Source organism: Monodelphis domestica, chromosome 1, assembly GCF_027887165.1.
Source record: "Monodelphis domestica isolate mMonDom1 chromosome 1, mMonDom1.pri, whole genome shotgun sequence".
In the NCBI taxonomy this organism is placed as follows: domain Eukaryota; kingdom Metazoa; phylum Chordata; class Mammalia; order Didelphimorphia; family Didelphidae; genus Monodelphis; species Monodelphis domestica.
In genome coordinates, this window is record NC_077227.1 from 282,207,274 (window position 1) to 282,334,133 (window position 126,860).

Consider the following 126,860-nt stretch of genomic DNA (forward strand, 5'->3'; position numbering starts at 1 on the left):
TGTACCTGGTTTCCCATCATATAAAAATTTTATATTCATACATGTACACACATATATCATATACTATATTTACATGAGAATACATACCTATGTACATAGCTACTTATGTGTTTGTATTTTTATATCCATATCTTTGTATCTATATTTATATCTATGCCTACATCTATAGCTACATAGTAAAGCCAAGATGAGAAACTAGCCCTTAAACCTCATTTGCAATCTTTTAAAGCATCTTCTCCCTCAAAAGAAGAGTTAATTTCGGAAACGTCTTTGCATTGGTACCTTAAGCGCAAATTGAAACCCATCCTGTACTCAAGACAAACAGATGGGATTACAGCGCAGGCGTACGTTGCCGTACAATATGGCGGCTTCCACACGCGCGGAAGATCCGCCATAAGTCCCTCCTCCGCAGCCCCTCGTCTCTTCAGAAGCAGGTCAGCGGAAGTGTTTCCAGCCGGGGGGAGGCACGCGGAGACAGTGGTTCCAGCTGTCCCGCCACAAGTCAGCCTGACGTCTCTGCTGGCACCCTACCGGTAAGTGACTTAGTTCTGGAGCCCGAGCCACAGGGAGCCTGCAGGGGAGGAGACATGGAATGGGAGGGCAGCGGCCCGCCTGCCTCAAAGGGGACGCGGCCCGCCCTTTGGGAGGGCAGCTTTTCGCTCGGGGCGGGACCCTGCCCCACCCCCCAACTCCCTCTGTGGCTCCCCAAATTTGGCCCCGTGCCTTCCCCTTCCTCCGCGGGACTTTGCCTAGCTCCGGCCACACTGGTCCTCCTACATCCTGCCTCTCATCCTGCCCACGCCCCGGCTGGGAAGGCGCCTTCTTTGAACCCCGGGAGGTATCCCTACCTGGTTGGTACTCCGAGAGTCCAGTTCCAGGAGTGTGCCCTCTCCATTCACCTGCACTCCTCGCTCTCACACGCACCATTTATTCCTCTGAACCTCCTGGTTCTTTTTTCCAAGCTCAGGGAAGGAGTCTGGGTCTTCGAACCACCTGGAGTCTTTCCTAACTGGCTGGGATCAGATCATCCACTCCCAGGAAGGACTTGGAGTCCTGTTTCAGAGGTGTTAACTTTCTATTCTCTTGCACCCCAGGGAGGGAGTCTGGGTCTCCGAATCACCTGGAGGCATCTATACCTGGGAAGTGCTCTGGGATTCCTGTTTCAGAGTTGGTTCCTCTCCATTCTCCTGCGCCTCTCACTCAAACCTTCACCATTCACGTACCCCAAATCTCCTGGTTCTGCTTGGGCTAGGGTCAAGTGATCGATCACCTGAGAAAGTACTTAGGGAATCCTGTTCCAGAAGTGCCTTCTCCATCCTTCCCCCCCCCCACCCCCCCCCCCCCATTCACCTTCTATTTCTTCTCATCCGTTTCTCTCAAAGGTCTTGGCTCTCTTTTTTTTTGGTTTTGGTTTTGGTGTGTGTTTTTTTTGGCCAAGCTGAGGAGGAAAACTGGGACCTGAAACACCTGGAGCCATTTCCACCTGACTGAGGTTAGGTCCACTTACCTTTGGGATGCGCTCAGGAAGTTATATTCCAGAGGTGTTCCATCGCCATTTCTTTGCAGTCCTTACTCACAAGTTCCATTTATTTTTCCTGAGTCTCCTGGATGTCTTCTCCAAGCTACAGCTTCCATGACTTCCTTCAGATTTTGTCCAGACTAATTTTGCAGCATTCCATTTTCTTCTACTAGACCAAATTTGATGTTGTTGCATATTTAAGTCTTCCTTGTTTCCCCTGGGAAGAAGCAGCAGCTGTGTACCCATTTCCACGCTGCATCCCTTATATCTTTATGATTTTTTTTCATGGGATGGAAAAGTGGGCATTTTATATGATTTCTACCTTATTTTTCTTCCAACCTGAAAAATGAAAAAAAGTCCAATAGGGCTCAGAATTTGGAGCCAGAAGGCCCAGGTTCACATCCCTTCCTCCATCTGCCACTTTGATATTTCTTTTGCTTTGGGAAATCATTTTTCTCTCATATCTGAGTATAAGTTTTCTCATGGTATGAAGTGAAAGGGTTAGATTAGATAGCCTCTAAGGTCTCTTTTACTTATAAGACTAGATAATTACATTTATGGAGTGATTAGAATTTTTGTGTCACTGGTGTTTTTGTCAATTTTGGTGGAAAAATTTGAAACTTCTTAAATAAGGGAAAAGAGCAAATGTGGCTTGTGTAGCTGAACAATGCATACATATATTTTTTTTTTAGTTGTACACTGACAGCTTTTGCACCCCACTAAAAAGGCAAATAGATTTAGTGTCAAAGGGTTCAAATCCTTACCCTGCCATCCCACAGACTGATTTTGACCTAGTAACTCCTTAGGCTTCAGTTTCCTTAACTGTAAAATGAGGGCATTGAAACATGACACTTAGGTCCCTTCCAATTCTAAATACATGATTCTATGATTTAAAAATAAAAATTCATTTTTTCAATTAACAATTTTCCCTCAATTCATCACCTTTGAATAGAAAAAAAATAGAAAAACAAAACCCTTCTAACAAATAGTCAAGTAAAACAAACTCCCACATTATTCTTGTTCACATGTATGTTTTATTTTTTAGCTTGAAAATATAATCTCTGTTAGGAGGTAGGATAGCATTATGATTTTTTTCACTGATATCCTTTTGGCTCTGCTTTTCTTATTCTGTATCACTATATACAAGTATTCTCATATTTAAATAAATTCTTTGAAAAAAAATTTTATTGATGATATTTTTTCACATCATTGTCCTTTCCCAGTGACTACTCTTCTCCCTTCTCCACACCCCATTGAAAGCTCCTATGGAACAAAGAAATACAGTTAAGCAAAACAAGTCAACATATATAAGCCTCATTTCAATGCTGTACATTCTACCACCTCTGTTGACTGGGAAACCAGCTTCATTATTACTATTCTAAAGTCTTAGGTAGTCAATTAATAGAACATTTTTGAAGCCTCAGTTGTTTTTCTTGTGTTGTTCATGTAAATTTTTCTTGTGTCAACCTACTTTTCATATGCATCATAAGTCCTTCAGAACTGCCCCAGACCTTTGTATCACTGATACAAAGACAAGTCTTTCACTGTTGAGCCTTTCACAGTATTGCTGTTACTGTGTCCAATATTCTCTTAGTTCTGCTTATTTCATTTTACATCAGTTCATGTAGGTCTTTCCAGCTCTTTCCTTTTTTTAAGAATTTAAATTTATTTATTAATTAATTTGAAATATTTTTACATGGTTACATGAAACATGTTCTTTCCCTCCCCTCCTCCCACTCGTAGCCAAAGAGCAATTCCACTGGAGTTTATATGTGTCATTGATCAAGACCTATTTCCATATTATTAATATTTGCACTAGGGTGATCTTTTAGAGTCTATATCCCCAATCATATCCCCATTGCACCATGTAATCAAACAGTTGTTTTTCTTCTGTATTTCTACTCCCACAGTTCTTTCTTTGGATGTGGATAGTGTTTTTTCTCATAAGTCCCTCTGAATTATTCTGGATCATTGCATTGCTGCTAGTAGAGAAGTCCATTACATTCGATTGTGCCACAATGTGTCTCTGTTTATAATGTTCTCCTGGTTCTGTTCCTTTCATCAATTCCTGGATGTCTGTTCTAGTTCACATTTTCCAGCTCTTTCTGAAATCATTCTGTTCACCATTTGTTATAGCACAATAGTATTCTATCAGTATCATTTGCCACATTTTGTTCAGTCGTTCTCCAATAGATGGACATCCCCTCAATTTCCAGTTCTTTGCCACCACAAAAAGAACTGCTATAAAATATTTTTGAACAAGTAGGTTCTTTTCCCTTTTTAATACTCTCTGGTATACAGACCTAGTAGTGATATTACAGGATGAAAAGACATGCATTCTTTTAAAGCCCTTTGGGCATAATTACAAACTGCCTTCCAGAATGGTTGAATCAGTTCACAATTTCCCCAATGATGCATTGGTGTGTGTGGGGTCACCTTTGCCCATTTGAGTAATATGAGGTTGAACCTCAGAGTTTATCTTATTATTAGTGATTGATTAGTGATAGCAGTTTTTCCAATGGTGTTCTTTGAGGAATGGATATATATGTGTTTGTGTATATGCATATATGTATATATTTCTAAATCAATTTCCTAACTTTTGAATATCAAACTTTCTTAGAGATACTGTGACAAAAAATTTTTTCCCATTTCACTTTTCCTCCCAAGAACTAGGTGACACAGTGAATAGTGTTGGACTTGGATTCAAGAAAACCTGAGTGCAAATCCTGCCTTAGATATTTACTAATTGTATGACCCTGGGTGAATCATACAAGCTTCTGTCAGCTTCCACTTTCTTAACTGTACACTCCCAAGATTATGTGAGGATCAATGAGATCATAAATATAAAGTACTTTATAAATCTTACAGCTTTATATAAGTGCTAGGTATAAGAATATTCTAACTGTATTTTGTGGAAAAACTTTTATTTTTGCTAAGTTGAAATTGTCTATTTTTCCTTGTACCTGAAAATTTGTATATGATTTCCTTTTGGACCTTATTGTGGTATAAAGTATAAGATATTGGTCTAAACCTACTTTCTGCCATATTGTTTTCTTGTATCCCCTAATACTTGGTGATCCTTCGTTTATAAACACCTGGCTGCTATGTTCAACTAATGAAACCAGTTTCAAGCCCAAGTTCCCTGACTTCAGAGTCAATCCTCTTTCCATTGTACCATATGATAAATAATCACTTTAAAGTGCTTTATTTAAAAAAAAAAAGAAAAAGAAATAGTACTTTAAGCAACTCAACCAAATTGTCAGATAAGACTGAAACTCAGTGTTGGCAGGGTTGAGGAGAAACTGGGGTAGGGGTGGAGTGGGCATGGAACAATATGTATGCAGAAAACTAAATACAAAATACTTTGAAAATGGATACACTCTAATCTCCCTGGGAAGGCATTAGCCATTGGAGCCACCAGGATAGACTTCCTGTAGAAAGTGGCTTATAAGTTGAACTTTAAAAGAAGCCATGGATCCAGATGGAGATGCTTAAAAGGAGGTTAGTGATTGTGACTAGAGCTCATAAAGATGATAGTGGAAGGAATGGAAACTGATGAAGCCACCAAGAGTGGATCAGATGATTATCCTTCATACTTGAAGAAGACCAAAATGATATCTCACTGTTTAATTAAGTAAGACAGAGCTGAACAAAGTCTTTAACTTCACTCTCTCTTCTAGAATCATGAAACCAGGGACAGGACAAAAGTCAAGATGACTATCTTGGCCTCTTCACCATCTAACTGAGCTCTCAGTCGGCTTCAGCCACCTTCATGGCTCTTGGAATAAACTGTTTTCATCTACCCAATGTACCTAGGGAAGTCTTCTTATGACCAGAGTAGCCACCTCCTTACCTCACTGACAGGTTGGAGGCCTCTCAGTTGCTCTTATCCTGGTTTAGCCCATCCGTTAGATGGTTTTACTGAGATGGAGCTGCTGTACATGTAGCTTCTTGGGACAACCCAGGTGAGAGCTGTGTGGTGGCAGTTGGGTGGATACCAGAGGGGGAAAGCAGCCCTGAAAAGGGCCTGGGAAACCCTCACACCAGAGGCTTCCCTGAACACCTTGTTACCCCCCTCACAAAGAGTAAATGTGGAGTGAAGAGGAGAGGATCCATTTACAGAACCATGGGGATTACATGAATGATGATCCAGAAAAGGAAATTGAAGAGATGAGGACCAGGAAAAAGTAGTGTCAGGAAAACACTCAACATACCCACACATACACTCACACAGTCACTCACTCCCTCACTAAGCACTGTTATTGCCAAATCATATCTTTAAAAAAAATTTCTCCAGTTATATGTAAAAACAATTTTTAACATTCATTGAGAAGGCAAGCAATTTGATATGTTATGCATGTGCATAACACATGCATACACAGCCAAATCTTTTCTACAGGCTAAATATTTGTTCTTTCGGCTGCTTCTCTCTTGGCCTACTTTCCAATTTCTTTACTTTCCTAATTGTCCTACAGTTTGCCAATGTTCTTCCTCAAATGTAGTACTTGGAGAATGTGATATTCCAAGATAGTGTGATCATTGCAGATGATGGTGGTTTTGTCATTTCTTGTCTTTCTTGGCATTTGACATGTTGATAAATTCTCTCCTCACTGGATGGATATTTGTGGCACTGCTCACTCGATTGTCTTTTGACCTCTTTGACCACTCCCTTCTCTGTCTCTTTTGCAAAGTCATCACCAAATACCCTCTACCTGTAGATATACCTCAAGGCTCTGTCTTGGGTCCTCATTTCTTTTCTTTCTCATTATTTCTAATTCAACGACCTCAGTAGGTCCCATGAGTTTAATTATCTCTGTACTGATGAATCTCAGATTTATTCTATTTCTAGACATATTGAGTTCTAGTCCTATATTATGATCAGTTGCCAAATGGACATTTTGAATTAGATTCCCGATGTGTTAGAACCTTTGAGAGCTGATAGTTAATTTTTCAGTGTTGCACATGAGAAATCAGCAACCAGTACAATTTGAAGGCTGGATTTATTGTTTTGTTGGTTATCTAGACTTAATAAAGTGATGGGGAAAATGTTAAAAATGTTGAAGATTAAGCTTAAAAGTGTTTTCATATGCCTATTTCTAAAAAAGGAGAGCTAAGCACCCTTGTACTATAGAGATTTTATACTAAACATGTCTAAAACAGAATTCAACTCCTGCTATACTACATCAATCTAATTCTGCCCTTCTTTTGAACGTCATTTCTTTCCTGAGTACCCCATTCTTTTCATCTCCTAGGTTCATGATCTTGGCATTATCTTTAATATCTCACCCTCCCCTCACATATTATTCACTTATTTGCCAAATCTTGTTGTTTCTACCTTCTCAGTATTTAAAATCTGACCCTTCTCTCCAATTAGATGGCTTCTACTCCAGATTATCATTTTTTTATTTACATGTAGAAAGAATTTTCTTCAACAATTGTTTTTCTGACTTTGCAGTCCACATATTCCTCTTCTAGTTTAGGCCCCAAACACTGTTTTCCTAGACTATTGCAATGGGGAGTGGAACCAAGACAGCTGCATAGTAGTAGCAGGGAAATCCTGAAGCTGCTCTGAATATCCTTCCAAACTGATTTGAGGAGCTTTAAAAAAGCTCCTCAAAAGGACAGAAGTCAAAGCAGGACAAGCAAAGGCACCCTCCCACTAAACACAATGTGAAAACTAGACTATTGCAATGGCCATATCTGCCAACCCAGTTTTCTGATGGACTGCTCTGTCCATACAGTTTAATAACTTTTAGCTCCCTGGTAACCTTCAGCATAAAATAGAAACTCTATTGTTTGCCAGGTAATCATCTAGCTCGAATTTACCTTTCTAGCTTTATTACATATGACTCAACTTGAGTGCTCTGCTTTTTAATGAGGATTTTCCTGATTCCCTCAACTACTTATGTCTTCTACCCAAAACTTAACTGGCATATATTTTGCTTCTACTTATATGTACACATGTTTTCTCCCAATAGAATGTAAGCTCCTTGAAGGAAAGGACTTTTCCTTTTTTGGTATTTCTATCTTTAGCATGTAGCACAATATCTAAGTACATACCCAGCATTTTATAAATGGTTGGTTTTTTTTTTTTTTACTAGATGGAGAAATATACACTAGAAAATCTAGGTACATAGATTTGGTACTATTTGAAAGGCCACAATGTCAATTTGGAAAGAAGTCTCTAGAGGTATCACTCAAGGGTTTATGTTCAACTCTGTGTGATGTTTATAATTTTTATTAATAACTCACTGACTTCCTGGCTTCCTTTAAGTCCCAGCTAAAATCTTATCTTCTACAAGGAAGTCTTGCACAACCCCATTTAATTCTAATACCTTCCCTCTGTTATTTCCTACTTATGTTGTTTTTAACCTTTTCATTGTCTATATTTGTTTGCAACTCATCTCTCCCGTTAGATTGTAAGCTCCTTGAGGGCAGGGACTGGTCTTTTTCCTCTTTTTGTATCCTCATAGCTTAGCATGGTGCCAAGCACATAGTAGGCTCTTAAGTGTTTATTTATTGATTGATTAACTTGAAGACATAAGTGATGTATTTATGAAACTTGAAGGCACAAAACTAAAGATAGGTACTGTTTGTTGGATGATGAATCAAGATCTGAATAGATGGGCACAACTAGTGTAAAGATGAATTTAGAGTTGTGACTTAAAATCTATATTTAATTGGTCGCCAGGGGAAATCCCAAATAAAATACCCAAGTCAGTCTGGTACTTTACTATGGTAATTTAATTAATATAGAGGGAAGGAATTAAGGAGAGGGAAGGAAGGGGATATAGGATTTCTCCCTCCTGTCCTGTGCTAGGGGGAATTTAAAAATCCCTGCCTTTAGGTCTCTGAAGAAGATTAGAGGCTTCTAAGAGGATAAAGTTGGAAAGTAAAGGAGGAAAACTCGGCCAGAAAGTCACCAGAGAACTGAACAATAGCTTGTAGCCACGCTAAGATGCCGAAAGGCTCAGCATGTTCCTCTCTGCTAATTCTTCACCACTAATAAGGGAAAGAGAGTCCTTCTATTCCTTCCGGATCCTTCCGGAGACAGCAAGGGAGCCAAATATATAGATCTTTCACCCTTGTGTCTCCTCTAAATTTTCACTTATACCAATCACATCAAAGGGTTTCTCCAGGACTGCCCATACTTTTAGTTCTCACCTTCTTTGATTAGATTATATCTTTTAAGTTACTTAACTTCACCTTTGGTTAAGTTGCTTGACCTTTTTGTGATTAATTTAACCTTTATAGTTACTTAACACCTTTTTGTATTAAGATCTAAAAATAGACTTAGCTTCACTATAAGGTGAGAACTAATTACCTTCATTGTTCAATCAGGAGATTACTTTATCTTCCCCTAAAGTAAGGTTTAAGAAGGGTGGAGTATTTTAAAGTTTACACTAGGAAGTGCAGTGGATAGAGCACTAGGCTTAGAGTTAGGAGGCCTTAGGTTCAACTCTGGATTTAGATGGTCCTAAGGTGTGTGACCCTCAGTAAGTCACTTAACCCCAATTGTAAAGCTCTTCAACTGATACTAAGACAGAACGCAAGGGTTTAAGAAAAAGATCCAAAGAGATCCTGATCAACAAGAATGATGAGCTGAATTTGATAAGCTGAAATGAAGTTAGGGAAAAATCTCAAGTCCTAAACTTCAAGAGTCAATTGCAAAAAAAAAATAGGATATAGAAAACATAACTAGAAAAAAATTTCTGTGAACAAGATTTGGGGGGATTTAGAGAACTTAAAACTCAATGGGTCTACTGTGGCATGGCTACCAAAAGAGTTAATGTGGGAGGAAAAGGTGTTAGCTATGTTAACCAATCAACAAGTCTTTTTAAACACTTCTGATGTGAAGACTTGCAGAATCTTTTTCAAGGCTGCTCATCCAACTTAGGTGTCCATCTTTCACTCAGCTCTCACTTTTGTCTCCAAGAAGCTGAAGCACATGCAGCAGTCACACTCTGGAAACACCATGTCAGCAGATGGGCTTAACCAATTGAGGGTAACTAACAGGTGTCAAACTTATCAGTGAGTGAGGGAGACATCTATCCCAAACATATGAAGACTTCCCCTGATGGAATGGGCAGATGAGAATGATTTGTTCCAAAGGCCTTGAAGGAAGCTTGAGGCAGGGTGCTATGGAGTGTCAAGGTCATCCATTGCATCCCAGGCCATCACTAGTTGTCCTGACTTTTGTCCTTTCCATGACTCTGTAAGAGAGAGAGTGAGGCTGACAAGTTTGTGCAGTTCTGCCTCAGCTCAATCCAATTAATTTCCAAGTCATCACCCTGTGGTGGTATTGGTCTTCTTCAGAAACCAAGGACAAAAACAACTTTAAGCACCAACATTGTGCCCCAGGTACTATGTTATCTATAGGTAGGCTTTAGGTTAAAATCAAAGAATGCAACAATTCCTACTTGAAATGAGTAGGACTTGAGAATGCTGTCAATAAATAAGAATTTATTGAGCATATGTGACAAGCACTGTGCTAGAGATACAAAGACAAAAATGAAACAATCCTTTCCCTCAAAGAGCTTATACAATCTAGGCAGGGAAGACAACACGTACATATATAGAGCCATAGAAATAGATACAAGGTAATTGGAGGAAAAGACATTAGAAACTGGGGAATTAGGAAAATCCCATTATAGAAAGTTTTACTCTAATTGAGCCCTAAAGGAAACCAAGGATTCTTAGAGACAGAAAAGACAAAGGGATGTATATTCCAGGTACATCCAAGGGGACAACCTGGTCAAAGCAGAGATGAAAGATGAAATGTCCTGTATTAAGAAAGCGAGTTTGACTGGACTGTAGGATGCATCAGAGGGAGTGATGTGTAATTAGGCTAGAAAGGTAATTTGGGACCAGATTATGAAGGGCTTTAAATAATAAAGTGGAGTTTGTATTAGTTGCTGGACATAATTGGGGGCCACAAGAATTTGCTGAATTGAGGCCTTACTTAGCCAGAACAAAGCCTTAGGAAAATCAGAATTGCAGATTTGGGAAGGATGTATTGATAAGGGGAAAGACTTTAGGTAAGGAGACCAATTGAGGCTTTTGCTTCCAGGTGGTGTAGATGAGGATCTAGGATCAGTGCAGACTATAAGAATAGTAAAAAATATTTGGTGAAATGCCTTGCTGAAATCTTGATAGAGTATATTTGTCACACCCCTTATCTTCCATTTAGTAACCATGTCAGAAAAGGAAATGAAGTTAATCCATTATTATTTATTCTTTTTCAAATTCTGTAATTAAAAAAAGCAAATGAGATGAGCATTTCTATATTTAAAATAAAACAGAAAAATAATACTGGGAGACAAATCTGTATTAAATATAGTTTGTTTTTCAAGTATGTAATAGATTGAACATCCTATTTTTACTAAATTAAAAAAAAATTTTTTAGTAAGCAAAAATCTACTTTCCATCACATCTCCACACCCTAATTGAGAGAATGGAAAAACAATACCTCATTTACAAAAATGTAGTCAAACAAAACAGATTTCTGTATTTGGCATGTCAGAAAATAAATTTCAATCTACACTCTTGAAAAGTCTTTCATCTCTCAATCAGGAAATGGATAGTCTCTTTGTTAAAAACTAAATTAAATCTGGTCCTTATTTTCCATAGAGTTTATTAATATTTACTTGAATAAGAAAGCAGACAGAGAGAAGGAAGCCTATTCTAAACTAGCTACATGGATACTCTCCACATGACTCTCCATTTCTGCCTTTTCACAGCATCCTGGAGTGAATAGAGAGACCTCACTTCCTGGAAACCCCATCTTTTATATCTTCTTTACCCGGGATCCTAACCTGATCCTTTCCGGATCATGTGCCTAGGTCACTGTCCCATGACCCATGATGGAGTACTGACTCGATGTAATACTGGGACACAGGACCGAAGTATGTGATCCTGGGAGGGGGGTTCCTTTCACACATCTTTCAACATGAGTCCTCTTCATCTGTGGTTGGTCATCATGCTGATCAGAATTTCTAAGTCTTTCAAAATTATTTCTTTTACAATATTATTGCCATTAAATAAGTTGTTCTGCTTACTTCACTCTTCATCAGTTCTTGACAGTTTTCCCAGGTTTCTCTGAAACCATTCCCATTGCCATTTCTTACAGCAAAATGGGATTCCATTACATTGATTCTACTTATTTTGTTCTCTAAATTCTTGTAATGTTTTGGGCTGTATGGTTTTGGTTTTTGTTTATTTGTTTTTAGTGTTTTGGCGTGTTGTGTAAACCTTAAAATTTCACAGACTTATGAATGTTAAAAATTTTACTCCACATTGAGGAATCCTCCAATTCCCTACTTGAAATAGTTCCCTACCAGATAGTGAGAACTCTACTTGAATGTGAAAACTCCTTGCTATGGAAGGATCTCTACCCTATCCCTACTTGGGACTGCTTTAGGGGAGAAAACTCCTTGCTATGGGAGGAATTCTATTCGGCACTTAAGAATGCTTTAGGGCAGAAAACTCCTTGCTAAACAATGAAAGTACTTGAAAACCATACTTATAAAGGAAAGGAGTTCTTTGAGCCATGCCTATTTTTGGAATTGATACAATGGGATGCTAAGTGCCTATAAAGGTGGGGCAACTTGTAAACTACTTAGACCTAAAAGGTGAAAACTTACTCAGAGGTTTTCTCTTAATGAAATTAGTCTACACAGCAGCATTTTTTTTCTGACTTATTAAAGAGATTAATCTACTCAGCTGTGAATTCAAAATGGGCTGTCTTTTGGAAAACATCTACAGTGATTGGTAGATGGAAGAACTTAGGGGAGGTGACATAGGAGATTTTGCCCTTAAAAATAACAGCTCAGAGAAGAGCTGGAGGTGATTCTGAAACATTCAGATTGAGGGAGTCATTCTGAAACATTCAGATTGAAGAGCTCATTCTGAAACATTCAAATTGAGGAGGACTGATTCTGAAACATTCAGATGGAGGAGGGAGCTGCAGCTGAGATGATGCTGGCCTGGTGTCACTAGAATTCTTTCTTAGGCAGACCTTGTAGTGAGTGTTAAAAGACTGACTGACTGATCTCTCTCTCTTAAGACTCAGGTCTAGGCCATGTTGGCTTAAGGCCCTTCATACTTATTCCTTTTTCTCTCTTTTCTTTAATTCCACATTTGTATTAATTAAAATCTCTATAAAACCCAGTTGACTTGGGTATTTGAATAATTGGGAATATTTCCCTGGCGACCACCTTATATTTGATTTAAAAACCAAGACACTGTAGTGAAACATATTTTCTGCGGTCAAATTTACTCACCCTCTCTTATATCTATCACAATTTATATCTTCCACCATTTTAACTCACTACAGTTTAAGACCTCAACCATTTTAAATCCCACAGTGTGGATTTGGTACCTGATTGCATTGAAGTCAGAAATAGGTTTTCTTTACAGCATTTAGTACAGTGCCTGACATAACTTAGGTACTTAAATATTTTTTAATTGAGACTTAAAATCTCCCTTATTTTGAGTTTCATGTTAACCATTTCAAGTTTGATGTTAATCATTTTTATTTAACCTTACCAGACCAAGCAGAGAAAAATGATGTTAAATAAGAGTTGAGAATAGTTGTACCTTTTTAAAAAAAATCTGCTCTTTCATGTTTTCTTTTATCTACCTTTTTCATCAATATAGCTTCCCCTTGTTCCACTTAATTATTCTATTCCCATCTGACCCCAAATGTGTATGATTCCTTTGTATTTGGCCTACAACGTTGATGCCACTAATCTCCTTGGAGAGTAGGGATTATTTTCGCTTTTTTCTTTGTATCCACTTTGTCCAGAGTGCTAGAGACACTTGTATTCCTTTACTAGGTAGAAACAGTGAAGTTAGTACTTAGTTAGCAAGAATAATTAGATCAAATAGGAAGAAGCTTTCTTTAGCTAACTTGCACCCACATGCTTTCTAGCTGCTTCATTGCAAAAAGGGTCTTACTTTCCTTTTGCCACAAGATGGTTCTTCCCCAGACTCCCTCTTCGTTCCTCCACCCACATGAAACTGTGTATCACAGAGTTTGAGGTTTCTCTGTCTTCTAACTGAATTTGTCTCATAATTAATGGAACATTGCTTTTCAATGGAAATGATTGTGAAATTTGCCATGAAAGGCAGAATTACAGTTCTGGCTATAAGCACATTAAGGTTTAAAATGCAAATGTCTAGCAGTGGCCCCATTGACTTGTACTTATCCACCAATCAATATTATTGTTGTAGTTAATGTGGAACTTTAAAGTTATCAAATGCTTTCAAGTACATCAACCCACTTAATTTTTACAGACATGTAGTGATAACATGGGATTTGGAGTCAGGTGACCAATGTTTCAAATCCTTTCTACTTATTAATATGTGAATTGGGGCAAGTCATTTACCCTCATTGAAACTAAGTCTTTTCATCTGCAAAATGAGATTGATATGCAAAGCACCTTCCAACTCTAAATTCTCTGGCTCATGATATTATTTTATTTCCTATTTTAAAGGCACTAGGTAACTAAAGTGAGTAATGGTGGGCAAAGGAAAAGGGTATACTACCAATGGGTGGGAGAGGAAAGGATAAAGAACATGACTAACTTGAACTGTTTGGCAATATTTTCTAATATTGACCTCTGGTTACCATCAACTCTTGAGTTGTCAACAAAGAAATATTTTTGTTGTAGGTATTTAGACCCAGTTTAGAAGGAATGATTCTTTTAAGTAGTCATTTTTTTCTCTTTTTTTCCCCCATTTGTTTTGTAGTTTGGTGTATTTAACCGAATCTTCTGTTGAGTTGAGTGTCAGAAGATAGGAAGATGTCCAAACCCAGTACATTTGCCATAATGTTGACCACCCTTTTTGGTGCAGCTGTGGGAAGCTTATTCATATGGAAAGCCTACCAGCGCTGGAGGGGCATCATCTCAGGAGTGGAGGAGGAGGAGGAGGAGGTGGAGGTGGAAGAAGACAAAAATAAAGAATTGGCTCCAACAAAACTACGGCCACCACCGTTATCATTCTTGGTTGTTCCCAAAGTCTCACAAGTGGAAAGGATCCTCAGAGAGAGTGTGGTGATTGTGTCTGAGAGGGAAGAATGGGAGAGAGTTGAATCTTTTCTCTGGGAGGAGTTGGAACAATGTCCAGTCCTTGGAATTGACTGTGAATGGGTAAGTGACAAAGCATAAAGGAAACAAATAACCCCAACTCTCAATACCCCAAAATTTCCCTTTCTAATTAATTTATTTGGAGAGCAGATGAGTAGAGAATAAGATTAGGGAGAAACTAGCACTGGATTTTTGTATCAAAATGGGTTTTTAGCATATGGGCTAGCTGTTAATCATTCACCTAGTATATAAATACATAACCTAAGGGGGATGGTAGGAGCTCTAACCAGAAAAGAGGTTTAGTCTTCTTATTAAAATAAAGTTAAACTTCTTAGGATCTTTTGGGAGGTTTAAAAAAAAGTCATTATAATAGATAATATTCAAATTCAATTGACTAAATTTAACTTAGAATATAGATAAACAAACACCAATACTTTGATTAATATAGTAGATCAAATTGTTGAAAAAAATAGCCATCTAGAATATGGGCATTCATGGGAAGTTAGCAAAAAGCCAGTAAGTAAAATCAAAATAGATTTAATTTAGTAAATATTTATGTGCCTAATATGTGCAAAGGTACTATTCTTTTTGAGCCACTTGGACCCATTCAGAGGTTATTTATTGTTATTAAAATAAAAAAATTTTGAATAAAGTGACAAATTTCCACATAAGTTTTCTAAAGTTAAATGATCCAAATTATCTCCCTCCCTTCCCTTCCCACTCCTGGAGCTGACAAGCAATTCAGTCTGGGTTATTATACATATGTTATGCAAAATATATTTCCATATTTTTTATTTTTTAGATGAATAATCTCATAAAACAACCCCCCCAATATATACTGATATATTTTTGGTATAAATAATATTTTTTATTTAATGGAAAAGTGATAACTCATATTTTTTCATCTGCATTCCTAATCCAATAGTTCTTTCTCTACAGGTGGATAGCATTCTTTTTCCCTCAGAATTGTTCTGGATCCTTGTAATGCTGTCAGTAGCAAAATCTATCACATTTGATCGTTCCACAATATTGCAGTTACTGTGTACACAGTGTTTTCCTGGATCCGTTTATTTCACTCTGCATTAGTTCATGTAGGTCTTTCCAACTTTTTCTGAATCATCTTTTTCATCATTCCTTATAACACACTAATATTCTATCACTATCACATACCACAATTTGTTCAGCCATTCCCCAGCTGAGGGACATCCCTTTATAGTTTTCAAAATTTTCAGACCTAGTAGTGGTATAACTGGATCAAAGATTTTCCATTGTTTTATATCCCTTTGGGCATAATTCCAAATTGCCCTCCAGAATGGTTGTATCAGTTCACAGCTCCACCAGCAATGCATTAGTGTCTTAATTTTGCCACATCCTCTAATATTTGTCATTTTCCTTAATACGAATTGGCTAATCTGATAGGTATGAGATGATACCTTAGCATTAATTTAATTTGCATTTCTCTTGATTAGAGAGAGGGACTTAGAATATTTTTTCATATGATTATCAATAGCTTTGATTTCTTCATCTGAAAACTATTAATATCCTTTGATCATTTATCAATTGGGGAATAACTTAGATTTTTATAAATTTGACTTTTCTCTTTATATATTTGAGAAATGAGGCCTTTATCAGAGAAATTTGTTATAAAAATTTTTCCTAGTTTGTAATTTCACTTCTAATTTTGACTGCATTGTTTTGAATTTAATGAAATAAAAATTATTCATTTTACAACTTAAAATGTTCTCTGTCTCTTGTTTGGTCATAAATTCTTCCCTTCTCCTTAGATCTGACAGCTAAACTATTCTGTGTTCCCTTAATTTACTTATAAAATTATTCTTTATGTTTAAGTCATATATGCATTTTAAACCTTATTTTGGTATAGTATGTGAGATATTGATCTAAACCTATTTTTTTGCCATATTGTTTTCCAATTTTGCCAGTAGTTTTTTTTTTCAAATAGTGAGTTCTTATCCCAAAAGCCTGATCTTTGGGTTTATCAAACACTAGATTGCTGAGGTCATTTACCCCAATCTATTCCATTGATCCATCCTTCTATTTCTTAGCTACTCCCCGATTGGTTCTTTTACAATTTTTTTTTCTTTATTTTATTCCTGTACTAAATTTACACTTAAGTTTTCCAAGGTTATTTGATTCATGCTCTCTCTGTCCCCTACTCCCTACTACCTTTTTGATTTGACAAGCAATTTGACTGGGTTAATACAAGTATTATCACTGAAAACTCATTTCCATATTATTGATTTTTGCTAAACCCAAATCATATACACAAATAAGTGATAAGTCATATTTTTTTTTTTGCATTTTATTCCAACAGTTCTTTTTCTGTATGTGGATAGCATTCTTTTTCATAAGTCCCTCAGATTATCCTGGGTCATTATATTGCTATTAGTAGTAAAATCTATTACATTTGATCATCTGACAATGTTTCAATTGCCACGTTCAGTGTTCTCCTAGTTCTTCTTATTTCATTCCACATCAGTTTATGTAGGGCTTTCTAGTTCTTTCCAAAAACATCTGGTACATCATTCTTTATAGCACAATAGTATTCCATCACCATCATATAACAAAAATTTTTTCAGCCATTCCCCAATCGGGGGACATTCCCTCAGTTTCCATTTTTTTGCCATCACAAAAAGCATTTTATGGTCACCTAATTTGCTTATACTGTCACACTTTATATCTGTCATATACCCCTTTTGAACTTGTCTTGGCATAGGGTGTTGAAATAGAAATGTAATCTGTGGAAACCATTTCTCTTGCAATGACTGATGTACTTTGGCTTGAGACTAGAGAGAGCTGCTACTAAGTATGGGGACACACTTGCCTATTTGCAATGGAGATAGAAGTACTTTGAGAGACACTGAGAGATACTGATACAGGGGAATGCTGCCACAGGGATACTGCTAAAGAGGAATGCACTGGGGTCTGCCTACTGATCCCTACTGATGGCTGATGGCTGATGGCTGCCACAGGTATACTGCTGGTGTGATACGCTCAAAAGCCCATAGACAATTTACTTCTCAGAAACTTGAGTCCATAAAGTGCCATTTCCCAAAATTTGTGGACAATCCTTTTAAATCCCAAAAGGAGCTTAAATGTGCATTTAGGATCTTTGATCCAGACATCGAAGACGTAGAGTTCCTATTGTCTGAGCTGTTCAGCCCCCATGAACAGAGACAATTTTTGGAGAAAACTAGATCAGACAACAATTTGACTATGGCCAACTGTAGAGCAAAGGTGGATATGGACTTTGCCAATCCAACTAGCATGTCCTATTTGAAAAGGTACAGGGAGGATTTGCTGCAAGCCATTAAGCAATGCTGTTCTAAACCAAATATGTGGGCCAAATTTGACAAGATCAGGCAGGTCTCCTCTCTGTGGCCAGACCCCCAACTGCCAACTCCTGGGAACATTCCGTTTGGAACCTTCTTCTTGATTGACAGGCAGGTCAGGTCCCCAGCTTGTTTCTTGCATCTTGGCTTGTCCTGCAAAACCTCTCTCTCTTCAAGTCTCTACCACAGTCCCCCCTTTTATTAGACAAAAAAATGCAACTTGCATTTTTCAATGATACCTGTATACTTATTCTATCTAGTTATTCTTCACCCTAAGCTATCTTAAATAATCTCTTACTCCCCCAATAACAAAATCTTAACTCATTTCAGCTATTCTATCTATCTAGATGCTAATTCCAAAAATCACTTGTCTGAAAATAAGTTTCTTTCTTTCCTGCCTTAAAAGGATGGGGTTCGAGTCAAACTAGAGGTGCCAATTGAAATAGAAATGGTAATCTGTGGAAACTTTCTCTTGCAATGACTGATGTACTCTGGCTTGAGGCTAGAGAGAGCTGCTACCAAGTATGGGGACGCACTTGCCTATTTGCAATGGAGATAGAAGTACTTTGAGAGATACTGATACAGGGGAATGCTGCCACAGGGATACTGCTAAAGAGGAATGCACTGGGGTCTGCCTACTGATCCCTACTGATGGCTGATGGATCAATCTATTTCCTAACCTCCTTCTCCCTTCACTCCCTTCCTTCTCCAACCCTCTCCCTCCCAGTTTCTTCTTGGAGCCTTTGGCTTCCTCCCTCACCCTTCCCCCCCCTCCCCCCCTTCCTGAGTGGACTATGATGTTTATAAGGAAAAACTTCTTCCTTTCTTTTCTCAGGTAAAGGGTTTATTGGGATAACAGGACAAGGAAACTGAGGAAAGAGGGATGAGGATTTCCTTAATCTATAATAAGGGAAAAGGGAAATCAGTCCAGTCACAACTGTGACAGAGGGACAGTTAGAGAGATGGATGGAGGACAACTGTTTAAAAAATCTTTCTTCTTCACAAAGTCACCAAGGTCTCTCAGCTTAATTTCAGAAGTCTGTTCCCTCCCCCCCCCCCCACCCCCCCAAGGGTCCTTTAGTCTGGGACAGAAACTAAATGATATCAGTTCACATTCTTCTCCCTGGCCAGCTTCAACCCCCAGAGCCAGAGATAGAATCAGAGTCCAAGATCCTGCTGCTTCTCTCTGTGGCCAGACCCCCCAACTGCCAACTCCTGGGAACATTCTGCTTGGAACCTTCTTCTTGATTGACAGGCAGGTCAGGTACCCAGCTTGTTTCTTGCATCTTGGCTTGTCCTGTAATACCTCTCTCTCTTCAAGTCCCTACCACAGTGTGAGATATTGATCTAAACCCAATTTTTGCCATACTGTTTTTCAATTTTCCTAGCAGTTTTTGTCAAATAGTGAGTTCTTATCTCCAAAACGGGGGTCTTTGGGTTTATCAAACACTATATTGCTGAAGTCATTTACCCCTTGTCTATTCATTGATCCACCCTTCTATTCCTTAGCCAGTTTCAGATTGTTATGGTGATCACTGCTTTATGGTACAGTTTAAGATCTGGTACTGCTAGGAACGATCCATCACATTTTTTTTCATTAATTCTCTTTATATTCTTTATCTTTTGTTCTTCCAGATGAATTTTGATATTTTTTATAGTTTAAAAAAATAGATTTTGGTAGTTTGGTATAACACTGAATAAACAAATTAATTTAGGTAGGATTGTCATTTTTATTATATTAGTTTGACCTATCCATCATGTTTTCCTAGTTGTTTAGATCTTTATTAGTGTGAAGTGTTTTGTAATTGTGTTCATATAATTGCTGTGTTTGTCTTGGCAAATAGATTCCCAAATATTTTATATTGTCTAGAGTGATGATAAATGGAACTTCTCTTTCTAACTCTTGCTGCTGGATGTTGTTGGAAATATATAGATATGCTAATGATTTGTAGAGATTTATTTTGTTTCCTGAAACTTTGCTAATGTTATTTCACCTAGCCTCCCACAGAGGACAGGGTCTTGGAGGTGGGATGGTGTCAGTGGAATAATGAATGGGACACAGCTTTTGCATTCAACCCTCAGCACAGGTTTCACAGGATAAACTGCTCCACCTTGGCTGAGTCCTGACTTTATTTTATACCCTCATGATCACACATTGTTACAGACAAAAGAGTGGTTGCCATAAACTGTGACTGCGAAAATATGGGTTTAAGACTCTGAATTGCCAAAACTGTAAAGATACATTTTTAGTGTCTTGATTTTATATTAAAAATAAAGTAATTGCCATGGGAAAAATTCCCAAATATTAAATACCCAAGTCATCTGGGTTTTATGGAGATTTTAATTAATACAAATTAAGGAATTAAGGAAAGGGAGAGAAAGAGAGTAAGAGGAAATAGAGCCTAGGCCAATGGCCTAGGCTTTTCTCCTTAAGAGAGAAAACTAAGTCAGTCTTTAATCACTCACCACAAGATCCTTCCAAGCAAAACTAGTGTTCAGAGAGACCCTCCAGTTCAGCTCCTGAGCTCAACTAAGTTCAGCCACCGAGAGACTCCAATTCAGCTTCCTAAGCTGAACTAAGTCCAGAGGCCTCTGACCTTTTTTTTTTAAATTTAAATATTATTTTATTTGATCATTTTCATACATTATTCATTGGAAAGAGATCATTTTCTTTTCCTCCCCCTGCCACCCCTTCTCTAGCCAACGCGCGATTCGTCTGGGTATCACATGTGCCCTTGCTCTGAACCCATTTCCTTGTTGTTGGTATTTGCATTAGGGTGCTCATTTATTGTCTCTCCTCAATCATGTCCCCTCGACCTCTGTAGTCAAGCAGTTGCTTTTCCTCGGTGTATCTGACCTCCTTTTAAAGAGAATTTTCTCCTGTGTCACCTCCCCTAAATTTTCACATCTACCAATCACAGTAGACGTTTTAGACGTTTTCCACAAGACTGACAATTCTTTTTTTTTCTTAAATAATATTTTATTTGATCATTTCCAAGCATTATTCTTTAGAGACAACGATCATTTTCTTTTCCTCCCCCCCCCCCCCATAGCTGATGCGTGATTCCACTGGGTATCACGTGTTCTTGATTCAAACCCATTGCCATGTTGTTAGTATTTCCATTAGAGTGTTCGTTCAGAGTCTCTCCTCTGACCTGTCCCCTCAACTGCTGTAGTCAGGCAGTTGCTTTTCCTCAGTGTTTCTACTCCCACAGTTTGTCCTCTGCTTATGGATAGTGTTTTTCTCCTAGATCCCTGCAGATTGTTCAGGGACATTACACTGCCACTAATGGAGAAGTCCATTACGTTCGATTATACCACAGTGTATTAGTCTCTGTGTACAATGTTCTTCGGGTTCTGCTCCTCTCGCTCTGCATCACTTCCTGGAGGTTGTTCCAGTCTCCATGGAATTCCTCTACTTTATTATTCCTTTTAGCACAGTAGTATTCCATCACCAACATATAACACAATTTGTTCAGCCATTCCCCAATTGATGGGCATCCCCTCTTTTTCCAATTTTTGGCCACCACAAAGAGTGCAGCTATGAATATTCTTGTACAAGCCTTTTTCCCCACTATCTCTTTGGGGTACAAACCCAGCAGTGCTATGGCTGGATCAAAGGGTAGACATTCTTTTATCACCCTTTGGGCATAGTTCCAAATTGCCCCCCAGAATGGTTGGATCAATTCACAACTCCACCAGCAATGAATTAATGTCCCTACTTTGCCACATCCCCTCCAGCATTCACTGCTTTCCTCTGCTGTCATGTTAGCCAATCTGCTAGGTGTGAGGTGATACCTCAGAGTTGTTTTGATTTGCATCTCTCTGATTATAAGAGATTTAGAACACTTCTTCATGTGCTTATTAATAGTTTTGATTTCTTTATCTGAAAACTGCCTATCCATGTCCCTTGCCCATTTATCAATTGGAGAATGGCTTGATTTTTTGTACAGTTGATTTAGCTCTTTATAAATTTGGGTAATTAAACCTTTGTCAGAGGTTTCTATGAAGATTTTTTCCCAATTTATTGTTTCCCTTCTGAATTTAGTTACATTGGTTTTGTTTGTACAAAAGCTTTTTAATTTGATGTAGTCAAAATTATTTATTTTACATTTTGTGATTTTTTCTATGTCTTGCTTGGGTTTAAAGTCTTTTCCCTCCCAAAGGTCTGACATGTATATACTATTCTGTGTTTACCCAATTTACTTATGGTTTCCTTCTTTATGTTTAAGTCATTCACCCACTTTGAATTTATCTTGGTGTAGGGTGTGAGGTGTTGATCCAAACCTAATCTCTCTCACACTGTCTTCCAGTTTTCCCAGCAGTTTTTGTCAAATTGTGGGGTTTTGTCCCAGAACCTGGGGTCTTTGGGGTTGTCATAGACTGTCTTGCTGAGGTCACTTACCCCAAGTCTATTCCACTGATCCTCCTTTCTGTGTCTTAGCCAGTACCAAATTGTTTTGATGACTGCTGCTTTGTAATATAGTTTGAGGTCTGGGACTGCAAGGCCCCCATCATTTGTGTTTTTTTTTCATTATTTCTCTGGATATCCTTGATCCTTTGTTATTCCAAATGAACTTTGTTATGGTTTTTTCTAAATCAATAAAGAAATTTTTTGGGAGTTCAATGGGTATGGCACTAAATAGATAGATAAGTTTGGGTAGGATGTTCATTTTTATTATATTGGCTCGTCCTATCCATGAGCAGTTAATGTTTTTCCAATTGCTCAAGTCTAGTTTTAGTTGTGTGGAGAGTGTTTTGTAGTTGTGTTCATATAGTTCCTGTGTTTGTCTCAGGAGATAGATTCCTAGGTATTTTATTTTGGCTAAGGTGATTTTGAATGGGATTTCTCTTTCTAGTTTTTGCTGCTGAGCTGTATTGGAGATATATAGAAATGCTGATGACTTATGCGGGTTTATTTTGTATCCTGCAACTTTGCTAAAGTTGTTGATTATCTCAATTAGCTTTTTGGTTGAATCTCTAGGATTCTTTAAGTAGACCATCATGTCATCTGCAAAGAATGATAACTTGGTCTCCTCCTTGCCTATTTTGATGCCTTCAATTTCTTTTTCTTCTCTAATTGCTACTGCTAGTGTTTCTAGTACAATGTCAAATAGTAAAGGTGATAATGGGCATCCTTGTTTCACTCCTGATCTTATTGGGAATGCATCTAGTTTATCCCCATTGCAGATGATATTAGCTGATGGTTTTAGATATATACTGTTTATTATTTTTAGGAACAATCCTTCTATTCCTATGCTTTCTAGTGTTTTTAATAGGTTTTAATAGGAATGGATTTAATAGGAATATATTTTATCAAAGGCTTTTTCTGCGTCTATTGAGATAATCATGTGGTTCTTGTTGGTTTGCTTGTTGATGTGGTCAATTATGTGGATGGTTTTCCTAATATTGAACCAGCCCTGCATCCCTGGTATAAATCCTACTTGATCATGGTGGATGATCCTTCTGATCACTTGCTGGAGTCTTTTTGCTAGTATCCTATTTAAGATTTTTGCATCTATATTCATTAGGGAGATTGGTCTATAATTTTCTTTCTCTGTTTTTGATCTGCCTGGTTTTGGAATCAGTATCATGTTTGTGTCATAAAAGGATTTTGGTAGAACTCCCTCTTTGCTTATTATGTCAAATAGTTTGTATAGTATTGGGAGTAACTGTTCTCTGAATGTTTGATAGAATTCACTTGTGAATAAGACTGACCATTCTTAATTCACATCTTGTTATCACTTTCTCTGGATAGACTAAAACTTCTGAGTATTTCACACCTCTTTGCTAAGGTTGTCCCTTGCAAGTTGCCTGACCTTTTAGTGATTAATTTGACCTTCATAGGTACTTAGCACCCTTTTGTATTAGATCTAAAATTAGATCTAGCTTAAGGGCTTTTGCCTCACTGTAAGTATGGGTTAAGTACTTTTTCATTGTTCAGTAAGGAGTTTTACAACTTTATCTTCCCCTAAAGTATGCCTAAGTATGGGTGGAGTAATTTTAAAGTTCCCAATACATTCCTGATCAAGTATCTTCATTGTTTAAATGGTAATAGCCTTAACCAAATGTTTTAAGGTAGAGTTTGAGCAGTTTTAAGATTCACAACATCTACCTGGCACACAGTTTCATTCTCAACACACGTTTCCATAGAGCCTAACAACAGACAGGAAACCTAGAGAGATAGTCAATGAAACATTGTTGCTAAGGGCAGGATCAGTGGGTAGAATCAACATGGCCCAGGGAATTCAGAGCACAGATTTGCCAGAAGTTTTTATGCCTAGACAAGAGGGTCCTGTCTAAGTGGGTATATAAGAATCCTTAGATTTAATTTTGTAAGTGGGCTCTCCTGGTAATAATATCCTAGGGGGACAGAGTGGGACATCTGTATTAAGCCTGTAAGCATGTTGCTCTCATCTATTTTTCCTGGGGCTAAGTAAGAATAATAATATCATAGCAATTCCAATAATAAGGGGATGTTAATAAAGAAAGTCACTTAGGGGGGTTTCAGTGGGTGTTTCTGTCCTTCCTGGGGGCTGCTTTGCAGTCCCCGGTTTCCACGTGATCCGTGTTAAACAGTGTATTCTTTGATGGCTCCCGGCATCTCCTCCTTTTTTGTTTTTTAATTGGAGTGATTTCAGTTAATCTTGGACTTGATGTAGAGTAGAACCTAGCTATGGATGATAACTGTTGTGCAGTGTGGACTCCATGAGCAATGGCTGCAGTGGAAGTTACTAGGCATGTAAGCTTAAAGTGGCTTAAACTTTGAGAAATCAATTATGGGGTATAAATGCCTAAATATTGTTCAACAACAAATACAGTGAAAGGATTAGAACAATTGGTTAAAATACATCCTGAACAAGAAATTTTAAAAGTCATGGGGCATAACATATGCTGTAGGACCACTGAGAAAGTCAGAGTCATTTGAAGGCAGCAGTGCAATCAGGAGGTGAACATTCCTGCTTGTGCTTGGGCTGCAGGTGTTTTGATTTGTTCCCAAGTTGGTAGAGTACTCTGGGCTCTTGTCTTAACACAGTCTCTCTCTGTATCTGCATTCTCTTCATTGCCTTCCTGCTGGGGTGTGTCGTGTGGCTTGTTGTTGGAGTGGGAGTCATGGTAAGGACATGTCCTAAAGGTCCCCAACCTTTAACTTAAAAATTTTTATTATACCTCCCTAGTAAATAGCTAGATTATACTTTTGACATTTAATTGTAGGCCAATCAGAATCTCAGAAATGCAGGAAAAAAGATCTTGTTTAGAAATGTACATGCTTAGACTAAGCATCAGATATCAATAGAAGCAAGTTATAATATGTGTGGTTATTTACTTCTTAAAGGACAAAAATTTCACCCATAATCAATAATACTCTAATTCCAATCATTATCATAGTTTGGAAACAGGTTGCTTGCATGTTTACCTCAAATAAGTGTAAACTTTGTTGCATAGAAGCCTTATTTATGTATATGTCCTATAGTGGTGAAAAATTATCCTATCCTATCTTAAAGTGTGTTTAAATTTAGAATAATCCTACTTATGAGATAGAATTTTTTTTTCTCTCTAATAATCCTTTTTACTACAGTGGAAAAAGGGATGGGTAACTGGTAATTTGCTGTAACCAGAGAAAAGGGTGTGTGATGAGACAGGTTAACTCAAAAATTAAAATTAAAATCTTTAGTAGTGTTTTAAAATCATATGATCTTTGTTTTCAAAAATATATGTGGACTCCCATACATGTAGGTAGATAATGGAATCCCTTTTCCAATAACCAGTGAAATTATTTATAATCAAAAAACCTGTTTCTGATTGTTATCCAGTACATGTCTGTTTCACTCTAGTTGGGAGGAGAAAGAAAAGGAGGGGGATCGAGGGAATGATTTCCTCAAGTTTGTATCTTAACAACTCCAAACAATCTCCTTTGAGGGGTTAATACACTCAGCTTCTCAAAATGCAATCCTAAATCCACACCATGAACACACCATGGCCCACACAGAAGCATTCACAGGAAAGACTGATATGTAGATGTACAACGGTAATTTAGATATTTTCTCAAAAATTTTATACTAACCACCTAAGTCATGAATCTTTTAATTCTGATATATTCTCATTAGCATCGTAAACAGTTGATCCAATTATTCATAAGTTATTGTATTACTAATTTTGTTTAACTGAATTTAGCATATCAATTGCTGTGATCAAGGGGAAATCTGTTTTTTAACCTGAGCTTCTTTAGAATTCTGTATTTGTAGTTTGGACTTTGCAGTTTATCACTTAGCCAAATTGTACAGTTTCAACTGAAAGATCCTTTTTGTTGTTGTTGTTGTTGTCATTTCTAGAAAAGTTCATGTTTTAACTTAGTAGTAGTATATAGAAATTATGATATTTGGGCTTGTTCAAATAAGCTCTTAAAATTTCTGTTAATCTATCTTATTGTCAGATCAAAATCTATTCTTGCTGTCAATTTCTCAGGGATTTCAAATTGTACTTCTAAAATTTAGATAAGGTAATTTGAGAACTTTTTCCTGTTTAAAATGTTTTCCTTTATTATAAGTGTTAGGTAATTGCAAACACTTTGATCTTCCTGTGCCTGAGAAAGGGTTTTTTTTTTTCCTTCATACTTCCTTCATACAAAAGCCTTTGGCTTTTGCTGAAGGGAAAATTTTTTTATTCTTTTCTTTTCAATTTAACACTTAGGTTACATGTTTTTTAAAACCTTGATATTAAATCACTCCCAACATATTAATTTAAACTTCCAGGTTGACTTTGATTAAAGTTCCCTAACAATGTTCCCTTAAGATTTCAGTTTTCCTTTCAAATTTCTTTTCCAAGTAGAATAAAACCTTTAGTTTTTTGTCTTTATTACTCTTACTATAAATAGGGGAGAGACCTTTAACTTAATATTTATTAGCCTAATAATGAATCTTATTTGATTTCTGGACTGCACATAGTTTGCATAAAATTTAATTTTCTTCACAGCACAACTTCATACAAGTTTTGTATATATCTATTATGACATAACAGGATTATATTAATAAAATAATTTCTCAGTACAATATTGATTAAAACAATTCCAATTTTAGCCACACACCAAATTCTTAATACCTATGCAAATTCACATATTGATTATCAAATTAAACTTCGAAGATCTCAATACTAATATGTAGTACATGTAATAAAAAGACATGCCATATGAAACCCCAAATTTCAACCTTAGTAAAGATTCTCCACAATACACCATAACCTTTATCTGACTGAATTTTGCACAAATTCCTTCTTAGTGTCAAGCTGGCTATTAATTATATTCAAACAGTTCTGAAATTTCTTAGTGACAATAAACAATTCTCTAGAATAGGTATTGTGCAGAATCAAATTTTGCTAACATTTCACCTTTGATTGATATACAATTTATCACCATAAAATCACACTCTATCATGGTACATTTTCAGACTAACTAGACTAACTAGCAGTTTTCCAAAGTTACATATATAAGTTTTTAATATTCAATCTTAGTAGCCAATTTATGGGATAAAATTTCCCCTTGTGTGTTCCAAATCAATCCCTTTTTCTTTTCCTGGGAGATACTTCCAAAATAAGAAAGAGGAAGATTTATGGAACACCCTGTCAAGTTTAAAGGCCAAAATTAATTACCTCCTTTCAGGAGGACTTTGATCATAATTTGTGAATTCCCAATTATGAAGACACTAAGACAAAGACTTGTAATGCAGACACACATAGAGACGCAGAAAACAAATATTAAACACAGACTAAGGGAAACATGCTATTAAGAATTAAGGTGTTTAACCATTCATAAGCAAAGGATAAACTATGGGAGTGGAAACACCGAGAAAAAGCAACTGCCTGAATACAGAGGTTGAGGGGACATGACAGAGGATAGACCCTAAATGAACACTCTAATGCAAATACTATCAACAAAGCAATGGGTTCAAATCAAGAAAACATCTAATGCCCAGTGGACTTACGCGTCGGCTATGGGGGGTGGGAGGGAGGAAAAGAAAATGATCTATGTCTTTAACGAATAATGCTTGGAAATGATCAAATAAAATATATTAAAAAAAAAAAGAATTAAGGTGTTTACTCAAGATCTTGAGGAAGAAAAAGAGGGAAGGAATGAAAAATCCATCTTGCTGTTTCTAAGGTACTGTCTCTTAACTGTGAGAAGGGAAGAAAAGTTTTGGCTCATGAGCCTTGAGTGTAAAATATTTGAAAAGGTTGGTGACAAAGGATTGAAAGAGGAGATCCTCCCTGCTAGAACCAAGGATCCGGGGGTCATGGAGGTGGAAAAGGAGGACCGCCCACCTCCGTCCATCCTCTCCTCCCTTCCCTAAGCAAAGGAAATTCTTCGGAGGAGGTAGGAGAGGAGGAGGAGGAGCTGCTGGTGGCTGCTTAACCTGGGGATTGTTATACCTAGCTGCCTTGCCTTCTAACACAGCCTTGTTTCCAGGGGGGAGTCTCTCCTCATCAGATTCTAGGTTTGAAACTAAAATCTTAAAGACTTCAGTCTTGGGTTTCTGCCCAGATAGTAAGGGTATTTTTCTCCATGGCAGACAGGTTAGAAAAAGTCTGCCCAAGATGAATAGCCTCCTGGGTGGGGGCTAAAGTATCTCTGAAGAGTGACCACAAGGAAAATGTCTCAACAGGAACCTGCTCTCGTCCTTTGTTAGGTTTTTAAATCGAGTCCAATTCGTTCCCAAGTTTGCAAGTCAACCCAAGGACTACAAATTTGAATGAAGTCCAAGAACTTAGTCAGCTGTAGCTTGTTTGCTTTTATTACTTTTGCTCCCCTTTTCTGAGGAGTGTGCTTAATTTTTCCAGTAAATAGCTTGCTTTCTTTTGATTCACTGTGCCCCTTTCATTTTTAACTTCTCAAAAGTCCTGAATTTACCCAACCCTTCTTACCTGTACTCACTTACAGGGGGTCTGCAGCATTCTGGGTGGGATCCTAACTGTCTGAAACTGGAGAGAGCCATTTGTTCTGGAGGGCCTTTTTTATATCTGGGGGAGGGGGGATTACCTAGCCAAAGGTCCCTGTTCAGATGCCAGTTGCTGTGGGGTGGGCCAGCCTCCCACAGAGGACAGGGTCTTGGAGGTGGGATGGTGTCGGTGGAATAATGAATGGGACCCAGCTTTCACATTCAACCCTCAGCACAGGTTTCACAGGATAAACTGCTCCACTTTGGCTGAGGCCTGGGTTTATTTTATACCCTCATGATCACACATCTACTTGGCACACAGTTTCATTCTCAACATACATGTTTCCATAGAACCTAACAACAGACAGGAAGCCTAGGGAGATAGTCAATGAAACATTGTTGCTAAGGGCAGGATCAGTGGGTAGAATCAACATGACCCAGATATAGGTTAGGGAATTCAGAGCACAGATTTACCAGAAGTTTTTATGCCTAGACAAGAGGGTCCTGTCTAAGTGGGTATATAAGAATCCTTAGATTTAATTTTGTAAGTGGGCTCTCCTGGTAATAATATCCTAGGGGGACAGAGTGGGACATCTGTATTAAGCCTGTAAGCATGTTGCTCTCATCTATTTTTCCTGGGGCTAAGTAAGAATAATAATATCATAGCAATTCCAATAATAAGGGGATGTTAATAAAGAAAGTCACTTAGGGGGGTTTCAGTGGGTGTTTCTGTCCTTCCTGGGGGCTGCTTTGCAGTCCCCGGTTTCCATGTGATCTATGTTAAACAGTGTGTTCTTTGATGGCTCCAGGCAGTCATTATCCACAAAGAATGATAGTTTCCTTATTGCTTACTTCAATTCTTTCAATTCTTTTTTCTTCTTTAATTGCTAAAGCTAACATTTCTAGTATAATATTAAATAATAGTGGTGATAATAGGCATCCTTGCTTTACTCCTGGTCCTATTGGGAAGGCTTCTAACTTATTCCCATTGCAGATGATGCTTGCTTATGTTTTTTTTTTTTAACCCTTAACTTCCATCTTGGAGTCAATACTGTGTATTGGCTCCAAGGCAGAAGAGTGGTAAGGGCTAGGCAATGGGGGTCAAGTGACTTGCCCAGGGTTACACAGCTGGGAAGTGTCTGAGGCCAGATTTGAACCTAGGACCTCCTGTCTCTAGGCCTGGCTCTCAATTCACTGAGCTATCCAGCTGCCCCCTTGCTTATGATTTTAATAAATTCTATGTATTATTTTAAGGAAAGGCCCTCGTATTCCTATTCTTTCTAATGTTTTCAACAGGAATGGGTGTTGTATTTTGTCAAAGGATTTTTCTTCATCTTTTGAGATAATCATGTGATTTCTATTAGTTTAATTATTGATATAATCAATTATGCTGATAGTTATCCTAATATTAAACCAGCCTTGCATTCCTGGTATAAATTGCACTTGGTCATAATGAATAATGCTTGTAATATATTGCTTTAGTCTCTTTGCTAGTATTTTTTAAAAGATTTTTGCATCAATGTTCATCAAGGAAATTAATTGGTCTATAATTTTCTTTTGTTTTTGACCTTCCTGGCTTAGGTGTCAGCACCATATTTGTGTCATAAAAATAATTTGGCTGGACTCCTTCTTTGCTAATTTTACTAAATAATTTGTATAGTTATTGGAATTAATTGTTCTTTTGATATTTGATAATTCACTTGGGGGAATCCATCTGGCCCTGGGAATTTTTTCTTAGGGAGTTCATTGATGGCTTGTTCAATTTCTTTTTCTGAGATGGGATTATTTAAGTATTCTATTTCCTCTTTTTAAAATCTATATCTTAATAAATATTCTTCCATTTCACCTAGATTCTCAGGTCTGTTATCATATAATTGGGTGAAATAGCTCTTAATAATTGCTTTAACTTCCTCTTCATTAGAGGTGAAATCTCCCTTTTCATTTTTCATACTGGTAATTTGATTATCTTCTTTTTAAAAAAAATCAAAGAAACCAATGCTCTATTTTTAAAATTTTATGAAATCAACTCCCAGAGTTATCTATTATTTCAATAGTTCTTTTACATCCATTTTATTAATTTCTCCTTTAATTTTTAGCATTTCCAATTTAGTCTTTGGTTGGTTGTTTAGTTGTTGTTTTTTTTTAAGTTGCATGTCCAATTTATTTTTCTGATTTTTCTGTATTTTATTGATATAAGCTTTCGGGGATATAACATTTCCCCTGAGTACTACTTTGGCTGTATCCCACAAATTTTTATATGTTTTCGCATCATCGTCATTCTCTTCAATAAAATCAGTTAGCGTTTCTATGATTTGTTGTTTGACTTACCCTCTTGTAGAATAAGATTAGTTTCTAATTAATTTTTAATTTGTCTTTCCATGAATCCTTATTGATTATAGTTTTTATTGAATTCTCATCTGAAAACATTGTATTCATGATTTCTGCATTTGGTTTTGAACTTTTCATGCTCTAGCACATTGTCAATTTTTGTATATGCACCATGTGCTGCTGAAAAGAAAGTATATCCCTTTTTATCTGTATTTACTTTTTTCCACATAGCTATTAAATCTAACCTCTAAAATTTCATCCACTTACTTCTTTCTTATTTTTTGGTAAGATTTGCCTGGTTCTGATAGGGGAGGTTTGAAAGTCCCCCACTAGTCTAGTTTTACTTTCTGTTTCCTCCTTAAGATCTTTTAGTTTCTCCTTTAAAATCTAGATTCTAGGGTATCCCTCAGTTTGGGAATGACTGAACAAATTGTGGTATATGATAGAATACTATTGTGCTATAAGGAATGATGAACTGCTTGATTTCTATATGAACTGGAAAGACCTCTATGAACTGATGTGGAGTGAAATGATCAGAACCAGAATATTGTACACAGAAAGTGAAACATTGTATGAAATGAGCAGAACCAGAACATTGTACACAGAAAGTGAAACATTGTGGAACAATCAAATTTAATAGACTCTGCTACTAATAGCAATGATCAAGGATAATCCCATGGAATTAATGAAAAAGAATGTCCATATCTAGAGAAAGAACTATGGAAGTAGAAACACAGAAGAAAAACATATGATTTTCACTTGGTTATATGGATATGTGATTTAGGATTATGGTTTTTAAAAGATTACTCTATTACAAATATGAATAATATGGAAATAGATTTTTAATAATAAGACATTTATAATCCAGGGGAATTGCTTGTCAGATCCAGGATGGAGGAAGGAAGAGGGGATGGACAGAATGTGAATCATGTAAACGTGGACAAATATTCTAAAAAAAAAATAGTGTGGGAAAAAAATCTAGATGTTATATACCATTTGGAACATATATGTTAAATACTGATATCAGATTACTTAAAATTGTGTATGCTACCTTTTATCAAACTATAACTATCTTTCTTATCTCTTTTATCTAGATCTATTTTTGCTTTAACTTTGTCCGAGATCATGATTGCTACTCCTACTTTTTTTTGTCTCAGTTGAAGCCCAATAGATTCTGCTTCAGCCCCATACCTTTATGTTGTGTGTGTCTACCTGTGTAAAATGTTTTTATTGTAAACAACATATGGTAGAATTCTGGTTTTTAATACACTCTGCTATCCACTTTCATTTTTTGGGTGAATTCATCCCATTCACATTCACAGTTATGATTGCCATCTGTGTATTCCCCTCCATCTTGAGTTTTTCTTTTAATCCTGATCTTCTTTCACTCTTTCCCTTCACACCAGTGTTTTCTTTTAATCACTGCCCCCATTCACCCTCCTTTATATTACTCCCCTTCCCACCACCTCCCTTCTTATTCCCCTTCTACTTCTCTATAGGTTAAGATAAGATTCTATGCCCCGAAGAATCTGGCCATTATTCCCTCTCTGAGACAATTCCAGTGAGAGTAAGCTTTAAGTATTACCTCTCACCACTCTCATCCTCGCCACTGGAATAGTTACCCCCTCCCCCCCATGCATCTTTATGTGATATACTTTACACTGTTTTTTTTTTACTTCTCTCTTCCCATTTCTCTTAATGCAATCCTCTTTTTCACCCCATGATTTTTTTTGCATATCATCCTAAATAGTTTACCTACAACACCTTCTGTTAATGTATATACTCCTAACTACTATAATAATAGTAATATAATAATAATAATAATAATAATAATAATAATAATAATAATTTTTAGGAGTTACAGATATCTTTCCGTATAGGAATATAAACAACTCGACCTTATTGAGACTTTACGTTTTTCTCTTCCTTATTTGCCTTTTTATTTTTATTTATTTCTTAAAAATAATAACCCTTACCTTCCACCTTAGAATCAATACTACGTATTGGTTCTAAGGCAGAAGAGTGGTAAGGACTAGGTAATGGGGGTTAAGTGACTTGCCCAGGGTCACACAGCTAGGAAGTGTCTGAGGCCAGATTTGAACCTAGGACCCCCCATCTCTAGGCCTGGCTCTCAATTCACTGAGCTACCCAGCTGCCCCCATTTGCCCTTTTATGCTTCTCTTGAATTTTGTATTTGGACATGAAATTTTATGCTCATCTTGTCCTTTCTTCAGGAATGCTTAGAAATCTTTAGGTTCAGAATTGGAAGGAAAGTCTACTTCCTAGGTAGAAGGCCATTCAGAGCAGGGAAAGAATACAGCATTGATAGAGCTGTGACTTCAGAGGCCTGGGGGGCTTTAGATCTAAGGCTCCTAGAAGCTATGTCAAAGTTATTTCTTTAGTCCCCTGAGCCACTTACATTTCCCTGACAGGATAACTTCTAAGGAAAAGAATTAGTTCAGTCCACATGGCAAGAGAATCCAGCAGATATTTCTCCTACTGTACCACAGGACTCTAAAGGTGTGTGTGGCAGCTTAGGGAGAGACCCCCTCCCAACTACGGCTGACTGCAGAGCTTCAGTATCTGGGATATAGACCCAATGGGCCTGAGCTAGTTCTGGCTCAGATTTTCTCAGCCCATAGCAGATTAGAAGCAGCAAATAGAAGGGGAGTTGTGTTAGAGGTAACTGCAGTGAAAATGCTAAACAACTGATGCCTTGACAGTCTGATAGTAACAAAGACAAGTTAAAGAAATACAACCTATAAAAAGCTGGGGAAAGAACTTGAACATCCAGAAGCATTTTTTACAGGTTCAGACAGCCTTCTATAATTCAGTAGTTATTGAGGGCACCACAGGATACGAATGGGTGATAACCCTGAGTAATCAAGAAAATCATAGCAGCTGACAGTCATATTAGCCTTCTATGAGACACATTCTGTTAAATGTCATCTGTTTTAGAGAGAGGATTAGGGAATCTATTTTAGAAAGATACCCATATAAAATCAGCAGAATTGGTGCTTCGAGGGGAAGGGGTATCAGGAAAATTTACTTAAGAATGTCTTCCCTGACTAGGGGTAAATGTGGTGAAGATTGTAAGGAATTTTAAAGTGATCATTTAAGTTACTATTGTGCATATTTCTCAGCTGCTATCACTAGTGGAAGAGAAGCAATGGCATTAATAATTCAAAATGACATGTAATTTTTTTCTTTATTAATACAATTTATTTCCAAGTTTCTCAGTTCCTCCTTCCCCTCACTGCATCATAGGAGCATCATCAAACAGGTGTGTGTATCTGTGTGTGTGTATACATATATATAATATTACATCTTTTATGTTTCCATTTTTTTGTTCATTCTCTGGAGTTCTGTGAACACTGACAGGTTATTTTTCAACTATTAAGTCTGTGGCTGAATATGTTCTCTTTTTCTGTTCATTGTAACTTTTTTCAAGTTTAAAAAAAATTAGCCTGTTTATCATAGTATTCCATCAGAGTCATATATACATTACACACAATCATATACATAATTTATTTAGCCTTTTCAGATCTGATGGACAATCTCTCAGTTTCCAGTTCTTTGCCACCACAAAAAGAGCTGCTATAAATATTTTGGAACATATAGGTTCTTTTCCTTTTTCTCTGATTTCTTTGGCTAATGCATAATTCTTTAAAGGATACTTCTCTTTGATATTAGAATGTTTGTGGTTTGTTTTTTTTTGGTAATACAGGGTATCCCCAAAGTTGTAAGTATAATTTTAAGCTTTAATAGCTGCAGTGAGATGATTTGAAACACCTTGTATAAGTGTATTGTGCTTTAGAAATTTAACTTAATATTGAACATAAAGTCACATTGGGAAAATGTTATTTAGAAAGATTAGAAAGCCTTCCTTCTGTCCCATACCAAGTTGAATCCCTTCCTTTTCAATTTGTGCTCTTTATTCCACTTCCTCATGTCCATGGGAAGTGGAGAAACTTTTCCTATAGGACAACTCAGTTTAAGGCTAATGTTTTTTTTTTTTTCTGTCATACTCCTTGGAGCATAAAAATTAGGAACAAATGTTTGTGTACTAAAGGGTTTTTACTAATGGAGCAGATGAGTGTTAAATATAATAGATAAGTCTAAATGGTTGTCTTTGTGAATAGAACAAATGTTAAAGTATTCATATACTGACAGAAGAAAATGTAATCAATCAAAATTTTTATTAAGTGTCAACTATGAGCTATGCACTGTGCTAAGTGTTGGGGATAAAAAAAAGGCAAAAAGGCAGTCCTTGCTCTCAGGCAATTTACAATCTAATGGAGGAAACAAGGTCCCTCCCTCCCTTCCTTCCTTCCTTCCTCCCTCCCTCCCTCCCTTCCTTCCTTCCTTCCTTCCTTCCTCCCTTCCTCCCTTCCTCCCTTCCTCCCTTCCTCCCTTCCTCCCTTCCTCCCTTCCTCCCTTCCTCCCTTCCTCCCTTCCTCCCTTCCTTCCTTCCTTCCTTCCTTCCTTCCTTCCTTCCTTCCTTCCTTCCTTCCTTCCTTCCTTCCTTCCTTCCTTCCTTCCTTCCTTCCTTCCTTCCTTCCTTCCTTCCTCCCTCCCTCCCTCCCTCCCTCCCTCCCTCCCTCCCTCCCTCCCTCACTCCCTCCCTCTCTCCTTTTTCTCTCTTCTTTAAATCTTTTCTGTCTTCTTTTATGTTTTTGTCTCTGTCTGTCTCTGCCTCTGTCTCTGTTTCTCTGTCTATCTGTCTGTCTCTTTCTCTCTCCTTCCTTTCAAATCTAAATCCTTTCCTATAGACCTAGAATAGAAGATGGTTTAGGAGTGTTCCTCATCCTTTGCCCTTTGCTGCCATCATGTGGCTATTTCATTATAATGATTACTACACTTTGAAAACAAATTAGGCTCTTTCTGCTTTAGAGAAGACTAAAGTTATTGGCATCAGGAGATAATCTAGCCTAACATAAATCCAGAGGAAATTTGTTTCAGAGATTAAAACATGGAGTTCATAATAAAAATCTGATCTTTTTAGACATCATATAGACCAATCCCCTCATTTTGCAGATGAATAAACTGAGGCAGCAAGGTGGCATAGTGGATTGTGCTGGAATTGAGGCCTGGAATTTGAAAGACTTATCTTCCTGAACTCAGATTTTGCCTCAGATACTTGCTGTGTGACTCTGGGCAAGTCACTTATTCCTATTTTAGTTCCTCCTCTGAAAAATGAGCTGGAGAAGGAATGGAAAACTATTCTAGTTTCTTTGCTGAAAACCCCCCCAAATGGGGTCACAAAGAGTCTGATGTGACTGAATCAATTCAACAACAAAACAGCAAAGAAATTAAGTGACTAGCCCAAAGATACATAGCTGGTGCTGGAAGCCAGGTTTGAACTTGGGTCTCCTAGCCTGAGTTCCAATATTCTATCCATTATATTATGTTGTCATCTTTATTTTATAATGATGACAAACCAAATTAAATGAGCATTTTCACGTACACATTAAAAAAGGGGGGGGGGGATTGGAATTGTACATGAAACATTAAATCTCTATTACATATAGCTTGTTTATAGAGTTTATGCAATAAACTTAGCATTTAATTTTCAAAAAAGTCCTTGTCTTTGATTCCTTTTGGCTTCTGTGAATTATAATTAATACTTCATTGTCTCCCTTTTCTTTTTTTGAATTCCTATCCTTAACTCCTTCTTTCTACAACTTTCCTCACCAATGAAAGAAAAAGAACAAACAAAACTATTGAAACAAATATGCATAGTCAAGGAAAACAAATTTTTCATATTATTGGAATCTAAAATTATGTTTCACTCCATGTCCTGAATCCAATACCTTTTGGTTAGGAGGTGATATTTCATCATTAGTCCTCTGGAGTCATGATTGGGCATTGCATTGATCAGAATTCTTAAAACTTCCAAAGTTGTCTGTCTTTACAACATTGTAGTTCTAGTATAAATTGTTTTCCTGGTCCTCCTTACTTCACTCTGTATCATTCGATACCAATCTTCTTAGGGTTTTTTGAAACTGTCTTTTTATTGTTTCCTATATACAATAATACTCCAGTATATTGAGATACCATAATTTGTTCAGCTAACAGATACCTCCCTCTAGCTTCCAATTCTGTGCTTTTACAAAGAGAGCTGGTAAAAATTAAAAAAATCTGGCTCTATTTCCCCCTTTTTTGACCTCTTTGTCATATAGGTCTAGTATTGTTGTTGTTCTTCTTATATTTGAATCAGTTCCTTTAACATCTTGGATTAGGCCTTTGTTATAATTAAAATTAAATAATAGTTCTTGCTACCCAGAGGTATATATTTTATAAAGTTTATTATGAAGGGTAGACAATCATTCCTAAGTAACCTGGCCGCATGGAGCCTAGCCTGCCAGTTCCTCTCTCATTTCCCCCCTCACCTCCTGCACTGTTCTTTTTCCTCAGGCTTCCCTCATGGTCTTCTCATCCATTTCTCCCTTTTTCTCATTGGTCTCCCCCGTTCTCTTGTTGGTCTCCCCTGTCCTGCCCCAGACCTTCACTTTTATTGACGTACATACGTATGCCGACATATGCCTATGCAAACCTGGCACAACTGTAGTATGTCAGGAATGTTTGATGGACAGCTAAAGTTACTCAGGAAGGGGTAGGGGGGTGAGCTTCCTTGACACACCTTTATAAGAGAAATTTGTCCTTCATTAACCCTCCTAATCATAACTACTTCTGTAAGTTATTTATGGTTTGATCATTTATATGCTTATCATCCATTTAAATCTTACCTTAGCATATGGTATGAAATATTAGTACATATATATTTTTTTCTGCATTATGTTTTTTAGGCATGCTGTGTTATATATAGAATCTGTTCCATTGATCATTTTCTATGTTTTAACCAGTATCAAATAAGTTTTTTAAAAAATTAGTTTTGTAGTAATATAGTTTGATATCTTATACTATTAGATCCTCTTACTCCCTACATTTTTTCATTATTTCTCTTGATATTTTGACCTTTTGTTCTCTCAGATAATTTTAGAAAAACTTTTTTTTTTTGCTGTATGAAATTAAAAAATACTTTTCCCCCCTAGCTCTATAAAGTAATTCTTGGTATGGCACTGAATAAGTAAATTTACGTAGGTAATGTCACTTGATTATGTTGATTGACATGTTCAATCATGAACAATTAATCTTTCTAATTTATATCTGTTTTTATTTCCTGTTTTATGTCTTTTATTTTCTTTTAATACCAGATTTCCACATAAGTTTTCCAAAGATATGATTCATGTTGTTTTCTGTTTTTATTTCTGAAAAGAATGTTTCTCCTTTGTATATACATATATGTTGATAGGTAGACACTCAAATATTTTATATATTTTGGAGTTATTTAAAATGGAATCTCTTGTTGTCTCATGTTGAATTTTATTGATGATGTGTAGAAAGACTGATTTTGTATGCATCTGCCTGTCTTTTACTTTCCTGAACTTATTAAGGTTTTAACTAAATTTTTAGTTTATAGGGTAAGAATGCTTAAAATTTTTTTGTCTCATGGACCCTTTGTGAATTTTAAAACTATTCCACCCTAATCAGACCATTCTTTAGAAGATGTGATTTAGCTATTTCCTGATCATTAACAATGGAGATAGTTGGAATAACAGAATCAGGTCTTGAAACTGTACATTCTCCACCCTACTCAGTTTAACAAGATTTTGAAGGTCTGCATCAAACTCAAGATTTAATTATTTGAGGAGAAGGCTTTCAACAGACATGTGCAAAAAAAGGACAGACCTCTGGGCTGTCCTAGTCAAGCTAAGTCCTCGTTGGTACAGATGAGATGCAGAAAAGTGATATAAAAATGCCCATATAAGGCACGTCACTTCCTGCCTCTTTGTCTTTCCCTAGGCGTTCCGACATCTTGGGAGTGGTGGCAGTTATTGTCTGGGTTTTGGCAGTGAGTTTTGTCCTTGACCTGATTCCAGTTCAGGCATCTCAGCTGAGCCCCCTTTTGGAGTTCAGGTTGATTCCTTCCTCCTTCATACTCCAAACCCTTACTTTCTATATCTTCTAATCTTTCAGCCTGGTACCAGCCAGGTGTGTGTGTGTGTGGAAAATCCTTTACCCTTTCCTTCTCCCTTCTTCTTAACCTTCTCTACTATATCAATTAAATCACCATAAAATCTGGTAGCTGACTTGGGTATTTTATTATTTGGGTATTTCACCCTTTACACCTTTCATAGAATAAGATTTGTAAATATATTAATTAAATGGGATTTAAAAAGCAATTATAGTTAAATACAGTTAGTTTGAGATTTGGTAACACTAGGTCTTGATCCTTCACATTTTGTTTTTCATTAGGTCCCTTGATATTCTTGATATTTTGTTCTTTGAGATGAACTTTGTAATAATTTTTTTAGTTCTATAAAAACTTTTTTTGGCATAACATTGAATAAGTAAATTAATTTAGGTAGGATTGTCATTTTTATTATACTAGCTCATCCTACCCATGAGCAATTGATGTTTTTCCAGTTGTTTAGATCTAGTTTTATTTGTATGAAGAGTAGTTTTGTAGTTGTTAAAAAAATTCCTGAATTTGTCTTGGCATGTAGATTCCCAGGTATTTTATCTTGTCTAGAGTGATTTTAATTGGAGTTTTTCATTTTAAATCTTGTTGCTGGGTTTTTTTTTTTTTTGAAATATATAGGAATGCCAATTATGTATGTGGGTTTAATTTGTACCCTGAAGCTTTGCTAAAGTTATTGGTTATTTTTACTAGCTTTGTATTTGATTTTCTTGGATTCTCTGCATATACCATCATGTCATCTGCAAAGAGTTATAGTTTAGTTTCCTCATTACCTACTTTGATCTCTTCAATTTCTTTTTCTTCTCTAATTGCTACTACTAGCATTTCTAGTACAATATTAAATAGTAGTGGTGATAATGGGCATCCCTGCTTCAATATTGATCTTATTGGGAAAGCTTCTAACTTATCCCCATTACAGAATATACTTGCTGATGGTTTTAAATAGCCTGTTTATTATTTTGAGGAAAGGTCCTTGTATTCCTAGATTTTCTGGTGTTTTCAATCGGAATGGGTGTTGTATTTTGTCAAAGACTTTTCCTGCATCTATTGAGATAATCATGTGATATCTATTAGTTTGGTTGTTGATATAGTCAATTATGTGGATAGTTTTCCTAATGTTCAACCAGCCATGTATTCCTGGTATAAATCCCACCTGGTCATAGTGAATAATCCTTGTGATAACTTTGCTCTATGTTCATTAATGATATTGGTCTATAGTTTTCCATCTCTGTTTTTGATCTTCTTGACTTGGAAATGTGATAATTAAAATGTTTTGGGAGCAAGGGAAATATATAACAGTTATGACCGCTGAAATATGTTTTCTACTGTGTCTTGGTTTTATATAAATATAAGATGGTTGCCAGGGAATATATTCCCAATTTATGAATATGCCCAAGCCAACTGGGTTTTATAGAGAAATTTAATTTATAATACACTGATTAATCAATAGAAAAAGAGAGAAAGTAAGAAAGGAATAAGAATGAATAAATCAGTCAGTTGGTTTTATCACTCACCCAAGATCTCTCTAGGTAAGGCTTCTCATGCCAACCTCAGGCTCCACCTTCAAGAGAGCCTCCTTTTAAGAAATGTTTCCAGAGAATTCTCCTCCTGACTCCTTCTGAGTTCTCCTTCCACAGCCTCCAGCAGCTCTCCCTCCAGGACCTCTCTCCTCTCAGACCTCCTTCAGAGCATCAACCTCTCCTCAGTCCTCCTTCAGAGCAACCTCCTGAGTTTTCCCCCAGAGCAACCTCCTGCTATCTTTAAGGACCCCATCTAAGTCCCCTCCCCTCAGTTCTAACATCTACCAATCACTGTCAATGTCTCCCCTGTGCCAATGGTGGCTCTAGCTTAACCCAGGACTTCCCAGAGGTCTGCCCCCTTGGCACATGTCTGTTGAAGGTCATATTCTCAAATAATTAAATCTTGATCTTTGCTGCAGCCCTTCCTAAATCCTGTTACTCTGAGTAGGGTGGAGATTGTAAGTTCCAAGTATCTCTATTGTATCAATTCTAAAATCAATCATGACTCAAAGAACTTCCTGTTCTATGCTTAAGCATAGGTCAAAGCCCTTTCCATTGTTTAGCAAAAGGTTTCTGTCCTAAAGTAGTCTTAAGTAGGGAGGAGAAGGATCCTCCCATGCCAAGGAGTTTCACATTCCAATAGAGTTCTTACTATCAGTAGGAAATTTTTCAAGTATGAAATTTCCCAATGGGGAAATTTCCAACTTTCATAAGTCTAAGAAATTTTAAGGTTTACAGGAATCAGTACCATATTTGTATCATAAAAAGAATTTGTATCATAAAAAAAGGACTCCTTCTTTGCCTATTTTATCAAATAGTTTGTAGAGTATTGAGATTAATTGATCTTTAGATGTTTGATAGAATTCACATGGCCCTGGTGATTTTTTCTTAGGGATTTCCCTGATAGCTTATTCAATGTCTTTTTCTGATATGGGATTATTTAAGTATTCTATTTCCTCTTTTGTTAATCTAGGCAATTTATATTTTGTAGATATTCATCCATTTCACCTACATTGCCATATTTATTGTCATGTAATTGGGTGAAATAGCTCTTAATAATTGCCTTAATTTCCTCTTCATTAGAGGTGGTGAGATCACCCTTTTTATTTATGATACCGTTAATTTGATTTTCTTCTTTCTTTTTCTTAATTAAATTAGCCAATACCTTTTCTGTTTTATTTGGTTTTTTCAAAATATCAACTCCTAGTCTTATTTATTAGTTTAATAGTTCTTTTACTTTCAATTTTATTAATTTCTCCTTTGATTTTTAGGATTTCCAATTTGGTCTTTATCTGAGGGTTTTTAATTTGTCCCTTTTCTAATTTTTTTTTAAAATTACACGTCCAATTCATTAATCTGCTCCTTCTCTCTCTTTTTAAAAATATGTGTACTCAAGGATATAAATTTTCCCCTGAGTACTTCTTTTGCTGTATCCCATAAATTTTGGCATATTGTTTCCCCATTGGTATTCTGTTCATTGAAATGAATAATTGTTTCTGTGATTTGTTCTTAGCCCACCAGTTTTGGAAAATAAGATTATTTAGTTTCTAATTAATCTTAAATTTGCCTCACAATGAACCCTTATTAATTCTAATTTTTATCACATTATGATCTGAAAAAGTTGATTTAATATTTATGCTTTTCTGCATTTGTTTTCAATGTTTTTATGCGGATACACAGTCAGTCTTTGAAAATGTACTTTGTGCTGCTGAAAAGAAGGTATACCTGCTTCATGTGTGTTTCTTGTAGACTTAATATATGATAGGATTTTGGTTTCTAATCCACTCTGCTATCTGCTTCCATTTTATGGGTGAGTTCATCCCATTCACGTTCAGAGTTATGACTACCACCTGTGTATTCCCCATTTTGATTTCCTCTTTTAATCCTGTCCTTTCTTCTTTCACAATTTCCTTCTATACCAGTGTATTTCTTTTAATTATTTCCCCTTTTCCCCACCCTTATTTTACTTTTCTTCCCATCCCCTCCCTTTTTATTCCCCTCTTATATCTCTTTGTCTATTAATCGTGCCCCCAACCTTTCCCTCCCTTTTATTACAATCCTTCTGCCCCACTCCCCTTCATTCCCTCTCAAGTTTCCTGTAAGGGTAAGATAGAATTCTATACCCCAATAGGTCTGGCTGTTTTTGCCTCTCAGAATTGATATCACTGAGAGTTAGGTTTAAGTATTATGATTTACGTTTTCAGCTTAGTCTTAACTGCTTTTCATGGCTTCCAGCAGGTCACTACTCTCTTCCTCCCCTTATTATAATAAAATTCTTCCCCTCTCCCTCCCATGTTCTTCTTTATGTGGTATAATTTATCCTATTTTACCTCTTCCTTCATGTTTTTCTTAGTAACATCTTCTTTTTTGTTCCACCCAATTTATTTTTTTTACATATTATCTTAAACAGCTTAATACAACTTCTGTCTATGAATATTTTTTTTATCTACTATGATAATGAAAGCAATTTTTAAGAGTTACAGATATCATTTTTCCATATTGGAATATAATCACTTTGACCATATTGAAGTCCTTACATTTCCCCCCTCCCCCTTCTTGTTTACCTTTTTATGGTTCTCTTGAATTTTGTATTTGGACAGGAAATTTGCTGTTTAATTCTGGTTTTTCCTTGTGGAATTCTTGGAAACCTTTTTTTTTTTAATTAAATGTCTATAATTTCCCCTGAAAGTATATTTTGATGGGTAGCTGATTCTTGGTTGAGGACCCAATTCTCTTGCCTTCTTCAATATCATATTCCAAGACTTGCAGTCCTTTATTGTAGAAGGCTGTATAAACTTGACTGGGGCTCCTTGATCTGAATTGTCTCTTTCTGGCCATTTGCTATATTTTCTCCTTGGACTAGAAGCTCTAGAATTGGGCTATAACATAATTCCCGGGGGTTGTGTTTTGAGGATTTAATGTATGTATGGATTCTTTCAATAATCTATTTTGCCTTCTTGTTCAAGAATATCAGGGCAGTTTTCTTGGGTAATTTATTGTAATGTGATGTCAAGGTTTTTTTTTTTTTGTTGTTGTTGTTTCAGGCTTTTCAGGTAGTTGAATAATTCTCATATTGGCTCTCCTGGATCTGTTTTCCAGGTTAGTTGTCTTTTCAATGAGATATTTCATGTTTCCTTCTATTTTTTCATTCTTTTGATTTTGCTTTATTAATTTTTGCTGTCTTGTAAAACCATTAGCTTCTACTTGCCCAATTCTAGTCTTTAAAGACTGATTTTCAGCTATGATCTTTTGATTTTCCTTTTCAGTTTGGTCTTTCCTGCTTTTCATGGCAGGTCAGTTCTGGTCTCCAATTTACTTATTGCTTCATTTGATTTCTGTGCCTCTTTTTCCACATGGGCAATTTTTTCTTTTATGCTCTTCTTTATTTTTGTATTACTTTCATTTCTTTTTCCCATTTTTCTTCTTTTTCTTACTTGGTTCTTAAACTCCTTTTTGCGTTTCTCCAGAGCTTGTAACCAATTTCCTTTTTTTTTCTTCTTCTGTATTTTGCTCTTTTTCTGCATAGAAATTATCCAAGTCAAGAGCTTGTTTTGTTGTTGCTCATTCCTTTTTTGCTGCTACAGGAGTGTGGTTTCGGCATGTTGGTGGTCATTGCTTTCTTAGCTTCTTTTACAGGGCTTATAACTTCCCTTCCCTGTCAGAAGCTTAGTGTGAAGGCAGGCAGGTCTGGGATGTTCTTTGTGTAGCACGTGCTTTAACACATTTTGCCCTGAGGTTATCTTCCCAACCCCTGCTGCTTTGGCTGTGGTCAGCCTCTGTCTCTGTCTCTCTCTGTTTCTCTCTCCTTTCTCTTTCTATGTCACACAGCAAGTTTCATCACTGGATGACTTACTCAAGGCTGCATAAGCAATAAGTAGCAAATAGCAAAATTGGAACTTTAGCCTAATTTCCTTCACTCTTAACCCAGAACTCTTTTTTTCTTCTTCTGTGTTTCTACTCCCACTGTTCTTTCTCTGGATGTAGACAGCATTTCTTCTCTTTAAGTTCCTTGGTGTTGTCCTGGATCATTGCATTGCTGCTAGTAGAAAAGTCTAAAAAGTCCATTATATTCAGTTGTACCACAATTTTGTTAGTCTCTGTGTACAATGTTCTCCTGGTTCTACTCATTTCACTCTGCTTCAATTCCTGGAGGTCATTTAAGCTCACATAGAAATCCTCTAGTTCATCTTTACTTTTAGCACAGTAGTATTCCATCACCATCACCCAATTTGTTTAGCCGTTCCCCAATTGATGGACACCCCCCCCATTTTCCAATTTTTTTCATCACAAAGAATGCAGCTATATTTTTGTACAACTCAGAACTCTTAAAATGGACCATCTTGACTATTTTAAGTATGTATTATAAGTCATTGAACAAATCCTTCAATCCTTTAATTACTCCCATGGATTCCATTTTGTTTTCTAAAGGATCCAGGAATGTTTGGATATGTTGAGCATAAAGAAGGCTTGGGGAAATGAGGAAGAAGAGACATGATTAGTAAAAAGAAAAAAAACCCACCTATTTTCCACCTTAGAACTAATGCTATGTAAGGGCTAGGCAATGGGGGTTAAGTGACTTGCCCAGGGTCACACAGCTAGGAAGGGTCCGAGGCCAGATTTGAACCCAGGACCTCCGATCTCTAGGCCTGGCTCTCAATCCACTGAGCCACCCAGCTCCTCTCCTCCCCCCATTGGCATTTTTGAGTACTTGAAAAGCTATCATAGGAAATTGTAGCTATCATGGTAGACTTGTTTTGCTTGGCTCCCAAAGCCAAACCAATTTAGAAAATTGAGTCCAAATTTGAATATAAAGAATTTTTGTTTTTGAATACCCTTATTTAGGATATTTCCTTTGGAGGCTTATTAGTAGAGGCTCATAGTTAAATGATCTATTTGTGTCCATAATGCTATACCGGAGTGATAATTGTTTTCTTGCTTTCTCTATTGCAGGTAAATGTGAAAGGCAAAGCAAGACCTGTTTCACTCCTACAAATGGCTTCCCCTACTGGTTATTGCATTTTAATTCGTCTTCCTAAGCTGATCTCTGGTGAAGCAGGTTTTCCCCAAACCCTGGTGGATCTTTTAGAAGACAGCAGAATCTTAAAGGTTGGGGTTGGGTGTTGGGAAGATGCCAGCAAGTTACTTCGGGAATATGATCTCACAGTGAGAGGATGTCTGGACCTCCGAAATCTAGCCATGAGACAGAGGTGTGTACATTTCTGCATGCTGCTTTTCCTGTAGTCAAGGGGACAAGTGTGGTCACAGAAACAATATTTGAAAATGGCTAGAACATTTGGAATTCTTAACAGGAATCCTAGGAAGCCTGGAGAATTCTGGCCAGCATATGAAAATGAGAAGAAGCATTCCTTCTTTCAGGAAAATCTCAATTCCCTTAGAACTAACCCCCCTTAATGAAGTGGTGGAGTGTCAGTTTAGTCCAGGGTGTTAGAAAATTTGGCCTAGATTGAGATTTTTTTCTTATTTTTTTGAATTTCTGTTCCAAAATTGAATTTCTCTTCCAACTCTCCCTTTGATTTAGTTTCTTTCTGGTAGACGGAAAGCATGTCTCTTTTGATGACAGCCAGGAATCAGGCAACCGGCTTCTTCTGTACTCATTGTAACCAAGAAGATTGGATTTAATTGAGATAAATCTGACTAAATGTGTTCTTTATTTTTTACTTAGGGATATGAGCTCCTGCATTTCAGATCTTATAATTTGGTTTGCATGGTAAAGCTCTTGTATTTATGGATTTTAAAAAATTGACTGAATTTTGAATACATAATAATCTCAATCATTGAAGGACTTTTTAATAATTCTGGATTGGATTCCATTCTACTTTTCAACTTCATTACATTTGTAGCAGTCCAGCCCATAGGCATTATGGGAAGACAAGGATTGTGAGTGAGCACATGGCCATCCTGTGCATGGCAATAAATTTTATTGCCAGCGTGGCTGAAGTTTAGGTGCGAAACCTTGCTTTCCTTTGTCTCACTCTCCCGGGGATAATAACCCCACCTTCACCTTGTCATAAGTTGCATTATCCAATGGGAATACCCCAGGTAACTCATCCATATGTATTGAGGTATCATATAACTGTTCAATATGTATTGAGCTGTCAAGACTATAAATAAACGAGCCGCAGTCAGCTCCGCCTACTTGGAGACATCCACAGGTTTGATAAGGAACATCTTCTCCCCTGTCTCTCTCCTTTCTATCTTTCTCACTAAGGCCTGGTCTTTAGGCCAGGCCTGCCATACTTCCTTTCTCTCTTTCTCCTAATGCTACCTAGCATTATCTACCTCCTGTAGTTTCTGATCTCCTTTCCATCTGAGCTAGCATTATCCTCTGACCAGTGTAGTGTTAAATTGAGATCATTGGGTGGGATAGCCTGGATAATAACACCCAGTGGTCGGAGCAGCTGTGGCTCTTAAAGATAATAATTGTCTACTGACTCAATTATTTACATCTCTAAAGTTGGCTCGTTCACGCCCTTCGCGGGATCTAAAACTTCTACTCTATCTCTATCTTCTCATCCTTGCAGCCTCTTGCAGGCCGGGAGGCTACAACATTTCTTTAATTCGTTTGGAAATTGGAAGACTCAATGGCTCTTTTATAGGTTTTTGCTTCTAACAGCCTAAGTTGAGATGCATTTATAGAAAGTGGAGACAAGTGATCTTAATGACTTTTTTTTACAGCAAAATGTACATAAAGTTTCTGATGGGGTAATTTTAAAAGTTCATAACTTTTGACTTTTTTTTGCTTTACTTTGTAAGGATAATTTTAGGGTTGTGCCCTAAACTAAATTAATTATTGGTCACCAGGGGATATCCCAAATAAAATACCCAAGTCAGCTGGAAATTTATGGTGATTTTAATTAATATAGAGGAAAGAAATTAAGAAAGAGAGTGGGAAAGAGTTAATTTAAACTGCTCCGGCTCAGGCTGAGCCAGGCAGGAGTTCAAGGCTTTGGCCAAGGGGGCCTCCCCTCAGAGCCAAGGGAAAAGGGAGTCAGTCTTATCACTCACCACAAGGAAGCTGTCTGAGGGAGCTCCTCCAGGCTCACATTCCAGGATTGAAATGGTGCCCAGGAGTGCTCACAGGAAGTGACCAGCCAGAGCCACCTCTCCGAGGAAAGAGCCCAAAGAGAGGAAGTGGCATGAAATATATAGCTGGTTTTACATCACTTTCCTGCATCTCATCTGTACCAATGGTAGCTTAAGCTTGATTTAGGACAGCCCAGGGGTCTGTCAGCTGTCTCTGATTTGTAATTCCTAGCACATGTCTATCAAAGGCCATCCTCCTAAATACTTAATCCTTAAGTATGGGTTTGGTTCTCAGCTCGCTTTCTGTACAGCTGCGAGACATGGACACTGTACTGGAAGCACATGAAACAGCTGGAGCAATTCCACCAACTCTCTCTCCGGTCAATCATGAGGATCCAATGGCAGGACCGAATCACCAATCAGGAAGTCCTTGACAGAGCCAACTCCATCAGCATTGAAGTAATGATTCTTAAAACCCAACTACGATGATCTGGACACATCATCCGCATAGACCCACAGCGAATACCAAGACAGGTATTCTATGGTGAACTGTCAGCTGGACTCAGGAAACAAGGCCGACCAAAGAAAAGATTCAAGGATCAGCTAAAGTCCAACTTGAAGTGGGCTGGCATTACACCAAAGCAACTAGAACTCGCTGCCTCTGACAGAAGCAGCTGGCGAACCCACATTAACCATGCTGCCACCACCTTTGAAGATGAGCGACATCGACGTCTTGCCACTGTGCGTGAACACCACCAGGCCACAACCACACCTCCCATAACAACTGGCATCCCATGCCCCATGTGCCACAAACTCTGCGCCTCAGTCTTTGGACTTCAAAGCCACATGAGGGTACATCAATAGATGATAATGCACAAAGATAATCATCATTCTCGGTCACCGAGAGACTACCACTAGACTAGACTAGACTAAGTATGGGTGTAGACTTTTCTGATTTTGTTATACTAAGTAGGGTGGAGTAATCTTAAACTTCACAATCCATTCCTGATTTTGTTAGACTAAGTATCTTCATTGTTACAGTCAGGAGATAGCTAAATCTAATCTTCACAACTTTCACTTATTTTTCAAAAAATTTATTCCGAATGATGTCATAGGAAGAACATTTTCTTCTATATGGTAATCAAAGAGCAGAAAAAGGATTGTATATAAAATCATGAATCTCATCCATTGCTTTAAATGTTTATGTAATAAATTCTGCATCTTACTTTCAAATCTGCCCTTTTTTGTGCTTCCTTTTGAACTTCCATTTGTTTTCTAGGCATTTAAAAATATTTCAGTGACCATCTTTGGCTAACCTCATTTGTAACTGGGGTGAAAGTGGAATTGCTTGTCAGCTCTGAAGGGAGGTGGTGGAAGAAGGGAGGACAAGAAAATGAATCATGAAATTATGGGAAAATATTTTTTTAAAAACTTAGATAAAAAATTCTTCTTGTAACAAATAACTATAGTCAAACATAAGGAATTTGTAGAGCAGCTATGTCAAGAAATATATGCTTCTTTCTGCTCTGTGAAGATTATTCACTTCATCATAGTTGATCATTGCATTCATTAAGAAGTCTTAAATCTTTGAAAACTGTTTTTCTTTACATTTTTCTCATCTAAATCTCCTGGTTATCCTCACTTTATTGTGCATTAATTGATGCTACCAGGATTTTCTAGAGTTTTGGTCATTTCTTATTGTGTGCTATTTCATTATGTCCACATATAACAGAGTTTGTTTTAACTATTCCCCAATTAATGGATATGCCTTTAGATCCCATTTCTCTGCTTTTCTTTCCTATATCTCTTTTTTTAATACTTCAGGATCAAGAAGTTTGTTTTACTTGTGACTATTTCTTCCTTAAGTGTCTTCCTCCCTCTCAAACATTTTCCCCTCCTTATCCCCCACTTTGAATTTGGTGTATTTTTGCTAAACTCTCTTTGTACAGTACTTCTTTGCATTTAGAACTCTTTATTTTCCCTTCTTTGTCCATTTCTGGTAAGAGTGAAGTTTATCAAAATGCTTGCTCTCCCCACTCCTTCATCCATGTCTGTATACTCTTTTTTTCATGCACTCCAATTAAGAGAAATAGCAACCCCCTTCTTTGTCCTTTCTATAATAGTGTATTTCTTTTACCTTCTCTTCTTTTTCTTAAAACCTTCAGACCAGAGTCATTCAAACCCATGGCCCTTTCAGTTTTTCTTATTTAACTCCTTTGATATTCTTTCAAGACATTAAGATTCTAAAGGGACACTTGCTCTCTCATTAGAATGTTAGTACTTCATCATCATATTGCCCCATTGAATTATTTTTTTTTAAACTGTTTAGAGATTTTCAAAGCAGCACCATTTTAATTGCAAAGGACTAGAAGCAATATACAAGTCCAGTGACAGGAGAATGATTAAATTATGCTAATGTAGTGGCATGTACTGCAGTGTAATTAAGACTGATCACTGTGAGGATATACAAATTTGAAAAAATGTTTATGAAATGTTACAAAGTAAAAAAAAATCTATTCAGAACTGAGTAGATATTATGACCGTGTAATGAGAAAATTCCAGTGAAAATGAATTAATAGAGATCCTGTTGTGCACTTAAAGTAACTAAAAAAGGGTTATACTTCATGCTTTGAAATGAATATATTGAAATATAAATGGGTTTAGTTACTTGCATTCATATTGTCTTAAATTTTAGGGAAAATTTTTTTCAAATGAGAATATCTTAAACATCTCTTTTCTTAATTACCTATTGCAGATCTGTTATTAATCAAATTATAAAATCTTTTCTGAACCTATTTCTTTTTGTCATGTACTATTTTTCCCCAATATCAATAATACTTCATACAACATAATATATATATATATATATATATATATAGTATAATATACATATAGCATAATATAATATAGTTTCCATGTTCATTCATTCCAGTCTTATCCATTTTGGCCCAAACTCTATTAGTGATTATGACTGTGTAAGATTAAAGTTAATATGTAATAACTCCAAGTATAATATTTTGTAAGATTTGTTAATACTCACTTGAAGTAAAGGAATAAAAAGGTAATTGTCTTAACAAAATAAAACCATGTGCCTAAGCTTTTCTACCTGCTCAAAAACCCCTCATCCACAACTGCCACCACTGGAAGAGGGCGAGAGGTGGAACTTCACAGAATTTATATCTTGCCTACGTCAGCAAGTAATGACAGGAGGAGAGTGGGGTGCTGGGAAATGGAGTCCTGGGATACAAAATTCTAGTTACAACTGCTATCCCTGCCAATTTTTTTAAATTTTCTTTAAAAAAATTTTTTTTATTGTCAAAAAAAACATACTTCCATATTGGTCATTGTAAGAGCACACTCATACATAACCAAAACCTCAAAATAAAACCAAAGATACACTGATGTGAAGGACAACTACAACAGTTCTTTCTCTGGAGGTGGATAGCATTCCCTGTCAAGTCTTTCAGGATTGTCCCAGATCATTGCATTGCTGAGAGTAGCCAAGTTTTCATAGATAATTGTCCTCCAATATTCTTGTTATTGTGTACATTGTACTCCCCAGCACAATAGTATTCTATCACCAACATGTACCACCATTTGTTCAGTCATTTCCCAATTGATGGACATACCCTCAATTTCCAATTCTTTGTCACCACAAAAAGAAAAGCTATAAATATTTTTGTAAAGTAGGTTGCTTCCTTTTTTTTTTTTAATTATCTATTTGGGATACAGACCCAGTAGTGGTATTACTAGATCAAAGGTGATGCACAAGTTTTATAGTCCTTTGGGTTTAGTTTCAAATTGCTCTCCAGAAAGGTTGGATCAGCTCTTAACTCCACCAACAATGCATTAGTTTCCCAATTTTGCCCCATCCCCTACAACTTTTACTACTTTCCTTTTTCTGCCATATTGGTCAGTCTGATAGGTGTTAGGTGGTGCCTTAGTGTTTTAATTTATGTTTCTCTAAAAGAGTGATTTAGAACATTTTTTCATATTGATGGCTTTTATTTCTTCATCTAAAAATATCCTTTGACCATTTGTCAATTGGGTATTGGCTTGTATTCTTATAAATTTGACTTAGTTCTTCATAATGAGAAATTATATCTTTATCAGAGACATTTGTTACAAAAACTTTTCCCCCTATTATTAGTTCCCTTCCAATCTTTGTTAGATTAGTTTTGTTTGTACAAAAGCTTTTTAATTTAATATAATAAAAATTATTCTTTTTGAATCTTTTAATACTCTATCTCTTATTTGGTCATTAATTCTTCCCTTCTCCAAAGATTTGCCAGGTAAATCACTCTATGTTCCTCTAATTTGGTTATGGTATCACTCTTTATATCTAAATAATATATCCATTTTGACCTTATCTTCTTATAGGGTGTGAGATATTGGTCTCTACCTAACTTTTGCCATACTGTTTTCCAGTTTTCCCATCAATTTTTGTTAAGCTGAGTTTTTATTCTAAAAGCTGGGATCTTTGGGTTTATCATACTATAGGTTATGCTGCATATTGTGCATCTAATCTACTCCATTGATCTATCATTCTATTCTTTAGCCAGTACTGGATTGTTTTTGTGATTGCTGCTTTATAGTACAGTTTGAGATCTGGTACTGCTAGCCCTCCTTCCTTCACATTTTTTTTTGTATTAGTTCTCTTGACGTTCTTCCAGAAGAATTTTCTTATTTTTTCTAGTTGTATAAAATAATTATTTGATAATTTAAAATTGGTATAGCACTGTGAATAAATTAATTTAGGTAGAATTGTCATTTTTATTATATTATTTTTATTATATTATTTATTATATTAGCTTGGCCTACCTATAAGCAGTTAATGTTTTTCCAGTTGTTTAGATCTGACTTTATTTGTGTGAAAAGTGTTTTGTAATTGTGTTCATTTAATTACTGTTTTTGCCTTCACAAGTAGATTACCAGGTTTTTTATATTGTTTAGCATGACATGTACTACTACTTAAAAAAAAACAAATTTGCACCTTCCATCTTCGAATCTATACTATGTATTGGTTTGAAGGCAGAAGAGAGTTAAGGTCTAGGCAATGGGACTTAAGTGACTTGCCCAGGGTCACACAGCTAGGAAGTATCTGAAGCCAAACCCATCTGTAGGTCCAGATTTAAATCCATTGAGCCACCTAGCCTCCCCCAACATCCTGTACTTCCTTTTGAGGGAATATATTCCAGAAGTATATTACCTTTCATTCTTAGTTTATTTTATTTCCTAAAGTACCTGAAATGGAATGGCAGCCAAATACTTCAGAGAGTACTATGCTTTATAGCACTCTTACCTTGAAACTCTAGGCTTTTGGCTAAAGGGCTATTTCCAGGCAACTCAGAAATAAACTACAGTAACTTAGGCTTGAGCCTATTAGCACATTTACCCCCAGACAGGAATTGAGTAGTTTTTCCTTCTACTGACTCTTCAGAAGTACTATTTAGAAGACCTTCAGGCAACCGGAAGAGACTAAATAACCCTTTTATTTTCCCTCTTTAGTCCTTGGTCCCTTGTTTTACTTACTTCATTTCTTTCAGGAGAGATTTGCTTCCAAATGGGCTTAGCCTGAAGTTCCTTGCTGAAACCATACTCAGCTTTCCTCTGGACAAATCGCCTCTTCTTCGTTCCAGCAATTGGGATGCTGAAGATCTCACTAAGGAACAGGTAGGTCATATTTCAGAACAATTGAAAAGCTAATTATGTATGTGTGACATCTGGGAATATTTCTAGTAAACAATTTTCCAAAGTGTTATCCAAGTACTGGACTTCTGAAAGATCCAAATCACTCTGATAATGTTCAACATGAGAATTTCCAAACTACATTATAGGTATTCTTTATTCAAATATGAGGGACATAATTCACAATCTACAGCCTAAAAGCCAATGAAGTCCTGTCAGTGTGGTGTACTAGATTGAGAAACAAAGAGTTTGGGTTCAGTTTCTAGAGAAGAACCATAATTTAAGAAGGACCACGCAACATCAATTGATAACAGGGCATTTTATTTTAATCCATAAATGAAAGATAGTTGGATACACATTTTTATTTCAAAGTAAAAATTTTTACATTAATTTATGTACCTGGCAGGATGAACATTTTTATCTCAAAAGTAAAAGTTTTTGCTTTTGTTGATGTTCCTGGTTCTTTTAGTGCTAGTTCCTTCACAAATTTTCTTTCTTACCACATGCAGATAAATCATTTAACTTTTGTATGCTGTAATTTTTTCCAGTTGCCACTTAAAAAATATTATTTGTGAAGCATTCAGCTCTCAACATTAAAATGTGAAAAAAAAGCATCTTGCCTCTAGATATTTAAAGGGGTTGAGTATGGAAGGAAGAATTTATTTTATTCTAACCACTGTGTTATAGGGCACCTAGGTGGCTCAGTGGATAGAGCACAAGACCTGGAGAATGGGGGCAGGGTGTCTTGGGTTCAAATATGACCCCAGACATTTCTTGCTGTGTGAACCCTGGGCAAGTCACTTAACTCCACTTGCCTAGCTTTTATTACACCTCTGCCTTGGAACCAATACTTAGATCGATTTTAAGCTAGAAGGTAAGGGTTTAAAAAAAAAGGCTAGGTTATGAAATATTCTTAAAGTAGGAAAATTTTTGTACTTTCAAATTAGAATACATATAAACAGGATCAGAGATTCAGTGTTGGAAGAGACCTCAGTGACCATCTAGTCTTTCTATCCTCTCATTTTTCCAGTTGAGGAATGAGACTGAGAGATGTTAAGTATATTACCCAGAGTTAAACTACATACCATGTTCTCTGACTTCAAATCCAGAGTTCTTTCAATTGGGCCAAATTGCATCTTAAAATAAAAGAAGGCATTAAAATATAAGGTAAAAGTAGGCACTAAAATAAGTTAAATCATTGAAAACAATGACATCTCTATTACACATTACCATTATGAATATGAAAATCTCTTAATAAAAACTAATTGCTCAATAATAGACCCAGATGTTGTGGTTTTTAAAAGATTATTATAAATATGAATAATATGGAATTAGGTTTTGCATACATAATAAGACATGCATAAACCAGTGGAATTGCTTGTCAGCTGTGGGAGGAAGAAGGGAAGGAGGGGAGGGAGAGAACATGAATCATATAAACATGGAAAAATATTCTAAAAAAATTAACATGGGGGGCTGTGTGAATAAATAATAGACCCAGATATTGAAGGGTGTCTAAATCACCAAAATCTTTGGTTTGAAAAAGCTCCCGATTTCTTTATAAAAATTTTACGAGAAATTATTTTGACCTTTAAAACTCCCTCAGAATCATGGCTGTCAGAACTGAATTATTATAGACTTTGAACAAAGCCCCTATTTACTATGTTTACCACTTCTGTAAAGGTGGCTTTGATAGTAGTTTCCTCCTATGGGCTTGTCTTCCTAATGGCTCTGAACTGTGGCTTTTCTTCTTAGGTTGCTTATGCTGCTAGGGATGCTCAGATTTCGGTGGCTCTCTTTCTTCATCTTCTTGAATATCCTTTATCCATGAATTCAACCCAGAATGGAGATAACGAAACCACTTGGGAAAAAATATTGATGAAGTGCCAGGATCTTGTAGATATTCCTTTCCATGGTAAAGGGAACAGCAGCAACACGAGAGAAGAAAATTCCGGGAAAATGGAGGGCTCACAGAAAACAAGAAACCTGAAATCTAGACCTGGCGTGATGTCTTCAGATGATCAGCAAGGAAGGGATCCCAGAAAACAGAAATCGAAGCCCCTCGGCAAGGGCTATTCTGCTCGGTAACTGAATATGGACCTCTTTCTTTGGGTCCTTCAAAGCTAGAGAATAGATGGCATGTTTTCTAATGAAAAGAATGGTTTTACATAGAATCCGGACAATAGTCTAAGGATAATAACAGAAGTAAAAACTTTTGGATCAAAATTCATTTATATTCCTCTTTGGTATGTTTGAATCTTTACTGGATTTCCCATTTACAGGCATACCTTAACAATCCATTGTCTTGACAACATTATTTGACAATAATGTAATTATAACTTCTGACTAAACTTTTGAGAGGCAGTATGAATATGGTATTAGAGAGCTGGCCTTTGAGTACAGAAGCCCTGGTTTTAAGTCTGGCTCTGATCCACACCGGCTGTGTGAGTGACTCTGGGCAAATCATGTAATCTCTCAGTGACTCGGGCAACTTAAAACAATTTGTTAGGTAAAACAGTTACCTATCTATGTTGTGAAACTTGGGGAAGAGGAATTTCCTCACCAAAATTTCCTAATGCCAATGAAGTCACAGGTCTAGTTAAAAAAAACCAACAAACACTAGCATTTATAGTACACTTTAAGCCTTGCAAAGTGCTTTACAAATTTTAGCTCATTTTTATCTTCACAATAACCTTGTGAGATAGGTGCTTTTATTATCTTCATTTTATAGATCAATAAATATTTACATTTATATTACACTATTATATATTATATTTATACATCAATAAATCAAGGCTGAGAGAGGTTAATTTGACTTACCCTAGGGTCACAACCTGAGTCAGGTCTTTCTGATTCCAAGTTCAGCTATACTACTGGTTTGCCTCATAAGACAAAACTAAATTAAACTAAATAGCCCCAATATCATCATAGCATTCTCATATCATTTGGCAAATCAGAGTATAATAGTGGACCTAACTTTCCCCAAATCATTGTTTCAACTTAACCCCTGTTTTTCTGGAAACAATGATAGACCCCATGTCATTCTCATCATTATAGTAATAACTATAATAATAAACATTTTATAGCATTTTAGCATTTGCAAAGTGCTTTCCAAATGCTCTCTCATTTGATGAGAGTGAAGCATGTCTGTATTTGCATCTGTTTGTGAGAAGGGCAATTTCATTTGCTTCCTTCTTCTGCCACTGATTTTATTGTGACCTACCTCCAGTTTCCCCATCTATAAAATAATGAGTGTAGTACTTATCCCTCATCTGCCCCAGGAGAAAGGCATATGACATATTTGTTCTGGCTAGTATCTAACTCCAAACAAATGTTAGCTCCTAACCAATGAGATTTCCCCCCTGTATAATTGGTATAGCTAATGCAATGAAATGGCTAATAGGAAACTTGGAGGGGAAATTTGGTCCTCTTTGTTTGTATAGTACCTTTAGGAATTGAATGATTAATTCAAAACAAGCACTGTGAATTAGCCAAAAGCAAATCCATTATAATTATAATCATAATTATAACCATAATGATTATCATTATTTTAGTTTGAGCCTTTTAAATCTGAATTTGCTGTTTTGATCTCCTGAATTAAAAATAGAAATGAGATTTTACCCTGTGTAACAGTAGTCTTTATTATGTTGGGCTTAATTACAAGAAAAGCTGACTTCATACTTATCACTTTTTCAGATCTATCTCTCGAGTCCATTAAAGCAAAAGTAGCACTTTTACTCTGTTCTATGTTTTCTTTATAGTCTTTTTCTAATCAAAAAAGAAAAGAAAATCACCACAAAGCTAAGAGGCATAGCTAGAATATGAGATGGCAGAGTCAGAATCTTCAAAGTTCTTCAGGACTAGAATGATGGGTGTCAAACTCACATAGAAACACATCCCTGTGGACCTGCATATTGACTTAGAAAGCTACAAATTAACATTATCTATTGTAATGTATTTTCATTTATTTTATTAAACATTTCCCAATTACATTTTAATCTAGTTTGGACTACTCAGAAATTCTGTGGGGCAATGAGTCTGATATCTTCAGAATTGGACTAAATCTAAGATCAATTTCAATATAAAAGACTTAGTGTTGTTCAAGAAATTGACTTCACAAGCACAGGATGGAGGAGGCATGGTTAGCCAGAAGTCTAGATTCTCTGAAAAAAGATCAAGGGATCTTAGTGGACTATAGACTTAATGTGAACCATTAGTAAATGTAGCAGAGAAAAAAAAAACTGAAGAGAGACATATTTTCCAGGAAAAGATACTCTTCTTTAGTGAAACTTCATCCAAAGTTTAATTCGGGAGTCACAGTATAAGAATATTGATAAGCCGGAGAGTGTTTAGAGGAGGCAATCAAAAGAGAACCTTGAGTCTTTTTCCCCTGAGGATCATTTGAAGGAACTGACCATGGTTAGCCTGGATAATAGAAGGTGGGGATAGGGGAATGGGGGTGGGGATGGGTAGCTGATTTGAAGGATTCTCTTATGAAAGAAGGATTAGGCTTGTTCTGTTTTGGCCCCAGAGAGCAGATCAAGGAATAGCAAGTAGGTAGAAGTTTTAGAGAGGCATATTTAGTCTTGAGGTTAGGAAAAAAGTCTTAGCAATCAAAATGGTCCAAAAGTAGGATGAGTGGCCTCAGGAAGTAGCTGGTTCCTTTCCCTTGGAAGTCTTCAAGCAGAGGACAAATATCCGGTTTACGGTAGTGGGAATTCCACTGAGGTATGAGTAGGAAGAGATAACAGCAGCAATCTCTTTATCCAAATTCTGTGATTTTGTGATAGTGTGTAGAAATGACCCATGCTATTCCAAAGAGTCTGTGCAAAAGCAGCTAAGACTTTCATCCAAAATGTGGTTTTCAGTAGGTATTTTTTTTGTTCTTTTTTTTTTCAGGAAATCTCCACTCTATGATAACTGCTTCTTACATGCTCCTGATGGACAGCCTCTATGCACTTGTGATAGAAGGAAAGCTCAGTGGTATATAGACAAAGGCATTGGAGGTAGGACACCAGGTCCTACCCTCAGGGAGGAGATGGGATGGAGAAGAAGGGTGCTCCTGAGGCAGATTGGTGAAGAATGATAAAGGAAAAGAGAAATGGGGAAGATTTACAGACTTAAAAAGAAAGATTTAATTTAAGGCCCTGAAATAATTGCTGATGAAGGCTTAACTAATCTCTGTCCATCTTGTTTAGCTGTGTTCCTTTTGGTCATTGTTGCTCGTTTTATGTAAACCTGTCCTTAGAGTTATTAAAAGTTTATTTGATCCTGTCATATCTCAAGTGTTTTATTTGACTGAAACACCTGAAGAGGAGTGTCAGAACTTTGGTTTTTGGCATGCCTGACCTCTAGAGTGAGGTCTAGGCAGCTTCAGTAAGAAATTATCCCAGTAAATAGGCAGGCAGGGACTTCAGAGCCAGACATGGGCTCCTGGCTACATTCAAGATGATCTTCTATGTCTTGTGCTTTTCAATGGGCAGCGAATTAATGAAAAAACATTTATTGAGCACTGTAAGGGCAGCTGGGTAGCACCATGGATAGAGTGCCAGCCTGGAGTCCAGAGGACTTGGGTTCAAATTTGCCCTCATACGCTATAACTCTGGGCAAGTCACTTATGCCCAATTGCCCAGCCCTTAGCACTCTTCTGTCTTAGAATTGATACTAAGAAAGAGGGTAAGGATTATGAAAAAAATTAAGCACTGCCTTTAAATGATAGAGACACAAAGAGAAAAAGGAAATAGGCCCTACTTTCCAGGGGTTCATGTTCTAATCAGGGCAGATAGCACAAAGGAGCTATTGGGCAAAGGGAAAGGCCCTGGAGTCCTCAGCATACATTAGGGAGTTAGATGGCAATATCTGGGAGTCTGAAGGGTGTCATGGTGGCAGTGTAGCTGGGAAGGAAGGTGATCAAATCCTAAAGCTTCTTTCCTCTTTCTTTTTCAAGAACTAGTGAGTGAAGATCCTTTTGTGGTCAAGTTGCAGTTTGAGCCATCTGGACGGCCAGAATCCCCAAAGGATTATTATCTGATGATTAAAGACAACCTCTGTGTAGTATGTGGCAAGAGAGAATCCTACATCCGGTGAGTTTGGGACTTTTGGGTTCATCTGCTTCTGGTCCCCAAATGAAGTCATATGTGAACAAGAGCAATGTGGAATTGTGGCCTTTTCCCTAGGACTGTCAACATAGCTGATAGTGTTGTCTCCAGTGACTTCCAGATCTCTCATGGAATTGCAAAATCCTTTGTAGGAAATTCTCCCCTGCTTCTGAGAAACTGTCCCCTGTGCCATGTTCACTTCAATTAAGTGGGAGGCTTCTCTTAGGTTCATCCCCGGGGGAAAAATTCCTCAATAATGCAGTTAGATTAAGATGTATCCCTGAAGACTCTCTTCAGGAAGGGAATAATGGACAGTTTTTATTTTTACTCTCCTCTTTCTCACATCCTTTTCATCTGTTTCTTCTTAGAGTAATCCTGGAAGTATTTTGAATCTTAAATTTTATTTTCTAAAAGAATTTCCAAATTACTTAGCTTATTCTTGGTGGTGTCTTTTGGGGTTAGAGTTTTCTTGTATTCTTTGACTGAGGTTGAGGCTGGATAACAATGTTTTCTTCTTAGCTTTGTGGTACGACCCTCCATAAATTACTTTAAGTCGTCCTGAAAGATGGGACACATATTTGTGGTGACCACAGAATTTCTCAAAAGAGAGTTCCTGTTAGAAAATGAGAGTGGGGGGCAGCTGGGTAGCTCAGTGGATTGAGAGCCAGGCCTAGAGATGGGAGGTCCTAGGTTCAAATCTGACCTCAGACACTTCCCAGCTGTGTGATCCTGGGCAAGTCACTTGACCCCCATTGCCTAGCCCTTACCACTCTTCTGCCTTGGAGCCAATACACAGTATTGTGACTCCAAGATGGAAGGTAAGGGTTTAAAAAAAAAAGAAAAGAAAATGAGAGTGAATCCTAATGAATGTTATAGCCCTAGGATCTTTATTCTACTCAATCTTCCCTTGATGAAAGAAACTTGCTTTTTTTCAAGATACTAGGATATAATTACTTCATAGAGACTCCTCTAGTTAAAGATGTTGGAGTTAAAATTCCACCTCTTTTTGAAGCATAAATTCCCCTTGTGATATCTCCATCATGTCATGTAGTCTTCATCTCCACTGAGAGGACATACAGAACAATGCCAATCATGGACCAAATTTTCCCCTATGTGGCTTCTGCACATTAGTTTAGGATCTGCCCTCTGGACTAAGCAGTCAGATATTCCCTTTTTCAGGAAGAGATTGTTCACTGCATGGTGCTCTGAAAAGGTGATTTTTTAAAAATAAAACTCAGGGTGAACCTGTTAATCTTATACACAGAACTTCTCACCTTTCTTCCCTAAATGTCAAAGGTTATTAAAAATTTTTTTTAATTCTTCCAGTATTTTCTCTCATTCATCCAACATGTTTTGCAGTTGTTAGGCAATGAGAATAAAAAGACCTTGAAAAACAACCAGTCCTTATTCTCAAGGAGTTCTTTTCACTAGCCTATGTTGCTCCCCCATAATGAATGAATGAAATCAGAGAGGAAGTTATCTGTACTTTAGGATCCACATACTGGTAGGGTAGTTATAATTATGTCTGAAATTTCACAGCACATTAAAGTTTATTATTATTTTTTTCCTCACAAAACTGTGCGGTAATTATTTTGAGCATCATCTCCATGTTACAGATGAGACAAGTGGCTTGCCCGTGGTTGCCTACCTAATAAATATCAGGCAGGATTTGAATCCAAGTCTTCCTGGTCCCAAGTCTATTTCCCTCTTTCCATGATCTATATTGGTTGTAGGCACATTGAATAGCAGTTTCTTACCTGCTTTAGGCAAATCATCCCGGACTTCTTTGTGGGTTAGAGTTCAGAATAGAAGCTGAATGGTCAAATCCTTCATCCATTCCTCTAGATTGTCTTTGATTTAAGACAAAGAAGGAAATCTAGAATCCTGGCATAAAAGTGTTCTACATATCAGTGATGAATGTTTTGGGGGAGGGGGCCCTCATTTCAGGAAGAATGTAGTTCCCCACGAGTACCGGAAACACTTCCCCATTGAGATGAAAGACCATAACTCCCATGATGTGTTGCTCCTTTGTACCTCCTGCCATGCCATTTCGAATTACTATAACAACAACTTGAAGCAACATCTGGCTGAAGAATGTGAAGCCCCTATTGGCTCCGAGGAGGGACTCCGCTTGCTGGAAGATCCCATCCGTCGTCAAGTGCGCTCTGGGGCTAGGGCCCTGCTCAATGCTAAGTCCTTGCCTGCTTCCCGAAAAGAAGAACTCCTACAGGCAATCAAGGAATTTTTTAACACAGACACTATCACAGACCAGATGCTTCAGGAAGCAGCAAATTTGGAAACAAGGTATAAAGTTATGGTCGGATTGGGGAAGTACTTGTTAAAAGTAAAACTATTACTTAAGTCTGGTTAAAAATATGACTTGTAGGTAGGGAAAGGGAATTATTCACACATGTATATACATATGTATATAATGTTTATACTGTTAAGTGCAAGAGTCTTGCTGTTTTCTTATACTATTAAGAGAAACACAATCATAGGTTATATAAAGTTGAAATAGATGATGGATTTTGAGAATCACTTTTCCAGATGAAACCATGCTTCAACAGAGGCACCACCTTATGGCATTATGAGAACACTGTCCACTTAGGCTTAATCATATCATTGATTGATGTGATGAGATTTTAGAAGTATTTCAGTGGGTACAGTAGATATTGAAAAATCCAAAAAATTAAATCAAAGTTCTTCTGGGTTAGTTACTGGTTTTCCCTACTGAATCTCATTTAGTAGCATAAAATATTTAAAATTATTACATTTCTAAGCTTCTAAATACCTCTGCTCCTTCAGCCTGTTTTTTAGTCTTTTTTGTTTTGCTGCTCGTTATTATTTTCTTAAATAATAGCTTACATTTACATAGTACTTTTTCTGTCAGTATTTCATCTATTATCTCATTTTTTATAATTCTTAAAACAACTTGTAAGGATATCTTATGAAAAAACTACCATTTTGTGGCTAAACAAAGCCATTTAGAGGAAAAGTGATTGAACCATGTGACAGAGTATTGTACCGCTATTGGGACTGAAACAGAGCAATTGAAAATGAAGGTGCAACCTTCATCCCTTCTTTGAGGAGTTGGAGTAGTTTGGGTGTGGGACATTGTCAGCCTCAGTTAATGTGTTGCTTAGTTTTCCTGAAATGCTTTCTCATCCCCCTCCTTCCTTTTTTGATTATAAAGATAGAGGAGAGGAGAATATCTCTGGAAATGAAGGCATTGAAAAAACAAAAGATGTGAATAAAAATGTTTTTTTTTTTAATTTAAAGAAATAATTATTTTTAAAAATCAGGCCACTGAATGCTTTACTTTTTTTCTATAGAGGTAAATAAGAGGAAGGGCAGGCTTCTTTTACTAAGTTTATGATGTGTATTCCATCATAAAATGTCTTCTACCTGAAGTTCTGTCACCTAAATTCACCTTACTAGGTTTGGATGGTTGAGATATTTACAACCCAGAACATCTATTTGAGAAAAGAAAAAATGAGTTAGTGAATAGCTTCAAAAGAGCAAGGAAAAAATATCTACAAACACCTTTAGGACATTGCCTTTCCTAGACACATGAATTAAAGGCAAGTGTCTAACTTAAGAACAGCAAGGAGAGTAGTGCCACTGGATCATAGAGAAGGTTTGGAATGGAATGGGAAAGAGGTTATATGTAACTCCCCTGGAATCTACAGGGGAAGGGGAGATCTTTTTTGGAGTATTCTTTTGAAGGAGATGGAATTCCTTTTCAGGTAGCACTTCATTAATCTTTAAGACATTCTTGAAAGTAAGAAGGTGGCAGAGGTTACCCTCTCAATTAAACAGCACCTGCTGTGATTGAAACACTTCTTGTGTATGTAGTTTCTGAATCTGTTTGTAAGGAAGAAGGCCATATAGAAATGAACCATAACTTTTCTACACTGCATACGCTACTTTCTTCCCCAAACCAGATTCTGAATCAGGGATGAATGTGGGCAGATTAAGAGTTTATAAATTACTGTTCAGAATGGGTAAACTAGGGGGATGGTTGATTGGCATCTTTCTAGCCTGAAAATTCCCTGCAGAATGAAGATAAAGGTTAAAAAATTTGACATCACAATTTGCTTTAAAATTTTGTTTGATCTCTATTATTTTATATCACCTTCATTTACAAATATATCTCATTTCCCTCTCCTATCTAGAGAGGTATACCCTTGTATCAAAGATTTAAAAAAAGAGAAGAAAAAGCAATTTTAGTAAAATTAACTGACACACTGCCCTGGGTTTCACCCCTTCTCCCTATCCAGTTTTACCTCTGGTTGACACAGTGTCCCAGAATGCTAACTTTGTGCCTTTTGTCTTGGCAGAATTAATAATGAGAACTATATTCCCCATGGACTGAAGGTGGTACAGTACTATGCAAAAGGGGGATTGCGCTCCCTCATGAAGTTGGAGAGTCTCTGGCGCCAACACTTCTTGGACTCCATGAAACCCAAGCATCTGCCAGAGCAATGGTCAGTCAACCATAATCATGAAAATCTGCTCCGAAAATTTGGGGATAACTTGCTAGTGGAACTAGCTGGTTAGCTTCTCTCCTGGAAGATGAAGAATGAGGGAATTGGGGAGGAAGGTGCTGTAATTAATAATTAAAAATAATAATAATATTTCTTGCTACCCAGAGATATATAATTTATAAAGTTTATTATGAAGGGTAGACAATCATTCCTAAGCAACCTGACCACCTGATAGCTTAACTGGCCCATGTCTTTCTACTCCCCCTCACCTCCTGGTATTCTTGTTTGTTTCCCCCTTTCTTTCGTTGGTATCCCTGGTTCTGCCCCAAACCTTAACTTTTATTGACGTACAGAACGCAAGCTGATGCAAACCTGGCACAATTGTGGTATGTCAGAAATGTTTGATGGACATGTAAAGTTACTCAGGAAGGGGGAAGGGATGAGCTTCTTTGACACAAGCCTCCCTGTGATCCTTTGGGAGACCCGTCTCCCCAATGGATCATTTAAATATAACTATCTTGTAACTCTGAATACTTTCCAGGTAAAAGTACATACAGTATTGCATTTTTCTAAGAGGGAGTTACAATAGTTAGAGATGGGAGTCAAATACAAAAACTGATTGATATACGCATTGACACAATGCAAATTAGGGGGAAGTCCCCTTTGGCATAAGAGTACATTCAGAATAAGTATATTCAACCCCCTTCAATTCAGTTCATTATATTCTAAAGTTCATTCTGGATCTTTTGATGTGATGTGTGGCTTCTTCAGGCATCTTTACAGCATCTTCTCCAAAAGAATCCACTTTCTTGATTTTCAGTGTTGGCAAGTTTCTTTTCCTGAAATTTCTCCAAAAAATTTTAAACCTTGCATTTTAGGATAATTATACAATCCCCCCTGAGGAGGGTGTTGACCAACATCAGAATCACACTGGGATACATGACCGAGTTATGAGGTATATGAAATAATTGTCAAAAGAAAAAACAAAACAAAACAAACCACCCCCCAAAAATCCCAAATAAAAAGTAAAAATTAATGAAATTCTGTATAAATATAATACAGAAATGATAAAAAATAAAATCAAAATCTCATGTGTCTAAGATTCTGAGTAAAAAATAATAAACCTGCAGTAGGTTCTTGAATCACAGCAAGGATCAATTAAAGTGACTAATGTAATTAAAGTGACATGTCTCACAAGCCCAAAGGACAATAGCTGCAATACAGAACTTTACCCATTTGCAGCCAGAACTACTGAAAATTGCCAAACTATATGAGAGGAAGGACTAAATTTCAGCAGCAAATGGGAAAATTCATTCCCTGGTCTAATTGTACCATCACTGTCAGAGATAGGGGGAGCCAGGATGATAGCCAACCTGAGGCACTTGACTCAAAGTATTACACATATAGTGTGGTTCAGGGAAGTCCTGTGTCTTAACATATGTCAAGCGCCACAACCTCAATTCTCACACTAGGTTCAAGTCCTTTTGTATTGGCATAGAAGTTCAACAATCCTCCCTGGATTGAATTTGGTATAGAGGTATAGAGGGAGGAGGGTAGGCAAAAGAAAGATAGCTGCCTGATCTATTAGTTGTCAAGTACTCATCAAATATATCCCCTCCAATATTATCTATTAAAATTTGGCACCTCAGACTGAACTTTACAATCCTAAAAATAACAACATGTTCAAGCAAGTGCTCTGTGGGGTAGTTGTGTTGGCAGCCATTATGGCTTATTGGATTTATAACATCCTATACAGTAAAATGACCACCATGATTGTAGATTTGGTGGAATACCTTGGCAATACCACGATGTTCTTATTAAAGTTGCCATTCCAAAAAGAAACTGTCCTCTGGCAGATTATGACTCAGGTTTATATCATCTCCATGGCTGCTATATGGACACTGACTTATCTGAAGAACATCTATAGATTTCTGATCCCCAAAAGGTGGCACAGATAATGGTGGTGGATACTGACTTGGAAAATGTTATTAAGAACATGTTTGAAGAATTTATCAAGGCAAAAGGGCTAGACCAGATCAAGGACAAGGGAAATGGCCAGACAGATAGTGCACCCAAAGACAAAGACAGAAAGGCAAAGAAAGCAAAGGCTAATGCACAGGAAAATGACAGTGACAAGGACACTTAAGTCAACTAGTGAACCTGAAAAAATTTTTCCACTAAAAGATGTTACCAAGTTATCAAGTACAGCTGGTGTGTTACATTCAAAGGTGCATAGACAGTTTACAACCCAGGAGCTTGATTCCCTGAAGAAATGGGTTCCAAAATTTATCGATCAACCCTATAAGACTCAGAAAGAAATCAAACGTGCATTCTGAAAAAAATTTTTTTAAACCCTTACCTTCCATCTTGGAGTCAATACTATGTATTGGCTCCAAGGCAGAAGAGTGATAAGGGCTAGGCAATGGGGGTTAAGTGACTTTTCCAGGGTCACACAGCTGGGAAGTGTCTGAGGGCTTTCTGAATTTTTGATCTAGATTTCCCAGATGTGGAATTTCTCGTCTGAATTGTTTAGCCCCCATGAGCATCATCAATTCATTGAAAAGACTAGGTCAGAAAACCTGACTAGTTGGCCCACAGAGGAGCAAAGGAAGACCTTGATTTTGCTACTCCCACAAGCATGACCTACTTAAGGAAATGTAGGGAAGACTTGCTCCAAGCTGTTAAGCTCTGTTGCTCAAAGCCTAATGCATGGGCAAGATTTGACAAACTAATGCAAAATAAAGGGGAACATCCAGCTTCATTTATAGATTGTCTTTCTGAAATGGCTGAATCAATTATGGGTTTAGAGGCAAATACTGATTAGTCTATAAATCATGTGAGGAGACAGTTTTTGAAAGGGTGCACACCTCACTTAGAGATTTTTCAAACATTACTTTCCAAAGTATGATACTGTGAGTCTGATCAAATTACATGAAACCGTGACTTACCTCCATGAAAATTATTCAGAGCAAAATAAACAAATGCAGGATTTAAAGGAAAAATTAGAGGTAATAGAGAAACATTTAAGAGACAAGGAGATTGAGGAAATTAAGAAGCTGATTACTGTTAGGACATACACAAAACCTATTTATAAACAAAAAACAGTGCAGAGAGAAAATAGACAATGCTTTTTCTGCCATAAGAAAGGACACCTGATCAAACACTGTTTTCTGAAAAAGAAATATGATGTAAATAACAATAAAGGCACACTAGCAAGACACAGAAAGCAAAATTCCACTTGCTGTTCTCATTGTAAACTAAAATCCACACACAGGCAACTGATTTACAGAAAATGCAACAGGCTCTTAAATCAGGAGCTAAACCAAAATATTCTGACATGGTTAGGAGAGAATTATGAAGCCAGGCCTATAATGTATGTAGTTTGGTACATGGAGACAGAAGAAATGGTTTGAGAGACACTGATGTCAAACTTAGGGAAAAAAAGATAAGAAATAGTGAAAATTTAGTGCAAGAAATAGAATTTGTGAGTGATAGCAAATGCAATAAATCAAGAGATGGGCCGAGAAGTAAAATAGCTAGATGCAGAAGTTAAAGACATCATGTCTCAAATAGCAACAGAGATAAGAGATTTAGAGAAAGGCTGTATAGTAACCACACATGAAAAAAGTACAAATCAAGTCAAAACATTCTTGGAGAACTTTTTTCAGTGCAGACTGGGCACAGGGATTGAATTGTATAAAAGGAAAAGACAGACAAAGTCACAAAAACTCAAGCAGGAGTTAGTGAAAGATACAGAGAAACAAAATTTCAATTCCCTATAGGTTACTGTTACTAAAGATGTAAATACTTTGAAATCATTCACAGATTTGTATAATGATATCCCACCAAACTCAGTTAATTCTTCAAATAGTTATATGGCACAGGCCCCCTTAGAAAATACATCTATTCTGAATCCTGAAGCTAAAACTTTCCATCCAGCAATGACTGATTTAGAGAATATAAAGTTTGCTGAAAATGAAGCCGACATTACATTTGAAAACAATAATCATATTCAAAGTAATGGAAGTGACATGACAGTTGAATTTGAAAAGAGGAATGGAATGGAAGTCTTAGTAACTGAAAGAACAACCAAGGATTCAAATGGCAGACTTGAAGGCAACATTCCAAGTGGCATAGGGGAGTTTGGCCAGATAAACTTATATGAGAATATAGTACCATCAACCTCGAATGTAGACTTCATATGAAATGAGTCAGGTCAAGGAGAGTTAACTGATCCAAATATACAGCTGGCAGAGGGTAGCAAAGAAATGATAGACACCTTAGCTACACAACCAGAAACCTATGTATGTAGTATTGTGGGAAAGAATGAAGGCACACATCCTAATGATGCAGGGGAACATGCAGATGTACTACACTTATTCCCAGAACAACACAACATAGAGGGAAAGATTTCTATCTCTACACAGTCAAAAGAGAAGGGAAATGAACAAAACCTTCTGACTGATGATAGAGTAAAACCTATGAATGTTAGTAACAGCATCGCATATCTGCAAGAAGAAATTAACCCCATACCATAAAGTTTACCAACTCAAAAATTTAAAGCTTATCAATAAGAAACAACCAGAAACTGATTTGGAAAATATAAAAGCTGGTGACATAGGTTTAGATCAACACACAAAGCCAGAGTTAACAACATCTGACACAAGTTTACAGGACACTGAACAATATCCAATGTATAACATAAGGATTGCAGAATTCAGTGAGTCAGAATCAGTTACAGAGTCAGAAGAAATACCAGATGGTGTAATAATAATGGACCAAAACAATTTAGAACAGATGCCTTACCAATTTTATAAACTTTATGAAGAGGTAGATGAAGAAGGGGATGTGTGGGATACAAGTGAGAAAATTGAATTTCCGAAACCAGTACAATCAAAATCTTACCAGTATGATGATGATGATGATGATATGTTCTTTGGGCACAGAACACGTTGTATACCATTAGAAGAACTTTATGCAAGATTAGGGGTTGATAATGAAGATGACTTTATAGTGTAAAGGGTAAATTTAGGGTTGAGACTGAATGTAAAAATTATTGGTTGCCAGGGATTTAATTTCTTAAATCCCAAATGAAGCACTCAAGTCAGAATGGAATTTTATGGTGATTTAATTACAATAGGAGGAAGAAATTAAGAAAGAGAGAGAGAGGAAAAAGTTAATTTAAAGTGCTCTGGCTCAGGCTGATCCAGGCAGGAGTTCAAGGCATTGGCCAAGGGAGCCTCCCCTGAGAGCCAAGGGAAAAGGGAGTCAGTCTTATCACTCACCATGTGATTGTCTCAAGGAAGCTGTCTGAGGGACCTCCTCCAGGCTCGAGTTCCAGGATTGAACTGGCACCCGGCCTCCTCACAGGAAGTGACAAGAACTCCAAAGATTGTTCTCTTCATCACTTCCTGCATCTCACATGTGCCAATTGTGACTCAAGCTTGGCTTAGGACAGCCCAGGGGATAATCAGTTGTTTCTGATTTGTTACTTGCTAGCATATGCCAGTGTAGTGTGGGCGTGTACATTCCTGGGTATGTGATTTTTAAATCTCCTCCATCTTGCTTGGTCTAGCATCCAAAATTATGCACACCCACACTACACAGGCATGTGCTAGTCAATGACAAATCAGAAATAACTAACTGCCCACCTGGGCTGTCCTAAGCCAAGCTTGAGCCGCCATTAGCATGTGTGAGGCGCAGGAAATGAGGTAGAGAACAGCCTCTGGAGTTTGCACACTTCCTGTGGACAGGGCTAGGCGCCAGTTCGTTCTAGGAGCTCGAGCAAGGAGGAGGCCCGCAGGCAGCTTTCCTTCAGATTGGTCACATGAGTGAAAGGACTGATTCCCTTCTCTACCTTATATATATACCAGTCTTTTAAAGTGATTTCAATATCACAGTTTGGCTGACCATGAAAGTTTAACGAGACCCCTCAATAAATTTCCTGAACTTTCTTGCCTTTCACTCTACTTTCACCTCTCTCAGTCAGTCCTTTTTAATAGCTAACTTGGCTTAAAGACACAGCTGCTAGAACAGGTGAGTATAAAACACTTTTTCTCTCTTCTCTTTTCTCCTTAAGTTAAATTGGAATTGGGCCTAAGAGAAAAGAAAGGAGAATTTACAACAGAATAGACCCTTGGCAGTAGGCAGTAAGGAGAGCCACCTACTGACGAGAGAAAAAGTTACTGGTGACTTAGTAATTGACTAAAAAAAAAAAGTGGATGCAGCCCGTACATGATTTATTTAAGAATTGGCTTGTGAGCTCCATAACCAAATTTATGAATTTACTAATAGGTGTTTCTCTAGGATGGCTCTTCTCAGAGACTTTATGGCTATACGTGATTGCTGCACTCCTCTTCCTTGGGATTGTAATTGTTGGAGTTGTAATAATATATCTGATTTCCTCTAAGAGAGCCCTGGAAAATACCTTATATAAGATAGAGACACAAATACGATTATGTCAGTCTCCCCCTCAAGAACAAGCTTCCCAACAAAACCAAACAATTGTTCCTTTTATTAATCAACAATCTGCAGAACACAATACTTGGTTTGAGCTTACGGAGGAAAGATTGGGGGAGCTCATAGCTTCTATACAAAGCATTACAAGAGACTTAAGGGCATCCTGTAATAAGAGTGATTTATCTCTCCATTCTCCATCTTTATCAGATTCCCTGTCCCATTCTGCCTTACGAAATTTGGTTCCTAGTTCTCAAATAGCCCTTCCCACTCCTAACCAACCCTCTTCTCCCCCTGCCCCTCCCACTACTAACCAACCTGCTCCTGCCCATACCTCCTTTCCCGTCCCCTCATCCCCTCCCCCCACTCATGCTTTCATCCCCAACTCCCTTGCCCCGACTACCCCACACACCCTCAACCATCCCAACCCTTTCCTTTCTCCTACCTATCCCATTGAAAATGGAGCAAGTAGCCTAGAAATAGGAACACTAGATAATTTATAAAGAAGTTTATTTCCGTTAGGGGAAGTACCCACCTTTAATAAAGATGGGAACTTGGTGTCTGTAAGACACTATACACCTTTTAAACCCGACGATTTAGAAAAATTCAAGCAAAATGTTCCATCATTTGAGGCAGAACCAATATTAATTATAGAAAAATTAGAGAATATATTCAGAACCTTTGACCCCTCTTGGTTGAATGTGGAAAATTTGTTAGATACATTTCTGACAAAGAGAAAAAATAATGTCATCTCTCTAGCTAATCAGAAAAGAGGTAAAGGAGCACACCATTGGCCAACTGTAGATCCACACTGGAACCCCAATGTTGCACAAGATCACACAAAACTAGCCCTGGCCAGAGAAGCATTATTGAAAGCCATGAGAGATTGCTCTGATAGATCTGAAACATGGGAAAAATTTGAACTGTCCCAGCAGGAAATTGATGAGACTCTCTCCTACTTTATGGACAGACTTTTTGACATGGGAAATACATATATGGACCTTGATTTGACCAGAGAAAGGGACATTAAACATATACGCAGGCAATTCATTAAGAATTGTTGTCCAGTGGTAAAGGACTACTTTAAAACTAGCTGTCCTCATTGGGACTCTATGAACCTCGAAGAAGTGAGGAAAGTAGTAACCTAGGTCTATAAGGGTCATGCAAAAAAGACCTGAGACTCACAGTAAGTCAGTGAATGACTTAAGGAAAGAAATTGAAAGGATACAGGAACAATTGAAGAATAAGGGAGAGACCATAGCCCCTTTGCAGGAATCCACAGATAAATCATTAACATGCTCTTTAATATGTTCTTTCTGTGGGAAGAGAGGCCATGCAATGATGGCCTGTAGGAGCTGGCTACAGGAAAAAAGAAATAATAACAACTTTAGGAATAATAACTATAGGAACAGTAATGTCAACCAAAATAATGACAGTGCTCCAAATGCAGAAAATGATAATACCCAACACAATGCCCAACAACAATATATAAAAAAATGGAGCTCAACCACGCTTCACTCAGGGTGAATACCCCCAACAGCGTGGAGGATCCCAAAAAACTGCCCAAGCATCTTTATGAAGGTGTGAAGGGTCAGTGAGGGCCTTGGAATCAAAGAATGAAACCTTTGATTTTCCAGACCCTGATATTTTAATGCCAATAATCCCTAAAAATTCCCCCCAAATAACAAGGAACCTCATGTCACTTTAAAGGTGGGAAATTCATACTGTGATTGTCTTTTGGACACTGGAGCATCTAGGTCAGTTTTGGTAAGCAAAATAGATGGAAAATGTGATTCTATTGGCTCTCTAAATGTAGTAGTTGTATCAGGAACACTGTTAAAGGTCCCTAAACTTTCTCCTTGCATGGTATGCGTGGGACCCCTAACTGTTGAACATTCTTTTCTTTAAATGCCTGGATCCCCCACAAACTTGCTGGGAAGAGATTTACTATGTAAATTACAAGCCACAATAATGTGCGCCCCAGATGGCTCTATGTCCTTAGAAGTGCCCGAGGAATCCTTGAATTTACTACCTGTACTTCTCTCAGAGAGCCAGAAGGCAAAAGAGCCTCCCACCTTTGAAATACCTACAGATATACCAGAGTCTCTTTGGGCCACATCTTCTTCCGATGTAGGCTTACTCAAGTCGGGTGTTCCTGTGCAAATAAAAACTAAATCCAGCCCACCTCCTTCCATTCCTCAGTATCCTCTCTCCAAGAAGGCAACAGAGGGCATTAACCCAATAATAAACTCATTAATTGACCAGGGAATAATATTCCCTTGTAAATCTGAATTCAACAAGCCCATCCTGCCTGTTAAAAAACCAAAAAGGGGGCCCAATGGCAAGCACCTCTATTTGAGGGCTGTGAACAATCATGTTATAAAGAGATACTCCGTGGTTTCCAACATCAATACTGTTATTTCCTCTATTCCTAGCACAGCTACATACTTTACAGTAGTGGACTTGTGCTGAGCCTTCTTTTCCATATCCATACATGAGAACTCCAGGCATATTTTTGCTTTCACCTGGAATGGCTCAAAATTCTCCTGGACCCGTTTGCCACAAGGTTATGTAGAGAGCTCGAGCTTATTTGCACAAATTTTGAGCCAAGATATGGATAATATAAAATTTAAAAACAGCAAATTAATAAAATATGTAGATGATCTACTCTTGGCTTCAACAGATGCAGAAGAATGCCAGGAAGATAGTAAGCCTTCTTTTGGAATTGCCCAAAAGAGGGCATAAGATCTCAAAGGATAAAGTTTAGTGGTGTCTCCCCAAAGTAGAATATTTGGGGTTCATTCTGACAGCTGGTGCCCATTCTATTTCTCCCAAGTGAATTGAAAATATTCAAAAATTGAGTGCTCCTACCACTTAGAAACAGTTAAGAGCAATTCTGGGAGCAACAGGATTTTGCAGACAATGGATGCCTTGCTATGGGGAAATTACCAAGGCCCTTATAGCACTAACAAGACATTTAGTCCCTGAACCACTTAAACTAGAGCCAGAACACCTGTCAGCTCTGTCAGACCTAAAACAGGCTATCCTGTCTGCCCCTGCTCTAGGCATCCCAGATTACAACAAGCCATTTACTTTGTATGTACATGAGCGAAGAGGAGTGGCTTCAGGTGTTTTAACTCAGACTTTGGGGCCTTCTCAGTGTCCAGTTGCCTATTATTCAGCCCAGCTGGACCCAATAGCTTCAGGAGCACCACCATGTCTTAGAGGCGTGGCTGCTAGAGCTTTACTAGTGACAAAAATCGTTGATCTAGTATTAGGATGCCCATTAACAATTATGTGCCCACATGAAGTAGAAACAGTGTTACTAAGAGAGAGAACACAGGCATTTTCTGATCAGCGAATTACAAGGTATGAAATAACCTTACTAAACAATGAAAATATTACTCTAAAATGCTGTACAACCCTTAACCCTTCCACCTTGCTTCCAGATTTACCAACTTCAGGAGAACCATAACACAGTTGTGAAACACTAGTGTCCATGGCAGAAAAGCCTCAAGATGATCTCTTGGACACTCCCTTAAAAAACTCAGACCTGGTCTTACTTACTGATGGTTCTTCTTTTATGGGAGATGGCATACGCTACACTGGAGCTGTTGTAGTCACAGAATTTGACACTGAGTGGTCAGCTTCACTGCCCTCTAACATTAGCGCTCAAGGGGCAGAACTCATAGTTCTGAAACATGCCTGTATGATTGCCAAGGGTAAAAAGGCAACAAGTTATACATATTCTAGATATGTTTTTGGCATTTGTCACTCAGTCGGGATGCTATGGCTCCAGAGAGGATTTTTAACCTCATCTGGAAAATCCATAGCTAATGCAGAAATTATTAATGAAGTTCTTTCTGTTCTCCAGCTGCCTGAAGCCCTAGCTGTCATTCATTGCTCTGCCCATACAGGTGGCACTGACCCTGTCTCTAAGGGAAATGACCAAGCAGATGCTGTTGCAAAGCCAGCAGCCATAGAAGGGCCTGAATTACTTTTAACATTAACAACCACTGATGACTTAAATTTATCACTTTTCTATAATGAAAAGGAAGTGGAAAAATGGAAACAAAAATTCAAAGCAAAACAAATTAATGGAGTATGGGTGTCACCTAAAGGAAAACCCCTGCTCCCTGGAAGTTTCTATCACCAAATTTGCCAATCTGTTCATAAAAATGGCCACTTTGGTACTCAGGGCATCGTGGACTCTGTTAAGAGAGTATGGATTTCCCCTTGTATAACTACCATAGCCTCTAAAGTGTGTTCAGCCTGCTCTACCTGCCAGGCATATAATCAACACGACTTTCGTGGCAAAGCTTTTGGTGGGCATCTTTTGGCTTACACATCTTTTGAGAACATACAGATAGATTTCATAACTACGCCAAAGTCTGGATATTATAAATTTTGTCTAGTCATAATAGATCAACTGACCAGATGGCCAGAAGCATTTCTTGCAACCCAAGCCACAGTGGCTTTTGTTGCTAAGGTGCTTTTAAAAGAAATTATTCCTCGTTTTGACCTGCCAGCAAATATTGATTCTGATAGGGGAAGTCATTTTACTGATTCTGTTCTAAATCAGATATATTCTTGCTTGGGGATAACTCCAAAATTCCATATTCCATATCATCCCCAGAGCTCAGGCCAAGTTGAAAGAATGAATAAAGAACTTAAAACTATGATTGGCAAATTATGCACTGAGACCCATTTAAAATTGGCCTGAAATTCTCCCTCTGGCCCTATTTTATCTTAGAAGTAGGCCCAGAGGAGAGCTACACATCTCAGCATTTGAGATGCTTTTTGAACATCCACCTATACAGGCTAAGCCTTTCTCCCTGGCATATACATCACTATTAGGGGGAGATACTACTATTGCTTCCTATATACAGCAATTACAGCACAAACTGCATGAACTACATGAATCCGGAGCTTCAGTACAAGCCGGACCACTAGACTTCTCACTTCATGGCCTGAATCCAGGAGACAAAGTGTATATAAAGAACTTCCAGCGTACTGGAGCAACTCAGTCTTCTTGGGAAGGACCATTCCAAATATTGTTAACTACTCCAACATCTATAAAGGTTGGAGAAAAGGACTCTTGGATTCATTGCTCACATGTAAAGAGAGCATCTTCTATTGAGACTAATTGATTGTATCCTATAAATGCATTGGAGATAATTATCCATTGACAAGTGGAACTGTTTTTTTTTAACACATTGATTATTTTCCCCCTTTTCTCTTTTTCCTTTCTTTTGTTATTTTTTCTTTTATTAAAATATTTTTTCCCTTTTCTCATTTATATGTACTCAAGTACATACAATCAATATTAATTTTTCTACAATAATATTAGTTTACATACATATACTTGCTATATTATTAATACATACCCAAACAGCTTTAGACTGTGGGAACCTTCCATTTATTGATAATTGTTATGGGACTGTGATTAATGTTTGTGTCTGATTCTAGGAAACGGAATCAAAAAGGAGCACAGAGATAACCTGAATAATACCAAAAGAGCTCACAGGTCAGCAAATCAAAAACCAATCCAGGTAGGATTGATGCACTTCTAAGCCAATACTATGGACTTGTACCACATGTGGGACTCGAGGTTGCGACGCTTGACATACGTTAAGACGTAGGCCTTCCTTGTATCCACACTCTTCGTGAAAATACTTACAGACAAGTACCAAAGGTTGGCTATCATCCTGGCTCCCTCTCTCCCTGAAAATGAAGGTAAAATCAGACCAGGGAATGACACTTCTGTATTAAAATAAAAATCTGGTCCTTTTTTCTCTCCTATAGTATGGCAACTTCCTGTAGTCTTGGCTGCAAATGGGTAAGTGAAATATTACTGCATTCTGTCCCTCAGACTTGTGGGATTAGAAATTAATTAACTGGATCCTAATACAGGGGCCTGTGAGAAATTTATTCTTGCTTTCTCAAAATTTTGTATACATAGATTTTTGATATTTTGATACTGATTTTGAATTCTTCTTTAAAATAAATATACATATATAAATGGTTTACATTTTTCCCTTTTTCTTTTTTTTCTTTTTTTTCATTTTGTTTTCATTTTTGTTTTTGTCTTTCTTTTGAATTAACTCACCCACTCCCATAACTAAACCTTGCATCCTCAGCTGGACTGGGTGTTTTTTCAACACTTTCTTCAGGGGGGAATGTATTTTCATAAAATCCAGGATTTAAATTTTGTTCAAGATAGATCTTCAGAAAAGAAGCTTGCTAACTAACTGAATCCAGAGAATGAACTGTTTGCAGAAAGATACCTAAACCTTTACACTACAGGAAGATCCAGAATGAACCTGGGGGTGTGGTTGATTGAACATTTATTTTGATTGTACACTCTTATGCCAAAGGGGACTGCCCCCTAATTGGCTTTTGTCAATGCGCCAAGCAAAACATTGGTCTTACTGTCTCTCTCTCCTCTATTTTTCTATTTCCCCTTATCTACAAGTATTGTAGTTTTCCTCGTAGAGGGTAAAATTTTATATACACCTGCAGTTAGAATTTTTTTGGGTGCAGGACGCTTATGTTTAGTGATCAATTGGGGAGACTAGGTCCCCAATCATTATCATGGGGGATTGTGATTTTTAAATCTCCTCCATCTTGCTTGGTCTAGCATCCAAAATTGTGCACACCCACACTACATGGGCATGTACTAGTCAATGACAAATCAGAAATAACTAACTGCCCACCTAGGCTGTCCTAAGCCAAGCTTAAGCCACCATTGGTACGTGTGAGGAGCAGGAAGTGAGGTAGAGAACAGCCTCTGGAGTTTGATCACTTCCTGTGGACAGGGCTAGGCGCCAGTTCATTCTAGGAGCTCGAGCAGGGAGGAGGCCCGCAGGCAGGTTTCCTTTAGATCGGTCACAGTGAAAGGACTGATTCCCTTCTCTGCCTTGGCCTTCCAAGGCCTAAACTCCCTCTGTCTCTGCCAGAAGGTTGAGCTAACCTCTTTCCTTGTCCCCTTCTTTCCTTATCTCCTTCTCCTTCTTTCTTACTCCTGTTGTAATTAAAATGCCATAAAACTCCATTTGGACTTGAGTGTTTCATTTAGGAATTTCATAAGTGAATTCCTTGGCGACCTTAATATATATATTAGTCTTTTAAAGTGATTTCAACATCACAGGTACTAGACTAAGCAAGATGGAGAAATTCTAAAAATCACAGTAGAGAAAGTTGAATTACATCTCTTGTACAGATACGGATTTTGAATGGGAAGGAGGATATCAAGGAACATATTAGAGAACTGGAGGAGGATAGATATGCAATTTCACATCAATTCTCTAACTTCAAAAACCTGACAAATACCATTCATGCAATAAGAGTGAAACCAAGATTAGTTGGGGTAACATACTACACAAAACCTTATGAGAATGAAGACTAGTCTTAGGTAGAAGAGAAAATATTCCAGCAAAAGAACAACTAAGTAATTCAACAACAATAAGAACACTCCTAAGCTTGTAGCAGAAAACTCCAACTTCATAACTATGACAGACAGAAATACCTAGAATGCTATGGAAGCATATATTCACATTGGATGAATTTGTTATCAAAGACTTTAACATTAAGTTATAGTTGAGAACTGAAACAGGTTATGCATATCTTATATAAACAATGCCTAAACAATCTCTATTGGGAGAAGGAAGAGAGGGAGGGTATACCATAATGATATTACCTCATAGTTTCAGATACCTCACAAGAAACAACAATATGATCATGTCATCAATGAAGATACATACAAATGACGTCTGATAAAAAAAAACCCTAGTCATGAGCAGCTGCAACATGAGTAGCCCTAGGAAAATAATCAACAATCAATAACAGTCCCTATGGAAAACAAAGGAAAGCACACATGAGAGTACTTATCAACAGATAGTACAGACAAGAGAGCATTGCACATATTAAAATGATAGCCTATGAATGGAAACTGTGAAAGGAAAGTACTGCAAAAGCCATTAAAACAGAGTTAAAGAAATATGCATTTAAAAGATTAGCAGCCATAGAAAAGTCTATACATATTTTATACAAAGTCTCTGCCTACAATAATAACAGCAAAGAAAGTAACAAAATTATTTCAAATGAAAACATACTCCTTGACCAAACAAATTACATTATATCCAAATTCTATCTCCAAGCCACAGCTAAAGACAACATACAATAAAATTCCTTCTGAAAAATTCAAACATCAAAAAGATAAGAAAACTTCAAATTCATATTCTTAACAATAAATCTAAGAACCTATACTGCTTATACCCACCCATGAAGATGTACATATGTAAAACTTACTTCCACTCATGAAGATGAACACAAGTAATGCTTACTTCCACACATGCAGAATAACTGTTGAATTCTGACAAGCACTCATGAAGAATTCATAGCTTATTTCCATGCACAATGAAAATTTCAATCTTACATACATGCACTTGTAAAAACCTTACATGCATGCATGTTTCTGATCCAGTATGTTCCTGAATTGAATAACATAGGACTACAATCAAGAATGACAGCAGAGAAGAATGGTATGCTGACCAGATGACGAGAGACATCACAGAGTTTCTACAATCAACATCAAAGGACATGGAAGGACTTTGAAAGTTTGGACTTGTGATCATGAGGTTATGTAAGAATGCGACATGCATGTTAACATCACATATATACATACACATGCTACATAGAAATATAATATAGGAAGGAAGATATCTTATGGAATGGGTAAGTATACAACATATGCATAGTTGCAAAATACAAAAGTCACACTGATATAAATTTCTGTGAAAAATTCAAACAGGCAAATTTCTTATCTGCACAAGTTTTTACAGAAATCTAGAACAGTGTATTATGGATGTACATATGTAAATCTGTATAGGTACAACCTATGTACACATGTAAATACTAATATACTAACAAACTAAATATATTAAAATGATTAATTAATGTTCTAAAGACTATAGGGACAGTTTAGAAAAAAATTGTTCAAAGTCTTAGGGAAGTAGGGACAGTAGGTTTTTCGATAAGAACTCGCTATTTGTTAAAAACTGTTGGGAAATAGTATGATAAAAATTAGGTTTATATCAATATTTCACGCCCTAAACCTATAAGGGTAAATTTAGGGGTTGATACTGAATATAAATTTATTTGATTGCCAGGGATTAATTCAAATCCCAAATAAAATAAGTCAGTTTGGAAATTTTATGGTGGTTTAATTAATACAGAGGGAGAGAATTAAGAAAAAGAGGGAAAAGGATATAGGATTTCTCTAGCCTAGCCTGTGCCAGGGGGAGTTCAAAGACCTCTGCCACAAGGCCTCCTCAGAAGATTAGGGGCTTCCTAAGAGGATAGTGTTTTGGAAGGCAAAGGAAAAAGGAATCAGCCTAAATTCTGAGAGAGCTCAGAGAAGATGCCTCACCTGACCTACAATATTAAGCTTCTCCCAGTTACTGTATCAAGGACGCTCACCACCAAACCCGGACAATAGCTGCAGCCATGCCAAGATGCTAAGATGCTCAGCACGCTGCCACTAGCCACCTCTCTGCCACAAGAGTCAGAGCCACTTCTCCGTGAAAAGAGGCTGGAGAGAGGAAGTGACGCAAAATATATAGACCGTTTTTACATCTCTTCCTGTGTCTCACATGTACCAATGGTAGCTTAAGCTTGACTTAGGACAGCCCAGGGGTCTGTCAGGTGTTTCTGATTTGTCATTTGCTAGCACATGTCTGTCATAGACCATCCTTCTCAACACTTAATCCTTAAGTAGGGATGTAGACATTCCTATTTTGTTAGACTAAGCGGAGTGGAGTAAATCTAAAATTCATCAACCAAGATAAGGTAACAATGGGCATATGCTTTAAATATAGAGAGTAATGTTATATGTAAATTAGGGGAATGAAGAATAGTTTACCTGTCATATCTATGGAGAAAGGAATAATTTATGACCAAACAAGAGGTAGAGAACATTGCAAGATGTAAAATGAATAATCTTGATTACATTATATTAAAAAAGTTTTTGTAGGAACAAAATCAATGCAACCAAGATTAGAAGGGATGCAACAAACTGGGGAAAAAATTTCTTTTAAAAAAGGTCTCATTTCTCAAATATATAAAGAACTAAGTCAAATTTATAAGAATTTGAATCATTCCCCAATTGATAAATGGTCCAGGGATATGGAAAGGCAGTTTTCAGATGAAGAAAACTATCAATAATCATATGAAAAAATGTTCTAAATCCCCCCTGATTAGAAAAATGCAAATTAAAACAACTCTGAGGTATCACCTTACACATAGCAGATTGGTCAATATGAAAATAAGGGAAAATAATAAATGTTGGAGGAAATGTGGCAAAATTGGGACACTAATGCATTGCTGGTGGAGTTGTGAATTGATTTGACCATTCTGGTGGCAATTAGGAACTATGCCCAAAGGGCTATAAAAGAATGCATACCTTTTGATCTAGTTATACCAATACTAGATCTGTATCCCAAAGAGATAAAAAAAATGGGCAAGGACATGTTTGCATAAAAATATTTTTAGCTGGGCTTTTTGTGATAGCAAAAAATTGGAAACTAAAGATATGTCCCTCAATTGGGGAGTGGCTGAACAAATTGTGATATATGATGATGATGGAATAGCATTATTGTGCTCTAAAGAATGGTAAATGCCATGGTTTCAGAAAGACCTTTGTTAACTGATGCAAAGTGAAATATGCAGAACAAGGAGAACATTATACATATCAACTGAAATATTGTGGGACAATCAAATGTGATAGATTTTGCTACTAACAGCAAAATGATCTAGGACATTTCATTGGGATGTATGAAAAAGAATGCTCTCCACCTCAAGAGAAAGAATTGTTTGAGGAGAAATGTAGATGAAAACATGATTTATCACTTGTTTATTTGGGTACATGATTGGGATTTGGCTTTTATAAGATATTCACTTTTAAAAAATGAATAATATGGAAATGCTTTGAGTGATAAAAATGTATAATCTATATAGAATTGCTTGTCAACTCTAGGAGGGGCAAGGGAAGAATGGAAGGAGGACACAACATGAATCATAAATTTGGACAATTTATGTGTGCATTTGTTATTAAAGATAAAACTTTTTTAAAAGGTTTAAAAATTATAACCCCAGTAGAAAAAATGGGGAAAGTGTGAAGAATTGATTACTACTACAGAAAGACTTGTAAGCAGATGCAAGGAATGGAAGCTTGAAGATCTGTCATCAGGAAGATCCAAGGAAGAATGTGGCCAGGAAGGAGGCAGTTTGAATAAGCTTGCACAAAAACTGATTTTCTCACTTCTTTCTTGAGACTCTGAGGAAGAAGCTGGCAGAGAAGATTTACTCTGAACTTCTGACTATTTGTTTCTCCTTGAAAGATTTGGGGCATAGCTCTTAGGATCTTTTCAAGTCATTGACAATATCCCCTTTAGGACAATTCAACCTTTACTTTCTTTATGTTGAATTTATAATAGATTAGGGAAGCCATAAATTCCCTCTACCCTTTCCTCCTTTAAAATAAATCAATTTTTCAGTATTTTAAAGTGAAATTAGTCTTTTAGAAGCTGCTGTCAACTTACCAATGCTGAATAACTGTTAAGACCAACAGAAGAACAGGAAGGGAGGGGGAAGGAAGAGTGAGAATTCAGTCTTTCTTCTAGCCTTATTTCTTGGTGTTATGGTTCCAGCACTTCTCTTTACCTTAAATAACCTAGTTAAAGGATCCTCCAATACAAAAGAAATGAGTTATACACTAAAAATTTAGAAATAATTAACAGCTTAGTAAAAACAGGTATAAAATTTTACTGAAGAAAATAACTCCTTGAAAATTAAAAATGGTAGCTAATAAGACATCAAAAAATAACAAAGAAAGTTAAGACAAATAATAGAAGAAAATGTGAAATATAACATAGGAAAAACAACTGACCTGGAGAATAGATTGAGGAGAGAGAATTTAAGAATTATTGGGGGCGGGGGGAGCTGAGTGGCTCAGTGGATTGAGAGCTAGACCTAAAAATGGGAGGTCCTAGGTATAAATCTGGCCTCAGATACTTTCTAGCTGTGTGACCCTGGGCAAGTCACTTAACCTCCACTGCCTACTCCTTACCATTCTTCTGCCTTGGAACCAATACCATATATTGATTCTAGGATGGAAGGTAAGAGTTAAACAAAAAAAATTATTGGAATACTTGAAAACCATACACAACAACAACAAAAAGCCTACACAATATATTTAAAACATTAAAACAAATAAATTGTAAAAAGAAATCTATCTAGATAACCTAGAACCAGAGGGCAAAGTAGAATGGAAAGAATCCATTGGTCATCTCTTGAAAGAAATTCCCAAATGAGAACTCCCAGGAATTTATATTTATAGCCCAAATCCAGAGCTCTGAGGTCATGGAAAAAATATAAGCAACCAAAAGAAAAATACAATAGACCCATTGTAACCACTACTGTAGGAGAATGGAGAGTTTGGAATGCCATAAAAGCTGAGTATAATCTACAGAGGAAAAAAAACAGGATTTTTAATCAAATACACTACTTTCAAATACGTCTGATGAATAGACCAGAGAAGTGTAGAAAATTTAAAAGTAATTCACAGGACTTCAAAGTATAAAAAGGGAAACATGAATGAGAAATCAACTTTCTTATATAGGGAAATGATACATGATACTCAAAATTTTTAATTGTCAGAGGTCTTAGAGGGAGTCTGATTAGATAGAGAGCCTAGATATAATTCTGTTGTCTGGATGATCTCAAAAGAAGAATTGATGGAAAGAGAAGACAGGAAGGTAGACAAGTAAAAGTGGAAATGGAGTATAAAGAAGTTTATACAAGGAAGGGTCGGGGAAAGAGAATTTGAATCTCAGCTCCTCTGAACTAGTTAAAAAAAGGAATACAAATCCATACATTTCGGCATAGAAAAAATTCTTATCCAACAAGAAGTAGGGGGAAATGAGATAAGAGAAAGGGAGAGAAATAAGAAAATGGGTAGATTAAAGGATGTAGTGATCAGAAGCAAACAGACTCTTAAAGAAAGGATTGTGAAGGAAAGAGAAGGGAAAGTATGAGAGAAAAGGAGAGAGTTAGCAATGATAATTGTGAATGTGAATAGGATGAACTCATACACAAAAAGGAAGAGTACAGTACAAAATGGATTAGAAACCAGAATCCAACAATTTGTTTATAAGAAACTCATTTGAAATAGAAAGATACAAATAGAGTTAAACTGAGGATGAAGCAAAATCTATTAGGCTTCATTTGCAGTAAAAAAAGTAGGGGAATCAATCAGGATTTCAGACAAATTAATAGCAAAAAGAACCTAATTAAAAGAGATAAACAGGAAAATTTTTGCTAAAAGATAGCATAGATAATGAATTATTGGCTAAATTATTTTTTAAAAGAATTTTTGTTTTCAGTTCCAGATTTTCTCTCCCTTGTATCCCTCCCCAACTCATAGAGAAGACAACAAACACAAAACCCATTGCAAATGTCATACAAAATACATTTCTGTATTAGTCATCTTCTGAAAAGAAAGATCTTTTTTCCTTGAGTTCTCTTTTATTGTTTTAAATACTGTTGAACAAAAACTTTCTCTTTCAAACTTGTCACCCTTTGTATCCATTACACTACATTATTCTAATTCTCCTTCAGTTTTTCTGTTGTTGTTGTTTTTTGTCTCCTTTGCTGACTTTTGTATCACTTCTTAAATGTTAGTGATTCTCTAAGGTTCACTTTTTTTGCCCTCTCTCCTGTACACCCTCTCTGACCAACTATCATACCAAGTCCTAGGAAATCTTTTATAATAGCTGTTATATATCCATCTTGTCCTTTGGACTGCTCCCACTCCAGTTCAGGGCTTTTACCATTTTACAGATGGACTTTTGTCTTTCTAATTGGTTCTAAACTATGATGCCAAATTATTCTCACATGTTATAAAGAGGAGGATGGATAAGGCAGAAGCAATTAAGATCTACTGTTTTAGAAAAAAGTCAAAAATTCCTAAATTCTCTGTAATCTAGTCCTAAATTTTCTTTTCAACCTCATTCCACACTACTCCCTCAAAGGAACTCTGCTCTGGCCAATCTGTTTTACTCTCATTATCCATAATCTGTTTCATTAACTTGGCAATTAGAGTTTTCTCGCATCTCTTGTGTCTTACACTACTACCTTTATATTCTCTACAACGTCTAAAACAGTATATAGCACATAGATCCTCTGGGTTAAAATTCTCGTTTAAGTAATTTACCAATTATGTAACTCTGGGCAAATTACTTCCTATTTCCTTATCTGAAAAGTGAGGCTAACTGGACAAAAAATACTGAAAAGAACTTCAGAAATCTACATTGATGGTCCATAAGAAAGATTTTGTTTTAAGTCTCATTAAAGACTTACTGGATTTTTTTCAGTCATGCTTGAACCTCAATGTTCCTTCCTTTTTTTTTTTTTTAAAAACCCTTACCTTCCGTCTTGGAGTCAATACCGTGTATTGGCTCCAAGGCAGAAGAGTGGTAAGGGCTAGGCAATGGGGGTCAAGTGACTTGCCCAGGGTCACACAGCTGGGAAGTGTCTGAGGTCAGATTTGAACCTAGGACCTCCTGTCTCTAGGCCTGGCTCTCAATTCACTGAGCTACCCAGCTGCCCCCTGTTCCTTCCTTTCTACTCTCCACCACTATTCTATTGGAAGCCTCTCATTTGTACTTAAAAAAAAAATATCACATTAGTAACAAATGCAACCTGGTCAATAAGAAAAGCAAAACCCCCACAAATCCCCAATACTATGTGCCAATGAAGGCTATTGTCAACAACTACAGTATTATTGTGCAAAAATACAAAAGACCTTATACCTAGAAAGGAAGGCTGGGGACTGATGAGAAGATCTTCCTGAACTTGCTCATTTCCTGGCACTGTCTGCTCATCACTCAGGGAACTCTGAGATGCACTGGCAGGCTGGGGCACTTCCTCCTGAACTTCCTCAAAATGAACCTTCCCACTTTGACCTGTCCATCTTCTTCAGTAGCCAGGTGCTAATTATCCTTGGAACTCTCGTGGGTCATATCAGGCTTTCTTCTAGCTGCCTCAGATGACCTCCTGGGACTTTCTACCCAGTTTGCCTTCTCTGACTGAAGCCTTTGATCGATTTCAAATGGACTTGTGTTCAGGGAAAAGATCAGGAAGAGTCAACGGGTTGATTTCTAGGCTCTGAATAGGAAACTGAAGAATTTAACACTCAGGGAGAACTTGTCTGTGCTCTACACTTTAGAGGACTTTGAGCATACATAACTAGGTCGCTTTCATGCTTTCTCCGGACTCTCAGCAAACAGAGACAGTCCTTTCTACCACACTGCATTGTGAAGACACTGGAGAGAGACTGCCATGTCAAGAGGAAAAGTGGCAGTTAGACCTGCTTTCTTGCCCAGCTTCTGATCCCTTTTCTTTTCCATAAAGTGCTTGATTTCATGAACTCTGAGCAGGTGCTGGCACTAAGATCTGCATATAGCTGACTGCCGCCAGGACATGAATAATATTTTCTGTATAAGCACTCCAAAAGGGTTATCAATCCATTGACTCTCTCTTGCTGTCATCCTCTGCTGGGCCAACAAGTTTGGTGCCAAAGAAACCACGGCAAATCCAATAAAATTGCAGGATCAAAAATCTCCCTTCTCTTGTTTAAATCTCCTCTTTTCCCCCACCTTGGTGGCCAGCTAAAAAGGGGAAAAGGAAAAATATTGAACAGATCTTTTTGCTTTGGTCCTTTAAATTTTAAGAGGTCTAAAAATCCACATTTCTTTTTGAATCTCTCAAACACATTCTGTTTGTCTTTTCTCCCACTTTCCAGAATGATGGGGGTACTGAGAGAAACAGATTTATCTCAAAATCACATTGACCCTACTTTTGTGTGTACACATGACAGCACAGGGTACAAAAACAGACAACAAACAGTTATGTCGTCCTCAGTAGTGAGAGTGGACCCCAGTGAAATCAAAGCCATGGTCTGACCAGAATAACTACTCACATGAGGCTCCCAAATCCCTCCTTTCTACCCGTCTCTGATGTACTTGGTAAATAACTGACTGTTTTAGACAAACTCACTGAAGCAAATGTTTCCCTGAGAATCTGGACTAAATGGTTACACATTTACCTGTGATTTATCCTATAGAAAACTCTGTTTAGAACCACTGAGGTAATCTACATCCATTGTCTCTATCTTGTAAATCATTACTAGACATCGTCTCTGCAAAAGGCTTACCTAATCCCTAAGCCTACATCATTTTCTCTATAGGAATGTACCCCAAATCATTAAACTTTGTCATTGATAAATATGAGAACCTTTGTGTCTGTCTGTAAGTCTGCCTTTTGACCCTCCTGATCCCAACTCCATTTCTCTTATCCTGATCCTCGACCAGTGAATAACTTGACTGACACCTGACAAGTGGTGTCCAATCCGTGGGACTCCCCAGAAGCATATTGATTGCAGGTAAGGAGAACCTCTTTCCCCCCCCCCCCATTAGGGGCATTATTCATAGAGCAGAAAAGGCATACTGGTTGAAATGAACTCTGCCCTCATGGTGGCAAGGAAATTAGAGTACAGGGAGGAATATCAGGAGTAAAATAGGGGGCAAGCCAGTGGGTGTCTGTGTATGTATGTTTGGAAAGAGGGAGAATTTTTTTTTGCAAGTAAATTCTTTTGCTCACAGTTTTTTTTTTAATTTGGAAAGATTCCATTTAGTAATATCCACAGACCATTTTAAAAGTCTCAACAATTTTCAAAAACCAACAAGCCTAGCATTTAATTAAATCAAGCTCTTTCTAAAACTCATACATAGGATAGATACTTCTCTTCCCATTTCCCTTTTGATTTTACCAACAGTATATACAACCATTGCAGTAATTGATCAAACAATTTCTCCAGCAATGTTCAGTTCAGGCAGGTATCAGAGCCACTTCATAGTAATAAGCAGGAACCTGTATCCTTATTAGACAATTCTCCATGAACTTAGCCTTCTTTTCTTGCCCCTCCTCTTTTTCCCCTTTCTACTGCTGCTGTCTCAAAAACCCTAAGTTTCTCAGAAGAAAAGTGTGTATGTTGATTAGAAAGTAAATTTAGGAAGCTTTCAGAGTCAGTTAGAGCATGAAAAGTAATTTAGAACCCAGATTTGTCAAATGTTAGCCTTAAAAAGTTAACCCCTTTTCTGACTAACTCTTGAAATGTAAAAAGCCTGTTCAAATAATCTTTCTCACTGCGTCCTAATTATGTAAGTCAGGGAGCAAGAATTAGATAACTACACTGACAATTCCAGTTCTCTTATCCCCCAAGCATTCTTTTCTTTTCTCTTCCTTCATTATTAATGAGCCTCCTTTTCCACAGATTTCTTTAGTAGTGCAGCTATGATTTGTAACAATTGGGTCGTTATGCCAATATGAAAAGAAGAGTCTAGTTCATAATTTTATGTTCTGTGGTGTCACAGAGTGTATGAAATACCTGGGATATGTCTCTGTTCCTTATGTTGTCTGTGCTATCAGTCTATATTCAATGTTTTGCCTGTCTTGGAGGTTTTAAATTTTGGGAAATCTCATCTCTCTCCCTTTTCCATTCATTTTGGAAGAATGGAGGAGATAGAGACTGTTTGGAAAATTCAAAACACACCATTGTTTATGGATTTTTATCTATTTTTGGGTCTCCTAAACTAAGATAATTTAATTGGTTACACATAAAGGACAAATATACAAAATTGTCAGACATCTCTTCTCTCCCCTCCTTGATGGCCACAAGGAGGGAAGGGTAGAAATGATAAAGACAAGAAAGGGATAATTTCATTGCACAATGACAAAATATTAACAGAGAACAAAGGCAAAAATATATGTTCAGCATTTTTTCTTCTCCCTTTTCTCAGGTGGGCCCCCTGAGGAAGGGAAGGAGAAAAGAGCAGAACAACAATAACAAAAAGATTATAATTATATAAGATTATATTATATAAGATTTCTCTTACTTTCCTCCTTTTTATTTCCTATCTGTACTTTCCTAATAATAAACTAAGTGTCTTGTGTTTAAGAAGCTGCTCTCTTAGGGGCAGCTGGGTAGCTCAGTGGATTGAGAACCAGGCCTAGAGACGGGAGGTCCTAGGTTCAAATCTGACCTCAGCCACTTCCTAGCTGTGTGACCCTGGGCAAGTCACTTGACCCCCATTGCCTAGCCCTTACCACTCTTCTGCCTTGGAGCCAATACACAGTATTGACTCTAAGATGGAAGGTAAGGGTTTGAAAAAAAAAAAAGAAGAAGCTGCTCTCTTGACTTTTGTTCAAACTCCTACCCCCCAAATTTAACCCTTCATACTGTAAAGAAAAATTTTCACCTGAATTGGATAAGGATAGATGTATAAATGTGATATGCACAGAGTAAATAAATAATGCATTTGATTAAAAAATTTGACCTGCCCAGAAATCATATAGGATTTGGTATAAGATTGTTGATTATAGAAAAGAAAGTGTAATTATCTCTTCTCTGTTTTTTATAAGGGTAAAGAGGAGACGAGTGAAAAATGTAGTGCAAAATACATACAAGTGTCATATGAGAATATAATTAGTGAGATTTAATCAATTATGTAAAAATATTTTTAGGTATCCATTTGAAAGTTCTGAAGTTTTAAATCAATATCGATGGACAATAATTTAATATCAAGGTTAAAACATGTAAGTTTTACAAGTACAACAAATAGCAAAAGAGGATTAGAAAAACAAGGTTGCTAGTAATAAAAAGACTTTTCCTAATTTCCCAAGGAATATACACCTACTAGGATATGAAGCCAAAATAAACCACAATCAGGACACCTTTTAGATACTATTGCAAAAGATTAAAAACTTCCTACAAATTTATTGACCTCTTCCACACAGTAAATTTAAAGCCTAAGGTGTTAATTGGCAGCTTCACTGAATTTTGATTTGGTATGGAAAACAATACTGCAACATTAGCAGTCATAAGTATTGGATTTTTGACAAAATTGTTATATATTGAGTGTTACTGTTATAAGGAAAGTGGTGACATTTTGCAGAGAAGTGGCATGAGACCAGCAGGAAGATTCTAGAACTTTGGAAGTGGTTTAGGCTGGGAGAAAGACAGTTGGGGTCTCTGGAAAATCTCTGGAGGTGTCAGCTGCAGTTTTCTTGGAGTCTATCCTTTTCCTGATTTCCTGTTTTGCTGTTTGTCATCGAGGCTATCTCTGGTGAACCTGATCCAGTTACAAGACCATGATATCAAGTCTGGATCTTTTTGGATCTAAGACCTTCCCTGGCCTTAGCAAAGCCTTACACAGACCCTTTTTCCTTTATTCTAACAAAGAGGGGGTATAGCTGAGGGTTTAGTTAAGATTAGGGACTGTATATTTGGGTTAGGGAGAAGTAGAGTAGGGAATTCTCTAAGAAGAAATTCTTTTGTAGGGATTATTAGTTCTGGTGGGGATAGATAGATTAAAATTAGAGTAGATAATCCAGAATCCCCTTTCCACCTTTATCTTATGTATTAAATCCAAACTGTCCAGTGTTTATATATTTTTGTCTGTGTTTATTAGCTCAGGGTCTGGCTCTACCTGCTCTGAGATTGGCTGCTCTTCCCAAACCAGATTGCTGGCCCTAAATATCATACCTAAACTTAACAGTTAACCCAGTTAAGTCAGTTAATATAGATGTATAATAATTAGTTATATCATTACTAAAACATGTACTTTGTGCAAATATGATTCTGAAAAAAACTGAAAATATATGTTTAAATGCAAATCTATGCTTAAAAAAGCAATTTGTTAGAAATTGATCATGTTTACTTGCAATGATATATGAGTTGTATTGTAACCTAAAAGTTCAAGGTAAATTGTTTATAACAATGTACAAAAGAAATAATCTATTATATATGACATTGTTGATTCTATTCCAAGTCAATAAGAAGCCCCCATACCAGCCATCATTAATCAAGATCATGTTAGTGGAAATTTAATTCCCAACAAAATTGTTAACCCTTTTCCTTTATAAATTGTGAAGAATTGCCAGGTAGTTTAAGCATTGTCAATAAGTATTGAAACAGAAAAAACTGGAAAATTATTGGAAAGAAAAATTGGTTATCATGACTTGTAAAATCAAAACTTTTCTTTGTATATATAAATCTGGGGAATTTTTTAGCTCCAAGCTGTAATTGGTGAGATTTGCTATTTATAGTAAAATCTTTTGGGATTGCAACTAATTATTTTTGAGTTCTGAATTCAGGTATAATTGTCTGATAGAATTGATTGGATTGTATCCACTATTCAAAAGGAAAAAATAACCCTGACTCTTACCTGAAGCCAAACAATGTTATAATCCTTTCCCTGCTTTTTCTTTTCAAAGCAAATTGTTATAATCAAAGCAAAGTGAAATAATAATTGAAGCATGAGAAGTTTGAATGTGTATAGCAATCAAATATGTTCCACTACTTACTTAAGAAACTGTACCCCACCCCAAGTTTTTGTTTCAGTTGGACTTACAATGAATCTCTTGTAAGCTAATTCATTTGGATATTACAGTGCAGCAAATAGCTGACAAAGTGCAACCCTCACCAGTCGGCCAGAACCTAGAGGTCCTTGTAGGATTTGGACTGGAACCCACCCCCACTGTTGTTTAAGACTGCCATAAAGCATCCTCACAGAGAGTAATCCCTCCTCAATATGCTCACAACTGTCTTTTCCTTCTTGAATGCCAGCGCCCCCCAGACAACATTGGACTGTTGGCTCTGTTTGAACCCTCAACCTCCATATTATGTTGGTATTGGGGCCCAGGGGTTCCTGTCTCCCTCGTTCTCCCCAAATGCTTTGTATATCGCTCCAATCACTGATGTTGAGGCCAAAGTCCAATGTAAGTGGGGACATGAGACAATTCTTACCTTAAGGAACTTACAAGGCAATGGCCCTTGTTTTATGGAGTCTAGAGCAGATCTAAGTCATTCATTTCTTGCTCCCCACTGTGTCAGAATTGTTACTGCACCTACCTCTGACCCTTATGAGATTTGGTACTGGAAAGCCCCTCCTAGTACATGATTGGCCTGTAACACAGGCCTCATGCCTTATTTATAGATAACCCGGTAATTATTATTCCCCAGGTTTACTATTATTCAGGAGGAGGTGGTAGAGAACATTTTGAAGGTGACTGGTGAACTGTTTGATGAAGCAGACTGGTGAACACCAGGAAAGTGTGAATTTTAAAACTATTCCACCCTAATCAGACCATTCTTTAGAAGATGTGATTTATCTATTTCCTGATCAGTAACAATGGAGATACTTGGAATAACAGAATCAGGTCTTGGGAACTCTACATTCTCCACCCTACTCAGTTTAACAAGATTTTGAAGGTCTGCATCAAACTCAAGATTTAATTATCTGAGGAGATGGCCTTCAACAGACGTGTACAAAAAAAAAAAAGGACAGACCTCTGGGCTGTCCTAAGTCAAGCTAAGTCCCTCATTGGTACAGATGAGATGCAGAAAAGTGATGTAAAAACATCCATATAAGGACATCACTTCCTGCCTCTTTCTTTCCCTGGAGAGACAACTCTGGCTGGTAGCGGCGTGCTAAGCATTCTGACATCTTGGAGTGTTGGGTGGTGAGTTTTGCCCTGGAACTGATTTCAGGTTCAGGCATTTTAGCTGAGCCCCTTTGGAGGTTAGGCTGATTCCTTCCTCCTTCATACTCCAAACCCTTACTCCCTTATCTCCTGATCTCCCCACCAGATTTAATCAGTCGGGGGGAGAGGGAGAGAAAAAACCTATTCCTCCTTCTTTTTCCTTCTTCTTAATCTTCTCCACTATCAATTAAATCACCATAGAATTTGGCAGCTGACTTGATTTTATTATTTGGGATTTCCCTCGGCAACCACTTCAATTTAGATTTTTTTTCAGTCTCAGCCATAATTTCACCCTTTACAGTTTGGCTGACCACATCAGTTGTGATGAAATACCCTCAATCTTCTTAACTTTCCTAAACCTTTTTTCTACTGTGACTGTCTTTTTTATAGCTTATTTTGATCAGCTATAGAGGTAAGTAAATTTGTATTTAATTGTCTTTTTTTTCTCTCCCTCTCTCCTTAAATTAGATAGAACACAGCTGTTTTAAATCTTAGCAACAGGGCCCTAAGGTCCTAGCTGGGAGAGCTATTTCTAAATCTCCTTTACCTTAGGGGACAACTGCCTAGATTAGGAGTGGAAAAAAATCTGTAGAAAGTTATGGCTTTGACCTACTCCCCACGTGTTGTGTGAAGACTATTAGAAAAATAATTTATATATATATAAATGAATACTACATTCTTAGACATTTATATGGCAGTTGAAGAATTAGGGACATTGAAGAATACAGCATACCTCCAATTTTTTATATCAATAGGAAATATCATTTTTGTATTCCTCAATACTGTGTTTAGAAATGCTAAAATAAAAAAAAAATTGAGGATAAAATGCAAGCCCAATTAGAAGATTTAAAATGTTTCTTACAGGATCAATTGGCAAACATCCATCCACCAGAAACAGACCTGCTTCTCTCAGCTAACAGACTGCTCCTCTCGTGGTCTGCATATTTTGGCTGAAATTAATCCCCATAACCCTTCCCTTGAAATCCCAGTTTCTCATGTTCCTTCTCCTACACAAAACCAAATTCCAGTCCAAAGGAGATCTCGTCCTCCTATAGAAACTTGTCTTAGTCTAACTGACCCACAGGTACCAAATTCAACTAGAGGCCTGTTTCCTCTAAGAGAAGTACCTGAAATAGGACGGAATGGAGATGTGGTGACTTTAAGACACAAGATACCATTTACTCCACAAGAAAGAAATGAATTTACATAAAATATCCCCATATATGAACAAGATCCCTTTCTAGTAACAAAAAAGATGACAGACATATTTTTTCAGTATAATCTGTCTTACAAGGACATTGAAAACTTGCTACAGGCTTTTTAAACTGAACGTGAGAAAAATAAAATAATTGCTCATGTCAACAAAACCCGGGGGTGCAATGCAGCTCATTGGCAATCTCAGGATCCAAAATGGGACTATAATGACTCTGAGGATCTTTTACAACTATACTGTTGTAGAGAGGCCATCCTAACAGCAATGAGGGAATGTGCAGACAGTACAGATAAGTGGACAGAATTTGAAAAGATTAAGCAAAATGAGGAAGAGACACCCTCCAGATTCATGGACAGAATAATTGAGTTTGGGGGGTAGATACCTGGATTTTGACCTATCTAAAGAAAATAGCTTAAGATAAGTTAGAAGGCACTTTGTTAATAACTCTTGCAAAGTGATTAGGGATTATTTTAGAACATGTTGTCCAAGATGGCCAGAGATGGACCTTGAAGCATTGCGGAAAACATATAAAACATATGTTTTAAAGGAAAACAAAGAAAAGGAGGAAGAAAATAATGATGTCATAGAGGAAATGAAGAAAGAATTGAGATGTTTAAAATATAAGATGGCTAAAACAGAAAGTGGGCATGATAATCAACCAATGACAGTTGCCCCTCTCCAGAAATCTAATTATCCATCCAGTACCTGCCACTTCTGTGAGAAGAAGGGCCACAAAATGGTACAGTGTAGAGCTTTTCTCAAGATTATCGGAAGGAATATGCAGTATAATAAAAACTACAGAAGTGATAATTATAGAAATAACTATAATCATGACAATAGAAACCACAACTTTAGGAATGATGACTATAGGAATAGATATTGGGAGAAAGATAACTCAAACCAAATGACTCCACAACAATATAACTTAAGTGGTGCTCATCCAAAAAATATTCAGGGTTCTAATGCCCCTCAGGGGAGTGCCTTTCAGGAGGTGTGCCCAAGGAACTTCCCAGACACAATGAAGGTGTTGGGGGGGGGCTGGGACACAGGAATCAGAGGTACAACCTTTGATTTTCTGGATCCCGATTTCTTACTACCCGCTGTCCCTATCCACTATGCCCCCATACTAATGAACCCCATGTTACCTTAAAGGTGGGTAACACCTATTATGATTGTCTTTTAGACACTGGAGCTTCCTGGTCTGTATTAAAGAGTATACCTGATTTACATTGTTATTTTTTTTGGCTCAGAGAATGTAATGGGAGTATCAGGAATACCCCAAAGAGTTAAAAAAACTTCCCCCTAGAATGGTGTCTGTAGGATCCCTAGAGGTACAACATTCCTTCCTTTTGATGCCTGACTCCCCTTTAAATTTGCTGGGGAGGGACCTTTTATGCAAACTTAGAGCCACAATAACTTCCTCCCCAGATGGTTCCTTATCATTGAAAGTACCAGAGGATTTGTATGCCATGTTTCTGTGACCTAGTGTATGGTCAATCTTTGTGAATGTGCCATGTGGTGCTGAGAATAAGGTGTATTCCTTTTTGTCTCTATTTATTTTTCTCCATATGTCTATTAACTCTAATTTTTGTAAGATTTCATTCACTTCTTTTACCTCTTTCTTATTTATTTTTTTATTTGATTTATCTAAATTTGCTAATGGTTGGTTCAGATCTCCCACTAATATGGTTTGACTGTCTATTTCCTCCTTCAATTCTCCTAGTTTCTCCATTAGAAATTTGGGTGCTATACCATTTGGTGCATACATGTTGATTAGTGATATTTCCTCATTGTCTATAGTCCCTTTTAACAACATATATTTACTTCCCTATCCCTTTTAATCAGGTCTATTTGTGCTTTGGCTTTGTCAGATATCATGATTGCAACTCCTGCCTTCTTTCTATCAGTTGAGGCCCAAAAGGTCTTACTACATTCTTTAATTCTGACCTTGTGAGTATCTACCTGCCTCATGTCTGTTTCTTGAAGACAACATATGGTAGGATTTTGGATTCTAATCCATTCTGCTATTCATCTATGTTTTATGGGTGAGTTCATCCCATTCATGTTCAAAGTTATGATTGCCATTTGTGGACTCCCTGGCATTTTGATATCCTCCCCTAATTCTGACCTTTCTTCTTTAGCTAAAACTTTTTAAGCCAGTGATTTACTTTAAATCAGTCCCCCTAGTCCCCTCCCTTGATATGCTTCCCTTTCTAGCCCCTCCCTTTTTGTTCCCTTCCCCTCCCCCCTCTCTTTCCCTCCATTTTTGTGTTCCCTCCCCCCAGCCCCCTTGGTTCTCCCTTCTCCCTTACCCTGTTGGATAAGATAGAATTCAAGATCCCAATACATCTAGATGCTCTTTCTTCTCACAGTTGATTTCACTGAGAGTAAGGTTTAAGTAAAAACTCTCTTCCTCTCCTTCTTATTGGAGACTTCTTCCCTTCTCCTTCCCATGTATATCTTTGTGTGAGAAAGATTATTCTATTTAGTTTTTTTCTATTTCTTGGAGTATATCATAGTACCATCAACGATCCCCACCTCCCTTTTTCTTCCCCCCCCCCCCTTTCTCCATATCGTCTTGATGCCCCAAACTTTCCCTATACGTGATTCTTCTTACTACTGTAATGATGCATAGAATTACATTTTCCCCACATATTCATATATATAATTTGATATAAATGTAGTCCTTATAGAAGAGAGTTTGAATAAAAGAAAAAGATAACATTTTCCTCCTTTTCCCTTTCCTTCATATTTACCTTTTCAAGTTTCTCTTGCCCTTTGTGTTTGGATGCCAAACTTTCCATAGAGCTATGGTATTTTCTTTACGAATACTTGGAAAGCTTGTATTTTGTTGAATGTCCATACTTTCCCCTGGAAGTATATAGTCAGTTTTGATGGATAGCTGATTCTTGGTTAAAGATCCAGCTCTCTTGCTTTTCTAAATATCATGCTCCAGGACTTATGGTCATTCAGAGTGGGGATTGCTAGGTCCTGTGTGACCCTGATTGGTCTTCCTTTATATCTAAATTGTCTTTTTCTGGCTTCTTGTAAGATTTTTTCTTTTGCTTGGAAGCTTTGGAATTTGGCAATTATATTCCTGGGAGTTGTCTTTTGGGGATTTAGTGTAGAGGGTTTTCTGTGAACTCTCTCAATGCATATTTTGTCCCCTTGTTCTAGAATCTCCGGGCAGTTTTCTTTGATGATATCTTGTATTATAATGTCAAGATTACTATTTATTTCTGGCTTTTCTGGTAGGCCAATGATTCTCAGATTGTCTCTCCTTCCTCTGTTTTCTAGGTCTGTCACCTTGTCAGTGAGATATTTTATGTTATCTTCTAATTCCTTAGTCTTTTGACTTTGCTTTATTAATTCTTGCTCTTTTGCAAGATCATTGTCTTCCAGTTGCCTGATTCTGACCTTTAAAGACTGGTTTTCCTTTTCAGTTTGGTCTGACCTGTTTTTTGAGGCTCGAGCTGTTTCTGCATTTGCAAATTTTGGTCCCTCAGATTGCTGAGTTCCTTTTACATTATTTTTGATTTTTCCTGCCAGAAGGCTTCCATCTTTTTGATAATTTCCAATTTTAATTGTTCAAGAGCTTGTGGAGAATTGCCATTTCTTTTGGAAGATTTTATAGCATTTGTGTTTCCTCTTCTATTTCCTCTGTATTTTGTGTTTTCGCTCCATAAAATGTGTCCAAAGTCACCTCCTTCTTTCTTTTCTTGGTGTTGGGAGGCTGACCCTCAGCACTGTTTGCCATCTCTATGGTTTTTCCTCCCCTTTCCAGCCGGAAATCTGAGTGAGGAGGGGTGGCTCTCAGAGTATAGGTCTAATGATCAATTGAAGCCTTAGCCCCAGGCAAATTGTTCTCCACAGCTGTGCTGTCTTCCTGGGGAAGCCCAGGGTCTGTCCTCCCCTGCCTGCCGGCATTTTGGGTGTTACTGCTCTCAGTTCTCTCCAGCTGCTTCTCTGCTGCCTTACTTCCACACTCTGAGCCTGGGACAGAACTGTCTGCAAGGTACCCCAGTGCCTTTGCCCACCCTGAGGTTCCTGTCCTTTTGGGAGGCCCTGCACTCTAGCGGGGAAGGGGTCCTGGCCTCCCTGAGCTCTGAGGACTCCAGATGGGATTATGTTCAACTGGGTTGGTCTGGATGTGCCCCGAGGCAAAAACCTCCAGTGAGACTCCAATGGAAGGGCCAGCCACAGGGCTGCAGGCTCCCCCCATATCTCTCCAGCTGCTTCCCTGCCATCTCTGTTGGATGCCCTGAGCCTGGCCCAGGTTGCTTTCAAGGTGAATCCTTCAGAACAGCACCTTTGCTGGCCCTGAGGTTCCTGCTGCTGCTGGGGGCTCAACGGTCTGCGTTGGGGGGAAGGGGTCCTGGGACCTTCCTTCTGCCTTCCCCTTAGACCCGAGTGTTCTCAGATTCTGGCTTTTGGGGGGGTGTACCTTTTGATTTGAGTCCAGAAGGAGTGTTCCCCCCCTCTGTCCTGTTGTTAAGTTTGAATTTCAGTCCCCTAGGAGCATTCAGTTTGTGATCGGTAAGGAAGGGTTTTCAGAGGTCTAAACTTTTGCCGCTTCTAAGCTGCCATCTTGACTCCGCCTCCTCAATTTCTTTTTCTGATATTGGATTATTTAAGAATTCTATTTCTTCTTCTGTTAATGTAGGCAATTTATAATTTTCTAAATATTCATCCATATCATCTAGATTGCCATATTTGTTGCCATGTAATTGGGCAAAATAGTTTTTAATGTTTGCCTTAATTTCCTCTTTATTCGAGGTGAGGTCTCCCTTTTCATCTTGGATACTGTCAATTTGGTTTTCTTCTTTCCTTTTTTTTTATTAGATTGACCAGTACTTTGTCTATTTTGTTTGTTTTTTCAAAATACCAGCTTCTAGTCTTATTCTTTCACTTTTGATTTTATTAATTTCTCCCTTAATTTTTAGTTTCTCTAATTTAGTTTTCATCTGGGGATTTTTGATTTGTTCGCTTTCCAGGTTTTTGATTTGCATGTCCAATTCATTGACCTTTGCCCTTCCTAATTTGTTAATATATGAACTCAAGGATATAAATTTCCCCCTGAGTACTGCTTTGGCTGCATCCCATAGATTTTGAAAGGATATCTCATCATTGTCATTTTCTTCAATGAAATTATTAATTGTTTCAACGATTTGTTCTCTAACCAATTTTGGAGAATCATATTATTTAAATTACAATTAATTTTTTATTTTTATCTCCATGTACCCTTACTGATTATTATTTTTATTGCATTATGACCTGGAAAGGTTGCATTTATTACTTATGCTTTTCTGCAATTGTTTGACATGTTTTTATGACCTAGTACATGGTCAGTCTTTGTGAATGTATCATGTGCTGCTGAAAATAAGGTGTATTCCTTTTTCTTCCTATTTATTTTTCTCCAGATATCTATTAAATCTAATTTTTCTAAGATTTCATTCACATCTCTTACATTTTTCTTATTTATTTTTTTGATTTGATTATATAAATTTGATAGTGGTAATTTCAGGTCTCCCACTCATATAGTTTTACTATGTATTTCCTCCTTAACTCCACTAGTTTCTCCTTTAGAAATTTGGATGCTATGCCATTTGGTGCATACATGTTGATTACTGATGTTTCCTCATTGTCAATACTGCCTTTTATCAGGATGTAGTTACCTTCCCTATCCCTTTTAATTAGATTTATTTTTACTTTGGCTTTGTCAGATATTGTGATTGCAACTACTACTTTCTTTTTATCAGTTGAGGCCCAATAGGTTTTGCTCCAACCTTTAATTCTAACCCTGTGAGTGTCTACCCACCTCATGTGTTTCTTGCAGACAATATATGGTAGGATTTTGATTTCTAATCCACTCTCCTATTTGTTTTTGTTTTATGGGTGAGTTCATCTCATTCATGTTCAAAGTTATGATTGCCACTTGTGTATTCCCCGGCATTTTGATATCGTCTCCTACTTCTGTCCTTTCTTCTTTTGCTATATCCTTTTAAACCAGTAGTTTGCTTTTTAATCAGTCCCCTTAATCACTGCCCTTCATAAGCTTCCATTTCTGCCCCCTCCCTTTTTGTTTCCTTCTTTTTTTTTAGGGTAGGTTAAGTTCTCTTCCCCTCTCTTTCCCTCTCTTTTTGTACTCCCTGTCTCCCTAAAACCCTTAGTTTTCCATTCTTACTTTCCCTGTAGGGTAAGATAGAATTCAATATCCCAGTGGGTCTAGATGCTCTTCCCTCTCAGAATTTATTTCACTGAGAGTAACATTTAAGTATTACCTATCAGCACTCTATTCTTCTTATAAGATTTTCTCCCCCTACCCTTCCCATGTGTATCTTTGTGTGCTAAAGATTATCCTATTTATTTTATTTCTTCAAGTATCTCTTGGTGCCATCTTCTATTCCCCCCTCCCTTTTTTCTTTTTTGCATATCATCTTGTAGCACTTATTACCCCAATCTCTTCCTGTGAATGATTCCTCTAATTATTATAATAGTGAATATAATTTTTGAGAGTTATAAATAACACTTTCCACATATACTAATATAAATAATTTGATCTCATTAAACCCCTTAAAGAAGAAAGTTTGAATAAAAACCATTTTCCACCTTTTCCCTTTCTTTCTTATTTACCTTTTCACGTTTCTCTTGATCTTTGTGTTTGGATATCAAACTTTCCACTTAGTTCTGGTCTTTTCTTTACAAATACTTGGAAATCTCCTATTTTGTTGAATGCCCATACTTTCTCCTGGAATTATATAGTCAGTTTTGATGGATAGGTGATCTTTGGTTGAAGACTCAATTCTCTTGCCTTTCTGAATAGCATATTCCAAGCCTTGTGGTTATTTAATGTGGAAGCTGCCATATCTTGTGTAATCCTGATTGGTGCTCCTTGATATCTGAATTGTCTATTTTTGGTTTCTTGTAGAATCTTCTCCTTAGATTGGAAGCTCTTGAATTTGGCAATTACATTCCTGGGAGTTGTGTTTTGAGGATTTAGTGTAGAGGGTGTTCTATGAACTTTCAATGTCTATTTTGCCCCCTTGTTCAAGAACATCAGGGCAGTTTTCTTGGATAATTTCTTGTAGTATGATATCAAGAATTCTGTTTATTTCTGGCTTTTCAGGTAGACCAATGATTCTCCACCTGTCTCTTTGTGCTCTGTTTTCCTGATCCATCACCTTTCAGTGAGATATTTTATGTTTTCTTCTATTTTGTCAGTCTTTTGACTTTGCTTCATTAATTCTTGCTCTTTTACAAGATCATTGGATTCCACTTTCCCAATTCTGGTCTTTAAGGACTGGTTTTCCTTTTCAGTTTGTTCTATCCTGCTTTTCGTGGCTTCCAGCTGTTTCTCCAATTGGGAGTTCTTGTCCTTTAAACTGTTATTTTCTTTTTGAACTATTTCCCACTTTTCTTGCCAGAAGGCTTCAATCTTTTTGATAAGCTCTAATTTAAATCCTTCAAGAGCTTGTGGACAATTTCCATTTTTTGGAAGGTTTTGGTGCATTTATTAGTATTTCCTATGTTGCCTGGGTTTTTCCTCCATAAAAATTATCCAGGGTCAACCCCTTCTTCTTGTTTTTTTTTTTGGTGTTCAGAAGTTGTTTTTCCAGGGCACTGCTTGCCATTATTGTGATGGTTTTTCCTTCCCTTTCCAGTTAGAAATCTGAATGAGATGGTCACACTGTCTTTGTATGGAGCTAAGGAGCAAGGATTTTGGCTGAGGCTTGCTCTCAAGGCTCTGCAACTTCTGCTGTTTGCTGCTACTTTCAGTGCTATCTCCCTGCTGGTGCCCATGGTCTACACTCCTCAGCCTTCTGGGGCCTCAGGTCTAGCTGCTCTCAGGGCCAGGTCTTTGGTGGTCTCAATCAGCTACCAGGGACCCAGCAGTGAAATAGTTGATGAGAAGGTCCTACGTGGCATGTGGGCAGGAGTTCCTGGTGCCACTGCAGTCCCAAGGCAAAATCCTGGATGGGACTATATTAATGAGATACACTGTTTATGGAGAAATCATATGATCGATCGTATCCTTGTAAAAATGGAGATTTCAACCCTGAACTTCAATTCCCAGAAGTCCTTGGGCACTTCCCAAAATGCCTTGTAACCTCACCTGAAAAGTCTCACCTGGGCCGAGAGCAAGAAGGGGTATTTATATGGACTGTACAGCTCCTTCCACACTCTCTCCCTGCTTCTGCTTCCAAGCATACACGTCTTTCAAGATGTAGTGTAAGTGAAATTGAACAGGCCTTTCGACCCTCCTAGGCACGTACTTTCTTTTGTATTTTCTTTATTTCTTAATCTTTAAAAAAACCTCATAAAAATATAATACTTTTAGCGGAGAAACTACATTTTAAACTTAACAGTTTGGCAAGCCACATTGGTTATGACGAAATACATTCAATCTTCTGATCTTTTCTCTACTGTAATTAAGGTCAGCTTTTAATAGCTAGTGCCTAGTTTTTTTTCAAGCCAAGTTTCTCCAAGTCTTTTTAGCAAGCCTCTTGACTCATCCTGGCTCTGACCCCGGCTCTGGCTCCTGCTCCTGGCTGTTGCTGCCCTGCCCTCCCGGCTGCTGCCTGCCTGTTTCTGCAACCCCAATCCCAGCAGCTCCTGCTCCTGGTCTCTCTCTAGCTTTCCTGGCCCAGCCCCAGCGTGGCCTCCAACCCAGAAGGTTCATCACCCCAGGCCCAGCCCCAGGATCTAGGCTGCTGGTAGCAGACCCAATTTCTTCAGGATCAAACACCAGCTGGTTAAAAAAAATGGGGATGAAATTTTCCTTAGGCTACGATTAGCCTCCATATGGACTGGGGGCAGGGGATCACAGGGAGGGAGTAAGAAAGAAAAGAAGGAAGAGGCTTTTCCAAAGATTAACTTAAGTCATGGCTACTTTAAAGGGATATCTTTTGACTGTACTGATAATTTTATTTATATCACCAGAGTGGCAGGGGAAAAATTCACCTCCCTGCAACTCTTTAGCCAAATTTGGGGAGGCAGCTGGGTGGCTCAGTGGAATTAGGGCCAGGCCTAGAGACGGGAGGCCCTTGGTTGAAATCTGGCCTCAAATACTTCCTGGTGGGGGGGCCTGGACAGGTCATTTATCCCCCATTCCCTACCACTTACCAATCTTCTTCCTTCTAATAATAGGCATCTAAATGGATAAAAAACCCAAGGAACTTTAAAGAGACTGGAGGTTTTATTTTTAAGGCATTTCAGACTCCGTGTTTTATAAAAATCTCTGCATTCTATTGCATTTTGCTGATTGCTTTGTTTAAGGTTTAACTTTGTGATTTAAGTTCATATATTACTGCATTTAATACTATTCTGTTACACTGTATCATTTTAATGTACTGGGTTTTAACTACTGTTAAATTCTGTTGCTTTTCCACTATAACTATACTGAACAAACATTATTGAGTAGGCCCATATAAAAACAGCTTTTCTATTTTTGACTTTGTAAATTGTCACATAGAGGATAGATGGACTCCATCAGAACATTGCTATTACAACCTTTGGAAAATTTAATGAGCTACATATCTCAAATGGATGTAAGGATTCTTTAGACATGATTTTTAGAATTTTTCTTTACAATCTCTGGTCATTTTGCCTGCCTCTAACATGAGGTAAGGCCCATTTTAGTAGCTGAAGTGAAATACAATTATAACCCCCACCTCCTGCAATTTAAAAATGTGAATGGAAATTGGGCAGTTAATCCCAGGGCATTTGTACCACTAGAAGCCTCCCAAACCAAAAAAGGGAGCATCTCTCATTTATAATCTTTAGCTCATTTTAATTCCACCAGAATGATATCTAGATTTCTTGATGATGTTCTAAACCCAAAATAAGTTTTACTTTTTTAAAAATATGTTTACCAAGGTTGAAAGATTTTCTATGTTTGTAAAAATCCATCGGTTCATAGCCTTTTAAAATGCCATACAGCAACTTCTTTAAAAATGATAGTGTGTTTGTTTGTTCTTGTAATTAATTGGGCTATTGAGAATTTTGGGGATATTGATAACTACATATTTGTACTACTGTTCAATTTATTTGCTGGTATTCACAGTGAATCATGGCCAGATACAAAGAGGAAATGGATCTCATTTTTGGTTAGAAAGCCTTGTATTCTATATTTTCTTAGCTGACAGAGTATCAATGATCATAAGCTATATTTTTGAATTTTTAAAAACTCTTTTATTATATTTTTCTTTCATGTGCAATATACTATTTCAGTTTTTTATTTTTTCTCTCCTTTTTATATTTGAAGCTCATATCACCAGTATTAAGATTTTCTTTAACTTTTTTGATTTTGCAGTAGTATAAGTTTAAGATACATTTACTAATGCCATGCCCCCAAATCTTGAGATTGTAAAAATGATGCCACTAATTGTTTAAAAAAATTATGGGACTTTACTTAATGATTCTGTCTGATTCCAGGACAAGATATACAAAAGAGCCATTTCACAGGGCCAATGAAGCACAAAGCTGAACTTGATTAGTGCCACAAAGCATGCAGGATATATTAGTGTGAAGACTCAAGGTTGGGACGTTTAACATATATTAAGATGTTGGCCTTCCTTGTATCCACACTCACTCTGAAAATACTTACAGACGAGTATCCCAAACTTGGCTCCTATCTGGCTTCTATAATCTAGTCCCTTTTCTATCTTTCATAGTGTGTCAAACTTTCTGTAGTTCTGGCTACTAACTGGGTAAATGCTTACTTGCTTAGATCATTTTAATTGGGCCCTGATTCAAGGACCTGTTATAGATTTACTTTTCCTTTACTTGGAATTTTTACACATAAGACTTTGATAGTCTATATTTTCATCAAGAAATTTTCTTTTTTTATTTGGATTTTTCTGATGTCTTTTTAATTTCTCTTGCCAATTGATTCATATACCTCAGAACTCAGCCATGCATCCCTAAGTGATCCTGTATTTTTCAATCACCCTCTTCAAGGAGGGAATATAAAAATATTATTATTTTAAATTGCAAAGTTTAAATTCCTTTTGAGAAGAATTTTAGGTTAAGAAATATGCTACCTCTCCAATCCAGAAACTGAACTGTTTGGAGAAGACACCATGAAGATGTCTCTAGACTACAAGCTGCACGAGAAGACCAAGAATGAACTTTGGTGTGGTTGATTGAACTGAAGGTTGATTGAATATTTATTTTGAATGTACACTCTCATGCCAAAAGGGACTGCCCCTAACTGTTTTTTTTTGTCAATGTGTTTAGCAATTATTGGTTTTGTTCTTTTTTTCTCTTATCCTCAAATTATTATAATCTTTAAGTTGATTATGTTTTCATGATCCTTTGGGGGAAACTTCCCAATAGGATCAAATGGGAAAATGTAAAATGGAGATTTGAACCCCAGACTTCAATTCCCAGAAGTCCTTGGTAGTTCCCAGAATTCCCTATAATATCACCCTGAGTCCTCACCTTATTGAGAGAACACAATTTGCATTTAAACTGACTCTCCGTTTACTTCAGCCCTCTCCCTGCTTCTGCTTCTAAGCACACGCATCTCTCAAGATGTAGTAAGTGAAATTGAATGGGCGTTTCAGCCCTCCTAGACACATGCTTTTCTTATTTTGTATTTTCTTTATTTCTTAATCTTTAATAAACCTCATAAAAATACAATACTTTTGGCAGAGAAATTAATTTTAATTGTTACAAAACCCTTTATCCCTCCAGAAACAGGTGGTGAAGGTGGAACAGAAGCCACATATTCCTGTGAGCCTATGGAAGATCTCAAATTCCTCTTCCACCAAAAGACCCAACCTAAGGACACTTTGTAATAAGTAGCTCAATCCCCTCCTCCCTGTTATATTAATTTTTTCTTGCTTTAGCCATGACTATCTCTTTCCTTACATTCTATATCAACAACTTCCACAAAGTGGAAGTATGAGTCCAAGAGGTACATGAGGTGTCCACTTGGATGGCAGATACATGCAGAAAGCTGTTTCCTGGCTCGTCCTCCTGGAAATCCTGGATATATGCCCTCCTTGCTCCTTTTATTCTTATCATCCTGATAATTGGGGGCATCCTGATATGTGGACCTTGTATTTGTAACCTTGTTATCTTTCTAGTTGCCTCTAGGGTGAAAGCACTCATGGGAGTCACCGAGATGCCACTGCAACCTCTGCAACCTCTGCAACCATACCAGACTGAAGCCCTGGACATTGCCTACAGTCAATACGTCTCTCTCTCTATTAACAATAGGCAGGGACAGCTCTACAACCATTCTCAGCTCTGAAGAAGCTAGAGAATACTGAGACCATAGCCCCTTTTCCCGTACATATTTGGAGAGAGGGGAGATATCATGGGCATTGCACCCCCAGAGACTTGGGCAAACTATTATCAAGGAAATTGCTTTGCTCCCTTACATCCTTGTGATGTTAGGATGTTAGGCTAGGAAGTCTAAAACATCCAATGACCCCTATAGGACCCTGAGATTATTGTCCTCCTTTGATCCTCCTTTAGATTTAAGATGGACAGAGAGATGCACCTCCAGGCTATACTTCAATTCTATCAGGCTATATCTCAGACATCTGTCTGTTCCCTAAAACTAAGGAATCTTTTATGAGGGTCATTCCCTATGTCTCCAGGCAGACCCCAGCCCAGCCCACCGAATGCCTGAGTGGCTACCACTCTAGAGTCACGTCTACACTATGACACAGCATTTATTACAAGAGTATAAAATCCCCAGAATTGATGGGCTCTGGGAGCAGCCTTCCATCTTGCTGTTCCATCTGTACCATCCTCCTGGCCATTCTCAACATTACTCTCTAAATTAATAAATTTCTCTTTTTATTTTTAAGCTAAGTTTTGGAGTCTTGCATTCTTGCAAAAGGTATCCTTCCCAAACCCTAGGGGTGCACCTCTTCACCCCCACAACAATGACTCTGGTCAGTTCCTTCTTGCTAATATCACTCATATTTTAATAACTGTTTAATAATTGTTTTAATAACTCATCAAAGGTTTATTCAACCATTGATCATTTGTCCTTTGAAGTCTTTTGCTACTATCTGGTCAGAAATTGGTTACAAAACAGATCTTTAGGAATTCCTGCCTCACGGGATGATTCACATCCAGTCTAAAATATCTGTTCACCAAATCTCCCAGCCGGTTCAAGAAATTGGTTGGGCTCTTGTTTCTTTCTTATTTAGCTTCCTGAGTCCTATCTATGTCTTGATTCCAGTGCCTAATTGATTCTCTCTCTTGTATGTCCATATCTCTAAGGTCTCCCATATTTTCTTGTTGGGCCTCAGGTCTGAATTAGAGTTCTGAGGGGAGCATTCCTGCTCATCCCTCTACCTCGAGCTATGGGATTTTCAGAGTCCCAGATCCCTAAAGTCACTGGGCTGATCCAATCTGGGAGTCAGTTTCAGAAACTGTATTTAAAACCAACTCTTCAATCTCTCGCCGCCAGATGGCAACATATGCACATTCTTCTTTACTTCTAAATGACTTCACATTTCTGCCTAATCTAATCTCTGCTGACTTGCCAGTTCTGCTATCTCCCTTTGAATTTCTCTGTCCTATGTTCATCTAAAGCTGAATCTCTGCTTGTCTACCAAAGTGAGCATTTCTATTCAACTCTGAAAACTTTACCAACACTTTGCTGGTAAATATCTGCCTCAAGATGCAGCAGTAACCTAAACTCTTCAGCCCAAGCATCTCTGAGAATAAGAGGTTCCCTCTCTATAGGACAGCTTGGATCTAATAAGCCTCACTGGCAGCTAAATCTACACCATGTTGTTCTATAAGCAGAGAAGCTAAGATACCCCGCAGATTGCTCCCTCTGAGGTTTATGTCTGGCAGACAGAATTTTTCACACACCCCTTTTGTAGAAGGTAACTTGAAATCTGGAGACCCCAATTCTGCCCCTGTCCCCAGGAAAGTCCCAGACTCAGCCCTTTCAGATTGAACAATAGGTTTTATTTCCCCCTAATAACACATACATTTTTAAAAATAACCCTTTAAGAAAAAGTTTTGAGTTACAAATTCTCTCCTTCCTACTCATTTCCCTTCCTCCTACCTTTCCCCCTCCCAGAAAAGGTAAGCAATTAGATCTAGACTTTTTTTTTCTGTGCAACCATGTAACCATTTTCCATATTAGCAATTTTGAGGAAGAGGTTTTAAATGGAAAAGAAGAAGCAGAAAGAAAGTGAAGTATTCTATGTATTCAGACTCTGTCAGTTCTTTCTAGGAGGGCAGGATGGCATTTTCCATGAGTCTCTGGGATTGTCTTAGATCACTGCATTGCTGAGAAAAACCAAGTCATTCACAATTGTTTGTCAAAACATATTGCTGGGGGCAGCTGGGTAGCTCAGTGGATTGAGAACCAGTCCTAGAGACGGGAGGTCCTAGGTTCAAATCTGGCTTCAGCCACTTCCCAGCTGTGTGACCCTGGGCAAGTCACTTGACCCCCATTGCCTAGCCCTTACCACTCTTCTGCCTTGGAGCCAATACACAGTATTGACTCCAAGACGGAAGGTAAGGGTTTAAAAAAAAAAAAACATATTGCTGTCAGTGTGTACAATATTCTGTTTCTGCTCATGTCACGTTGCATCAATTCATGTATTCTTTTCCAGATTTTTCCAAAATTACCTTGCATGTCATTTCATATACCCAATAGTCATCCATTACAATCTTATGCCACAACTTAGTCATTTTCCAATTAATGGATAACCATTCAATTTCAAATTCTATGCTAAAGCATTGGATTTAAAATAAGACCTGACTTTAGATTCTAACTTTGATGTTTTCTCTCTGATGTTTTCCTGTTTGGCAAATCAAATAACCTCTCTGAATCTCAAGTTCTTCATCTGTAAAATAGAGAGGATAAATACCTTTGATTATGCCAGAGATGAATTCTATTCAAGCAGTCAAGGTGATGGAAGGCAGCCCATCCCTGTGGACCCACTGATGGATAGCAAGTCCAGGAGAGAGACTCTGCTCAGTTGTAGCAGCTCTCCTCATCTTTTGACTAACCCAAGTTTGCCCCAAGCCTTAACACTGGGTTAAAAAAAAACCAAACCAAACCAAACCAAAACAAAAACAAAACAAAACAAAACCTGTCCATTTCTCCCTATGGATCTTTGGCTTGGAATGCACTCCTCCTTTGAAACTTCACATGTTTCATAACACACTGAATTAGTGCCCTGATCTTTTTACTAAATAAGTTAGGAGTATTTTGACAGTGATCTGGAAATAACTGAAAAGGAAATTTTGATTAATTAATTTGCTAATCACAAGGTTTCAGAGCTAGAGCTAGAAGGAACCTCAGGAGTGATCTAGGGACTACTCGTTCTTGAAATATGAATCCCAAAAAGTTTAAGTGACTTGCCTAAGACCACACAGTTAGGAATCATCAGAAAAAGGTGAATACTGATTTGAATCCTGGTTCTCTGATTCCAGAGGTAGTGCTCTTTCCTCCCTTCTTTACACTAATTCTCTATCCCTATTACTTTCTACATTTAATGACAATTTCCCCCATCTTTCCAAATTATAAAAAATTAATTGGTTTATCATTTCTTACAGTACAGCAGTATTCTTTTTATTTATTTATTTTATTATTTTAAAATTTTTATTTAATTAGATGATTTAGAATATTTTCCCATGGTTACAAGACTCATGTTCTTTTCCTTCCCTCCCCCCAGCCCCTTCCCATATCTGATCCATAATTCCATTGGGTTTAACATGTGCCACTGATCAAGACCCATTTCCATATTATTAATATTTGCACTAGGGTGATCCTTTAGAGTCTTCTTTCCCAGTCATAGTCCCACCAACCAATGTAATCAAGAAGTTGTTTTTCTTCTATGTTTCTACTCCCACAGTTCTTTCTCTGGATGTGGATAGAGTTCTTTCTCATATGTCCCTCCGAATAGTTCTGGATCATTGCATTGCAACTAGTAGAGAAGTTCATTACATTCAATTGTACTGTAGTGTTTCAGACTCTGTGTACAATGTTCTCCTGGTTCTGCTCCTTTCACTATGCATCAATTCCTGGAATGCTCTCTCATAGTCTAATAAATCTATTTTTTAAAACCCTTACCATGAATTAAATACAAGAAGGAAAATTACAAGTAAATTGGTGAAAATAGAATAGTATACCTAGTCAGCTCTATGAGAAAGGAAATAATTTAAGACCAAGGAAGAGACAGATAATATTACTAGCTATAACATGAATAATTTTGATTATATTAAATTAAAAAGGTTTTGAACAAACAAAACCAAATGCAACCAAAATTAGAAGGGAAGTAGAGGACAGCTTTTATTTCATGCTGAAGAAAATGCAGAAAACTCACAAAAGCAATTAAGGACCTACTCTTCCCCCTAGAGAGTGTGCCTGCTTTGTAGTTCGAGGAAGTAGGTTAAAATCTCAGAACTTCTACTTGATACCTGTATAACCTGAGGCACCCTATTTAAATAACTTCTTGCAGTTTCCTCATCTGCAAAATGAGGGTTTTTATTAGCTTTTGACATCCCTTCCAACTCTAGATTTAGGATCCTATAATTCCTTTCTGATGGGTCTTACATTTGCCCAAGGTCCTAAAGTCCTCTACCTGGGATCACCACCCTTGGGTTTCAAATCCCTGATAATCTATTTAAATTATGTACTTCTTGGGCAAAGATTATTTCCCTTGGTAGAGAAAATGGAAGCAAAAAAAAAGTAATTTTATCTTTTCTATTATTTTTCCATAGAATATTATTTTCCAAACATTATTGAACACTGATCTTATATTCTCAGTCATAAAGAAAGAAGGGGGAGATGGGGGAAAGGGAGAGAAGGAAGGAAGGAAGAGGGAAGGAGGAAGAAAGGAAAGAATTACACACTGAATCTCATCCCACAAAATCTAGTTGTCATTATCTTTAATAATGGTATTCTTTTAATAATTTTTGTTGGAGTTGTGCATTAAGATTCGTTTGGTTTTCAATTAATTTTTAACCTGTGCTTCAAAGTCTCTTTATTTAATGTATTGTGATTGTATTATGATCCGAAAAACAGGCCATTAATATTTACACTTTTATGTATTTATTTGTGCTATGTCCTAAAATATGGTGAATTTTTGAGAAGACATGGAACATAGCTTAGATATTGGTATACTCCTTTCTATTCCCATTCCATAGTCCCCAGAAGTCTACCATATCTAACTTTTCTAACATCCTATTCACCTCCTTAGCTTTTGTCGATTTCCTCCGGTGACTTATTTAACTTTTCCTTTAAGAATTTAGATGCTTTAAAACAGAGCAGTAACAGCCAGGTCCTGCCCTCTGGGAGAACTTGAGGCACCTCCACAACTGCCAACTTCCCCCAATGGCCTCAAGCTAAAGTGCATGAGCCCCACCTCTCTCATTCCCTTTCCAGCCACAGCCTGGACCACCTAGAGGTGGGAGGTGGAGCTAGGGTGGTTTGCTCACTCTCTCGCCTTCTTTCCTCCCAGCTCTCCATGGCTCTAGGCTGAGAAGCACGAAATAGGGTCCCCTCCGCCAAAGTCCCGGAGAAGAGAGAGGGAGAGTGAGCCAGCTGAACGCTCTTCCTGCTTCGTGTGGGGCTGTAGTGGCTGCCCCTAAGGCCACCTCCCTTGGGTGGGGAAGAGGAAGAGGAAGCAGAGGGGAAGAACCAATTCCCTCAGGCCCCAGTACTCGCATCCTCACTTTCCTCCACTGGACATGTCTGCTTCATCTGCATCAGTGAAGAACATCTGTGGAAGAGGAAGTATGGCATTTAAAAGAGTGGGAGCCATAAACTGTAAGAGTTAGAATGGTTGAAGATATAAATTGTAGTAGATATAAGAGTGGGTGAGTAAATTGTGACTGCAGGAAATGTTTTCACCACAGTATCTTGTTTTAAATCAAATATGTAAGGTGGTCGCCAGGTAAATATTCCCAATTATGAATATACCAGAGTCAAGTGGGTTTTATAGAGATTTTTAATTAATAATACAATGAAGAATCAAAGAAAGAGAGAGAGAGAGAGAGAGAGAGAGAGAGAGAGAGAGAGAGAGAGAGAGAGAGAGAGAGAGAGAGAGAGAAAGGAAATAAATGAGAAAAGAATAGGCCGGCCCAGGCAGCCCTGGCCAACCCAGGCCTAAGCCCTAAAAAAAAAGATCAGTCAGTCCTAATCACTCACCATAAGATCTGTTCAAGCGAGGATTCAGGGGGACAGAGTCTCCCCAGAGGGAGTTCCAGCCAGAGTCAGCCTCCCTTGAGAGACCTCCTTAGAGATTGTCTCTCAAGAGCCTGTATAGCTCCAGAGATCTTTCCCAACAGTCTATCCTTTTTCTTATATAGCGGGTTTTCTCCTATGTTACCTCCCCTAAGTTCTTCCATCTACCAATCACAGTAGATGTTTTCCAAAGGACAGCCCATTCTGAATTCACACCTGAGTAGATTAATCCTTTTAGTAATCCACACCTGAGTAGGTTAGAATCTCTGTGTAAGTTTTTTCCTCTTTGCTTCTTTTAAGTTCACAAGTTGCCTGACCTTTATAGGTACTTAGCACTCCTTTGTAATAATTCTAAAAATAGGCATGGCTTAAGTATGGGTTTAAGTACTTTTCATTGTTCTGCAAGGAGTTTTCTTCCCTAAAGCAGTCTTAAGTATGGGTGGAGTAGAGGTCTTCCCATTTCTGATCTAAGTAGAGTTCTCACATTTTAGATCTAAGTAGCTTCATTGTTTAAAATGGGGAATGGTCTTAACCAAATGTTCTAAGGTAGAGTCTGAGAATCTTTTAACATTCACAAGTCCGAGAAATTTCAAGATTCACAGAAGGAAAAGATGGGTGTGAAAACGTGGACTCAGAGTTCCCCTTCCCACAGCCAGGAGATGCTTGCAAAGTTAAAGATGCTTCGCAATGATGGGCATTTCTGGGATAGCCCTCTTCGTGTCTAGGACAAAATCTTTCGGGCTCACAAGGTGGTAACGATAGCTTTTTGCTGGGGTTTCTTTGGCACCAAACTTGTTGGCCCAGCAGAGGATGACAGCAAGAGACAGTCAATGGATACCTCTTTTGGAGTGCTTATACAAAAAATATTATTCATGTCCTGGCGGCAGCCAACTCTATGCAGATATTAGTGTTGCCAGCACCTGCTCAGAGTTCATGAAATCAAGCATTTTATGTAATACAACCAACAAGAAAAGGGACCAGAGGCTGGGCAAGAAAGCAGGTCTAACTTCCACTTTTCCTCTTGAGATGGCAGTCTCTCTCCAGTGTCTTCATAATGCAGTGTGGTAGAAAGGACTGTCTCTGTTTGCTGAGAGTCCGGAGAAAGCACTAAAGCAGCCTAGTTATGTCTGCTCAAAGTCCCCTTAAGTGTAGAGCACAGACAAGTTCTAAATTCTTCAGTTTCCTATTCAGAGCCTAGAAACCAACCTGTTGACTCTTCCTGGTCTTTTCTCTGGACACAAGTCCATTTGGAATTGATCAAAGACTTCAGTCAGAGAAGGCAAACTGGGTAGAAAATCCCAGGAGGCCATCTGAGGCAGCTAGAAGAAAGCTTGATGATATCACCCATGAGAGTTCTAAGGATAATTAGCGCCTGGCTACTGAAGAAGATGGACGGGTCAAAGTGGGAAGGTTCATTTTGAGGAAGTTCAGGAGGAAGTGCCCCAGCCTGCCAGTGCATCTCAGAGTTCCCTGAGAGATGAGCAGACAGTGCCAGGAAGTGACCCAGATCAGGAGGATCATCTCATCAGTCCCCAGCCTTCCTCTCTAGGTATAAAGTCTTTTGTATTTTTGCACAATAATACTGTAGTTGTTGACAATAGCCTTCATTGGCACATAGTATTGGGGATTTGTGGGGTTTTATCTTTTCTTATTGACCAGGTTGTATTTGTTACTAATGTGATATTTTTAAAGAAAGTACAAATGAGAGGCTTCCAATGGAATAGTGGTGGAGAGTAGAAAGGAAGGAACATTGAGGTTCAAGCATGACTGAAAAAAATCCAGTGTCTTTAATGAGACTTAAAACAAAATCTTTCTTATGGACCATCAATGTAGATTTCTGAAGTTCTTTTCAGTATGTTTTGTCTAGTTAGCCTCATTTTTCATATGAGGAGGTAGGAAGTGATTTGCCCAAAGTTATACAATTAGTATTAAATTAAATTAAATTAAATGAGAATTTTAACTCAGAAGGTCTATGTGCCATGCACTGTTCCAGAAGTTAGAGAGAATACAAAGATAGTGGTATAAGACACAGGAGATGCCAGAAAGCTCTGATTAATTACCAAGTTAATGAAATAGATTATGGATAATGAGAGTAAAGCAGATTGGCTGGAGCAGAGTTCCTTTTTCCTAGGTCACTCAGAATTGTCCTGGATCATTATATTGTTCTTAGTAGCAAAGTCTATTACATTTATGTATCCCACAATATTTCACTTACTATGTATAATGTTCTCCTGTTTCTGCTTATTTCACTCTGCATCAGTTCATGTAAGTCTGTCCAGTACTTTCTGAAATCATCTGGTTCATCATTTCTTACAGCACACTAGTACTAATCCCATGACCATAATATACCAGAATTTGTTCAGCCATTCCCCAATTGAGGGACACCCCTTTATTTTCTAATTCTTTACTAACACAAGAAGCATAGCTATGAATATTTTTCTACAAACATTTATAAAAAGTCTCTTTGGTATCCAGACCTAGTAGTAGTATTATTGGATCAAAAGGTATGTATTCTTTTAGTGCCCTTTGGGCACCAAATTGCCATACAGAATGGTCAAATCAATTTAGAACTCCACTAGAAATATATTAGTGTCCCAATTTTGCCACATTCCTTCCAACATTTATTATTTTCCTTTACTGTCACATTGGCCAATATGATAGTAAGGTAGTAACCTTGGAGTTATTTTAATTTGCATTTTTCAAATCAGGAGGGATTTAGGAAATTTTTTCATATGATTATTGATAGCTTTAATTTCTTCATCCAAAAATGGCCTATTCATATCCTTTGATCATTTATCAATTGGGGTTTTCATTCACAAAAATTGACCATGTATTAGGGCATAAAAACATTGCAAACAAGTGCAAAAGAGGAGAAATTATAAATGCAACCTTCTCAGATCATAAAGCAATGAAAATAATAATTAGTAAGGGTACATGGAGAGGTAAATCAAAAATTAATTGAAAATAAAACAATATGATTCTCCAAAACCAGTTAGTTAAAGAACAAATTGTAGAAACAATAATTTCATTGACGAAAATTACAATGATGAGACGTCCTTTCAAAACCTATGGGAAGCAGCTAAAGCAGTACTCAGGGGGAAATTTATGTCCTTGAGTTCATACATTAACAAATTAGAAAGGGCAGAGGTAAATGAATTGGGCATGCAAATTAAAAAGCTAGAAAGCGAACAAATTAAAAATCCTCAGATGAAGAGTAAATTAGAGATCCTAAAACTCAAAGGAGAAATTAATAAAATTGAAAGTCAAAGAACTATTGATTTAATGAAGAAGACTAAAAGCTGGTACTTTGAAAAAACAAATAAAATAGACAAAATACTAGTCAGTCTAATTAAAAAAAAGTAAAGAAAAAAACAAAATGACAGTATGCAAGATGAAAAGGGAGACCTCACCTCAAATGAAGAGGAAATTAAGGCAATCATTAAAAATTACTATGCCCAATTATATGGCAAAAAATATGGCAATCTAGGTGATATGGATAAATACTTACAAAAATATAAATTGCCAAGCCTAAAAGAGGAAGAAATAAATTATCTAAACAACCCCATATCAGAAAAAAGAAATTGAACAAGCCATCAAAGAACTCCCTAAGAAAAAATGCCCAGGTCCAGATGGATTCACAAATGAATTCTATCAAATACTTAAAGAACAACTAATCCCAATATTATGCAAACTATTTGACAGAATAAGCAAAGAAGGAGTTCTACCAAATTCATTTTATGACACAAACATGGTAGTGATTCCAAAGCCAGGCAGGTCAAAAGCAAAGAAAGAAAACTATAGACCAATCTCCTTAATGAATATAGATGCAAAAATCTTAAATAAGATATGAGTGAAAAGACTCCAACAAGTAATCACGAGGGTTATTCACTATGACCAGGTAGGATTCATACCAGGAATGCAAGCGTGGTTCAATATTAGGAAAACCATCCACATAATTGACCATATTAACAAGCAAACTGACAAAAATCACATGATTATCTCAATAGATGGAGAAAAAGCCTTTGATAAAATACAAAGCCCATTACTATTGAAAACACTAGAAAGTATAGGTATAGAAGGGCCTTTCATAAAAATAATAAACAGTATATATCTGAAACCACCAGCAAACATCATCTGCAATGGGGATAAACTAGAAATCTTCCCAATAAGATCAGGAGTGAAACAATGATGCCCATTATCACCTCTATTATTTAACATTGTACTAGAAACACTAGCAGTAGCAATTAGAGAAGAAAAAGAAATTGTAGGTGTTAGAATTGCTAATGAGGAGACCAAGCTATCACTCTTTGTGGATGATATGTTGGTATACTTAAAGAATCCTAGAGAATCAACCAAAAAGCTAGTCAAAATAATCAAAAATTTTAGCAAAGTTGCAGGATACAAAATAAACCCACGTAAGTCTTCAGCATTTCTATATATATCTCCAACCCATTTCAGCAGCAAGAATTGGAAAGAGAAATTCCATTTAAAATCACCCTAGACAAAATAAAATACTTAGAAATCTATCTTCTGAGAAACACAGGAACTATACAAACACAACTGCAAAACACTCTCCACACAATTAAAACTAAATCTAAACAATTGGAAAAACATTGTTTGCTCAAGGGTACCATGAGCTAATATAATAAAAATGACCATCCTACCTGAATTAATCTACTTATTTAGTGCCATACCCATTGAACTACCAAAAAACTTTTTTACTGAATTAGAAAAAAACATAGCAAAATTCATTTTGAAGAACAAAAGATCAAGGATATCCAGGGAAATCATGAAAAAAAAAATGCAAAGGAAGGAGGACTTGCAGTTCCAGATCTCAAACTATACTATAAAGCAGTGGTTATCAAAACAATTTGGTACTGACTAAGAGACAGAGAAGAGGAATGGATTTGGGGTAAATGACTTTATCAAGACAGTTTATGATAAACCCAACGATCCCAGTTTTTGGTATCAAAACCAACTTTTTTATAAAAACTGTTGGGAAAATTGGAAGATAGTATTGGAGAGATTAGGTTTGGATCACTATCTCTCACCCTACACCAAGATAAACTCAGAATGGGTGAATGACCTGAATATAAAGAAGGAAACTATAAGCATATTAGACGAACACAGAATAGTATAATTGTCAGATCTTTGGGAATGGGAAGACTTTAAAACCAAGCAAGAGCTAGAAAAAAAACCACAAAATGTAAAATCAATAATTTTGATTACATCAAATTAAAAAGTTTTTGTATAAACAAAACTAATGCATCCAAAATTAGAAGGGAAGCAACAAATTGGTAAATAATCTTCATTATAAAAACCTCTGATAAAGGTCTAATTACTCAAATTTATAAAGAACTAAACCAGTTGTACAAAAAATCAAGTCATTCTCCAGTTGATAAATGGGCAAGGGACATGAATAGGCAATTTTCAGTTAAAGATATCAAAACTATTAATAAGCACATGAAAAAGTGTTCTAAATCTCTTATAATCAGAGAAATGCAAATCAAAACAACTCTGAGGTATCACCTCACACCTAGCAGATTGGCTAACATGACCGCAAAGGAAAGTAATGAATGCTGGAGGGGATGTGGCAAAGTTGGGACATTAATTCATTGCTGGTGGAGTTGTGAATTGATCCAACCATTCTGGAAGGCAATTTGGAACTATGCCCAAAGGGCGATAAAAGACTGTCTGCTCTTTGATCCAGCCATAGCACTGCTGGGTTTGTACCCCAAAGAGATAATAAGGAAAAAGACATGCACAAAAATATTCATAACTGCACTCTTTGTGGTTGCAAAAAATTGGAAAATGAGGGGATGCCCTTCAATCGGGAAATGGCTGAACAAATTTTGGTATATGTTGGTGATGGAATACTATTGTGCTCAAAGGAATAATAAAGTGGAGAAATTCCATGGAGACTGGAACAACCTCCAGGAATTGATGCAAAGTGAGAGGAGCAGAACCAGTAGAACATTATACACAGAGACTGATACACTGTGGTACAATCAGATACAATGGACTTCTCCATTAGTGGCAATGCAATGATCATGAACAATTTAGAGGGATCTACGAGAAAGAACACTCTCCGTATCCAGAGGAAACATCGCAGGAGTAAAAACATGAAAGAAAAACAACTGCTTGAACACATGGGTTGAAGGGATATGGTTGGGGATGTAGACTCTAAATGAACATCCTAGTGTAAACAACAACATGGAAATAGGTTCTGATCAAGGACACAAGAATACCCAGTGAAATTTCATGTTGGCTGCAGGAATAGTGGGTGGAGGGGAGGGAGGGAAATAATGTGATTATTTTAACCAAGGAATAATGTTCTAAAGTGACTAAATAAACTTATTCAGATGGGAAAAAAGAAAAAAAAAGAAAAGAGTTTGGAGAGGAGAAAGAGCCAGCTTTTCTTTCTCCCTGTGGCGAAGAGGAGAGGAACACGATCACTTTGGGTATCTCTCCTGCCCCAATCCCTTCCTTCTCCACTCCCAGGTCTAAGAGAGCAGGGTGATAACAAGAACCTGAGTAACCTCTTTGAGTAACCACACTAGTGCGCAGGGTTGATGGGTGCTATAGTCCTTTTCAAGGCTTTCCCATTCAAGCCCCTGGAAGTGACTGGCTGAACATGCATTTGAGTTTGTGATGCAGATGTCCAGGGAAGTGTGAGATACTGAAGGAGGGATGGGATGATGCTATTAAAGCAGTATCTGACTGTGTGTATACTCGCACAGGCAGGTGTGGTGAATGTCTGTGGGACTGGATTTCACACCCCCCTCAAAAATGTGTTCTATAAACTTTTTTTTTAAACTTAAGAAATCTAGGATCTGTTAGCTTTAAATTTAGAAATTTATTCATCAATGCTACAAAATCATACATTCTTTTGGATGTTGGTCACATATTTCCTTTCTAAGTCTGCTGGAAGCCACCAAAGCACACGACAAGCTATCCTAGTATTTCAGAAAGATATATAATCATTAATGACTTCAGTTTGTACACTCTCATCAGTACCTTTGGAAATAAGTCAGGGGTTAAAAAGATGTCAGTGATGGGGGGGGTGTGAAGGAGGAGGAGTGACGCAGAAACTTCACCTTGATCCTGAAAGGGGGAAATCTCTTTACCAGAAAAGGGCTTCATCATCAACCTGACTGGGTAATGTACACAGGGAAGAGCAGGATAAGAAAAGCAGAGCAAGTTATTAGGTTATTTCCTGATGTCTGCAAGGAGCCATAGCCATGACTCCCATCCCTCCTCTCTGTTCTCCCAAATGAAAATCTTCTGGCCCCAAAAGAACTCTTTTCCAGCATCAGAGTGGAATAAGTTGATGAGAAGTTACGATTTTGAGTGCTGACACACTGACGGGTCTCCTAAGATTTATTCAGAATGGACTGCTTGGTTTCAAGGCTGAAATTGAGACAATGAATATTGTCCCTCAGAAAAAGATGTTAGTTCTCTATCAACTAAATCTGGAAACAGTCCCCTTTGTATAAGGACCAAAGGAATCAGATAGGAAATAAATGGATTAATAATTCAAGGCCTTCTGGAAAGGTGTCCTTCATTTTCTTATTTCTTGTCTTCAGGACGTAAGAAGAGGGAAAGAAAAGCATTTTTTGTCCTCTAAAAGAAGAGCAAGGAAAAGACAAATTGAACTTCCCCAACTAGTAATCTAAAACCTTATGCCATCCTTAGGACATTCTGCCTAGCCACACCAAGAGGGCTCATGAAAGGCAGAGATAAATTTTTCTGAGTTTAATACAGGAAACTCACGTTTAATGCTGTCCCAAATGGGGCAACTTGGAGGGAACATAAAAGAAAGCACCTTCCTCCCCAGTTCACTCAATCTTCATCTTCTAGGAGAGAAGCTCATCCTGCTAGTTCCTCTAGCAAGTTATTCTTATATTTTCTGAGCAGATTTTCACGATATTATAGTTAACTGAGCATTGATCCACCAGATGCTTGGGTTTCATGGAGTCCAAAATATGTTGGCACCAGTGACTCTCCAGCTTCATGAGGGAGTACCACCCCCTCTTTTATAGTACTGTACCACCTTCAGTCCAGCCATCAATTCTGCCAAGAGAAAAGGCACAAAGCTAGCATTTTGGGACATTGTGTCAACCAGAGGTTAGACAAGGTGGCAAAAGGGGAGTGAGACCCAGGGCAGTGTGTTGGTTAATTTTACTAAAACTGCTTCTATAAATTCTTCTCTTTTAAAAAAATCTTTCTTAAAAGGGGCAGCTCTCTAGGTAGGGGAGGGAAATGAGATAGATTTATAAATCAAGATGATATAAAACAATAGAGATTGATAAAATTTTAAAGCAAATTTCTTAAAAGCTTATCTTCATTCTGCAGGGGATTTTTCAGACTGGGAAGATGCCAGCCAACCATTCCCCTAGTTTATCCATTCTAAACAGTAATTTATGTCCACATTCACACCCTATTCCAAATCTGATTTGGGCAAAAAAGTAGTCTATGCAATGTAGGAAATTATGGTTCATTACTATATGGCCTTCTTCCTTAGAAACAGGTTCAGATACTATATTCACAAGAATTTTTCTATCACAGCAGGTATTGTTTAATGGAAAGAATAATCTCTGCCACCTTCTTACTTCTCAAGACTTACTGTCTTAAAGATTAAATAAGTGCTCCCTGAAAAGGAATTCCATAATCTTTAAAAGAATATTCCAAAAAAGAGCTCTCAGCATCACCCCAAATAAGGTCCCTCCCCTGCAGACTCCAGGGGAGTTATATATAACCCCCCTTCCCATTCCACTCCAGACATTCTCTATGACCCAGTGGCACTAGTCTCCATGCTGTTCTTAAGCAAGATATTCCTTTAATTCACATGTTTAGGAAAGGCAATGCCCTAAAGGTATTTGTAGATATGTAGTTCTTGCTCTTTTGAAGCTATCCACTAACTCACTTTTGTCTTTTCTCTTATAGATGTTCTTCTGATTTGGTTGATCTTCCAGCAAGCGGAGTCCCTACTAGGAGCCAATGGAGGCTTCACACTCTTCAGCCAGATGTTGCTTCAAGTTGTTGTCATAGTAATTTGAAATGGCATGGCAGGAGCAACACATCATGGGAGTTATGGTTCTTCATCTCAATGGGGAAGTGTTTCTGGTACTTGTGGGGACCTACGTTCTTCCTGAAATGAGGTCCCTATTCCCAAAACATTCATCACTGATATGTAGAACGCTTTTGTGCCAGGATTCTAGATTTTCTCTTTTATGTCTGAGATCAAAGACAATACAGAGGAATGAATGAAGGATCTGACCATTTAGCTTCTATTCTGAGCGCTAACCCACAAAGAATCCCTGATTGATTCACCTAAAGCAGGTATTAAACTGCCATTCAGTGTGCCTAGAGTCAATATGGGATCATGGAAAGAGAAATAGACTTGGGACCAGGAAGACTTGGATTCAAATCCTGCCTGACATTTACTAGGTAGGCGACCATTGGCAAGCCACTTGTCTCATCTATAACATGGAGATGACACTGGAAGTACCTTCCTCACAGCACAAGATTGTGAGAAAAAAATAAGATAATCACATTAAATATTCTGTGAACTTTAATATGCTGTGAAATTTCAGACATAATTATTACTATCCTTCTAGTATGTGGGTCCAGATAACTTCCTGACTTCATTCAAATGGGGGAGCTACATAGGCCAGTGAGAAGAACTCCTTAAGAGTAGGGACAGGTTGTTTTTCAAGGTCTTTTTATCCTCATTGCCTAAGAACTGTAAATGTTGGGTGAATGGGAGAAAACACTAGAAGAATTAAAAAAAATTTTAATAGTCTTTGATATTTTGAGAAGAAAGGTGAGAAGCTATGGGGTATGTAGTATAAGATTAACAGTTTCACCCTGAGTTTTCTTTTTTTAAATTACTTTTTCAGAGCACCATGCAGAGAACAATCTCTTCTTGGAAAAGGCTTATGATTGCTTAGCCTGGTGTGAATCTTGAAATTTCTCAGACTTGTGAATGTTAAAAAATTCCCCATTGGGGAATTTTTCATTGGGACAATTCCCTATTGGGACCATTCCCCATTTGGACAGTGAGAACTCTACTTAGATCAAAAATGTGAAGAACTCTACTTCACCATACTTAAGCATGCCCTAGGGGAAGATAAAGTTGTAAACTCTTTGCTGAACAATGAAAAGTACTTAAACCCATACTTATAGTAAGACAAAAAAGTTCTTAAGCCATGCCTATTTTTTGATATAATACAAAGGGGTGCTAAGTACCTATAAAGGGCAGGCAACTTGTGAACTTACATGGGACAAAGAGATGAGAAACTTACTCAGAGATTCTAGCCTACTCAGGTGTGGATTACTAAAAGGATTAATCTACTCAGGTGTGAATTCAGAATGGGTTGTCCTTTGGAAAACGTCTACTGTGATTGGTAGATGGAAGAACTTAGGGGAGGTGACAGGAGAAAATGCCCTTTAAAAGGAGACGAGAAGCTCTCTCTAGAGACAGTCAGTTGGGAAAGGCTGCCTTGAAGGGTCTCTCTCGAGACTCTCTTGGGAACATTTCAGATTGATTGAGCTGGTGAAGTCAGATGAGATGGAGCTGGCCTGGTGTCACTAGAATCCTTGCTTGGACAGATCTTGTGGTGAGTGATTAAGGACTGACTGATCTCTCTTTTAAGACTCAGGTCTAGGCCATGTTGGCTTAGGGCCCTTCATACTATTCCTTTCTTACTCTTTCCTTCTTTAATTCCTCATTGTATTAATTAATTAAAAATCCCTATAAAACCCAGTTGACTTGGGTATATTCATAATTGGGAATATTTCCCTGGCGACCACCTTATATTTGATTTAAAACAAAACACTGTAGTGAAAACATATTTTCTGCGGTCACAATTTACTCATCCACTCTTATATCACTACAATTTATATCTACCAACCATTTAAACTCTTACACTGGGGGACAGACCCCTAACTAATGGGTAGAAGCCACATGGGGAAAGATTTGGCCCATGATTGGCATTGTTCTGAAATATAATAGATTACTTCATGAACTTATGCATGTCTTCTCAGCGAAGATGAAGACTGCATGATGGAGATATCACAAGGGGAATTTATGCTTCAAATAGAGGTGGAATTTGAACTCCAACATCTTAAGTATAGGAGTCCATGAAGTAATTATACCCTAGTATCTTGGGGAAAAAAGCAATGTTCTTTCATCTGGGGAATATTGTAGCCCTAGGATCTTTATTTTTCTCATTCACTAAGATTCTCTATCATTTTCTAACAGGAATTCTGTTCTGAGAAAATCCATGGTCGACACAAATATTTGTCCCACCTTTCAGGAAGACTTGAAGTGATTTATGGAGGGTTGTACCACAAAAACTAAGAAGGAAATATTGTTACCCAGACTCAAACTCTCAGTCAAAGAATGCATGAAAACTCTAACCCCAAAAGACACACCACTCAGAATACTCTAAATAATCTGGAGGTTCTTTTAGAAAACAAAATTTAAGACTCAACATACTTTCAGGATTACTCTAAGAAGAAACAGATGAAAAGGATGTGAGGAAGAGGACAGTATAAAGAAAAACTGTCCATTTTTCCCTTCCTGAAGGAAAAGAGCCTTCAGGGATACTTCTTTTTTTTTTTTTAAATTCAGTATGTGTTCATTTCATTTTATTTTTTAAGTTTATTTATTTAATTAATTTATAATATTTTTCCATGGTTACATGATTTGTATTCTTTCCCTCCATTCGTCCCTTCCTCTCCAGTAGTCAATGAGCAATTCAACTGGGTTTTACATGTATCATTGATGAAGACTTGTTTACATGTCATTAATATTTGCAATAGAGTGATAATTTAGAATCTACATTCAGGGTTGCATTGTAATCTAATTGCATTAAGGAATTCTTCCCCTGGAGTGGACTTAAGAGAAGCCTCCCACTTAAGTGAAGTGAACATGGGATAGGGGAGAATTTCTTACAAAGGACTTTGCAACTCCATGAGAGATCTGGAAATTACTGGAGACAATATTGTCAGCTATGTTGACATTCCTAGGGAAAAGGCCACAATTCCACATTGCTCTTGTTCACATATGACTTCATTTGGGGACCAGAGGCAGATGAACCCAAAAGTCCCAAATTCACCGGATGTAGGATTCTCTCTTGGTTGTCTTTAATCATCAGATAATAATCCTTTGGGGATTCCGGCCGTCCAGATGGCTCAAACTGCAACTTGACCACAAAGGGATCTCCACTCACTAGTTCTTGAAAAAGAAAGAGGAAAGAAGCTTTAGAATTTGATCATCTGCTTTCCCAGCTGCACTGCCACCATGACACCCTTCAGACTCCCAGATATTGCCATCTGATTCCCTAATGTATGCTGAGGACTCCAGGGCCTTTCCCTTTGCCCTATAGCTGAGCTCTCTTTTGTGCTATCTGCTTAAATTAGAACATGAGCCCCTGGAAAGCGGGGCCTATCTCCTTTTTCTCTTTGTGTCTTTATTATTTAAGGTAGTGCTTAATTTTTTTTCCATAATCCTTATCCTCTTAGTATCGATTCTAGGACAGAAGAGTGGTAAAGACTGGGCAATTGGGCATAAGTAACTTGCCCAGAATTACAACTAGGAAGTGTCTGAGGGCAGATTTGAACCCAGGTCCTTTGGACTCCAGGTCACTCTATCCAGGATGCTACCTAGCTGCCCTTACAGTGCTTAATAAATGCTTTTTCATTAATTCACTGTCCTACTGAAAAGCACAAGACATAAAAGATTATCTCTTTCAATGTAGCCAGGAGCCTATGTCTGGCTCTGACAGCTTTGTCACTCACCCAATTTCAGTCAATTCCAAGGACTGGACATTGTTTCAACTCCTCCCTCTCAGGCACAATCACCACATTCATGCTTCCTGTGAATTCCTTCCACTTTTGTAAGACATTAGGAATAACCAACATGATAACAGGGATGGCATTTTCAATGAGGCCAGTTATCAGTTTCTTCCTCCTCATCCTCAACTCCTTTGCTAGTAGTGCTTCTCCAGTGCTGATAGACTTTCCAAAGATACAACCCACCCACTTCTGCACCAAGAACAGTGGTTGCCATGATTGTGACTGTAGCAGCTTGGACCATTTTCCTATCTTCTGACACATAACAAATATTTGGTTATACCAAACTGCAAAGCAAATGGGAAAAAGAAGAGAAAAAAATGACTACTTGAAAGAATCATCCTTTCTAAGCTGGACCTGAATACCTACAGCAAATATTTCTTTGTTGGCAACAATGGCAACCAGGGGTCAGTATTAGACAATATTGTCAAGTAGTTCAAGTTAGTCATGTTCTTTATCATTTTTTCTCTCACCTTTGGTCATATGCTCCCTTGCTTGGCCCTCTATTTACTCACATCAGTTACCTAGTGCCTTTAAAATAGGAAATAATATTTCATTAGCCAGAGAATTCAGAGTTGGAAGATGCTTTGGAGATCATCTAGCTCAATCTCATTTTACAGATGAAAAAACTTAGTTAGAATGAGGATAAGTGACTTGCCCCAATTCACATATTAATAATTAGGTGAGCCTTTGAATGTGGCTCACCTGACTCCAAATCTACAGAGGGTATTTAAAGATAGGGGAGAGTGGGACAGTAGGAAGGAGATGATAAAGTTGGCATCAAGCTGGCCCAGAAAGTGAGATTTGGTTTAGGCATTCTAAGGAATTCTGAGTATAACCATATGCAATAGACTGCCACCACCTTCAAAGAAGTCATGGTAATTTTGATTTTGTTTTTAGGAAGCATGCTTTACCACTGTCTGTTCTAAACTATTTATTTTCCTTCTAATTATTTCCTCAGAAGCTTTTATTATTTTGTTACCTCCTATTTCATGTCTCCTAGGTATTCTTTGTAGTGTATTGATTGGAATCTTGAACCCTGGGGACTGCATTTCCCTTTCCCCTTTTGTGTATGTGTGTCATTACGTTGTTTTTTTTTTTTAAACTATTTAGTTTCGGTTCTGGGTGGGCACACACTCTCTGAATCCATGTGGAGGCGGGACAGCAGCTCACTCCATTTCTCTAGTTTTCACTTTCTTTTTGCTTCAAGTTGAATTTAATAAATAGTATTAAATATAATACTTGGAGTATTGGATATTAATTTTAATCTTTACAGTAGAAAATCCATTAGTAGTTGGCATTTTCTTTGATTTACTTGTCTCTATTTATTTGTTTCCTAGTTAGGGCTTTGTGAACCAGGTTCTATTCTTGCTACACTTTTGGATGAGATGGTCAGCCCTGCTTGGTCTTGCCTTAGGGTTCTGAGCTGATCTCTACATCTCTATCTCCATAGGTTAGACACTTCCACACACCCCTCCTCCCACCTTTGAGGTTCAGATAGTTAAATATTCAGTTCCCTCTCTCACATCTCAGGAAACATTGTTAGGGATCTCTGGACCCCTGAGCTTGAGGAATCCTGGTTTGAGGACTCCCAAGGACCCCACTCTGAGGTAGAGTTTGACTACCTTTGTCCTATTTGTCTAGAAGAAAGAGAGAAACAGACAGACTATTATAGTAGTACAAGGCCTGATCTTGAATAGTGGCCATTGAGTGGAGAGAAGGAAGCTATGTAGAAAGTAGTGTAAAGAGAATTCACCTGACTTGGCAACTGGAAGGACATAGAGGGTTGTGAAAGAGAGGAATTGGGAAAGCATGCAAAAGGAAGAAGCTGTGGCTGAGTGGTGACCTGTCAGTCAAATGAAGATTCTGATTTGGAATGTTACTGGGAAAGGCAGTTTGGAGCCAAACCAACTGAATTCTGAATTCTGGTTACCTGACTGATGCCGGTTGTCTTATACCAGGGAAGAAGGAGATGATTTCTCTCTTGGACTTTGGAAATCAAGCTGAAGGTGGCCTGGTGACTTTAAAGGCAGAAAAGGAAGGACAATAGTTCAGAGACATCTCTTTGGCTTGCTCTGTTTATGATAGTGACTGAACTGCCAGACCTATCAAACATTTCTCTCAACATTCACCAACTTGCAGCATAAGGAGATCCCCAACCCTCTTACCTCCATTCTCTATCTTTTCCTGTCTTACCCAAATAAACCCCTTGCTTAAGATAAAGAAGAGAAAACGTATTTTCATTTGAAACACCATAGCTCACCCTGAATGATTTAGTAGGAAGAAAAATCAAAGCTGAAGAGGCTGAAGAGAGAGGGAGGCTGGGAAAGAGGGAGGAAATGAGAGGAAGGGAGGGTAGGCAAAAGAAGATAACTACTTGATCTGTTAGTTA

General features: G+C 37.4%; 1 protein-coding gene, 1 long non-coding RNA gene and 1 pseudogene across 5 annotated transcripts; 2 read left to right on the top strand and 1 right to left on the bottom strand.

The window, feature by feature from the left end:
* The first annotated feature begins 305 nt into the window (after window positions 1–305).
* On the top strand, window positions 306–77,604 carry EXD2 (exonuclease 3'-5' domain containing 2). 2 transcript variants are annotated; one of them, XM_007473106.3, is made up of 9 exons: window positions 306–533; window positions 14,273–14,673; window positions 45,731–45,987; window positions 53,371–53,497; window positions 55,265–55,593; window positions 58,409–58,515; window positions 59,457–59,592; window positions 61,555–61,911; window positions 63,948–77,604. In XM_007473106.3, exons 2-9 carry the CDS (start codon window positions 14,326–14,328, stop codon window positions 64,165–64,167), a joined length of 1,881 nt encoding a protein of 626 aa, XP_007473168.1. In that variant the 5' UTR covers window positions 306–533; window positions 14,273–14,325; the 3' UTR covers window positions 64,168–77,604. The 2 variants fall into 2 exon arrangements, with proteins under 2 accessions (XP_007473168.1, XP_007473170.1); XM_007473108.3 differs by lacking the exon at window positions 14,273–14,673 and having other exon boundaries at window positions 319–533.
* Window positions 2,386–69,475, bottom strand: LOC103095471 (uncharacterized). Of its 3 annotated transcripts, XR_457461.3 has the most exons (4): window positions 61,365–61,454; window positions 54,598–54,648; window positions 53,357–53,486; window positions 2,386–2,782 (listed from the first exon to the last, which is right to left on the bottom strand). It is a non-coding gene; the product is annotated as an uncharacterized LOC103095471 (long non-coding RNA). The 3 variants fall into 3 exon arrangements; XR_008915009.1 differs by lacking the exons at window positions 54,598–54,648; window positions 61,365–61,454 and adding an exon at window positions 69,380–69,475; XR_008915010.1 differs by lacking the exon at window positions 54,598–54,648.
* A 34,272-nt stretch (window positions 77,605–111,876) lies between the features above and the next one.
* LOC100028606 (zinc finger and BTB domain-containing protein 44-like) lies at window positions 111,877–120,666 on the top strand (annotated as a pseudogene).
* The last annotated feature ends 6,194 nt before the right edge of the window (window positions 120,667–126,860 follow it).

Excerpts from the sequence above, each read along its gene's own strand:
- EXD2 (XM_007473106.3), top strand. The coding sequence starts at position 14,326 with ATGTCCAAACCCAGTACATTTGCCATAATGTTGACCACCCTTTTTGGT. Across the intron at positions 45,988-53,370 it reads AATCTAGCCATGAGACAGAG|GAGAGATTTGCTTCCAAATG; the intron begins GTGTGTACATTT and ends CATTTCTTTCAG. Across the intron at positions 59,593-61,554 it reads AAGAGAGAATCCTACATCCG|GAAGAATGTAGTTCCCCACG; the intron begins GTGAGTTTGGGA and ends CCCTCATTTCAG.